Source organism: Lepeophtheirus salmonis, chromosome 9 (genome assembly GCF_016086655.4).
Source record: "Lepeophtheirus salmonis chromosome 9, UVic_Lsal_1.4, whole genome shotgun sequence".
Classification (NCBI taxonomy): domain Eukaryota; kingdom Metazoa; phylum Arthropoda; class Copepoda; order Siphonostomatoida; family Caligidae; genus Lepeophtheirus; species Lepeophtheirus salmonis.
This window is the reverse complement of record NC_052139.2, coordinates 16,113,572-16,257,750: the sequence shown is the minus strand read 5'-3', so window position 1 is coordinate 16,257,750 and position 144,179 is coordinate 16,113,572. Positions and strand designations below refer to the sequence as shown.

General features: G+C 31.4%; 2 protein-coding genes and 1 long non-coding RNA gene across 3 annotated transcripts in view; 1 reads left to right on the top strand and 2 right to left on the bottom strand.

The window, feature by feature from the left end:
* Positions 1-38,360: 38,360 nt before the first annotated feature.
* On the top strand, positions 38,361-102,745 carry LOC121124652 (serine/threonine-protein kinase 32A). The gene is made up of 5 exons (XM_040719833.2): positions 38,361-38,574; positions 98,190-98,545; positions 98,604-98,803; positions 101,321-101,524; positions 102,159-102,745. Exons 2-5 carry the CDS (start codon positions 98,220-98,222, stop codon positions 102,668-102,670), a joined length of 1,242 nt encoding a protein of 413 aa, XP_040575767.1. The 5' UTR covers positions 38,361-38,574; positions 98,190-98,219; the 3' UTR covers positions 102,671-102,745.
* A 34,236-nt stretch (positions 102,746-136,981) lies between these two features.
* On the bottom strand, positions 136,982-138,432 carry LOC139906353 (uncharacterized). The gene is made up of 3 exons (XR_011781831.1): positions 137,575-138,432; positions 137,283-137,505; positions 136,982-137,221 (listed from the first exon to the last, which is right to left on the bottom strand). It is a non-coding gene; the product is annotated as an uncharacterized lncRNA (long non-coding RNA).
* Positions 138,433-140,667: 2,235 nt separating this feature from the next.
* Ect3 (Ectoderm-expressed 3) overlaps positions 140,668-144,179 on the bottom strand; it is a 4,738-nt gene continuing 1,226 nt past the window's right edge. The window contains exon 2 of the mRNA XM_040719459.2: positions 140,668-142,128. Coding sequence (XP_040575393.1) covers positions 140,921-142,128 — 1,208 coding nt within the window. The 3' untranslated portion in view covers positions 140,668-140,920. The remainder of the gene's footprint in view (positions 142,129-144,179) is intronic.

Below are 144,179 nucleotides of genomic sequence, written 5' to 3'. Positions count from 1 at the left end.
CTTGTGAGTTCTATTTTATATTGTTATTTTGAACTTTACCATAGTATTTTGAATTTGTAATTACGTCACTGGAAATAAAGAGTTAATGTATTTTCAATGCACAGTGAGTAGTGACCTAAAACTTATAAGTATGGAGTGAGGATTTACTCCAGTAGACCAATATACTTCTTTTTATTATTGGAAATATTAACACTTTAAGCCCCAAAGCACGGATAAGATTACGAAGATGGATAATCTACGACAGAGTTAAAATATGTAAATGTATATAAATATATAATTTTTAAGTTTCTGATGAAATGACGTCATTAATTATCATTAGTTCTATTCCCTTGCCATTATAATATCCAACATAGTGGATATATGATATATGTGTGAGGAACGTCCCACTTAAAAAAACAATAATGAATACTCATTTATTTCAAAACGGAGACAGAAAAAGACTTTAAACATAAAATAAAAGTTGTTCGGAATTTTGATTTCCCTACGGAAGTTTATGTTTTATTCTGATCAGGTCAGATTCCTGGGCTCTAGAGGGCAAGTTTTATTTTTGCTAATATGTTGATTTCTTTGATAAAACAAGATTGAATCACCGTTTCTCAAAAAAAAAATTCTTCAGGTATTGGTTATGGAATCGCAAATTCACAAAAAAAAAAAAAAAAAAAAAAAAAAAAAATTATTGTCCTTTCAGAAAAAGGGAGAACGTATATTAAATACGAATTAAAAAAGGGAATTAGGAAAAGGATGAGCGAGTTAATCTTAGTATATATATTCAATCTTCTTTATGGTTGAAGAAGGAACATGGCAAGTTTGCAATGGCATTGCCAATAAATAAATCACAGGTTCAAACATTTGAAAATATTGCTTTATATTTACCAAAGTCAGTATTTTTACATGGTCAATTATATGTTAAATTTTCAAGAGTGTCAAAAGGGGGTGCAGGTTTGATTATACTTACATCAAATGGACAAAAACAACCAAAAATGTTGTATAATAGGAGGTTTTACAATAGAAATTTACATATTATATAATTATAAGATAAGTATTCGGGATATTAAATATAAAACACATTAATTTACTTTTCATTTTTGGGTTTACAAATGATTTATATGACGAAAAATGAGGATTCCTCATTGAATTTGAAATATGATACCAAAAAGACGAATTATATATCTACTAATTAGTAGTATATTTATTTTTACATACACATATCTCATTTAATCTGTTATATACATCGTTAAAATTTAACTTAAATAATAAATCATTTCTACATACATATATCATATCATTTTTCATTATTAATTTGTCTGATTTTCTGCATAAAAAATGTCAAATTAACATATCGTAGGATAGTTAATGGTTTTTTTTTCTTCATTTATCCATATTTTTTTAACATATTATTAGAAATATAATTTTTAAACGTGCTTTAATTTATCAATATTTTAGTAATCTACTGCCAGGGTTCAAGTGATAATAACTAGTTTTTTTATTTGTCATAGTATAAAAAAACATATTTGCTACTTTTTGGGAAGAAATATAAGATGACTTAATGTTAGTAGGTATATCATCTAGAAGTATTAATACTTTTTTATGTGTTTTCGTAAGTAAATAAAATAATTTAAATCAAATAATTGAAACTTTCTTATATTAACGCTCATGACATGTTATTTGAAATATTTATAAAACAGAGAAACGTCCTATTCCACAACGTTAGTTTGATTGTATTACACAATCTTTCCTCAAAAAGGAAACAGAAAAAAGGTCTATTATCATATCGTAATCACCTATAGGCTAATCTTGGCTGGCTTCATTTCTGATAGCCATTAGAAGAGCACAGATTCCTCAGGAGAAAAAACCTCGGACACGGCACTGATGACAGCTTGAAAATCATCCTCCTCTTTAAAATCTTAGTAAGTTTTAATTTCTTGAACCATTGCTGTACTTTGCTTCTACTGCAATGTAGTAGTAAAGCCTTATTTTTTTCTGCCGACGCTTCCCCAAACAATGAAGCATACATCAGAAATTCATCCAACCTGGACTCCCACCTATAACGACGATGGCTCCCACTCAGGACGACAGAACTGGGCTGACTCACCCCTAAACCACTAGCAGACGACGAGGGTTTCTCCTTTACAAGAATTTTGTCATTAGTAGAAAAATCATGTGTATTGAGATAACTCCCACAGGCAATGAGGTACTGCCAAACTATGGCAGCTAATTCGGGCTTCTTCTGTACCTCCATTTATTCCACTCCTTCGACGAGCTCCAACTCCACACGGCTCAACGAGCTTAAGGGCATACTAAGTCTTCACCATCCTCGACGTCACTTGTTATATATTAAGGTGGAACGTAAAATAGATTGTCACCAAATTATGAATAAATAGGGAGTCGTGAAGGAGTATTTGTAAAAAAAAGGTATATTCTCGAGATAAGAGCAATTCAGTACTAAAAGGTAAAAAGATTACCTACATATATAAAAGGATAAGACTAAGTACATTAATAAAACAAGAAAATCTAATAGCAGAATAATCATTCAACCAATCTAATCAGTGTAACAAATAAAATACATGACAGTTGGATAGTGAAATATATTATCATACATTAAAAAATGAATATCCACTCAAATGGGACATGAGTCTTTTTTACTGATTAATAGTTTGTTTACATACCAACGGATAGTGGTGCCATCTTGTATTTATTATTGTTTATTTGTAGTTTTCTTACATATTTGTTATTACGACAGCATAGTATATCTGCACCAGTTTGCAGATATACTATGTCCTTACTTTTGTAGTGACATTTTTGTATCATAATAAATTTTAAAAAAAGATTTTAAAAAAACAACAACTTTATATTGAAGCCTTTGTTTTTATTTTCTCTCTGTCATAGCTGTTTGTAGTTAATTTAATATATTTTTATGACAGCTACGCTGCTATTCTCCCAAAATATTTTTCAAATTATCCGGGTAACCATGTCTAGTTTCGATGATGTAATATAGTTGCCGTCATATGATTATTAAATCTGCAAGTTCATATTCCAGTGCAATTTTTATAATACTCCCTATGTGTTGGCCTCTCTTTGTTTGTTGGTCACCAGGATTATGCCAAAAGCTATAGTTTGATTTTGATCAAATATGGTACGGAGAATATGTATCTTTACAGTAAAAGGACATTAAATTTTGAAGGATCAAGGTAACACAAACGTAAAAAAATGCATGATTGATGATAACTTAAAAAAAAAAAAAAATTGGATATATAACTCAATTTGATTTAAAACGGAGGATTGGCGCTCTACTCTGTGTCCATTTTAGTTATTAATGCAAGAAAAAAGAAAAAAATGTGACTTCATACTATGTCATTTTATGTACTTTTGATCAATCGGGCATCTTGTAAGTCATTATATTTTTTGTAAGCGGCAAAAATTCCTAACGAAATAAACAGTGACTCGAAAAACCCTCTATATCGTTGCCAATTTGAGTTAAGGCCACGACAATATTACCAGAATAAGACTCATTTTTGAATTCATCTCATTATAAAAGCTCATATGTTTTTGTATGCCCCAGCTAGAAGATATAGAAAGAAAAAGAGGGAAGAAGAAAAGAGATAGAAACCAAGAGAGAGTAAAAGAAAAAGTAGGTGGATAAATTAAAAGAAAAAGGGAAATTTAATCCATCCTGAGAGTGTATTACTCCAAATTCTGTATTGGTGTTCATCAATAGATGCATGTGCAGGAAGAAACCCCCACTGAACTGCCCCCGGCCAATAGGATTTGCTCCAAGGACTCCCTTAAATGTATATCTTTTAGAATCACTCACTCACTACGCGACAGCCAACAAATCATTTTTTAAATTTAGCATATACTGTTTTTGTAGCATGTTTGCTGTTAGTCAGTGTATCAAAATAAGTATTAATGACAGAGTATGAAATTACACCAATTCTAAACCAAAGTGCTTCATGGATATAATTTAATATAAAAATCTTAATTCTATGTTATCAATTTTTTGAGAAGAGTTATACCTCACTTACATAAAATTACCTTATGTATTTTTTTCCCAGCTGTCAATTCCCTCGTTTCACAAGATGTGTCATGGCTATTTTATAATTTATTCTTTTTGATAAATAAACGAGTATAATTGCTAAATGTAATATATTTGTTGGAGTATAAGTATAGGAATCCAATACCTTGTTAATCACTTATCATATATATATAGATTGCGCTAGCTATCTATTCGGCCACTTTGGCGTCCTCTCTTGGGAAGATGCTGCCACTTCGATGGTTTTTTTTGTTAGATAAATTGCTCAAACTTGCACCAGTTGGAAAAAAGGGAATCAATTGACAAATTCCTTGGCCTAAATATTTGGAAATGGCACGGAACCCTCCGTGAAATCCTACAAAGAGTGACAGCATAATTTTAATCTGGGACTCAGTGAGACGTTTGTTCGCAAGATTAGGAGGGAATTTGAGGCCACTTATGGTGATTTTAAGCCAACAACAATGTCTCAAATGACTTTTCTAACAACTTCCTCTCGCCGGTTCTGGATCCAATTGTTTTTTTTTGTGTTGGAGTGATCAAACAGTAAGCTGATCGAACCCCCTGCAACACTAAGGACTAACTCAGCAATTGGAACAAGAATAAGTTCCAAGATTTACCAAAGGACCAATTGTGAAGGCTTACTCAACTCGCATAGAGACTGTAATTAAGGCGGGAGATAATTTTATCAAATAAAATAAATAAGAATCCATGAATCTTTCAGAATCTGGTATTATTTTTTTAATTTGATCACTGGTTGAATAGAATATTGAGTTTTAAAAAAGACATTTTTGCAGCACATATGTCTTGCGTACCCTATATTTATATAGGCCTCGAAGATCGTTAAAATACACCACGAGTCAACAGTGCCAGGCGATATTTTTAACTATCCCTGTGAAAAATTTACTATCTCAGAATACCACAAATACAAGCCCCTCCGTCTAACATGCAACACCTTGTTATATGTCCTTTTGCTATATTTCGACTTTTAACCAAAATAATTTATTGTAAACATCTGTCTAACAAAACTGTATAAAAAAAAATTAGTAAAATAATCCCAGGAATACAAGTTTTATAACCATAAAAAGGGGAGCAGCACAGATCTGCAATTCTGGGGATATCTGTACATGGAAAATCACAATAACATATCTCTAATGTCCTGTGGTATAATCGCTCTACTCTATACTGAGTGACCGCCAAAGGCACACCCAAACCTTCCAGAAGGTCCACATCAAGACAAAAGAGCCCAAAAGAATTGGTTGAGGTAGTTTAAGGCACCAGCTATTGTAGAAGAGCAAGGTGACCGTCAATAGCTTTGCTCGTTTGGTTCCAGAAATGAAATTTACTTAATGTTCCGCGTTTATAAATTCTATTTTTGTTTAAAGAAAAACAAAAACATTACTGAACTAAACTATAAAATATTGACGAATTTGATTAAAAAAATATATTGTACATACAAACCACCCATAATATTTATAGTAAGACGTTGACATCAAGTAACATTTATGATGTGAACCAAAAATTTGTATGTGTTTATGCAACATTTAAGTTACAGCATTACGTAACCAAACGCCCTAGACATAGGTCACCCTTAACTAGTGGCCACGGCTAGTGTGATCGTCGAGTCCAGTATACGTGTATTTGTATTTGCCATCTTATTCATTCGTTGAATAAATTTGGCTATCATATAGATATATATATTTTGTGTTAATTTTTAAAGAAAGGTGCATTAAAAGTAACTACGTGTGAGTTCATTATATATAGAATGATCTGATTTAAAATATACAAGCATTGAAATACTTATAACATTAATAAAAACAGCTGAAGGGAAAATACCCTGCATCTTTTTTTTCAAAAAGTGAGTTTTGATAGTTTGGCTATATCTAATAACCGAGTCATTCATAAAATCATGTTATGACGACAAAATGAATGAACAACTTAGTTTCTTGTTATCAAATCCACTCTAAAATGTAAATTGTTAACCAGATATTACAACACCATGAAATAAATATGCTGTATAATTTTTGTTCTGTTTTTTTTTTCATTCTCTGTTGAACGTCCTACTTTTCACAAAATATTCCTTGATTTATAGATAGTTTAGTTTGTGATTGCTGTTCCTAGTAATTACTCTGTCATACGTATGCCTATATGTTTTTAATAATTTCTATGTATGCGGTTTTCTTCATTAAATTATGGGGGTCATTAAGACATTTGATCGTTAAGATGTATGTATATTATAATTAATCATATATAGGGGCGCGATGCCCCGCTGCCACATGCCCTCTTTTCTCTTTCTTAATAAAACTACACCCATAAAATGTACCATTATAAGTATTAATGAAAATAATATGACAATTAAGACTAAAAAGTTGTTTTTATTTACTCAGCCGCTTATTCTTTTATTATTGAAGAAAGTACAAATAATTAAAAAAAGAAATCACTATCCTTAAAAACGTACAGTATCCATGAGGGATTTGATCAAGAGTGACAAGTGTAAGTCCTTGTTGGACTCAGAGAAGAATTGAGTATCAAATCCGAAGCAATTCCTGTCTATACACGGAGTGAGATCTCATAGGTACTTGAAACTACTTTCATGAAACGTCTTATAAGATATGTTGCTCTTCTTTCAACCATTTTTCAAATTGCCAGGGTTACCCATTTCTAAAACAATTTACACAGAAGATAGGGAATGCAAACTTGAGAGGGAGAAGTTAACACTAAGACGACCCAATAAATAATGAACAAAAAAGAAGAAAGTGCACGCCCAACAACCGTTTTTCCTTTTCTACTTTTAAAGATAGTTTCTTATTACAAATTATTCAACTCCTATTATATGTAAGTCAATCTTATGTAAGGAAAGACCCTTTTTAAAAATAGTAAATCATAATTCTAAAAATCCTATCAATATTTCCTGGGTTGGTTGGTGGGTTAGTAATCATAAGTGGTGAAAAAATATGAAATTAAATGATCACACTCTTTTTGTAACTTATACTTGACAAGAACCTTTGATTTTATAAAGTTTTTATCACTATTATTTTGTGAGTAAAAATGAATTGTAAAACTGAAATAGTTTGGAGAGTTATCAGTGTAATTTTTTTTTGGACTCGGAGTAGAACTGAGGATTAAAATCAGTGTTCTTTCAGTAGATATTACTGTTCATTTCCTTCATCTTATAGATGCTCGTAGAAATTGTTTAATTGGTCTTCATTCAGAAGTGAGGACCGCTGCCCAGTCCCACTTGTCGGTCCTTAAAGAAGGTAAAATCGATCCTTTGTGAGGTGTATGAGGGTGTTTTTCATTTTTTTTAAATTATTCCGCTTATTATAGAATAAATAGCATAACACAGTAACAAGATAATATGTTCGTATTATAATGCAAACAATATTTTTTTTTGTCAATAGATGTGAAATAATCTTAATAAATATTTCTTGTGTATTTACGAAAGATAAAAGGGCCCTCTCTCCTTCCCTCTCTTCTTTTGCTTCTTCTTCTTATTATTTAATATATATATATATAAAGTACTGTTTGATCTCATTGTATAAATAAGCTGAGGTTCGTATTGTATGTCAGAGTTGTATGTATTATGTCTCGATGTAATATACGTCATTTGTTCCTTATAAATCATACCTTGTCTTATTTTCTCCACGTTACTCCTGGGTCGTCCTGGATTCCCTGTTACTTAACTTGAGTCTTAACAAACCTCGCCAAGACACAACAATATTTTATATACATTATTTTGCTTAAAACACCATCGATATTTGTATGTAAAATTCCAAGGAACGGTCACTAGGAAGAACAGTCCTAAGGACCCACTGTCTTAAGAGCTGGCTATCGGCCGACACAACACTACTTGTAGCTAAATAAATCAAACTTCAAAACAACTAAGTTCCTCTCCTCACAAATATTTTTCAACTTATAAGGGGTTTCTTTTATTTTATAAAGAGATAAGTCATATTTTATACAACTACATTGATGATAGACACTTACCAAATATAGAAAATATTATTTATCTTTGATTAATTACAAAAAAATTTCGAAAATATTTAAAATTAAGAAATTAACGCTTAAGATTATTCTGATTGGGTTATTTCATTTAATATTATTTTTTACATGTTCATTTAAAAATGGCAAATCCTATTATTTTTAATAATCATAATAATAGTATAATATACTACAGACTGTTGTAGAAAAGAGACTAATTACTTGTGTCATTTTGTCTTGAGATATTGGGTAAAGACTGATTTTTACAGGGAAATTAGTTTCAAGAATAATTAATGGAATGTAATTATTTTACATTCAATTAATTAGTTAGGCAGAAAAATTTCCTTTTATACAAATGAATTCAACCCAAAAAGTAAAAATTTCTTTATTTAAAAATTAAAAAAAGATCTATTTAAGAAATATGCATCTCCAAAGGTCTTTGTTCCATTTGGTATTATTTAAGTGATCCCATTTAGAAATATTAAAATTATCTACTCATCATGAATTAATCCCTTTATTGTTTCGATTCTGGTATCCCATTCTCAAGAAAGAAGTGCATTCTACTCCCTTATGAGGTTTCGTAGTTTTCCTCCAATGAATTCTCCTACCTTTGCCCCTTGTGGAATTCGGAATCCGAATTCGAACATCTCTTGAGATGGATGATCAAGTTAGAAATATCTTCCTTCAATTGCATCAATCTTCCTTTTACGAGACATGACGTCATCAAGTTGGAAAAAGTATGATGATAATTTTTAATAATTGCTAGAACACCTTCCTAAAAATTGGGATCACTACAAAATGGAAAAAAAAAAAATCCTTGGAGATGCATATTTTGAAAAAGATCTTTTTTTGGATTATACATTGATTTTTTTTTTCAATTACATAAGATATGATATTCCTCATCACTATGTATTATGAATAAGTTGAAAAAGTATAAAGAAAAGTGTCATTTTCATCCTTTTTCAGCCTAAAAATGTAAATATATCGAATTCAGAACAAGATAAAGAATCAACAAAAACACGTTTTCAAATGTAAAAAATACTTTTACATAAGCATTATTAGTCCTATTTTTATTTTGGGGATTGTTTTATGGGTAAAAAATGACTCTGAACGATAATAGTCATGAATTATTAATATTTGAGATATTTCAGAATTAAGAAATCTGAGAGAAAAACTGTGATCCATTTTGTATTCTCCATATGCACCAATAAACCTCGTTTGATTATTAATAAATTTACTCTTTCATATTTGTTTTGTTATCCTACAAAGTGTGTGTGATTAAACTTGTAATATCCAAAGGACACAACGATTAAAATTATTATTCTTTTTAATCAGTTAATATAATTTTTACCAAAATTCAAGACTCAAAATCTAATCTAATTACACTAATGAGTGTTGGTTTCCCTTATTCATTAACTCACGAACTTTGTACTTTGATTTTTCCTCCTCAAAAGTTGAAGAATAATGATAAGAGCTTTGGAAAATAAAGAATACGTTCAGGTTTGAATTACAAAAAAGAGTATGATATTCCAATGTCTTACTTTAAACAAATTAAGGATGATGGGGTTGGGTTTCAGTAGAAGTTCACGGGTTTTGTATATTTTTTTAATTACGCATAATAAACATTAAAAATTAAAAGCAGTACTTATTACGTAGTCATCCAACAAGAATGGTATAGATAATTAAAAAGTTTAACACACAAACTTCAACACATTACTATTGTAGTACTTTCTGTTGCTCGAAAATATCATTCGTCAGACCCCTAGTCTATCTAGTTCTTTATGTATATTTAATTAGTATTCCATTTTCATCAAAACTCTTTCGTCATCGATATTGATTTATTTACCATCCCTGGAAGTATGGCCTAATTAATAGTTCTTGACGCGTACATAACTGACTGTATTTTGCTATTAAGGCTATTATTTTGTACATTAATTGGGACTAGACACGGTTCACCCTAGCCAATCACCCTTCTTAATTCTGCAGTTCCATTATTTCTGTATCATCTCCTTCATTCTGTTAATTAATTGATGCATGGACGGATATAGTCAAAGAAAAAGCAGTATTAATGTTCCACAGCTGATTTCCCCCCCCCCCTGAAAAATGAGGGTATAGCCATTTGATATTGGAACCACTTTTATTCCCATCAAGTAAAAGGGCTCCCCAATACTGTATTAGGATCTCAGTTACAACCTAAGAACCCCAGTCCTCTGCAGCCCTTTATAACAATGATGAAATGCAGTCCAACCTTTGAGCTTTTCAAATCCTTACCTAATTGTTTTTGAGATCATTGTCCAAAGTAGAAGAATTGCGTCGGTGGTTAGATGAATGCATTGCTATCCTTCAATTTGTTCTGTCTCACCTCAAATAGAGAATACGATTTTTAATGTGACGATTCCTACATCCCCAATGATATTATGCAATTATTGTCTACTCCCTCACACTATAATTAATCCCATCTCTTTTGAATTCTGCAATATTTGATCTAATTTGACTTTTATAGAAAATTCGACAAGAACACATCATATTACAATATTTTTTGTACCTTTTAGAATTGAACAAGAAATGACATAGAAATTTAGAATTGTATTTGCAAAATTGACCAAAAGGCATTTAATTCACGATTTAACATCTTTCAAGATGTAATTATATTCTAAATTTCTTTATTTTGTCACAAAATATTTTAAATAGAGTCTTCAACCCCCCCCCACACAAATTAAATACATAATAACTTGGCATAGAAATTGACCAGAACCTCCTACTTTGTTGAATGTTAGTTTGAAATATTTTCGACCCAATATTTATACATTTGCTCCGTATTCCTTCGAATCAATAATTTATCGCCAATACTTTTCAAGATGCTTCTACCACATTCAATCGGATCATGTGCACTTCTTCTTTTTAGGTTGATAATACCTTGTTTAGGATTTATTCGTGTATTTAGTTATTTTTTATCGAAGTTTAGTTAATTTAATAAACTACTTTACATTACACGGTATTACCTAGCCTACACAAAAACACCCATATATTTTTTGTCAGCTGTTGATTCCCTCATCTTGAGACTGCATGGCTATTGTATAATTTATTCTTTTTGAAAAATAAAGCAAGTAATAAGAACCCTTGTCGAATATATTATGTATATATATTGGCCATTTCATTATTTATATAAAGAAATGTTGCTTATATTATAGAAATACGAATATATACGCTACGCTTTTAATAAAGTATTACTTTGCAATATTTTAATAAAATATCGAATAAAATACCAAGTAGAATTTTAATACTACGAAAAATATACCTATATTATACGTAATTCATTTCAGAAATTCTAATGAAACAATATGAAAGTGATAGTCTTTGAGTATATAAGAGATAGGTAGCATTATTTTGGTTTCTTTTTGGATGATAGGTTGTGTGATACAATTGAAGATAACGACGTGACTAAAATCGTTCTTTTCTCTTTGATTTTTTGTATTTTTCTTTTTTTTTTTTCAAAGTGAGGATGGGGAAGTACAGCGCTATCAACAAGATTCTTATATTGTAGCTATCAATTTATTTATTACAAAAAACCTCATCAAAACTAATAGACCTATTAAAATATCAAACATGTTATTTTTATATTTTTGCTGTAAAAATGAAAAATTATTTTATGTTGGAACTCCAAAGTCATATTATTAAAATTATTTTAAAGTATAAGTTTATTTTTTCTCAATTTTGTACAAGTATTTTTAGCATGTTAATGGATATTTACTTGTGTAAAATGGATAGAATGATTAAATAAATGATGCTATATTTAAAATGACGCAATTTTAATAATTGTACAATTGTTCATCATATAACTAAATAAGTTTTATTTTTGGAGGGCTTCTTATTTACTCAGTTCACTAACTGCATTATAAAAATGAGGTTCCTTCCCTAAAAGAGGGGTTAAAATATTTATAGTCCATTGCTGATTTCTCAAGCAAATTTTTTACTCAAGATAATTTTTATCCGAGAACGAAAGAAGATGTTTCAATAAATTTTACTTTATTTTATTTTGTGGAACGATTGAAATATAATTATCATCTATACACAAAAAAGAAATATGTATGTAAAAAAAAAAAGAAAAAAAGAATCAACATATAACCCTACAAATTTGAAGAATGTTTTAGAGGTGAGAAAGAATAATGTACATGACGATCCATCAGATCAGTTATTATCAGCGTTTACAAGAGAGGAAGGAAAAAAGGATATAAACAAGGAAATTAGCTAGTATTGCTCCGATGACGATCTCCAATTCTACTCGGAGTCCAACAAAGACTCACAATTATAACTCTGCAACAAATCCTTATGGTTACACTCCGTCTTTTATGAGCATACACGAACCTTCTAACAGGGTTTCAATATAATTGAATCTATTTAGGAAAAGATATTCACTACACAGGAATTAAAAAATAATGACAACTGCTAAGGAAAATAAAATTCCATCCTTATTCTACCAATTAAAAATTAACAGGCAGCTAAAAAACAAACCGGATTTACATAATTGTCTATACATAATTTGATAATAAAAGTACGTCGATTATTTTTGTGGGCATTTATTTTTTCCTGCCACAGCTATACGTACAGATAGTACACACCCGTTTTATATATTCATTATTTTTCTTCTAATCCACAATCCATCCCTCCCTACACAAGAAATAAATTGTTGACCCAGCACAAAAAAGAGCTATCAGGAGAAAAGCAAGAATTTAGAAGGTGAAAATTGAGGTCAAATGTGTGTACTTTATTTTTCGGTTCATAACTTTTCAGGTTGAATGTTATACTTTAATGTAGTCCGTACTATGAACTCTATTAAAAGTTTCATCAAATTTTTATAAATGTATGTGCATTAGGGAATATATGCTTTAAAAAATATTAACGAAAAAATTAAAGTTACTGAAACTTTAATATAAAACTGAAGTGCCATTTTCTCTATAGGCTCATTTTATACATTCAAACATCAAGTACTAGATGTTGTAAAGTATTTTCCTTTCTACACTAGATTACAAAAAAAACACAACATTTTTCCACCACGGGGTCAAACAGGGCTAATATAAGGGGGTGGACATAGGTATCCAGACATATTCCTAATTATTTATTTATTTAAGCAATTTCACTTAAAAGTGCTGGCAATAGACGACAGTCTATGTTATTTTAATTAATCTGTTCAGTTTTACCATAAAGTTGCAAAAGGACAAACGTTAAATTATTGCAGAATTGTTTGAGGGCGGCAACGATTCTAAGGCAATAATAAAGTCAAAACATATGCCAATAACACACGCTATTATGTCTGAAAGCGACTGAAGGTGGGCAAGGGGTTTTACCATTCTTCCTGTGCTTCACACAAACCCAAAAACTGTACTTGCCACTTCTTTGCTGGGCTCAAGAGGTTCATCAAAGCAAATCCCGATGCATTTCGATGGCTTCTCATGCTTGGAGGAGGTATATTAGTGGAAGGATGGTGGCCAGGGAAATCACGGACGATCTTGGTTTGAAGTCCTACATCGGGGAAAGTTACAAAGAGACAAGAAACACCTCCAAATATATAAATCAAATCTAGACATCATAAAGCTTTTCAGTGATGAGTCAAACTTCACCTGGGACACTGCGTAAAACGGGACGAATGACCGGTGGCTGGGAGAAGAGAGAGGTAGTGTTCCTTCTTTTTTGAAAATCAAGTTTTTCTCAGAGATAATGGTGTTTGGCTTGATCACCAGTGGCAGGAATGTCATGTCAGCTCACATTTTTGATAACAGTCTCAATTTGACATCATCTGTGTATTTGGTCCTTCTTAAGAATGGGATGTTAACAAGGAAGATAGAAAAACATCATTATAGCTCCTTGAGAACCCTAAAGATTCTCTGTGAAGAGAATCTGACTAACTTCAACGAGCGAGATTTAAGAAAGCCCTGCTCAGGATGTCTGTCCCGTTTACAGTTGTTGATCAATGCCGAGGGGGATCATATTGAATGATACAATAGCTAACTAGCTATTTAAACTTATTTTAAAATATTATAATGTGAAAATTATAATACTACTCAGATTGACTTGTTTCTTCTGATTAGATATTGCATTTTTTTTTTGTAATACGGAAGAAAATATTACATAAATAAAAACAATCATCGACATATGATATAATTATTCATCCATCTTGCCCTATATAGTATAACATATAAAAACTGGTAGATCACCCTCAGTTGTCTGTCAATGAAATCCTCAAGTCCTGTTGTTTCTATTATAGAGCCCACAGTCCGGGTTACGTATCAAATACAGATAACTTTTGTAATGACTGTGGTAGCCTTTAGGTGAGCCTGTGTCGTCGATGGCATAACCACCACCCAATCTTCTTTTTTAGTTCTATTCCGAGTGCGTTCCTAATTTTCAGTTCCACGATTTCCCTTACAGGTATCACTCTACTGAATTCATAAAAAAGATGCAAGGATGACTCCTTGCGAACCTCGCAGAAAGAACAAAGCCTCTCCGTTTCATCTTTTTTGACTTGTTGGTGAACATTGTTGTCGTAGTGAGAATATATCTTAGCCAACTCTCTATTGAATCGGTGAATTGATTTGTGATGACCGATGTCCATCCTACTTTATCGATCCCCGCGTTCGTTTTATTCAGCTTTTGGAGTCGTTTGTAAACTAAAAGATTGAAGGGCGTTTGATACTTGCAGTTTCACGAGCTTTGCTTTCGAACATATTGTATATTAAGAGCCTCCAACGTAATGCAAAATGGAGTGTGTGGACCCATACTTACTTTTTTTTGTCTTTTTATATGTTGCATGGAAATGATGCAACTGTATCAAAATTTAAAGAAGACATGAATAGAAATGAGTTTATTTGCCATAAGGAGACAATTCCCCAATGCTTCATTTGCTCATCTCTACTTTTGAAGAGATCATTCAGCTTTACAGGCTGATCATCTCCAAACAGTGGAAGAACAGTCAAGAAAAATGAATTCCAAGACGACAATAGCCTTTTCTAGTAAGCTTCATTCTTAGGTATAGCTGAAAAATGCTCTCCTGGACACATAGCAATTCTTTCCTCAAAATAATAGACGGGGTTGTTCTTAAAATAATTTCTTATTCTTTTAGAACAGAAATCCGGACTGAATCTTTCATCACTGTATTTGGGTATTACATAAACCGACCCTCCAGTCCCTAACTGGAAAATGAAATCTTTCTTCTTATAAATAAGGGGTTTTTCCATTCCAGAGGAACTGTCTTTTAACTTTTAGTCAATGTCTCATCTAATTCCTTCAGTGAAAGGGAAACCCTGAAGAAGATGAACTATCCCTGGAAATATATTACATTATAAGTAGTAACTTTGTCTAAGAAATTGAACTCAAATTTACGGTAAAATTTTGTATATTTAGATATTTATAAAATAACTTAATAACAATTTTTTTGTGCCTTTTTTTTCTGTCGAGGAAACATGGATTCCTAGCAACTTTGTTGAGGTCAAATATAAGAAATTTGGATACGCATGCTGGAAATAATCTTCAGCGGTTGTAATTATATTGGATTTTTCGACATTAATAGCTAGGCCAGAGTCTTTTTTTGAAGTCATCCAGTGTCTCAAGGAGTTTGTGAATCGACTTTTTCAGAGCGTTAGGGTCACCTGATATAAATACTGTAACTTCATCAGCGTAAAGCATGCATTTTAAGTTTAAATCTTTGTGTTCATATCTATCTATCAACTTCTTGGATCTAATTTGTAATTTGGTACAAGCATGTCACCTTGTCTAACTCACCTTTTTAGGTTGCATCCAGGTACATTTATTTCTCATCGTACAAGATATCATTTCAATTAACTTTTGAGGGATTTTATATTTCTTCAAATTGTTCTAATATATGTAGACTCGTGCAAGGTGCTATCAAATGCATTTTCAAAATTTATTAAAAGCACTGCATAGTTTAATTATCTTTTGTTTGATTCAACAATCACATCTGGAATGCTTCTTGGGATATCTTTGGCAAGTCTGTTTTAAAAAAATTCTTTACAGTTTTGAGTTATGAATCTTGGTAGACCATTAAGCAGTCTTTGATTTAGAATACCAGTAAATATCTTGAACGAAGAATTTAAAAGCGATATTGGTCTGTAGTTTTTTAAATCAAATTTATCTTTTCCTTTTTTATGTAATATTGTTGAGATGAACAAAGGGATGTAGTCTTTTTGAAAGATTTCATTGAAGCATAATTCATATACCGGACTAAGGAGTGAAACAAGCTTTTTATAAATTCAATGGGGAGACCTGAAGGTCCAGGTGATTTAAATTTTTTATCGTATCTATAAGTATAGTTTTTTATTTCTCCTCCAATATGTGGGGCTGTATATTACTCTCGACTTAAGTTTCAGTTATGCGTATTTCATTATTTTCCTATTACCCAACCGTTTGGAACCCATAAGAATTTTTTTAGAAATACTAGTATTCACAAAATGGGCACATTTTATTATCAATACAGCCTTGGCAGGAATATAATTTAGAATTGTGTTGTGCAATATATTGTGGATCATTTGATAAGTTTCCGTTGTGTATTCTCAGGGCACTCAGTTTGAAGATATTTGATGTTGTTTGTCTAGATTTTTAAAGAACATTTTTCCTTTTAAGTTTGCCAAAACCAATTTAGACTTCAATCTAATCATAGAACCACTTTTTTCGTATTTCAGAAGATATTTCAGTTTCTCATTAACTGTGTTAAAATCTTCTTAATTTTCCATTAGTGATTGAAGTATCATCCTTCCTTATTTTTTCTCTCCTACTTTTTTTGAAACCAACATTTTTGAAGATCTCTTTTGAAGTAGCATCTATTTTTTTTCAAGCTATAACAAAGAGAGTATAATCTGTATTTAATTTTATAAATTATTTCGTCAATTACAATTTCTACTTTTTTGCAGGTCCTTAGACATTCAAGGTGTGATACATTTAATTTCCAAAAAAAACAACAAAAAAACAACAACGGCTTGATGGAGGAGATCTGAATCTGGCAAATATCAAGAAGTGATCTGATATTAGTCGTGGGAGTGTGGAGAATTCTGATAAAATTGTAGCAGGGTCCTTGTGAACTAGGATGTAATCTAGTCTTCTTTGCAACCTATTACTATGGAATGTCCTCTTAGGGCTGTTTGGTTGGTGGAGCAGACCGATATCATCAAGTGATAGTTCTAGTATGATTTTTTCTAATTTATCTATATTTTTAGTATTATTAGAACCTCCATAATCACAGCATCACCATTTGGATACCTAGTCCCCCACAAAAACAACAAACATGTCTCTCTATCATCTTGCAAATAAATTAATTCCAAGAAACAACCCGTTTTATTCCAATTGTGGCCGTAAACTGCATAAAGTCTTGTTCTCTTCTTAAAAATACTCAAATCAAGAACCATATAATTACAATTGCCATCGATTTTTGTAAGCACAGGTTGAAGGCTGTTTTTGACGATAACCAAGAACCCTCTAAAGGAATGGGATGACTTAACTACAGCTCGAGAGATAAACGTTACATTTGAATCCGGCACAATTTTAGTTATCTTCTTATCGTCTATCAACCGTGTGTCACATAGAATAACTATATCCATAAATTATAACCAATTAAGATAATTAAAGTCCTTATAACGTAACTTATATCCGTATAACGCTATCGAGCTAACGTTATAGTAAATCAAAGAAATCATCAGAAATCTGAGCAAATTTATTTGTTATTGTGAATGTTTAATGTACAACCAATATTTTAGTTATTTTCTGCAATTATATTCGCTTTTTTCTATTTTTTGGAATTAGGGATCTTTTTAGTATGCATTAGTGTAATTTTTCTCGAACTAAGTGTTGTGGATTGCTCCGTCATAGGGAATTTGGTAGATATGATGGGACTTTGAAGGTCGTTTACGTTAAGCGTAATCGATTCCGTCGATGCAGTTGTTTGGGCGATGTCAATGGTAGGATTGAGGTCACGATCTTTACTTGCTATTGGAGATGTGTTTTGGTAGATGAGTTATCGGCATTGGAGTTACTCTTATAAGAAGAGGCTTTAGCATATATCTCAGTCCTTCATTCAGAGAGTTTAACTTCACAAACAGATGATCTGATTGGTATCCTTCCAAGTTTTTTTGATATAAAATAAAACATGGTAAGTTGTATATTTATTGTAAAATTGAGAGAGTTGTTATTAGAAAAAAAAAATAGAAAAAGTATCCAATTTTTTTATTAATTCCCGAAAAGGTCAAATACACCCTTTTTAACGCATGTGCAGTTTAACTTGATAGCAAAGACATGTAATGTTACCATGCAAACTTTAAAGGATTGAAATATTCATCCAGTTACTTGGGAATAGTCTTAAAGCTCAAAAATATACCCATTCAAACTCACTCCACCTACTTATCTTCAAGATCTCAAGACTGGTATGTGGGGTAGTCTAAGCAGACTGTTCTATGGCACCAAGGTAGTATTTTCTTTTTTTGCCCGGCACACTGATTGGCTCTAAGATGCAGAAGGAAACAATAATAATAATAATAAAAGGAAAACTAATCTATGGTTATCCCCAAAAAGATATTAAAATCATTTTTTTAGGTTTCCCCAGTTTTATACTGACAAACAATTATTGTAGATAATCTCTTTATCAATAAAAAACGTGTATATAATGTGGGCAAGGTAAATTTCTGGACTTTTTGATAACGAACAAATTGGGGTAAACTTCTACAAGAATGAAAAAGAATACAAAATTGAGGCTATTCTAAAAATTTATTTCTGGATATGTATTTCTATTTTGTCAAAATGATTTCCTTTGGTTCCTTCCATCGCCTCTAACCAGGATGGAAATTTCCTGCAGCACTTTTTGATGATGGCCTCACACATGGTCGCCCACCACTGTTCGATGGAGGACTTCAAGTAATTCAAATTTCAGCGGGGAGTAGGACAAGTTCTTTTTTTGACTAGGTCCCATCAACAGAGTCGAAGAAGAAACAGTCTGAGAAGGTAGGGGGCCTGTTTAACCATAATGTATTAAATAAATAAACAGTTTCTGGCCTATCTGGACCCAATAGGCATATGTGTCATTAAGCTTGTAGAACTTTTGGGGATATCAGTGTCCACGTCCTCCATGATCCTGATTTAGGATGCCAGCAAACCTCTGAAAGATCTGACTTGAATATACTATGCTTAAGTAGAACATCAAATAAATTTTCTATCTAGTTATAAGTGCATTCCAATGCACAGTTAAGAAAAGTGAAATACTCACAATAATTAAGCAAATATACTATGATGGCAATCTAATTTGTCATAAATTGAAAATATTTGTTATTTTTGTTTTATATAGAGTGCTCTTCAACTTAAATAAAATATTCGAAAATAACATATAATATAAGAAAAATTGGTTTGTATTTTGAATGTAGAGGCTGGGTATTTTAAGTCTGAAAAATTAAATGTATTACAATTATTTATCCTAAATTAAACCAGTAATTCAAAAATATTTTGCTCTTACATATCATAATTCATAGAGAAGTCAATTACTCAAATCAACCAATTACAGCTTTAACCATAGCCTACAACCTGTCCCTAAGCCTGGCACAGGCATTGATGAAGAATTGCTTATGCTGGCCACAGCCTCGAGAATGGAAGCCTGCAGGGAGTCAACAGCGTTATGTGTACGTTAATTGGACTTCCTTTTTCTCCAATACGCCCTCCATATACTAGTCCAAGGGGTTCACATCCACCGAGCTAGGAGTAATTCCTTTGGCCAAAACATAAAGGTAATAAAATTTTGGTTTTTCAAAGTAAATAAATGTAGTTTCAATTACATCATTGGGACAATTCTAGCATTACACTAAATCTGTAAATATCAATTTAAGCACTTTTGCATCATTATCTTTGGAGCCAGTTCTGTCCTTGGGCTTCCTCTTGGAAAGGAGGCGCATAGTAATGGTCATGTGGGGTTTGTAATCATATATATCAGGATCCCCAAGATATTGAGGACTAAACTTGTTGCAGATATAAACAGTATATAAGAACATCAAACATTTATAAAATATGACACATGAAGTTTTGTTTATTTTATATTGGTCAAACACAGAGTAATCATCAGATGTACACAAATTTGTAAGAGAACAATGAAAATAAGACAATTCACATTATTAGTGTAGTGAAATAGTATTTTCTTTACAAATAGGGCAAAAGTGTTTTTTTTCTTCTTCCTTTTAACCATCAAGTTATAGAAGCCAAACTTTCTTCATCAAATGGAGCGCGCCCAAGCATTCATTGTTTTTTACACCCTTGGAAAATCCCTTGACAATTTAAAAAAAAGAAAAATATATTCGTTTTATATAATATATGTATATATTGTTTCTTATGACGCATAACAGCAAAGTCTTATTTCATATGGAAACCTTTGTTGGCAAAAATGTATTTATCGACGTTTATTTCTATTGTCAAACCATGTCCAGTTTTTCAAAATATATTTTGGACGAGTTTGAGTACCTGTCTTTGCTTATGTTGATTATTTTTCAAGTTCGAGTAATAATCAAACCACATTCTTCTAAAATACAAGTTTTTCTGTGGCAAATTATAAAGTTTAAATCCCCAAAGTGATATTACTCATAAAAACATAATAATAAATTAATTTTGATTGGTTAAAAAGGAAACGTTAGTATCCTTTGATAGTTGGTAATTAGAAAAACCAATATTAAATAATAGATTTTAAGAGAATAATATTCAACTTGCTCAACTTGCTTATACAAGTCGCAACTTGTACACAACATTTATATACATTTTTAAGACGTAATTTCTTTTGAAGTATGTAAAATCATTGTAGTTGTAAGGTAAGAAGGGTATTAATATATATGTAAATTTCCTTAAAAGCCATTTGTGTAAGAATATTTATAAATCGGAACACGTTCTGGCATTATAAGAAGTAATACGGAGAGAATAGGAATAAGAGTGAATATGTAGGACACAACCAGGTGAAATAGAGTTTAATCAAGGCAATACAAGTTATTTGAAGGTTAAACGTTGCCGGTTAAGTTCACTTTCATAATTCTATGTTACTCCCTTTTAGAAGAGTCCATTTTAAAGAAAACATGATTATAATTAAATTATCAGAAAGTTTGTAGTGGGTCCTTGATCATGTAAAGGAAAAGTTTTGTCAATAAGTCGTGGATGATCCAACTATTGCAGTAATGAAATATAAAAAAAATTAGGTTATCACTCAAAATGTCATACAAAATATAGTTCATAAGTTATTTTTTTATTCGTCAGACGGAAAAATTACATGCATTAACTTTTATTTAAAAAATATTGACTTACTTTCTTAGTGGCAAAATATCTATATAATTTCCAAAATTAAATTGAGAAGAGTCCAATTCCAAATGAAATACACCACTTATACATAAGAATAATCCAATACAAAATGAAACAATCAAATTTAAAATGGAACAATTTAATTCAAAATAAAATGGTCTTAAGCATTAAACGAAGTAGCGAAACGAGAACCCACGTAATCAATAAGTGAAACATGCCTCAGTGCACATAAGCTTTTTTTTGTCCACTAGAAGCCCTGAGGTAGCATGATGTGGCCCTCACTTGAAACTACACTAGATACAATAACCGTGACCGTGTTTTCATAGCCTGATGAACGTCTCTGTTATTCGTTGGAATCAAGTAATTGCTCTGGATTTATATTATGAGGGTGATGGCTATGGTCCTGCTGTCAAAACTTAGTTCGGTAGAGAGCATGAGTTGTTTAGTGATTTAGTTGGAACCTTAGGCTGTATATAAGTTAAATGTATTATTATGAATTAAAAGTATACTTCAAAGAAAGTACCAACATATATGTGTATAAAAAATTGTCTACATGAGATTTCTATTTTTTATTTATGTTAAAAAATTGTCAAATCGAAATTTGTGGAGAAAATAATTTTTTGCATTAATTTTCATAAATAGTAGTTAATAGCATTTATTGGCACGGTAAAGAGAAGCACAAATCAACTAAATTTTTTTATTACTTTCAAAGCAAAAAAAGTTATGGAGAATAATGTTGTCAAAAAAGTAACCCTCGATAAATGGTTAGTTTTTACAAATACTGCAAAGTTTTTGTAATACAATGTTCCAGAAATTGAAAAAAACGAAATGATTATGATTTATAATTTTATGTCCAAAATGCTGCACCGTTCTAAAACATTCTTTAAATTGTGAGTGGGACATTGTTGATATTCGGTCTATTTTTTTAATCACTATCAATAATTCCATCCCACCAAGATCGTCCTTAAATTTTCACATAAATGATTTAGATTTGTAACACTTAGTTCATTAAAAAAAAAAAAAAAAAAAAAAAAAAAAAAAACCTTGAGTGATGGAGTAATGCAGATTGCAAACTGGAAATCTAAATTATTATTTTACACACACCGAAAGAAAATTTAATTTCAGTCTCTCTCTATAACAATATACAGTTTCTTAACATTTTTATTTTGTTTACCTTCTTTGTCCTGTTTTTATTATTATTTAATAACCAACGTAACCAAGTACAACAACACCTATTTGTAACATATACAGGAAGGATTAATCTAATAATTTCCTTTTTTAATAATAATAATATTCTTTAATGAAGAACAAAACCAACCAAATTCGACAAACAAAAAGGCCTCTATTTCTTATACAGCTAGAAAAAAAGGTGGCAATATCTTACAAATATAAAAATACTATATTCATAATTTGGAGTAAGACCCTGACAGAGACATCTTGCATGGGGTGGGCTATGGGGCTGTAGCGCCTCCCTCCCGAAATTAAAAAAATGTTTGTTTACTAATAGAAAATTTGATATTTACAATTCTTTTCCATAAATTTAATTTAATTTTTGAAATTTTTTTCCAAAAAAATAAGTTTTCTATAAAAAGTTATGAATATTAAAAGTGATAATTTCTTTTTAACTTTTCAAATTTTTTCTAAAGAATGTAATTATTTGAAAAAAGTTGTGAATTTTGAATTTTTTTTTCTGATATTTGCTAAGGATTCTTGAATTTTTTGAGAATAGCTAGGGACTCTTAAAAATAATTTTTATAATCAAGGATGTTAAAATTTAAAAAAAAAACTTAAATGTTATTTTTCTAAATATTTTATTTTTTGTGAAAAGCTGTGGATTTATGAAAGTTATTTCTAAAGAACTTAATTTTTTTAGAATAGCTATTGGTTGATTAATTTTTTTGAATAATGCTTGTGAATTTTGGAAACATAAAAAATAAAAAATATACTATTTGAAATTTAATTTTTAAATTTTCTTGTGAAAAGCTGTAGATTTATTAGAAAAAAAAAAATCTAAAAACCAAGCCTCTCTAAAATTTAATCCTTCATACGATTTTAAAATGGGCCATGCTGAGAAAATTTTTCCACAACTCCTTTATGTTTGTCTATTACTCACTAGGATTACAGCAAAATTTAATGATCGATTTTGATTTAGCTTGCTATTCAGATTAAATATGGTTGCCGTAACCGCCCATAGAATTGTTAGAGGTTATGTTAATGGCCTAAGGTAGCATTAACTTTAAAAATATATAATCGACCCTAACTTTGAAACTTATTTAGGTACTGAGCTCAAATTGGTAAAGCAGAGTAGTTTCTAATGGAAAACACCGGGTCAGGTGAAAGTCAAAGCGAGATAATATCAACTCCTACCTATTATATGATTTTTGGGGGAGAAAATGAAATACTGCTATTAAGAGGATAATTTCTTCATTTCAAAAGGCATTTGTAATTATTTTCGTAGTCCTGCTAAAAAACGGAATTACAAAACCTCAGGTAAACTTTGTTGGCGAAGTATATTTTGGGACGTTGACAAATTACTTGTTCACTTAAAGCCTGGAATCCAATCAATCTTTGTTGGAGATGGGGGAATATGTAAACTACTTAGACACGGATACGTCATAAACGACGAAAAAAAAGAATTGATTAAAAATTATGTGTTTCTTTTGATCAAAAGTTAGTTGGGCGTCTCAAGGACCACCGTCTACTCCATCACAAAGTCCAAAACATTTGAGAGGAAGAAGGTTTCTACTAAAAAGGCTAGACTGGACACAGAGAAGTTTAAGAAAACAGTCCAAGAAAGCCACCTCAAGTCGATGACGACCTTTACATGATATCTCGTGGTTTCACTCCTAAAAATCAGGAGAACTAAAAAAAAAGGTTGAAAGAGCCTTGCAAGGGTGGTGAAGACACTTTTGATATCAGTCATAAAAGAAACCCACCTCTGATTTTAATGAACCCTTCGGTATGAGTGATCCTTTATACTATACTAAATAAAATCAGCTGATTCTTTGGAGCTTATAACTATATATATATTTTTATATTGAACAAAATTACAATCAATTATAAAAGCAGAAATATCTGATATTTATGAACCTTACGATATGATTGATCTTTTATACCATACTAAATAAAATTAGCTAATTCTTTCGAGGTTATGATCAGATATACTTTTTTGTACAGGTTTAAGAATAGATAATTTGATTTAAATTTTCTACAAAAACGTCATAGACTTCTATAAGAACTAATGAGTATAATTTTTTTTAGAATAATTCACTAAAAGACCCCAAGAAAGTTCTCATCTTAGATGTATTCTTCATTTATTGAAATTATTAGTCAATTCCTCCTTCAGACAACTCTGTTTCGTCTCCTACTCTAAGAAACTATTTGATTGATATGAGTCCTTTAGAGTCTCCGATGTATATGTTGGATAACCAAAGACAGAATATGAAACCCTAAGAACAGGAAGGACGAATGGATACGGATCCATGTTCCCAAATACTTCGTAGATAAGATCCATCCAAATAAAAGTACAACATACGGTATAATATATAAAATAATGAATGATATAAAAGTTTCGATGAAGTCATTAAATCAAGTGTGCTCACCTTGCTAGTAAAAATAAAATGAAAAGGCGTAAAAACCAGATCTGGCTAGTTTTCTTACACTCAAAGAATTCAAATCAAGAAAAAGTCATCTTGAGAGATAACATTCTGATCCTTTACTCCCAATGTTCAGACTGGAGACAATACCAAATAAAGAAATACAAAAGTTCGTGAGGACTCAGAGTAAAATTATTCTATTAATAGTTGATAGCAGACTCAGAAGTTACGACAGGCCAAGGGAGGACATCAATGAGAATAATCAGGGTACTGTTATGTCGAACCCTTTTCAAACTCAAATCAAAAATTATTTCACTACAGGATGGTGACTTCGAGCCTCTTCACTAATAAATTGAATTAAGAAAAGGATAGCCAGAGCTTTTCTCTTTGTAACGAAGGAGTCGTACAGGAGTTGACACCTCCTGTACGACTCCTCAATGATTCTCAGAGTACATACTATCCTAGAACAAATAATGATAAAAAATACGGAGTGGATGGTAACTCCATCGAGTCAGTATACAACTTATTTTAAAATATACTTTTTAATTAACCACGTTTCTTAAATATAGTTTACGATGTTAGATGTAAAGAAGGATGCCTTACTAAAGACATCGAAACTTTTATTGATTCTTTTAATAACAATACCACTATACATAGTACAATTACTATCATATAAAAAATAATCTACAATGACATTAATGAAAATGATGATTAAAGATAAAAAAAGATGCTCCACATGACAACTGACTATTCCAAAACTTCTTTAATCACAAGGGAAGTTAGGACGAGGAAAATATCACAGAAGGAAGGCCTTCTGAGAAGTAAAAACTCATGTAAATTTACTACCTCAGATGGAAGAAAATATGAAATTTATAGAATTTATCAATTGAAAGCACTCTGGTACAATTACGTAATAGTGATTTAGACCAAACAAAAGATAAGAAAAAAACAATTTTTTAATCATTTTGCCCGGAGATGTTAAAAAAAATTAATTACGCTACAAAAATCTTCATGGGCAATAAAAATTCAGTAAAAGAAGTTATGGTACTTATAGAAAATGAAATAGTACAATAAACAAATATGACATTTGAATAGTGGAACGAAACAAAAAGAGGATGAAAAGTTTGATTCATTCTACACTTCAATATGTTTTGAGCTTAAAAATTTTAGGTTATGAGAGATGAAGTAAATCCTTGGATGTCAAGTTAAATTATAATGAGGATCAAAACAAAGATACAAAGAAATTGTTATGATTTAAATCACTGGAGTTATCATTTGAAGAAATAATTTGGATCTGCCGCTATAAAAAGAAGGGAAAAGTACAAAAAAAGTATTGGCAAAAAAAAAAAAAATAGGATTAATATCTAATATAAAGCAACGTAATGGGGTTAAGGAAGATATGTATAATCAAATGGTATTACAGGATATAATTAGTGGAACAAAGATAAATGGTAAAATTAAAGCAGCTCCCGATACAGGAGAAGAAATTATTTTAGCAACAATAGAGTTTGTTAAAAAAAATAGTGAAAAAGTACGAAAAATAGAAAAGATTTCACGTGTTAATGGATTACAATGATAAATTATTGGAAATTAAATAATAAAGTTAGTGTTTAATTGAGTAAAAAGTAAAAATAATAAATAAATTATTGATGAGTTAGAGAAAGCTTGACTAGTTTGATTTACATTGGAAATATCAATATATCTATTTCAAACGAAATGGATAAAGGGAAATATTATAAAGTACTAGATGAACTATCGAAGTCACTGGCAATGAAAGATCAAACATATAAAGATTAAATAAATACAAATGAAGACAAACGATTCAAAAGCACTAATTTGTCTGATATTAAAAGATTTAAGTACTAAAAATGGTCTTGTGCTGTATCGTAATAGGCTGGTAATCCAAAAGAGAAACAAGCTCATGTTCTTCGGAGAATGCACAGTTTACATCCATGTATGGAGAAGACTGAAATTAAAATGAGGTAGACGATCTATTGGGCTGGAATGAATGCAGATATTGGAAAGATAATTAGAACATGTAGAAAATGTATACTTTACCAAAAGAAACGATGATGAGAGGCCTCATACCAAAGAGGCCATTGAATCCACTTTTGCAGATCTGTTTGAGCATGGAGGTAGATCAAAAAAGAAAAAGGACTGTTAGAATAGAATAGAGGAGCAAAGAGAGAAGGAGAAAATATACTTAATAATTTAAAAAAAAAAAAATACTCAAGTTGAAAATCGGATTGGAGGTAATAATAATAAATTATAAGAATAATCGATCGTCTGATGAGACAAATCATTTCTAAGAGAAACAATGGAAAATGTCAAGTTCGATTGTATACGGGAAATTTTTTATGGAGAAGTAGACGATTCTTGTGACTGAAGAAAGGAGTAGAAAAGGAATGTATAAAAGTAAATAGGGATGAATATTTGCTTGGAGTCCGGAAGTTAAAATTATCCGGATCGAGCGATTGGTCTGCTCTGTGTACTTGAGGCGAACTTATTAATTAAGATCGGCATATAACAGTCATAATGCTCGACTCTGTACCGGGTGACTCCGAAAGGTACACCAAAAATTTTCATTGTCTAAATCAAGTCCAAAGTTAACAATTAATTCGGTTTAACTAGTTAAAGGCACAATAGAAGGCAGAAGAATCAACTTAACCGTGAATGGCATGCTTGGGAATTTGACAGTAGCCAGAACACCATGAACTGCATGGTTAAGCAAGACTAAAACCTTTATTCCTACAAAAGAACACCTTGTCTGGATTTGAAGCCTTTGGATTGAGTTTAGTGTGTGACCCGGTGCAAAACCCTCCTCAAGAAGCTGAAGAAGAAACCACTTAATGTACTGTTCTTGTTTTTGGATGATGCCCCTTTCAACCCTTCCACAATTCCTGTAATTTTCAAAAAGTGTTGCATTTTAGAAGGAGGAGCCTGTATTTGTCTCATAATAACTATGCATTATTGACAAGATGTCAAATACTACATTCACAGACGAAGAAATTGCAACTTGGTCAATTTGCTTCAACAAATTGCAATTTCTACACAACATATATTTTCTTTACATTTATGAATTCTTCCTTTTTAAGTTTTTTAATATTTTTACCGAATGCGTATTACTTTTAATAACATGAATATTTTTAAGGTTCTCTTTCATTTGCTATGATATTGTAAAGGTCGACATTGATGGGCTTTAATTATCACGACTGGTTAAAAATATAATAATGCATATGCGTAGTGTATGAAATAACAAGGAAATAAGAAATTTCCTATAAATTATTATTAAGAAGTAAATATCTTTAGGAGCTAATGAATAAGTTATTCAAGAGCGTGTTTTCTAGTTCCTTATATCTCTCATTACCCCCAAATAGATCAAAGAGCGTTAAATTGGGATTCTCTGTTATTTTTCCATGGAAATTCTCAGGAGATATCTTTTTATAGACTTTCTTGCTTTGAAAGACGTTATTTTCAGCAAGTGCCATCTTCAGTTATGCAAATCCGGAGCATTCTTTAGATTGCCCGTTTATTTGGAGTTAGGAATCTGAAAAGTATTTTTTTTTCTTAAGCTCTGACAATTTTATATCCTACCTGTGGAGTGGACATCCTTTTCTACTCCATATAACTAAAACAATGTTAATATTTAGTACACCACCGGATTGAATGTTTGCGTGTGTTCATAAAGTTAAGGATTTCGTAAACTCAGAGTAGAATTGAGATTCGACTTTCGAGTAATTCTTGCACATGTCCTTGTTTATCTCATTTTATTTTAGAACAACTCCTTCTAGCTGATTCTAATTTCCGTCCATCAATGATCAATTATTAACATAAGCTATAAATTTTTCTTCAACATATTCAAAAAGATCACCTCTTTAAAAATTCTAGTTGGTCGAACGTCTTCTCGTATCGACTCTGGACCTCGATTAGGCAATCTTTTCTGACATTGCTTATATTTTTCAATAAAAAAATTTATTTCACAATTTATTCCAGACCAATAAACTGATTGTAGACATCGTTTCTTTTTTGCATTTATTCCCTAATGCATAGTGAGACGTATCTTATATTTCTTTTCTCGCTTTCATGCGTATAATAATTATGTCTTGATATATTCCTACACCATTATTTGTCCGTATTCTGTCTTTAAGGTTCCAAAAAAATTGCGTTAAAGTGTTTGATTTTGATGACAATGGAAAATCTTCAGTATAGGAAATATAAATTTCTTATATTCTTGAGCAAATTAATTTTTTATACTCTTGAGCCAATTAATTCCTTATATTCTTGAGCAAATTAATTCAATTTCTCAATCATTACGTCGCTCGTTTTCTCACATGTTCTATTGTCAACAATTGGTATAAATGGCTTAATGGCTATTTTATGGTCTTTTGTAAAGCTTGCATCAACTATAGGATACTCTTTTGAAGGATAGTTGACAGGAGTACGCAAAAATGCGTCAGGAATCGCATGAAAACTATAGAAAAATTTGCATGATAGAAAACACATTCTGATATAATCTAATGAATTTCTCACAAATTTGCTCGATTTCTTCTAACGGTCTAAAGGAATTTTACATTCCGGCTTACATTCTTCTAATTTTCTTATGCTTTGATAAAATCCCCAACTTTTTTGATTTGAACCCCGAAAGTACTATCCCATCTACTTTTGGTGAGAAGAAAGCTCTCTCCTAGACACGTATTCCTTTATATTGAAATTCAACTATTGCTTTCCCAATTATGTTCAATGTACCGTATCTAGTTTGCCCTAAATATGTTCCCCGATATATTCTTACATCTTTGAACAGTCCTAACTCCTTGATAACTATGGAATGGGCAACTGTGCAATCAGCTCTAGAATCTTGAAGTATTCTATGTTGTATCTTCTTATCTCTGGCCCTCAATATAGTATGAATGGTTGGGGCCGTCCTGTTTCTGGATGCCTTGAACTTGATGGCATTAATTTTCTTTTATAAATTTGCAGCATATAGCATAATGACATCTTCCTCTGCATTTCCTGCACTCCTGATTATAAGCTAGACATTTTCCGTGATCCTGCTTATATCCACTCTAGAAGCACTATATCACGCAACTTGCATCATTTTTCTTGTATATACGGGTTTGATTCCCATAACCTGGCCAACTTATTTTCCTGTTTTCAAGTACAGCGTCGTCGTTTTTTGATGTATCGAATGCGATACATTTTGCAACGAACTCTTGCGATGTAGGTATAGGATCTATGCACAGTATTCTCTACCGTATCTTCAAATCACTCAATCCATGCACAATTTTAAATACAAGACAATGATCCAGGTTCTCCTTCTCGACCTCTGCAGTTCGAAATAAAGATATTAAAGCATTGTAGTAACTATCAAAGGGTTCTACTCCTTTCTACTTTCCTTTCATAAAATCAAATTTATAGAATATAATTTGTCGCTTCTCCCGGAAATGTGTCCGGACTAGATCCAATATCTCTAAAATCTTTTACCCCGACCTCAGTTCAATGTTCATGAACACATGTTGCACTTTTGTGTTCTGCTGACTTTTGCAACGCCACTCATTGTATAGAACATGTTTCAATAAATGAGGCATTGCTCAAATTGCTCTAGAGTTGCCTTACTTGACAACTTGTGGTCCATCAGACCAGTCACTGTTGTCTTCGCTACCGTATTCCCGGCAGTCGAATTCCCAATGGGAGACTGAAGAGAAGAGAGAATCTTGACCCATTTCTCATAAATAATTATATATCAATAACATTATTCAAAACGGTTGAAGCACCCTCATTTGTCCTTCAATGAAATCCCCGAGTCCTTTCATCTTTATTATAGACCCTTAAGTCCGGGTTAAGTATAAAATACAAATAACTTTTGTGATGACTTTGTCAGCCCTTAGGTGACACACGTCGTTGATGGCATAGCCACCAGCAAATCTTCTTATTTTTAGTTCTATTCCGAGTACATTCCTGATTTTCATTTGCACGATTTCCCTTACAGGAATCACTCTACTGCATTCATAAAAAAGATGGAAGGATGGCTCCGTGTGATTCTTTCAGAAAGAGCAATGCCTCTCCGTTTCATCTTTTTTTGACTTGTTGGTGAACATTGTTGTCGTAGCGAGAATATATCTTAGCCAATTCTCTATTGAATTGGTGAATTGATTTGTGATGACCGATATCCATCCCACTCTATCGATCCCCGTGTTCGTTTTATTCAGTTTTTGGAGTCGTATGGAAACTAAAATAATTGGAGAGGTTACCCTTCACACTTTTTGCCTCCGCAAATAACAATAAAGCCGATATGTTGCTTTCCATGCAACAGGATTTGGATTTTGATACTTCAAATAGAGAATATTGTTATTAAATATAAAAAATTCACGACAAACTTTTTTTATGAGTATATTTTTATTTTAAAATATTATTCATACATTCCTTGACATATACGTAATACATAATATATGAACTTTGTTTAAAAAAGCCATAAAGTAAGTAAAAAAAGGTTTTAACGATATGACTCTATCCAAGATATATAATACTCAACATGAGAGTCATTGTCCTATACAAAAACAACTCATTTATATCATCATCAAATAATAAAAAAAATAATTACGGCTTTCACATTGGTTCAGATTACTAACATGACACTTTAAAAAAATTTTGTTATGCAGGAAGAAATGTAATGATTAGAGTTGTATATAATATGCCTTAGAGTGATTAGTATACTTTTTGAAGGTGCAACTTAACACATTTTTCCAAAATCTTTAAAATGTTGTAGAGGCCAAATTTTTCAATATATTTACTTGAAAATTGGCTTGATTTGAAAATATGATTGTTGAAAAAAATAAATATTTTTTGTATCCGTCTCCAGGATTAGATTTGGGCCGGAAGGGGGGAGCAAGCGGTGACAAAGTACTTACTTGGTACGTTGGTCATGATCTCCCTGATGAAGGGGATGAAAGGGAACTTGATTGCATGAGACGTAGCCCCAGACAAAATAATCCATCAGATTAAGATCCAAAATGCTGGAGACCATACCTCAAAGGAGTGCACACTCAGCCATTTCCGGAACTTGAATGAGAAATGACAAGGTGATGATTCTTGTTGCCAGACACAATGACGATCTACTGATATCGATCATGCTCTAAAGTTTTTGTATTAATTCACTTGTCCTGAATTTCCTTGTACGGCCCAAACTGGGACGCTAGTAATGTTTAAAAACTCCCCAATTGAAATATCCATGTTTTTGTGGGGAAAAATCATCGTTACGGTGCAACACCATTCCTCCACTGTAAATTCAATTTTCTTTATATGTGGAGTAGCTGTGACCATGATGCCCAAACATTCACTGAAGTTTGTTGATACAGCAACGTTTCAGTTGTCAAAAAAAGAGACACCATCAGACTGCTGTATAATAACATCATCGTCGGAGCAGGCAAACGCCGATCTGATATTAACGCCTGTATGAAGATAGTGATAGTACTGTTCATCAAGAGACAATAAATTTATAGTCTTAATTATAAACTATAACTTGATCACATATAACTTTTACAGTAATCGAAGTGACTTTTTTATAGCTTTTATTTGAAGAGTTACTCGTTTCAGTATCAGTAACGATGACGAGGCAACAACAGACAAAACGAATACTCTCTGACTTACTCGTCGCGCACTTCGATATAGAAAGAGAAAGTATGACGTGCGGGCAAACTTTTACACATTCAATACTAAAACCGTCGGCGATTCAGACAGCATAACTTTTCAGATTTTTCTGAAAGGAAGATTTCGGGCTAGAAAATGGAGGGATGGGGTTGTTAAATAGCCATATGGAGAAATAGTGCCCATGCCTAGGATGATTTGGATGAAATTATCGACGAATGGGTGGGTTTCGATCCAACGGTTTCCAACTCTTGAAGTGGAAACCAAATTTCATAGAGACAAACAAAGGTGCATAATATTAAAAACAAAAGATTATTTTTTCTTTGATTACTCGATGTTAAATGATTCTTATGTAAAAGTTCAAATTTTATTGGTATATTTTCGATATAGATAACATCTATTCTTTTATAACAAGGATTCAGTATTAAGTAATAATTGTATTAATTTTTTAAGATCCAGAATATCCATTGGATCTTTTTATGACTCTTAACAGTTCGAGTATCCGAAGGTGGTTCGGGTGTAATACATTTTTTGGAGAATAAAAGTATACATATACCGTAGCCAGTCCAAGATCCTTTGTTTCTTTAGTCATCAATAGTGAACGTTGTTAGTAAAATTTAAAAAGGAGACAATTGTTCATCGTAAAGTGAAAAAATACATGATTTAAGTTGTAGAAATTGTGATTAGTTACTTTTTGTAGTAGTAACCTGAAAAGGTTTTGTCATAATCTTTTTTTTTTTTTTTTTTTTTTTTTTTAAAACTTTATTGATATATCTTTATAGATAATTCTGACAAAAAAAAACCATTTTTACTTGATGAATTGCAATATCTACAAAAGTTTGACAAGAGTAATGAAATAATAGGAAAAACAAGACAAAACCACTGTAATATTTAAAGCTTTTTTTCATTTTTTTCAATAAAAGTATTTAAAAGTCCGATTAAATCACCAATGTCGGAAAAATTTGCGCCACGTTGAATTCTTCATCGATTACACCTTCTAAATTTGATAAACGGGTAACATTTTGCATCTCCGAGAATAAATTGTCTCAGGCATTTTGATGATGATGGCCTCCAACTTCAAAGCTCTAGGATGAATCGTATCTGTGGCTACTACCAAAACAGTTTTTGAGATCGTGACTTGTAGATTTTCTTTCATTTTTGGTTCACACATTTGTACAAAAGGACTTATCTTATCACAAGCGTAAATAATATGTAATAACGTTACTATTTCCCTGCTACAGAATATGCAGTTTATTCTCTCATTCTAATTAATCAACTTATTCGTATAAATTGAAGCGGTAGCGATTCTGTAACAGACCCATTTTTGTATAGATGCAGTAATAGGGTTTTTAAAAAAGTGTTTTTGCCACGATGTCAGACCTCAGGATCTCTAATTTGTCCAACAGTTAGGTTACCAGTTTTTTCGCAAAAGTTGTCTATTTTAATCCACTCTAGAGCTAGGTAATCATTATTCATTAATTTTTGAAAAGAGAACATCTCAGTACAAAGTTTAAACACGAGTGTGTTTACTCATAAATAACAGAGAATAAGACTGGTGATTTGTTGAGGGAGTTTTAGGAGTACGTACTTGTTGCACAAAATATTGCATATACAATACTTAAAGGCATTATTTATAACCAAACAAAGGAAATTATTTGTTTGCTTCAAGAATACATTAATTTAAATCTAATAAAGGGTTTAAAAACTTTATTTTTATCCAAATAATGATTATTCATCCATTCAAATTATTTAAACTCAATTAACTATAATTTCGAAATTTGAAATAAGGTCGTTTATACAAGGCAAGGACTCAAAAATTAGAAAATCTTAAGAGCCGTTTTCACTTCTCCATATTTTTATTTTGTGCCATGTTTATAGCAAACTTTTGAAGCAAAAGTTTGTAAATCAATAATTTTCTACACTTTTTATTCAATATGTCCCATTCCATTAGGAATGATGACTTCAATGATGGGGACAAATATAAACTCAGCTGACCTTGATGAAGTCTGATGACAAGTTATTCCACTCCGAAACTAAACAATTTTGATTTCAAACTCCATAAAACAAAAAAACTTATATAATAAATATGAGATCGATGGTTGTGTTAGTTGGAGATAATAATATTTATTCTCTGTTCACACACTTCAACTTCCTGATGGTCTTGAGGTCGACCTCCATCTCGTTTGCCATCTTCATGCATTTAGTCGGGTCCTTCTCAATTTCCTCCTTGACCATGGCCACGAACTCGACACTCTTTACCTGGTATGGCCACCGCTCCCAGTCTTTCTGGAGACCACGTCAGAGTTGTTCCTTCCCTTCCTTGGTGCTGTAAACAGTGGCCTGGGACACGTTGACAATGGCAGAACTCTTCTTGAGATCGATTTGAATACGGAAGGGATTGTAAACCCTCTGTCGTTTTGCTTGATGCTCTGACATTTTTGATCGAGCATAAACAAAAAAAACATCAAATTTTAGCTTTTTGTCAGCACTTTTGAATGGCGCCAAGGACAAAATTGTGAGACATTTAAAACTGAGGCTAGACTACCTTGACAAGGATTCTAATTTTTGAGACCACACCCTGTAAATAGGAGACGTATCTAAATTTTGCTAGAGATATTTTTTTAGTCCACAATCTTGGGTAAGACTAGATTTTGTTGAGAAAAGAAGGCAAGGCTCAACATAGGGATATTTATAATTGTAAAAAAAAATAATATGAGAGTGTGTGATATTTTTTTACTTGACAGATTAACTCATCTCTCTTTCATAACGTTACTCAGAAGCAATACTTCTCAAAATAGTCTTTCTTATCAAAAAAGATAAAAAAAAGGATGACCCACAAGAATTATCGTGTTAATATGGATGTGTTTAGGAATAAATATTAAGGCATTTTAGCATCAGAAATACCCAAGTTTACCTGTTTCATGATTGGTATAATCCTTTAAGTTTCAATAACCTTTCCACAAATTATGTCTAGGAAATTGTAAGTAAATTATTTATTACTAAAATAATTATATTAATTTTGTTTCATTGAATGAAATTTCATTTTAAATAAGTAGAATAAATATTGCAAAAATAAAATAATTTTATTATTGTAGCAATTACGGAACTTAATCTCATAATGTTTCTTAGATGTATCATTTCCTGATTACTTTTCTTTGATGGATATTTTTTTCCCTGTTTATGTTTCTTTTACTCAAAAAATTTAAAAAAAAAAAGATTTTTTATTTATTTCACCTATTTTTTATTCGCGGGAGAGAGGGTTAAATAATCATTTTCCCCACAAAAGCTGTAATCATGATTATCTAATTATTGAAGAGGGAACAACTAAGTACAAAGGGTGTGTGGTCATGGATAATGGAGAGTGATACTGGAGATTTCTTTGGGAATTATAAGTGTAATTCCTGAATGGACTGGAAGTAGAATGGAGTAGGATTTGTGTTTATTTCCTTCCTGTCATAGGTACTTGCATCTGATCTTACGAATCGTTATGGTAGCTGAGCAGGTTTCCTATCAGACATTCTGTAAACTGTTATGGTAAGTTCTTAATTTGGGGCATTTTTTTTTCTTTTAATATTGAAAAGGCTTACGATTTGCAACCCTAGTCATAAATATACATTCAAAATGAAGCAGTACCTGATAATCAAATTATTTATGGTTTCACTTTGGTTAGGATTACTAAGCATGACTCTCTTTAAAAAACAACAACAGGGAGGGGAGTCATGATGAGAATCACAAAAAAACTCATTAAAAATAATCCTATGATTTAAATAATCTCTACGTAAATTAATGTTGGTGTACCAGAAAAAAACAAAAAAACTCTAACAAAAGAAACTCCTTAGTAAAAGTGAGAGCAAGTTTGAGATTTCACCACATGCGTGTACAATTGAAAGTATTATACCTCAAAATTAGTATACATTTACGTACACAGGAATTGAGCTTATTGTTAGACAAGGTGTCCAATCCTCATGAAGAATATTAAAATATAAATTTCCTTCTTAATCAATGTTTGAATGAAATACTTTGGTTTGAAAATGTAAATTTTTGTAGCCCATGGGGATAACTTATCCCAATTTAGAAAGTAAAATCAAATCTCCCGTTCTGGTAATGTCCCTCATCTGACCCAATGTAGACTCTAAATTCTAAAAGATCATCCGAGTCATAGAACTCAGTTTTGCAGTTTATAGGAAGCTCAAATCCTTTAATGTCCTTGTTAATTCTTAACTGAGTAGCTGCTGAGGCTCTGTTCTTTTGATTACAACTATCCCCAGACGACCAGATAATTTTTTTTTTTATTCTCTTTGTTTAAAGTAAACAGATTCAAACTATAGTATGCACTGAAAATGAGTAAGACATATTCTAAATCATCCCCTAGGAAGAGAATCCCGTCGACTACTGATTATCACCTACTTATAGAAGCTCAGTTACTATTCTACATTAATCAGATTTGACAGATATCCGACTTACTACAATAGCACAAATTTAGCGAGAAAGGTGTAATTTATTCATACACACTTTAGCCTTTTTTCAAGATTTATTCTTACTTATTAATTTCTGAATACTTGCTCCATTAACTTTTCCTAATTTCAAATCTGGCAATTAACCACAACAACAACAAAAAAAGAACAATTCTTCAAAATTACATAAACTAATACAGAGGAGAACCACGATTTATATTTATCCGATTTTTAACAGCTCAGCATTTGTCAAAAAGCTTCTACTGAGTCTGTCTCATTAAAAAAAAATTAAAAAAACTAATCGTCAAACAATTAAGCCGTCGGAAGATAAACTGTTTTACCGGGAAGCACCACTACAAAAATAAAATAAAATGATATGGAGCTTTGCGTGGTACATCATCAATCTAACAAAGAACACAAAATCATGTTTCACGTGGAAATTGTTTTACTTTTAAATTTGGTTTAAATATTTTAAATGAGTTATAATTACAAAATCTTCGCATAGATTTTCCAAAAGCAGGACTTTTTTAACACTGTGACAATTTATTTACTATAATATATAATTACATGAAGTTTGAACAAAATAAGAGGAAGTTTCTCATGAAGAATTTTCCTAACTGGAAATTTCCTATTGGGCAATCATCATCCACGGGCAATTTTCTTACTATCAGTTAATATTTGAAGTAAAAATGGAAACATAGGGAAATCTCCTTTTTTTTTATGTTGAAGATTTAATTTATGTTGACACATCTCATCTGCAACGTATGACGAATTATTTTCAATTTCAATGAAGAACCTATTCTTATTTAACTTTCAGAGGTGTTGATCATTGCATTTAAAGTAATCAAAGTTGATCTTCATAGTAATATAATTACAAATTGATAGCTTTGATTTAAAGGGGGGACCTATCGGGGCAAATATAAGTGTCTGCAATAAAATAAAGATTCTAAAATCTAGCTGTAGCTCTTAACCATCAATACTCATCCTAAAGATTTGAATAAAATGACTATAATTAAGTCAAATATCTCTATGAAGTATTGGGCTGTATTACATTCTGTATTTAGAACTTTTTACGGGATTTTCTCTTTTTCTTGATGGTGGTTCTAGGTTATTTTTATGTTAATGCATCACAAATATATGGGTCGTAAAATTAAAGGAAGGAACCTATGAGTGTTAAATGTACTTTGCTCTGAAATTGGTTATCTACGAAAGAGGGCTATACAATAACATACAGGAAGGTAACATTTATATGAAGAACAAGTTAGAAAGAAAGCCTTCTTTCTCTCTGACTACGCTACTCATCGTTCTCCTATATATGATGTGTATTATTTTTGTTTTTTCCCCTCTAAATCGAACAGTTTTAAAAATTGTTTCGCCTTATACGAAACATTTTTTTTTTCAATTCATAAAATCCAAGTTATTCTTCTTGAGTGATAAAATATACAAAATTATATTGGCAATAAAATCTGTAGAGTCTTCAAATTCTTTCATTTCCAATACATAAAAACTAAATTAAATACAAAACTTTATTGGATCGTCGCATCAGTAGTCAAATGTAACGGTAAGGCATGTTGTATGTGGGCATTGGCTATAGTTGTATAAAATATGTAAAGAGTTTGCAAGCCATCTATGCCGCCACATTGGTTGCTCTCTTGGGCAAATCCGGACACTTGGTCGCTGATATATTTTTTTGTTCGATAGCCTGTTTAAACCTGCACCAGTTGGAAAAACGTGATTCAATTGCATACAATTAGAATCCACGTTGGGAGCGACAATATAACAAATGCTCAAACTCTGGGGCTGAGAAATAAGTTCTATTTTAAGGTTAAGAGGGAAATTGAAGCCTCCAAAAATGATGTAGATGAATTTCCGTCCCATATCATGGTTCTTGGGGTGGTAAGCTCATAAGACACCGTCATGCTTCCTCATGTGTTCACCAAGGCCTCAGGGGCACACACTGATGCCTACCTGAAAGTGAGAGACCAAAGGTTAATCCTGGGATCAAAATGGTTGTCAATGGGAGGCCGAACATGTGGAAACAGGGCTTGTCTCCCTTCCACACCTAAAAAAAAAGTCCTGAATGGCTCCAAGACAATTTTGACGAATACATCTCGCAGGATTTTGGGCCTCCAAGGTCACCGTATCTGAATATCAGCCACCAAACAAGCCCTCTTAGACACCCAAGACGAACTTATCAGTCGGATCACAATTAAACTCTTGGATTTACCAAGGGACCAAGTAAAGAAGGCCTTTTTGCGTTTTTGGCTTTGTAAACAGACTATAATTGAGGCTGAAGGTGATTTAATTGAATCCATCAAGATTACAGATTCTGGTTTTATTTTTTTAAATCTGATAACAGGCTGGAAAGAAAATTGCATTGGAATATATCCTTTTAACGGCAAAGACAGCTTGCGCACTCTGTATATTGGCCATTTTAAAATTATATGAAGAAATTTAGTTATCATGTATAAATATAAATTTATGGCTATACTTTTAATAAAATATTACAAGGCAATATTAAAATCCATTATCCAATAAAATACTATTTATAATTTTAAAATCTTGAAATATATAGTATAAGTAATTTCTTTAAATTTTTGGGAGAAAAAATATAATACTGATAGTTTGAGAGGACTTAACATATATGTAACAATTGCTGTGTTTGACTTATTTGGCTAATTATCTGATGATTTATTGTCTTTTTCTGTCTCTTTCTGGACGAAAGGCTGCATGATACAATAAAAATAACAAAGTGTTCTTTGTAAACTGTAAAGAAGACAGGCTTGACTCAACCCTCAGAATACACATAGATGTGAGAGGATCAGTAGCATTTAATCGATTTCGTCTCCATTGGACACCTCTTCAGAAATAATAATATAACAATATTTTTAAATTCTCAAGTTTTCATAAAAAATAGATGTTCTTCCTTTTTCTGTTTGTACAATAACCTATTTTTAGGAATTTCAATTTTTTGGGGGGCATTTTCAAATCGACAATTCTGTGTGACGTGATCAGACCCGATTCAGAAGATTATTGTCTTTGTTGGACTAGCAAAGAGTACAACTTGCCTATATCCTTGCTAGATACAGCTTGGCATTTTGGTTTATTTCCCTTCTTTTTACAACTGATTGCAGCTCTGCACCCAATCATTCTTTAACACCCCCAAAATTTTCTTCTTAAATAAGGGTTTTATTTATATTGATCATAATGCACATCAGAGTTCAAACAATATAACATGTTGGGAGGAATTGTGTTACTAAAACAAAATTTACCTTAAAATTAGATTATCTAACAACCAAGAAATAACAAAAATAAAAGTATTGACTAACTTATTAGTAATTTAAAATGTTAATCTCTTCATAAACTGCTCAAAACGCCGGAAGATCCTCTTCAACGTCGAATAACATCGGAGGGAATCATAAATACGATACCGAATCATCTGGGTCTACGCCTGGAGATGCCATCCAAGTTTGGGATTTTGAAATAAAAAGCTGAATATCTTGCAGAGGCAGATACAATTATTAACCTTAAATCTTGCCTGCAAATATTTTGACACTTAGTTAGCTTTGATGCGATGAGAGCCTTGTTACATAACAAAGCAAAATGCATGACTTGACAGTGTGACAATTTTCTGGACGACAGATCTAATAAAATTTAAGTTTTATTTTTTTCCCCATTTTGAGGTTATTATTTCTATGTTCAATGATAAGAACTCTTTAAGTATTCCACAAAAGGTCAATCAACGAAAGAATCCAGAATATTATTAAAGAGCTACCTGCAGTCCTTACAAGGACTATAAAAAAGAGGCAATTTGGGAATATGAGGAATTGTTAAGTAAATAAGATTTATAAAAATGATTCGTATTATTTTGTTGCCAGTATTTTTCAGTATGCTCATTCTTTATTTATTCTGATAATACCTTTTTTAGGATTTATTTGTATATTCATTTATTTTCAACCGATATTTAATTAATCTAATTAGCTCTTTTAAAAGTCTGGCCTTTGTTTTTCTTTTTTTTATGTGAGACTTTTCTTTTTTTCAATATATAATCAGATAGCCATTTTATGCACCTCAGTAAAACTGATTGATACATATTTGTAATTATCTTGCAAAGATTATTTATAAAGAAAGGATTTATTTTTTGTAGCAGTCTTATATTCATACAAGTATTATTAGCATTTCAAATGATATTTAAGAGTTCAAAATGAATGGAATATATATCATTCAAAAATAAGACACAGTTTAAATTACACAATTGTTATAGTCATTCAACAAGCATTAATTTTAGGGATTTAATATCTATCCAGTTCACTAACCATTTTATAAAATGGATTCTTACTATGTGAGGGTTAAATTGTAAGGATAACTCATGTTGATTACCTGTTTATTTTTGTGTTTCTTTACATATTAGCAGGCTATACTCTATACATATCAGCATGTGCACTCTATATATATCTTTGGGTAGTTTGGGAATATATCTATACGAGTAAGTATATTAAATCCAAATATCTGAGTGTGTGAGTGTATTTGTCCGAGAATCCCGCCAAAACAAAAGAATTGATTTGGGTAAATTTTTTCTTATAGCTTCTTAAGGCTCCACCGACGGTTTTGGTAACAATTTTTTAGTCTTCGAGGCCATGGTGGCCTTTAAACAGCATTGTTTTTAAAATCATTTTATTACTAATAACCAACTTTTTCATTTGAAACAAAAAAGATCTAAGAATTCTTTTTTTTTAAAAGGAGGTTATAAGGTTTAGAGAGAAAAAAAAGATCAGGGAAAAGGACAAAATATTTTTGACATTAATATGAAACAGGAGCAAATGATGAGTATACTTGAATTTTTGTTTATTCTCTAAACCTTATAATCTCCTCTTAAAAGAAGGAAAATATTTCAAAACTAATTTTAATTTCTTTATTTGTCAGTCAACACAGGGCAAATCTCCTTTAAAAAGAGGGTACAAGGATACATACCAAAACCGATATGCAGTGAGAGTAATTTAAAAAAATGTATTTTTTTAATTTTTTTGTTTTAAATTAAGGATAAGATTCTTTAATTAATTTTATTTTCTTAATTTCCTGGTCAACACCGGCCAAATCTACTCAAGTACAGACTGAAAATAAAAAAATTCAGAAAAATTTGAATTTCCACTATCAATTCTACATATTCTATTTTTAGCCATTTATGTGGCAAACTTTTAATGCAAAAACTGATAATAAAACAATTTTTTGCACTTTTTATACAATTTGTTCCCCTCCATTCGAAATGATGGATTTAATACGGGGTCAAACAGAAGCACTGCTGACGTAGATGAAGTCCAAGGACTTGTTGTTCCACTCCTACAACATCACGATCTTTGGGACATCGACATTCGGGTGAGAAGTCTTGTTCATCTTTCCCTGCAATAGGTACTAAAAAGCGAAATCCAGGGGTTCCCGTCAGGTGAGGCTGAAGATCAAAAGTCTCCTTGTCAAAAGGCAGTCATGTTCCCCCTTCAGAAATTCTACACCTTCTTGGGTCTGTGTGCTAGGGCCTGACCATGACCTGAGCTGGATGTTTGATCCTGAAGGCTCCCTCGACCTGAGAGATGAGCTCTTGATTCTGCCAAGAAGCGGTCATTTCTCATCTTCAGAACAACGTCGTCCACTGGGAGGATCTTCTTTTCGGAGATCGACTTGTGTGTGGAGGAGATTGCCCACACTCTGATTCTTTGCTTGTTGCTTGGATATTTTTGATAGCACAACAAGAGAACAAACATAAAATGGTAGCTTTTTCTGAGCACTTTTGAATGGCACCAAGTACAAAATTTTGAGACATTTAAAACTGAGGCTACACGACCTCGAAAAGTTTAGTATTTTTGAGTCCTCACCCAGTTTGTGTTTTAGTTCAGCCTAAAAACACACAAGCAAATTACTATATAATCCTGCTGCATTCTTTAAAAAAATTATGTCCCACAATCACAAACTAATATCAGAAATACATTTTTCTGTATAGACTCATATGTTTCCTTCTCCTTGACACAAACATACAAACACTCAAACTTAATATTGTAACCTTGACAATTTGATGAATGTTTTAGTAAATGGTAGCTTGGCTGGCATAACGTTTAATTACATCACCCGCATCACCTTACATGGCCCGCATTGAAGGAATTGGTAATCTGGAGAATGAATTTTTCTTTTCATAGTTATTTTCGTTATTATTTAACTCGTGTTCACCAACTTCATTTCCTACTATATTTGAAACCTAATTGGGCATTATTGTGTACTCATAAAAGAATTGGAGTAACCTTGAGGATTTTTGCAGAGGTATAATTGAATGTCCTTGTTGAACTCCAAGTAGAATTGAAGATGAACATTGGAGTAATTCTTGCCAATGTCTTTGTTTCTTTCTCCCCCTTCCTCCCTTGTCACAGCTGATTGTATCTGATCTAATGAAACGTCTTGACAATTAATCTACTCTTCTCCCAAAAATTATTCAAATTGTCAGGGTTATCCTGTCTATTTTCACTTTTATTTTTTGACATGCCTAAAATACACGTGATCTTCATCACTACATATAAATCACAACAAATTATACGCATTACTTTCCATCATTCATGAGTACACACACGCGCTAAGACTTTTGCTTATATTTTTTTTTTCTCGAGAATGAAATAATAAATATAAAAGCCTTAGAAAAGAAGAAAAACTGTGTTTAGGTAACCAACAACAACAAAACTCAGAGGCTAAAGTATGCTTAAGATTTACAACTCCAAACATGCAACTGTACTTGAATAGCATTTTAGTTGCAGAAGTATTGAGTCATACAGGGTTTTTTTTTTTAAAAATAAAGTAAGAATAGTTCAATTTGAATAAAAGCTTCAACTCAATTTTGAATTTGGATAATCAATCAGCAAATAAAATAAATTATTTGCATTTTCCTACAATTTTTTGTGATTTTTCTTAATAAACATTATTTTAAGAATCATAAAGCTGCAGTCTATATTCCTTAGTTTCACATAAATGTTCCTCGATAAGTGATTTTACAAAAATAAATCACTACTCATCACTCTAATGGACGTTCATTATACCTAATTCATTTTTGTAGTAAGGGTCTAACAATGCTGCCTTCTGTTTGTAAAACCTATTATCCACATGTTTTACAGTTTTTTGCCTTGCCTCCTCAGAATAAATGATATTTTCCAGACTTTTTTGCTTTGATAAATTAGTCATGATCTCTATTATTAAGCAAATAAGGTAACTTGATTTAATCCTCCCTAATTAGCTACTTAGTTAATCTAAGTAGATTTTACAATTACAAAAAACAGTGTTTGCTAACATGTGGCTAATAAGTTTTAAAAACAGAGGGTAGAATATTATTAGTAAAGAAGGGATCTGTCTAAAGAAAAAACAAACACTAGCAATTGTAAAAGGAAAAACGGTTGATGTGTGTGCTCGTGTTTTCTTTTTTGTTCATTATTTAATGGGTAGTCGTGAGGCTAACTTCTACCTCAGACGTAAGCATTATCAACTATCTTTGCTATGAATGGATTTAAAAATGTATAATAAATATAAATAGAGTAGATTAAGAAATTAGAATTAATGCTACATGGAACTGTCTCGTTTTTTCTACAATTAATACTGTTTGGTATGTTATAGTCGGAAATCAATTGGCATGTTCTCTCTTTTTTCTTCTCTAAGCCTTATAATCTCCTTAAAAAAAGTGTGCAAAGATACATACTGACATTCAGATATAATAATTCCTAGAACTTTACGGTCTTTTTTGTTGAGTAATCACTGGTGGGTCAAAAAAGTTGTTTTTTACAAAAATGCTATTTTAAGTCCACCATAGCCTTGAAGCCAAAAAATGTTTGCTTTGCCAAAATTGTCTCTGGAGACTTAAGATGCTAAATGAAAAATTTTGAGCAAAATATATTTCTTTACTTGGCTGTGAATCCTGGATATACACACATACATTTTCGTTTAATATATAGATTACAATATTTTCCCTGTCCTAATGCTATTTTAAATGTAAAAGGTTCTCTTAATCTACGTAATTCCTTTTTTCCCCCAAAAATCATAAAACAAGAAGATGATATTAACAAGAGTCTTAATTCAGTTATCTTATAATGTCTTTCTATAGCCTTATCCTCCCGCTTTTAAACAAATCCCATCTGTAATTATGAAAATAAACTCCAGTTGGCTCACTTGGTCTTTGAGGAGGTTCAAAGAGCTTTAATTTCATTAGGTAATCATGAACTGATCAGAAGATTAATTACTCCTTTGACCCTGAGAAACAGGGCATTCCCCTCAACAGGCACCCAAAATTTGTAGTCGAAGGGGCTGGCATCAGGCTGTAAGGGAGCCCAAAGTATAAAATAAGAACCATTAATTAATTTCAATCCCTCAACCTTAATTAATTATTGAATTATTCAGTGTTCAGATTTCAATGGACCAAACGGTTTATATCGTCACAGTAAGAGGTCATTTAATTTTGAGAATCCAAGATAATACTAAACGTAAAAATTTCACAATTGACCATAACTTTAGACCAGATCAAGAAAAATATCTCCATTTGATTTTAGGCAAAGGTTTTCTGCTCTACCGAGTGCCCATTCCTGCTGTTAATGTTAATATCAGAGCTGGCTGTAAGATTTATTTAAAGTTATTTGTTTATGATATTGAGGGCCTCGATCGTTTCTGAAACTTCACATTGATTAAGTTGTATAAAAAACCCTTTAAATATTCAACTTGAAATAGGATCCCTCTTAAATGTTTTGTTATTCCTCTAATTTAAACCTAGACAGAGGGTTTAAAACACCAAAAAATAAAGGTATCTTTAAAAAAATGTCATATTAATAAAAATATTTATATTTCGGAACTTTTATACATATGATTGCTGTATTCGAGAATCTGGTTTGAATATGTTTAATTGTTGAACCCTCACATGAATTATCTTTTCTATTGGAGGAACTAAAATACCCAAGAAGTTCAGCTGCCAGTATCCCTCCTACAAACTTTAAATAACTTTTGTACTAATATAGAACAGTAAAAGCAAGCGTACGTGTTGTAAGTATGCTAAATAGGTATTACTTAATTTCTATACATGTCATTTATAAACTTTAATGATTATTCTTTTGCAGAAACATATTTCTTTATTAATTATATTCGATAATGATCATTATAATAAATACTACGTAGAAATGTGTGGTTCGAATCTTTACTCTTATAAAAGTTAAAATAAATTAAACAATAAACGAACACGACAGTAACTCTAATGGAAAAACTGCTAATCACTTTTCCGTTATCAATTAATTATAATTAGACTTAATGTATTAATCATATTGAAAAATACTCATGGATTGACGAGCAAACATTATATCAGGCAAAAAATAAATACCACTTAAGACAATTAATGTTAACAAAATTAAATATTCCAATGTTAGTCTTTAATTTCATTTTTCTAATAACATGATAAGGATATAAATGGTGCAAAAACGCTGGAAGGTTGTCTCTATGTCTCAAAAGTTACTTAAATCTGTGAACCTAATGCGCTCTGCCAATAACAATGTTTCAGATATCTTACTTATCTCTTTAGACCTGTTCAAATTTTAACTTTTATTTTGAAACCTTTTAAAATTTGACTTTATCCTGTTTTCTAAGGTCTTTAAATACTAAATATGTCAGTCATTTGGATATTAGACCAGGGCTATGCCTACCACATGGGCCTTGAAAGTTATTTTTGATGGTTCTAAAAAAAGGCAAAAAAACGTGATTGTTTGGATTTTTTGCTTATAGCTTCGCAATGGTCTATCGTATAGCATTGATATGGTTATCAAATCAAAGCCAATAAAATGTGCTTAAATCTCATATAATAAAGAATAATCTAATTATCAAAAAATGCATTTTTGCGTGGAACAAATCTAATAATTCTATACTGATAAACAATATAATATAACATACTAAACATAAATTTATTCTTAATTGTTTTAATTAGATTTCTTGAAACTTATATATTTATTTCTGTGGTATTCCACAGCTTTAAGAAACAGTTTCTCTGCTTTTGGTCGGTGGTAATCCTAGTTGCAAGTTCACTTATGAGTTTTACGCCTATTTCAGCAAAATCATTGGTCAATTTTTCCGACTTCATAAACGCCCATGCTGCTCTGTAGTTTTAATGATTTTCCCTGGTATCATCCGGTGTAATCGGAATAATCACTTTTCAATGCTTTATTGGCATTGTCATGCTCTCATGTGAACTGAATAAGGCGAATGCTACTAATTCCTGAGTCATATATGTATCAATCGTTATTTTTCATTTTCTTCAGAAAAGAGATTGCAAGTTCATTATAATATGTTGATAGTGAAGCTAAGCTTGTTCTTAATCAATTGCAAATGGGGAATTGGAGCATCGGCAGTAGATTTTGCTGTTATTTAGTGCTTAGTATAAAATAAAGCCAGGAATTAATTAAAAACGACTGACCTATTTAGTTTTTATTGACCTTAGAAAACGGGATAAAGTCAAATATTTAAAGGTTTGAAAAGAAGTGACCATTTGAAAAGGTCTTATGTACATGGTAAAGCTGTTTCCACTGTCCTTTTTAAATAAAAAAACTTCACTAATCATTTAGTCATTTCATCATCATGAGCGAGCAAAAAGCAAAATGACATCTCATTTCAGATCTGGAAAACATACTTTAAGGAGAGAGAAGTTCTTGCTAAATTCGAAAAGGAATATAAAGAAGCATTATCAATGCTGGACAGAAAATTGACCAGGAGGCAATTATAAGGTGCTTAGGTAAACTATCTTGCCATGGTTGAAGACGAACTATCGGGAGGGTAACTACGTACGGACTCATTATGGTTCCCCTTCTCACACGTCCGCCAAGTTCCAAAAGTTCTGCACATCTAATATGGGTCGATTCTGGGCCATGAGATATGGCCCCTTCCTCACCAGATTTGAACCCACTGGACTTTTCTATATGGGTCACTTAAGAGAGGGAAACCAATAAGACCTCTCAGGCAAATATGGACTTACTGAAGTCCTCTATAGTAGCTACATGGGACAGCTTTTCAGATGAGTTTTTCATCAATTCCTGCATTGCCTTCAGGTGCCATGTAAAGGCTGTGATTGATAATGAAGGTGGTCATATGTAGTAAAAACTTTTTCCAATAGCCTTGTTCACATGTTTTATTATCAATATATTTTTTTTGCATATTATGGAAAAATTATTGATGTAGTTCCAATTCTGTCTATGGAGTCCATATTTTGCTGTTCTACCCTTTACATTATCTTAGAATGACCCAAATACAGATAAAATGCTATTTTATATTCAAAAGTTCATTTTGACGGCACTATGAAACAGTCTAGGTTGCATAAAAGGTGAGGTCCAAGTCCTGTACGGTCCTATTCGCCATCATCGTACTCTCAGGGCGATACTTGGATACTTTTGACATGTGCTTTGTTGGATTCGCCTCAATGACCTCTTCAGGCCAGTTGTGAGCATCAGGGTTCTTTCCTTGTCACTTCAGAGGTTTGGGGGCCTCCTGGTGACGTCATCCGACTCCTTCTTACGCTTTAAAAGATCGTATACGGTGGTCCTGGGATACTTGGTGGATTCAATCCCAGCCCTGACACCGTTTCCACACGAGCCATTTCAGTAATAGTCGTTTTTTGCATCACTTTGATGGTTGATATGGATATTTTGCAGCGAAATTGGAACTAAATGGTGGCTAAGGCTCTCAATCTCGCATATTTGCCCATTAACTCGAGTGCAATATCCTCATTATTCATCTTTGTGAAATCAAACTTTGTGCAAACATTTCAAATATAACATTTATGGACACCCATGCGTTATTCGGCATGTCAATGGCTTTAGCGTGTCTTATTTTTAGAGTGACGGCTAATGTTATGAAGGACCCAACTTGTTAATAAATACCTCATGTGTAAATTATATCTTCTGTCTCCCTCTCACCTTCTCTTCACGGTCTACAAGGTATCCATCAGCCATCACTACTGGCGTCTAGATAAAACTTTTTTATTTTCTAAGTACTTGTGACATTTTTGGTGAGAGTAAAAAAAGAAAAGATAATCATTTTTGTATTAGAAATTCAACCAAGAGCCCCGATAGAAAATCCGTTTACCTTTTTACATAATTTATGTAACAAGCCAGTTTAAAAATTCTAATTGCGCTACTGATTAACACCAATTCATTGGTATTACTACTTATGAAAATGAATGGCGTTAGTTATTATATTATTCGAAAAAAATTGGCTTATACATATTATTTATTGTAGCAGGAAAGACTAGATGGACATTTTGAATTGCACTTAACTTTCTTTTATATGCAAAGACGCCTATTATTCTGTATTGTAAAAACAATTTCCACATCTTTGCCCGCTTCCTGTAGATTAAAAAATAGCTGCTGTGCGAAGAAAGAATTTACGGTCAGGGACATCTCCAATTCTTGTGACCGGGCATATAGTTGTTTAAAGGTTCCTTTTGTTGTTCCATGCATGTCAACTCTACCTTCCGTTATGTTCATTGCAACAACTAAGAGGTTACACAATTCACCCTGAACATTGGAACTCCTATAGTTGCATTCAATGGTGCAAGAGGATTTTTTTGTCAGAATCTCTTAATTTTTGGTGCCTGCATCTCGAGGCTCTTTTTTAATATCATTTTTATTGATGGTCTTCTTTATATTAAAGCAAACATTGCACAATATGTTCACCCCACCAACTTTTACTACTTTAAAAGGAATGTACATATTGTCCACGTTTTAGTCTCAATTTTGGTGTTTTTAATATATGCAGCAAATGTCAGGAGAAATTAGTTTTTCAAGTATCCACAGAAGTAGAAGGGTTTTCGATACCAAAAAATAATAACTGATCTGTTTTCCTCCGTCATAGGTTGGATTTCATACATAAATTTTATAAGGAACTGTAGTTCTGATCTACTATTTCTTTTATCTCTCATGTTATATGAGTGCTGGTTACTATATTGTTGAGTTTTTCTTCAGTCTCTACATCTTGAAAAATGTCATCAGGTAGAAATGACGTCGAAAGGCTAACTTTTGCCTTGCAGCCGAATAGAGATTCGTATGGAAACCTTTTAATACAAGAATGAAAGGCTGTCCAACGAATCTTAATCCCTCACTCAAGCGAGTTTTTCTATTTAGCATCCAAGTGTACAAAATATTCTCAGTGTCTTAATTAGATCGTTCGACACTCCCCTTACTTTGTGAGTAGGGTGGCTTCCTATGGATTGTTTTCAAGGCCGGCCAATACTCCTTTAGACTAATTAGCACTTTGTCTACAAATTATCGGCCATTCTCGGGCTGAAGAATAGCTGGAGCAGCGTAAATATGTCGAGGAGCTTATATGGTACTTATTACGCCCTCTTTGATCACAATACCTTGAGAACCACAAACTTAGTGAGATGTTCTTGATACACCATGATAAATTTGTTTTCTTAATCAGGATGGCCTAGAAAATCCATATAATCAACTTGACAATGACAGTTGAACTCAGAAGATATCATTGGCTTAACTACAATACCTCTTTTGCCACCTTTTTGTCTTTTTCTGGGATGGCTCACATAGTTGAATAAATAGTTCAACATCCTATCGATATTGCTCTTTATTTTTGAGCAAGTTCTTTCAACATTTTGTCTATTCCATCATGACCGGTAGCAAACTGAGTCCTATCTAGAATGACAAGTAACTCAGGGTCTGAGATATAAAATGAATATTAATGAATTTTCTTTCAAAGGATATATTATTTGGTCTTATTCCCATTACGTTATAATGTTTAAGAAGCCAATATACTCTTGGTGTCCTCTTAATGATTGCCTTCACTTTTTTCATTTCATTGTATCTAGTTTCAGAAATAGAAAGAGTATTAATAGCAACGTTGGCTCTTACTTGAAACAGTCCATGGTATAAACGTTGTTGCATGCTGGCCTGGAGTTGCTCATACTCGTGTACTACACTGTCTTCCTATACGGGTACTAGAAACCACGGGGGAAAAAAGGCTTAGAAAATATTTTTGTCTATCAATTTTGAAAATAAATATATTACGTAAGTTCCAGATAAACAGGGGTGGGGGAGCCGTGTTAAACACAATCGTACCCCCAAATACTATTTTAATTACCTGGTTCCTTTGTCTTACTTTTCTGATAAAAATAAATGTTTCTTTTGTTTGATGTACTTGATATAAAAGTTTAGTGAAGGAAAATGATACTCATTATTTTAAAACACATCAAATATGACGTCATCAAAAGTTATCCTTACAAGGTATAACTTATAAGGATATAAAGCAAATTCAAGCCTGAATTACCTAGGTTGCCCATATAAAAACTTTTGGTCTCTTCAAATATATTTAAACCCTAAGGCTTGGGGCAATTATTATTATATTTGAAAGTAATCCCCCCCCCTATGTCCAATTCAAATGCTTTAGTTCATTCCAGCTCAATAACATTGTAATCAAAATATGTTGTTGATTATAAGAAATAAGTTAATGCGAACAAAACACAAGTACTTTTCCTTTGTATTGTTATTTAGAGTCTATAACTCATACGTATATCATTATTTGCCTACATGTGGTCCATGCTTTATATAAAATACCTAGGTAATCTATAAGATGTCGTTTATTATATAGTTTTCCAGAAAGGATACATCACCTAGACATTATATATAATGCCAGATTTTCTTATTCTGCCGCTAACAGAGTTATACAGAATACAAATGTTGACATTAGCTTATGATTTGTACCTATAAAGACAAAAGTTGACTTTATGTAGATTTTTTACTTTGTGTTTCATCTATGTAAAGTATTTTCTATTGTAAAAAAATATTATCAGAGAGAGCGTTGACCAAAAGTGTATTTTGCTTACATACGGATTTGACTGTATTTGAAAATATCTTATACGAGATGAAAATACTAATTCCTTATTTATCATTGTGTCATACTACTATTTTTTTTATGGTCCTCTTGTTAGAAAATTAGTAATTAGCTAAATGACACATCTGCTACATAGATCTGTGCCTAGTAATTTTGTCATACACCATTTTTTCTTAAAGCTGTTTTGCCTAAATAATATTTTACTTGAGTTTTTAGGTATAAATAAGTTTTATCCTTCGTAATTCTATACTTTTACTTCTAATTTATGTTCCGTTTGAATGTTTTAAATCAAAATATGTATTAATTTAAAATGCATGAAATTGTTTTTTTCATATGGAATAATAATAAAATTAAGTTTTTGCCTTATATTATGCTTGTTCGTCAATGCATTCGTCATTTCTAATATGAATAATATATCATGTTTAATGACAAATAAAAACGGAGAATTGATTAGCATTTCTTCTGTTTGAAGTGTTCCCCTATCATTTTTTTTCTTCTTATACTAATTTTATAACCAATTTCCTCTTTGGTTCAAATTCGTTAATTGATGATGTCTTTTTTTTAAACTGACCCCCCAAAAAAAAAAAAAAAATGTCTCTAAGTTTTGTTGTAAAGAAACATATTTGAGAAATTTATATTTACATAAATGGACAATGGCGAAAATCTCTCAAATAACCATCCCAAATTCTTCATCAAAATGAAGTAAAATAAATATAACTCAGTCCTTTTTTTATTATTATTATTTTTTTATGTTGTGAGCAGCTTCACTTATGAAGCAAGTGTACCTTTCTCTTTATTTTTTTTTAAAGAATGAGAGTTTTTTCAGCCTACATAAGTATTTTTGTTGCAAAGTATCATAGATCAAAGGCGTAGATACTATGTATGTTTTTATAAACTAATTAAGATACAAATCTTATGTAACTCAGTTATTTTTCTTGACTTTACATTAATACTTAAACCTAATTTATTTACATATATACATAAGTGAGTTATATATTTGTAATTAGAGTTTGATAAAATATGATGTTAACACGTATGAGATTGTTTTCTTTTGGGTAATCTGAAGTGTGTTTTATATTTTGCAGAACAGTTACTATTATTCTTTAATTCTTGAAGAGAAAAAAGGTAAAATTATCCTTCATGGCCATGATTGTTTAGTTCTTCATGGCCCTAAAATATACATGGATCCAGAAGGTGTAGCTCAAAGGGTCGGTGGCTGATGAATATGGCAGCGATATTTATTTTTGCCATAAATGGAATTAGTGCTCAGCCATCTTTGAGCAGCTTTGTTAGTCTGAAAAGGACCACATTATTGTCCAGAAATTATCCCAGACCCACAAGAGGAAGTGAGCCTCCAGATTTTATTTCCTGCATCAAGAAGCGAGCGGATCTTCACAAGATATTTTCTTGATAACTTAAAAAAACAAAAAAAAAACAGAATTTCTACTCAATATTGTGAAATGTTCACCATTTCTACCATTATCTATGTCTGTCTCTGAAAAACTAAGCCGAGTCTCTAAATTGAATAGAGGATCGACAACAGGGTAATTCTCGTCCATGTCCTTGTCACATACTGAGTGAGATTTTTGGATATTTACTTTCATTTTAAAGCTGTTAGCAGCTAATTCCATGAAACAAAATGACTGTAAAGGTTCTCTTCTCAAATTGTCAAGAGCACAATGTTGATTTTCCATTTCTTTTTTTTAAACATACCGAGTTGTCATACACTGTACAACTGTATTCCCGAAAATTCCCACCAGTCTCACTCTATATGAATCAAGGACAAAGGCAGAAATTACTCTGTTTTCGGTGCTCGATTCTACTATGAGTCCAATTATGGCTTACATCTTTAACGACTCATAGTTACTCTCCTTCCCTTGTTGTTACAGTTTATATTAAGATATTCTCTTTTTAAGAATACACTAAATAGTCTAACAGCTGAATACATGACGCTACTTTACTAAACAAAAATGTATAGGGTATTTTGTTATCAGCTTACATCTTTCTCCCTAATCAATTCTCTGAACGTTGATTGGTTGTGATTATAATCAATTTTTATTCAGCTGTTGACATTTCTCAAGAATTATTGAATAATAATTCCATATTTGATAAGACTTGGCTAACTACCATTTGATTTGAGATCTTCTTTCTGTTTATTGCCATGTCCTTACCTATATTGTGGGATATAATTAAAATAACGACCTGGATTATCTCCTTATTCTCCACCATTTTTATAAAAAAATGGATTTTTTTTTCCTTAGAGTTATTGTTTGGCCAAATCTTCCTCATTTTGTTCTTATGCTTTCGGAAGAAAATAATAAAAAAATATATATACAGCTTTGAAAATAAAAAATGTAGCAATATTTTTGTTGGTTTTTATATAATGCTCCATTGTTTGGTCAGATGGAGTTGCATTTATTTAGTAAAAGGTAACATTATAGTGTTGCAGTTACTTCATCTGGCACTATGAATAGTCTTTGAGTAGTCCATTAAAATTGAGTATACAGGTGTACAATCTATCTATGTCGCCACTTTGACTCGCTCTTTTTGGCAAAACCTGCATCCGTTAAAAAAATGGAATGGATTGACCAAATATTTGGAAAAGGGACGGAGCCTCCCTTGGAATCTACGCCGGGACCAACAACATAACTCTGGGACGCAGTGAAACGTTCTTTCGTAAGGTCAGGAGAGAATTTGAGGCCTCTAAAGGTCATGCAGACAAAGTTTCCATCCCACGTCTTGGTATTTGGTAGTTAGCTCTGAAAGCCTCATCATACTTCCTCATGTCCTCATCCAAGGCCTCAGGCTCAGTACTGTTGCCTACTTGGACGTGCAGGACCAAGGTGAAGCCCTGAATCAACATGGCTGGCAATAGAAGGTCTTAAATGTAGCAAAATGACTCGGTTTCCTGCCACACTTTGATAAAAAAGTTTCAAATGGCTTCAAAATAATTTTAACAAATTCATCTCACGAAACTTTTTACTTTTCAACTCGCCAGATCTGAATTCGATAAAGTTTTTGTGTAGGGGCGATCGTACGGCAAACCGATAGAGTCCCCTACAACACCAGATACGATCTTATCAGCCAGATCAATAAGGAATTTCAGGATTTGCAAATGGTCTCTTTAGTTGAGGCTTGATCCACAGGTACCTGGCGCATCCCGTATATATTTCCTTCTCTAGGAACGACCAAACGCCCACCTATGCTCATTAAGTTCATTGATTAATTTATCCCGAGTGCGTTATTCTATACTGTTCAGGTTGGCAACAACAACAACAAAATATCACACGCTATAAAATACTTAATAATTACATGCTTAGTCATATTTTTCTATTGAGACGACAAAAAAAGTGAGTATTTAATGTTTTTCTAGAATATATATATTCGCTGAAACGGATTTTCACAAAATAAATGATCAATCTTGTAAAGTTGCAAAACAATGTATAAACATTTTATTCGTTAAATACATATAAATCATTCTAAAAATACAAGGACCACAACGGCTTACCAAATAAAATATTTGGGAATGAATAGCTCAATAAATCTAAGTCATTCGGTAAAGGAATAGGAATTTGTCAATTTATTTTAATTTCGTGGCTATTAAGTTTTTTGTTTTTTATGTATATAAAACCGTTTTTATCTTGTTTTTACCTAACGTCTATACTAGCGGTAGTTATTAGGTGTCAACGAATAGCCAAGGATTCACAATCCTAAATAGATGTATTTTCTTTGGTCCTAAAATATATTAAACTCATGCATTCTCATACGGTATAAAAAAGGGGTCTTTAAATGTTCCTTTAATTGGTAAGATGGAAAAGTACAGATTAAGTGCTATAAAATTTTTTATCATTTGAACTAAGAATTGCCATTGAAATCCATACTCTTATATGATTCGGGTTGGAAATTCTAATCACTTACAACTTACCAATACATTTTCCGAATTACTTTCTATTTTTCATGAGCAAAACCACTCGTGGTTATACTTTATACTTCTATGTTATCTCCTCATTAATGAAAGAATAATCATAACAGATCACTCTTCAGGTGACGAACAGCAACAAAAACTCTCAGACTAAAAAATGTTCAAAATTTAATATTCTAAATATGTAGACTTCTCTTTTTTTTTCCTGAATATGAGGCGCTTTGCTTTAAGTACACACACTCGTTGCTACACTGTTATTTTTTAGATCAAATAAAAACGCACCAATCCAAAGGTCAGAAGTCCGCCATATTCAGTCAATTTATTTTAAGATACTAATATTGGCCCCAATACTTCCAATTTTATAACAATCTATTTTTCATTATTTAAATGTAAAATCAATTTTAGTGAATTTACTTTACAATTTACGGGTCACTTCATTAGCTAATATTAATAATTTGTTAAGAGAAAATAAATGTAATCCACCCTTAATTTTTAGAAAAATCCAAAGAGAATTGGAATTGCAAATGTATTGCCCGGGCTGGGCTACATATTTACACTAAAATATACAAATTTTAATTAAATAGTTGGTGATATCGAATAAACTTTATTCCTTTTTCACAAGATTATAAATTATGAACTTCTTTTTTCGACAAAAAAAATTAAACTCAAGTGTTTATTACTTTTTTTAAAATATCCATCACACTTCATACTTAACAAAAAAAAACGATACATTACACAAATCTACCCATAAATGAATATTCAATGAGGCATGAGAGTTCTTCCCTTATTTTAGTTTTGTTCGTAGCTCATTCTTGTGGCCAAATAATACAGCTTCTTTCTTGATATATTATTTAATTTAATATAAGAAATCACCTCTTCTTCTCTGCAGCGTAATAGTAGATATTCTGATATTTAAAAACATGTAATATAGTTTCTTCACGTTATCAACATCAGTCGCTCAATGTTCAATTTTCAAGTGCATAAACATTGACAACTACTGCTACTTTCCTACTTTTGTTATTGGTGAAAATCAAATAATTTATTCAATAAGACAAAGACTTATTGCATATCTTATCGATAATATATTGGTAAAGTCTCAATATTACATTCGTTGATGAAGGTTATGTAGTAACAGATAAATAATGGTAAATAATCTCTTACAGGAAATACAGGGTGTGCAAGCTATCCATGCTGCTTCTTTGGCGCACTGTTTTGGGCAAATGTAGTCATTTAGGCGGATATTTTTTTTCTCTCGATAGATTGCTTATTTGATCTTGTACCGGTCGGTAAAAATAGTATCAATTGACGAATTCGTTAAACGTAATATTTGGAAAAGGTGAGGAGCCCTCCTTGGAATCCGTGTCTGGAGCATCAACATACCAATTACTTGGACGTGTAAGATACCAAGATGAAGTTTTAAATCAACGTGGTGGCCCGTGTGAGGCCTTACATGTGGCAGTAGGAATCTGTTCCCTGCCAAGACTAAAACAAATTCTAAAATGGCGCCAATACAATTTTGACGACTTCATCTCGGCAACTTTTGGCCTCCAAACTTGCCGGATCTGAGTCTGATAGATTTTCCAAATCCAACGACAAACCAACCGAACCCAGTGCAACACCAAAAAGAAACCCATAAGTCAGACCGAAAGGGAATTTCAGAATTTGACAAGGGACCAAGCGGCAAAGCCCTGCATGTAAATTAAGATCCATCAAGCTTTCAAAATTTGGTTTTATTCATTTAATTTGGTAACTAGTAGGAGAAAGAATGGTGTTTATAAAATAAAGTGTCGAGGCACAGATAGCTGGTGCACCCAGTATGTCATGTTGCATGGCTTTATGTCTGCTTGTCTATGCTTTTTGTTTCCTTAATTAAAAAATTGTATTACAGCTTTCTGACAAAATTTTAAAATCGATTTAACATGGACAGCTTATATACGTTAGATAAAGAGGGTATAATAATATCTAAGTGCATTAATTCACCCTACAAAATGACATGTGTATCAAACTTATACGAATATATATAAAAAAATATACAAATATTTTTTTTATTGATATGAGCAAACTTTTTGTAACAAAATATATTATTTGATTTATATTCGTTTTAAGTTTAATATATGGGTTGTCTCAATATAAAGTTCATCCTGAACAAAAGTCAAAATAAAGGGAAAATACATTAGACCAAAATTTCATAGGCCTATTTGAATCAAATATAGGCTTATTATTCAAATTTCTGGGATGTGTTAAGATATTTAATAATTATTTCCATAAAAAAACTTTTTTTTTGGTTTCAAAGACTTAAATTGAGCCGATATGTACTCGAACAAGCAATTAAATATGATTTGTGATAGAACATAAAGACAATCTTGAACAAAAATAGAGCTCCCAATATATGAGAGACGTATTTGAATCAGTTATAGGCTTAATATTTAAATTATTGGGAAGATATCCAATAATAGTCAATATTGTTTTGAGCAGGGATGTCCAACACATAGCCGTTGGGCCACATTACGACTGCTTAATGTTTTAGAGTGGTCCTCCTTTCATTCTCACTTGAAGTAGTATCTTTTGAAAAATCGTCCTTCAGTGAATTTATACTTTTTTGTAAACAAAATATATTTTTTATTATTTTAAATTAAAAAAACGAAGTATTTCGATCAAATTTTACAGCGGAGGATTTTTTTAAATTGGGATAGAACAACCAAGGGTGCCCCTCAAAGATGGAAAAGAGCAAAAACGCAGCTGTTCGACAGTCCTTTATAATAGAGACACACTTCAGTAAAACAAATTCAAACACACATGTGTATGTCCTTGAGAAAACAATATAAAATTACAGATAAACACAATACACGTGTTCTCTCTTCAGAAAATATTTTCTCTTTTAAATGTTTTTTCAATGGATTTGGAATACAAATTCCGAAAAAATTAAGTTTTGAAAAAAATATAAAATACTTGATATTTTTTTTGTGAAAAGCTGTGGATTTTTGCAATTATTTCATTACTTTTACTATTAACTATTTGTTGCAAAATACGAATTGAGATATTTCTTTATTTTTTTCCTCTCATGGCAACTTTTTTCTAATTTAATAAAACGTCATTACGGAAAAGCTGCTTTCCTCCCAAACATTTTTCAAATTGTCAGGGATAACACGTTCATTTTCTTTTTTTTATTATTACATATCGGTTGGTCATATTTTATACAACTCTATGCACATATACATTTATATAGTTCAACTTTAGCAAATAAAAATGTACATACTGTACAAAAAATTCCAAGTCAATAAATTACACGAATTGGAGGATAATTTTCTTTATATGGCCATTATTATTTGTAGGTTATATAATACTTAGTATGCATGAAGCACATACCTTTAATGATCATCGAAGTGCATGCACAATATTTAAAGTACTTACCTAAAACTCTACTCGCGCTCTTAAATACAACTGTCTCCAAAGAAGAAATATTTAATTATATTACAGGTTATACAAAGTAATTTGAAACCCCAAGTCCCTCGGGACTACCTTTTGAATTTTATAACACCTTTATTTGTCCTCTTTACACCGTTCTCCAGGATTTATTTGCTAAAATCTTTGAAAATGGTTTCATCCCAAGCCTCAAGAACACAAGAGCTATCACTCATATTCTGAGAAAGGAAAAGTGTAAATAAACGGATGTCATCAAGGCTAAGCTCTAAAACAGATGACCCTCCAATTATCTTTTTTATTGCTCTGAGTGGTGTGCCCTCAAGCCTGCGTAGGGAAAAATTGGTGGCAAGCAAAATTAAGAATTTTGCTCCTAAAATAGTTCAGACAAGATGTTCGAAATTCGGAGTTCAATTTAATCAGGTTATTTTGGATGTCATTCAAAAAAATAATTTACCACAATGGATGTAAAATTACTGCCACATAGAGTAGCCACATCGTCCATTCTCACAAATAATTCGGATTCTAATTCTGTTTTATGCTCCTTCTATTAGGAGATTCTAGAAACCTCAGAGCACCTATTATTCTAGTGTTCCTTCGTCACCCTTCTAATTTCTTGAGTGAATAAAAAACTACGGAGATTTCCTCTCCAAAAGAGATTGGTGAACGGGAGTCAACTATCTCAACAAAATGGAGATAGAGACAATAAACAATTCTCCATACAACAATTTATTTGGTATGATCCCTCAAAGTCATCTTTCCAATTAGTATCAATACCCATATACAGAATGAAATTATGGTAATGGAAAAATTCTAAACAATCTAAATCTTTTATCTTTTTATTGGTGATTTTACCTACAACTTTTTTTGTACAATATTTTAATTTTATTTTATAAAGTTTGTATCTTATTTTACATGTTTATATTTCTGCTTTGTTTTAAGTTGAGTCATTTTATTAATGGTACCGTTTGTGTATTATAATTTGAGTGTTGTAAACTTTAAATATTGAAAAAAAAAACATTATTTAAAGTAAAAAATTATTAAGTATAATTAACCATTTAATGAGTTGTATATTTACAATTGTAATAAATATGTCCTGCCGGTATACAAAGTAAGATTAATAGAAAATCAACATAATATGTAGTCCTCACAATTTGAACAATGTCCGAAAGGAAAACATCTTATCTGTCATAAACTTGAACAGAGGCGTCTGCAAGGCTCCCAAGCCCAATTTAAGGAATGTTTGTTTTTGACTGTAAAATGTATGAAAATCAAATTAAATTACAAATATTTTTTATAAAATAATTTAACTTTTTTGTGACTAGCTAAGTATTTTTAAATTCTTCTCAAACCGATTCTGAATAATACATTGAAGTATAAACAGAGACATTTAAAAAAACTAATGTCTCAAGAGTATTGTCACTATTTTTTTTATCTTCAATGAAGACAAATGTGTTATTTTTGAAGGAATCACAGTGTGCTCAAACATATTGCCTCAAATCGATATACATTTGACAAAGTTAAAAGAAAAGGAGAAAATCCCAATATATATATACGCTTTAAAAAAGGCTGTTGTGAGGCCTTTGCTTACAATACAATATTTTATAGGCTTATTTGAGTTAAGATTGAGGGTACTATGGGGGGGGGGGATCAAAAGTTGGCTGGTGTGGATCTTGTGAGATTGGCATCTGAGATCCTCGTAAATAAATTCCGTAACTATCTTGATATAATGACGTAGTTCAATGAACAGCGCACATGGGATAAATTTTTCTTCTGAACTCAATATGTATAAGTTTGTATATCAGTCTTTCCATGAGAAAAATAAATACTTTGTATACTTTTGAGAACTGAAAGACAATTCCTATACCAGATGGAGTAATTGTAATACTCTAATTTTAGTTATAGTTCAGGAGTGCAATCCCATCTGACCAATTAAAGGAACATTAAAAGAAGAAAATAAAACTGTCCTTTCACTGACTTCCAAGTTCCTTTCCAATTGGAACGAAGGAACTCGTCAGGGACTGGTCAAACCATGTTTCACACTTTTTTGATAAGCTCTGCATCCTTGACTTTCCAAGACCTCCATCACATCAAAATAGTCCTCACGGGGCTCATCGAATCCTACAGTTTCTTCCTATTTCCTAGATGTAATGCATTGTCAGCCCAGAGGTGTTAAATCTGCCACGGTTGATGATTTTTCCCAGATTATTAATTATACACATAACTTCAGCGCATTTCTGTTTTTATTCTGTGACCTAAATCTCCGGCAGCTCCGCGTATAATTATTTTATTATGAAGAAATTAGGCTGAATGAATGTGTTTTGTCTATATATAATTTGATATTTAAAAAAAAATATTGATATAACGACGACGTTTCGTTCCAGGTCGACAGAAAGACGGCGCAGATTTCATTTTCGAGTACTGTATAGTTCTGCATATGGTCCGATTAAAAAAAATCCATCAATTTATCATTCTTTATTCTGAGGATTAATTTAGTCTACAACATACCCAAAGGGTGAATAAGAATAATTGGTTTCTAAAAAATTACAATAATTTGTCGAAATACGAAAATAAATTTTGAGAAAAATCATTACAGCTGGATTTTGCGTTGACGGGCCACATTTTAGATCTACTAATCTATTTAAAGTGATAATTAAAAAAATATAAATAGAAGTAACATTGAAATTGTATTGAGTTATTTTTGTAAAAGGGCCCTTTCTTAGAACATTTAAATACTGAACGAAATTCTAAATTTAATCATCCGTCATTCCTTAGTTGAAGCGTTTAAGAAAATGTCAATATGATATATTCACGAGACCGCTTTATAAATTAAAAGGGGAAGGGAGGAGGCTAAAAGGTTCTATTTAAGACGTTATGTCACGTTAAAAAAAGAAAATTGAGTTTTTATCATGAAACATATCAAAATGGGAATTGAAAAGTGAATGGGCAATTTCGTAAATAAACTTCCACATATATTTCAATGATATAAATTGAATTAAAATGTTTTTGATGGGTATGTAAGGCTTTATGTAATTTTAAATTAAGTATTTTATGTTTTTGACAATTTAAATAAAATGTTAGGAGTTTTATTATTCAAAAGAGTCAGGACTCTTAAGCTCTAAGATAAGTCAACCTGTGTAATATTAATGTATTCAGGATGGTCCAGATAAACTGACAAAATATTTAAAGGCAACATTGTCTCCACACGACTTATTAATGTCTTGCACGACAATATCAAGAAGACTTCGACATATGGCCAACTCCATTCCGTGTGAGTGCTAGTGAAAGACAGAAAGTTAATGGGTCCCTGTTGACTCAGATTAAAATTTACGATCTGAAACAGAGTTATTTTATTGATGTCCTTCTTTTCAAAGTTGCTTGAGACTGTTATAATAAATGTCATGGTAGCTTAGCTGTTCTCCTCTAATACATTCTTAACCCTCCATTAGTGAATATCCTTTTTTGACTTAGTTATTAAACTTGGGTTAAACGTTAAGCCAAACATTAAGTGAATTTATTTCTTGGTACACAGTTCGCATAGACTCAAAGTATTACTAATTAATTTTAAAAACATTAGATTGGGGCATAAAAATATATAATTTGTGATAATCATATGTTGAAATATTATAATATCATACAGCGTGCCAGTGTTGTTGAACAACGAACTTTGGACACCTGCAACAGAAGCAAATGACCAAATAAGATGTTACTTGTTGCTCCTTGGCTAGGCAAAAGTGTTTTGCGTCAGTTTAACAAAATGGCCTGGATGAAAGAAGTTTTATTCCTTTCTATTTTTTTTTTGTGGATAATTGAGAGTCTTAAAATTACCCACTTAAGCCAATCTCAATCACTAGGTTGATGCTGGAGGGTGTGATTGGTCAACTGAATAATTTAAAAAATATATAATTATTCAAAGAATAAACTTCATTAGGCAAAGTGTCCTTATTACGATCTGCAAACTGCAAGAGTCTGGAGGTGATTATTAATTAACAGCAATGAGTGCTGATCGTAAGATTATGTCAGACTGCTAGAGATATCAAAATTTCACTCAAAAATCAAATCATAGATAATGAGCCTTCCAAATCAACGAGGGACATTCCCAAAGAGCTCTGGATTGAGGAATTTGCAGTTGAGAGGCCATTCTTCTGGCAAAATGACTCTGCTGCATGACCCACTGCAAAGAAAACGTTGACCTGGTTGTCATATTTTTTTTTTTACTTAATTGGTCCAAATTGTTTAGTCCTCATGCTCAGTGGTTCTCAAGACCATCGACTTATTTGTATGGTGTGGAGTTGGGCAGCAACATACCAACATATTCTCCAAAAACACAAAATATGAGCTGATCGAGAAAATCGAATTATAAAAAAAGGTGTTGGTGATTTAAAAAAAAGTGGCACTCCGTAACGTATCACTGGCCGGGGTAGAGTCGGATAGTTCCATTTATTTTCAACATAGCCTTGATTAAAAATACATTTTAAGTGAAACATTATTTACAGCTTGACTTCATTTTACTTCAATATCACGTTTTTCCATATTTTATTTCTTCTAATTGGGTTATGTAGGGAAGAGGGAGGGGGGCGGGCATAGAGGGAAGTAAATTAAAAGTATTCTCAAAGTAAAATATACTCCTATGTAATCCTATACTACCAATATGGGCAAATGAAATATAATACAAAAAGAGACCCCATTTCATTTCATATTATCCCTTAAAAGCTACCTTTAAATATCCTTTTCTTTTTATGCAATTGAAATGATGTGGGGTATTTTATCAGGAGCGTAGGAATATTTAAACATATATATTTTTAGTTTTTATAGATGGGGGGCGAATTTTTTGGAAAATAAATTCAAAAGTCCATAGTTTCATAGTCAAACAATTATATTTTATGGAAAAAAATTTCATAAATCCACAATTGATACCAATATAACAAAAAATTAAAATATTTCATTTTTCGGAGAAAATTTTTACAAATCTATAGTCATTTATAAAAATATTAATTATTTTGGAAAAAAATTTGAAAAAAAAAATTGTTAAAAAAATTCCAACAATCGGCAGCTATTCTGAAAATAATAAATTTCTTTCAAAATAAATTCAAAAATCCCTAATTATTCTCATACATTTAATTTTTTTGGAAGTGTTAAAATTAAATTAATTTATTTACGGAGAAAATTTACAAAAATCTAAAGTTATTCACAAAAATATTAAATATTTCGGGAAAAAATATGAAAAATTAAATTTTCTAGAAAAAAAGAAAAAATATTTACTTATATTTAGAGGAGGGGGGCTACAGACTCTCTAGCCCGTCCCTTACGGACATTACTGATTTTATAGTTGTAAAAAATATGAATTGGTGTTATGTAAAAATTAAAGAAAGTAAAACTGAACTGGGAATTTGTAGAATGTTTGAAATGAGAAAAGCTTAGCTCTGATATGGTTTTATTAGATCATCTCAAGCAGTGGTGTGAGGAAGCAAATTAACGCAAATCCTATTCGAGTTAGGTCGATATCGATTCTCAATTCGTCTACCAGTCCAGCAAGGAATTAGATAAATAACTCTTCAATGAATTACACTCACCATTTATTACTTACTTTATACTTAGATGTTATATCATCAAGAATTTTGGAATAATGATAACATCTTTCAAAAATCAAATACTGTTGATGTTCCCAACAAAGTTCAAGCACAAAGAAACTAAACAAATACACAAATCCATAGATTAACATTCACGGGCGACATATAATGTAATGGTTATCCTGAAAGGTCATCACCTCATAGATGCTGATTTTGATTTATTTTTGTTTGTCGCGCCTAAAATGCTAACGATTTTTATTTTTAGATACAGTTGTATAAAATATGACTTGTCGGTTGTAAAAAATTATGAAACCAACAAATAAAAGTCATACTTTATGTAAATGGACTTCAAAGAAGATTCCATGTTGGATGGAGTGATTCTGATGTTATCTTGTTTTCTTATACTTAATCAGTGCAACCCCATCCGACCAATTAAATGTGGAGAAAAAAAATGATAACCCTGACAATTGGATCAGCATGGGTGTCAATAATTTAATAATAATGATGACATATTTTGTCCATTATTTTATTGGTCGCCGTGGGTGTCTTAGCATCTCTCTACAAAAGAAGAATTTTCAGCTTAATTGTTGAAAAAAATGTTTGATAACTTAATTCTGTAGCCATGAACTAAAATATACCTATGATATGTTCCTTGCCCTCATATTATTTTAAGTGTAGAAGATTCTCCTCTAATGGCAGTTATTCATTTGATCCATACAAATCATAGGCAGTCGATATTAATAAGGGTATTCATTTAGGTCTACCATATACTTCGCTCTCGCCTTCTCCTAGTGCACTTAAGTATGTTTAATAGTTTAAACCTGCCAGCAGTCCCAATGATTTGAACCTATTGAGTGAGGGATCCATACAGATTGCGGACTAATTGTTTGTATTAATATTGTACACCCACTGGGAGACAGTTTTTATTTACATACGTCTACAAAATGCATTACAAAATAATGCAATGTATACATAAGATATGGTAAATATTAACAAGAGACATGATCGAACGTCTCCATTCATGCAGTTTGATTTGAAAAAAAGTTTTGATAATGCTAACAAATAGAAATGAAGGTTTTTTTAATAAAAAAATTACTATGTTTTGGGCAAAATAATTATTACTACATGAAACTTTCCCAGACTAAATACCCATGAAAATCATCTCTATTTTTCATATTTCAATGCTCCAGTGTTGAAAATATCATCAAATTATTAATAATTTGCATATAATCATACATATTTTCGAATTTCTAATGTGATTTCCTTAGCTTATTTGCAGTTCTCAGAGTGGGAATTATGACATGAAAGAATTAAGCGTATATATAAAATTTATGAGCGAATGTTAAAGTTGTAACTGCTTAATATAGAGACTGGGGTTTTTAAATTGAGAAAATAGAACGATAATGTACATTACAATTTATTTCCCAAAATTCAGGCACTCACTAATCTTTTGCTTTTACGATGCCTCAAAAATTGAAGCCCACAAAAAGTTGACGGTGTTATGTGTACGTTTATCAACACTATCTCCATGTTCCTACACCATCTCATGGGATGGTAGTCCATGGGAAAAGCTAGTAGGCCACATTTCCTTTCCCCAAAAAGGATTTACGAAGTCTGGAGTGTTTTTTTTTTTTTGGTTTCAGGTTTGCCAAGATATTGAGGTCTAGATTTGTTCCAGATTTAAAATCTCTACCTTATATTTCATTGTTGGAGAAGACTATGGCTAGCAGCCTTTATTTGGGCACAAAAATTCTTTTTTGTAGCTCCCAAAAAGCATATAGTAACAGTTATAAATACTGATGGGAATATTGTTTAAATCAAGATAAGCGTAATACCCGACCTGAGAGGGTTCATAAAAAAATGCTAACTTTGAGTGACGACATATCAACTGAGAGTTATTTATATTCAACTGATGCATAAAACATGAGCAGGGTAATTCTGACAATTTGTAGAATGTTTGATAGGAGATCAGCTCACATGATGTTTTATTTTATCAACTTCAAGTAGCCGTGAGACAAAGGAAATAAATACAAATCCCCCTCCTATGTTGCAAGGATGGTACAAGGAAAACTACCCTGCCACGGAAGAAAAATTGCATGTATTTAGTTCAAACTTCATGATAAATAAGAAAACATCACAAATTCTATCAATATTATTTATCACAAATATCGAAACATATTTGTTTGGTCCATCCCTAAGTGAGTACCTTCAAGTTCGAGTAATATTATCGCAATACAATTTCCTTCCAATTTTTTCAATTCAATCCAATCATTTCCGAAAAGGATCGAGAGGATTGGTAAGGAGGGGGAATAAATAGCTGAGGGCCTCTTAAAGTATAGAAATTCAGCCCATGACACTTGGTTTATACCACTACCAAGACTTACACGCCCAACTTGAGTGATTAAACTATCTCTAAGCTCAGGGGCCTCAACCCAATGGACTTTTTCGTGTGGGGTGCAGTTGAGTGACACACCAATATATCTTCTTGCAACACCAAATTCCAGCTAATGTCCAGGATCTGGGAGGAATTCCGGAATTTACTAATTTACAGTCATCAAGTTCTGCTCACGTTTCCGAAGTTGAGTCGAAACTGTTATTTACGACAAATGCGATTAAATTGAATAATAATAATGTTTTTATTCACCTTTCATTTGGCATTGGGTGTCATTACAATTAGATGATTAGGTTAAGGGAAAATCGATGGCTATTAAATAGAGATAAACTCTTTATCTACGAAGTAAGAAGCTATAAATTTGCATTTTTTTTATATTTGATTTTTTTTTTCAAGATTGTGTTTAAGTTGAAGCACTGTATAAGATTTTGAGATTTATTATATATATTTTTTTTTTTCAGTGAATTTCAATTTTGTTTTTGAATTGGTTTATTTTGATATTGTACAATAAAATGAAAGGTTTCATACTCGTCAATGTATAATAATTCCCAATTTAATGCATTAAAAAATAATATATTTAAATTAAAATAATTTTCAAAATCTTATAGTATTTTATTAATTAAACCCTTTTTTTAAATAACTTTTTTTCTATTGAGAATAACTTCAAAGGATGTAGAAAAGAAAAAAAAATTATTTGTTTTTTTGTAACCTCATGTAATTACAAATATAATATATAACAGTTTGAGCCATATTGATATATCTTTAGTGGTGGCACAGGGCTATTAAGCTGTGAATAACTATTTTAAGATGTATAAACAATCTTTCAAAAGTTTTGAAATAGTTTTCCCCTAAAAATATTATTCTTTTAACTAAAATGATAAATGCCGCATAAAAAACTATCTTGAACAAAAATTAAGAAAAAGAGGAAATCCCAATTTTGTATTTGCATACAGGTCAATACTTCATAGACGTATTTTAGTAAATTAATGGCTTATAATCCAAATTAATAGGACAATTTAATTATAGTTTTGACCCTTCATTTGACGGAAAAGTCTTTTATTAGTCGCAATATGGTCAATGAAATCAAATCTGCTCATATCTCATTCTATTATTGGGACAATCAATTTTGCCTAAGAATAACTCATAATTTTAGCTTGTATAATAAGTGTTTTGTTACTTCCATACAAATTGAATCAATTGATAATAACATATTTTATAAAATCTCAGTAGCAAATATTCGTTTCAAGAATATGTTTCCACATCTATCGCTAAAATGTCAAAGAAATATAGTTTAGTGACTTTATTTCATTTAAGAGACTTATATTATCCCTGACATGAACCCTTTAAACAAAAAAAATCTATCAAGTTATAATTATTAAATTATGACAATCAATTTTGAATAATTTAATTACAATTTCTGATACATCCAAATGATTTATAAGAATAACTTGTTGATGGAAATTAACGATTATATGTCTAAGAATACAAATGTAGTCCACCATCAAGTTTGAAAAAGAAATAAAAAAACATTCTAGCTCGCTATTATGTTGACGAACCACAGTCCTTTGTTCTTAAATAAATGGATAGAAAGTATGACTCTTTTTCGTATTCAAGAACGTGATCAGTGCCATTTTATGATTACTCTATTAGAAGACCTTCCTGACCGAGTCTTTAGATGAATCAAGAAAATTATAGTTTTCAAATATGATTTTTTTTTTTTCAAAAAACACTCTAATGAATTTTGAGGCTATGAATGGTCTTAATCATTTAATATAGTATAGTCAATAGAAATCCATTATTTTTCTATAAGATGCCTTTAGTAGTTTGTATCTCGCATTCTATAAGTGTGATCGGTTAAAGGTAAATGACATTGGAATGATAAGACTTTGTACAAAAAAACTTTATCAGACATTATTTGTTTCAGAATTGTTTGAGTGCACATGAAAGATGGCCCCCACCAAGAAGAAAAATACGCCTTATTTTAATGTTTTTCTTCGATAAAGATAATTTTGAATTGTTTATTATTCTGTTAATGTAACAGGAAATCACACTTAATATTGGTTTCGTTGATTCTGTTCTGTTAATTTTGATGTCAAAAATGCACTGGAAGACCAATTTTTGATAATGTGGATAAAATACTGATTAAGTGGATTCCCATTTAAGCACTGTTTTAGATGAGTAAATATATTAACATTATTTGAAAAAAATTTCAAAAAAAAGAAAGAAAGAATGGATTTCTTATTAATACACCAACTTATATAAAATGTGTCAGATATTTCCGAGTTTAAGACTGCTATCAGTACGATTGAAGACATGGAAGTACGAATTTTTATGTATTGCTAAGATAATCATCCAACGGGGCCTAAAAAGTTTTATTTGTATTAGTACTTAAATAAATTTATATAATTATTTAATTGTACTTATATACTCTTTCCTTCAATTTTAAGCTTTGTCTTTTAAAACTTTTGAATTTCATATTTGATCTTAGCATGAGACCACATCTCGTTTAAAAGTAAATTAAATGAATAATAATTTACTTGTGAGGAAATATCTTCTTTATCGCATTTACTCTTGTACCCATTATGAGATTATAAAGAAGATATATTTGCACAACCATAGAAAAAGTAACGTCAGTTTGAGTATATTTATTTGGTTGGGGTCTTGGAATTGATTTTTTTATTTATTTGGACCTTTTATTAAACCTTTTGAGGGCTAAGGAGTAGGAGTCAGAGCTTTTTTTGGCGGAGTCGGCATTATTATAATTTAACTTATTTTTAATGTTTTTTCTAAATGTTTATCAGTTTACTTCACAAATTTCAAAGGGTTGCCATTCCTGCTCTATAATCTAAAAACTTATTTTTTGTAGTGTGTAGCCACTAACTATGCTCCTTCACTACTTAGTTTTGTGAAAAGTCAATGTCATCAGCCACAAGTGTGACGTTGTAGTGAGAGGTTGTTCGTATTGTTGTTCTCCGGTTACGAGTACATAAATAATGCTCAGAAAATTATGAATTAACTAGCAAAAATTATATGTCATATAATTTTTGATATATTTTATTTGATGTTCATCATGTTGAATATTTTATATCCTGCATAAATTCTTTCTTTATACCTGTCACAATTATTTACTACATATAATTACATCAATCCTACCTAAGCCGACCTTAATTGACAGTGGAGAGCTGTCAAAGAGCCTTAGAACCGTTTATCAAAAAATAAATAGCCATGATGTATCAAGTGAGAAGGGAATCAACAGCTGTCAATGAGGTACAATGGCCATTTTTGTGTATGCCAGATATTGTCGTGATTCCTTTTTCCCAATTTATAATAAGTAAAGACTTTTCCAATAATTGTAGTTGAAGTTGCAAAACAACATAAGAAACATTTTCAAATACAAGATGCTCAAAGAATCCTGAGTAATGCCCCCTCCAATATCTGAAATGGATAATGGAAGCCGTATTTGCTATTCAGTTCATTAAATGCTACATGGATCATTAATTTGGAGTCATTCAAAACAAATCAAATAATGAGTACTTCATCAATAAATAAAAAGTTGCCAAGCATCTTTTATTTTCCACGTCTATTATTTTCAATTTTTCTCTCTACTCCTATTGTTATTATAACAATGTTTTCACTGAAAATTTATAAGCAATAAAGATGACGTCATTGGTGCCCCTAAATATAGAAATGTAATGAGGGAGAATGAATGAAAAACCTACATATAGCGTAATGAAAAAACAAAAACAAATTTAATGGACCTTATTTTTTTTTTTTTTTTGAATTACATAAACTCTAACAAATACACACGATGTCGACACCGGAAAAAGAAAGAATTATTAATAAATCTACTTCGTTTACCCAACAATTTCCTTGTTTCCTAACCATGTTCTAATAACATTTTTTATATAGATTAACTCAAAACTTTTCATAATAAAGTTATCAAAAATTATAAAAGGTATCAATTTTTTTATACACTAAGAAATCTGATACACACATTTGCCACCATATATTATGTCAAAAAGTTTACCTGACTTTTTTCTTTAATAGAAAGGAAATAGAAATAGTTACTTAATAAATCTGCTATGTTTTCTTTACAATTTTCTGGTTGAATCACTTGGTTCAAATAACATTGACGTCTCCCAATTTATACTTTTATACTTAATATAAAGATATGGCCTATTATTGCATCAAATATTTGAGTCACTTATAGACTTTGTATTTAAGTTTGTGGGATGATGGTAAGATGCCCAGGAATGTTATTTAGGTACAGTTTAAAAACTTTAGATGATTAAAAAGATTTATATGTGCCCAGATAAGGCATCATTCAAATATATTCAATCAATTTCTCATTCTTTTTTGTGACAATCAACTTTGGTTACTTAAAGTGGAATTTGCAATACACCCAAAGGATTAACAACAATAATTTGTTGATAGAATTTGAGGAATATTTGTCAAATAGACTATGTTATTATTTTTTTTTTTTCACAATTTTAAAATTAGTAACATTTATTATTAATAGTTAGTTGTAATAACGCTATCTTTAAAATAGTACTTTGTTTTTTTTTATCAAATGGGTCATTTGTAAATTCTGGTCTTTTATAAAAATACAAACGATTTGCCTTTCTACAAAATGCTTTTAATTTTGTGTTTAAAGAAAAAAAAAACCGGTCATTCGTCAATTTCCCCCTCCTCCAATAAATCATAGTAAGGCTTAGACTATAAACTGTAATAAAACTATAAAAGAAACGTTATGAGGACTCATAAGCCAATTTTGTCATGATTACTTTACTTTAAATCAACTTGCTCATCATTATCAATATCAGTTGCCTCATCGCCGTCATCGGGAACATATGACATAAAGTCCTAAGGTTCATCGATATCCTCTACTTCAAGTAAATATAGGACCTCCTTCAGAATTAATTTTCTCAAAAAATTTATGGATAAAAGTTTATTTATGGTAAAATTATTCCTTTTTGAGAAAGGAAAGACACTTCAATCAATTTATCATAGACTATGTGATAATTATACTAATATGCTTTCCATTTATGCAAATATTTGATAATATTATATTTTTGCTACGAGACATGCCCGACGTGCTCTGAGGAACGTGAAAAAATGTTAAAGCATTTTTTATGTTTTATTATATGGAAAAGGTTATGAAAAATAAATTTAAACCCAAAGTCTATCCATAAATTTCGAAGCAATAATAAAATAGTAAATAATAATTAAGATAACATAACAACTTACGAACGGATGTTGCACAGTTCATCATATTTCTAATTTCATAACTTCTTTGACTTCGTACGCGTGCTGTAAAGCATTTACTGAATTGTTTACTCAAAATGCTATCTCAAATCAAAGGATTATCATTTATTAACTGGATAAGATAATTCAAAACATTTTAGATGCAAAGGATGCACCATCATAGCCGTACAAACATAACAGATATTTACGTTCTTGTAATGCAGAATAATTGTAAATTATGTATTTTTTTATTGATCCAATGAATTGATAGTGGAAAGGCTTGGGACATTTGTAAAAATTGGACATGTAGAATACCCAACTATGTACAATGTACGTCAATACAGTTCTTGAGGTTGTGAAGATTTATCAAATTGTTCCGAGAGATTAATGAGGCATTTTTCCTGCCGTCATTATTATTAAAAGAAAGAAGGAGGGATATAACAACCAATGAGCTCGACTAATATCTGGAGTGGACCAATGCTGAACCACATACCCCTATGTGGGGAAAGTGTATTTTTTTATACTTAAAAATCAAATGGCAAAACCTAATTGACCTTATACATACAGTCTTTTCTCTTTTTAATGTATCATCATTAGAGTATCTATGTGAAAAAACAAGCAACAATTTATGTCTCTTCCAATAAGACAACATTTTATAACTGAAATAAAAAAGTTTGGATTAAAAACCCTTTGCGTAGAGTAATATTGTTCAAAGTCAATTAGGTATTGCTATTTGATTTTTAAGCATGAAAAATCACTTTCCACTATTTGAGATTAAGTGATGTACATTGGCCCACTCTAGATATTTTATATAATTCTTTCTAACAACATTACCATTGCAGTTTCCTGGATCTGCTATTATAAAACCTCCTCATTACAGCAATGTTCCGTACCATATAAGTTTTTAAAACTTATGGGAAGGTCTCCAACAGCGGATATTTAAAATTCGACTGTTGCAACCTTTTAAGAGCAGAGGAATCTCGAATATTCCGAAATATTTGGACAATTAGGACTTTGGAGGATCTTGAAAGTAAATGAGAGGTTTCATTATATAGAGGACGTCGTACATCTGAGGGATGAAGCCGAAGGAAGTCACATCTCATCAATTAAAGGCTTATGACTTTTTCTTATATCTACCATGAAATATTAAAGTATAATTTCAGGATGAATGTAATACGTATCAATAGGTTTTATTTCATTAAAGTCATAAATTCATAATTCAAAAAAATTGCAAATAATTTACATAAATAGAAATATACAGTAAAAACTCTTACGTCTGTTTATCGATTGATTCAAAATCCCTCTCCTCCATCTCCAGTGATATATTTTTTGCTTTACAATGTTATTTACTATCACAAAAAAGTTTGCCATAGTTGAATTACAACTATCTAATATCGCTGTCCTCAATTTTTATACAGAAAGATAAAGTATGATGTGCAAAAAAAACTTAAACAATGTACCCCTGTGCAACTCAATTGAAGAAAAAAAAGGACATTTGATATATACAGGAAGAAATATTTGTATAATCGAAAAAATGTAATTTCGAACAGACTTGAAGAGTGAAGGAAATAAAAAGATAGCCATGACAATATTTTCATATCCCCCACAATATTTTCCTGTTTTATAATGACAAGAGTACACGACTTTATTGACAGCATGGATTGTAATCTCTGAATGATATGACTTGTTTCATATTGTGTCAGGCTGCTCACGGCCTTAGTCGAATTTATCGCATTTTTGGTAGATGTGAAGGCTAGGAAGGACACTCAGACAAACGGTTCCGAAATTCAAAGAGGACCATAAGGAGCAAGAGAATAACTTTGTTGAGGATGACAAGGGGTGGAGTGTTGGCGAAATTATTTTGGCATTTAACTTGTCCTATGGGACTATAAAAATGACTCTTATGGATGAAGTTGACCTTCCCAAAATGTGATCCAAGATGGGTGCCAAAGTAATTGACTGAAGCTACAAAATTAAAAGAATTGGATATGCAAAGACATTCAAGAAGACCTATTTTGAGAAATCGAAGGTATTTCTTGATTTTATTATCACTGTGTACGAAACCAATGCTCATTTCTATACACCAGAGACAACTGCCATCAATGGATCCCGAGGGGCTCAATGTCCCCCACCAACTTCAAACTGATGTGAGTTGGAAGAAGCAGATGTGCATCTCTTGGTTTTGTAGCAATGAATTTATCTACGAGCATCATGTTTAACTTGGAATATAGGAGAATTTTATTTAATGTCTAGTTTCGTGAAAAATTTCATGTTCAAAAAGTATTTTCAAAGCCAATTTGGAAAGGTTCTTGGACATGGACAGTTTTAGCAGTAAAACTGCAAGAAACATTAAGGAGCTCATACCGCTCAGGTCCATCATATTAATTGATTCACCTTTTTTCTCCCTTGACCTAGCGCTGGTGGACTTCTTCTTGTTCCCAAGGCCTAAGAGACCCTCGCTGGTATCCCAGTATATATATATATATATACCCCTGGTATATCTTTACGAAAGAGTGGAAGGGGTTGTGCAAAACTATAACCATGGATGCTTACGAGGCACCTTTTAACAAGGGGATGGAGCACTGGCACAAGATTGTCCAGAGAAACATAAATTATATTGAAAAATAATATGCAATTAAGTTTTTTATAAACCCAGTTCTTTGGCTTCTGTAGGAACATTTTTATATATGTTGTCCATACAATCGTACAATAATTAAAAATTAGCTCGAAAACGACTGAAACTACCTAGGGTACCTTTTAAGGATCTGAAAATCTTTTTTTCTGGTGTTTCCAAGAGTGTTATACAAAAGATAAATACATATTTTCTGGGAAATCTTATATTCAATTATTCTATAATCTAAGCCTCCTCTAATTAGTACATTTAATGAAGAGTTTTTCTCTTTTTTCCCTATATACAACTTTATTCTGCTCCAATTTTTTTTAATCATATTCACAATATAAAATTTTCTTTGTACATTATTAACTTTCCAAGATCAAGAGTGCTATGAAAATTGTTCTCAGCATGTGCCTTTTTATTAAAAAAAGTACAGGGTGGACCCAAAATAGTTTAAAAATTAAACTTATATAACTTAAAAATAGTAAAGATATAAATAATTGGAATTTTTTTATATTTTCAAATATTTATTGAAAACGTGATGATAAGTAACTGAGATGTGGCCTGTTTCAGGGTGAGTAGGGTATGCTATGAAGATCAATGTCTCACAGAGATTATCCAAAAACCAAATCCGGCTTGAGTTATTAATGATTATCCTATTAGGTATTTTCGTTCCTTCACATATCTTTTAAATTCTTTTAAAAGAATAGATCTAACAAAAAAACAAAAATATATAAAACTTTTATTTAGTTTCTATTTGAAGTTTTTGTACTTTTTTGCAAAACATTTGTTTAATATTTAATACTCTACAATTCTTTTTGAGAGATAATATTTTAAAGAAGGCAGGGGTTAGTTGTATGTACCTGATACTCTTGATAGAATCCCTTTCATTGAGTTTATGGAAACCCCTCTAGAAATAAAGGTATTTGATTTTACATATTGAAATCTTGATTTTTTCATTGTTAGAAGAAAGTGGAAATTTACAGTTTTGAAACCTATTATTATCTAGAACCGTGTTTCTCAAACTTTTTTACCTTTGAAAAGTGAAATTAATCACAAGGAAGCCCTGAGTAAAATAAGATTAAAAATTACACTGCATAGCCTAAATGCAAATCTCTTGATTATTTAGAAGAGATAGTGGATAGAAGAGAGGATAATGAACATAATGATTTCAATAAAAATAATTTTACTACTGAGTGATGCATTAAAATCTGAACACTTTGAATTTTAAACTTCAAAAATAATTAATTTATTAGTTAACAACAGAATTTCACCAAAATAAATAGTAGAAATTGATGTGTGTCTTCATCATTAATGTAGCCACTCTTAACGACAATGATGGTGGTGGCGGATAGCTTGGCACCCACAGCCGAGTGCCCTGTGATGGCAGACAGTGGTTTTGAGGGGCTCAGTGGTTGAATGACAGACACTGCTGTCCTTCCCCTCGACATGCACCTAAAAGGATAGTCCTTTTAGGTGCATGTCAAGGGGGTTGGCATCAGTGCTGTAGGCTGGGCCAAAAGTGTCATAAAGAGTTCAAAAGAACTCAAAATACTCATTCCAAGGAGTTTTACACTGAAGGAGATTGGTCTTTTTCATTACTGGTGTCAAAAGTGGCTCCCCAACCTCAAATGGTTCTTTTCACGCTCTTTTTTAATAGATCACGATATCTCTTGCATGGACCCTCAGGGGCTTGAGTGGATAAGCCAGATCCGGTTTTTTTTACTCCTCCTTCTCCAGCTTGGGCTGTTTGACAGAGCTATCCTTCCTCTCCAACATTTAAGAATTACTGACGGCGTAGAAGGTAGTCCCGGAGACACCCAACTGCTTAGAGTGCGCGAAAGAAAAAACATTTATCATTTTCAGGTGTCATTTTCTTGACTTGTATGAAAGCTAGAGAGCTCAGATTTATTTTGTTGATTAAGTAATTTGGCATATCCTTTAGTATAACAGAATATAAATAAATTTCAATCATTCTAACTTCATTAATTATTAAATTAGTAAGTGTTCATATTTAAATGTCCTTTATTTCCACTACATACATTGAAAAATTTAATTCGAGCTCAACAAAGGAGCAATCATAACGCCAATGAGTAGGGATGGACAGAATTTAGAAAATAATAACATCCTACAGATTAAAAAAGGAGAAAATGTTGTTGATTTTGCTATTTTTTCTTCTTTTTTCATCATTTAATAGATCATCCTGGTGTTCTAACCTCGGTCAATAAGAAGAATTATCACCTATTTTTAGTTTAAGTTATTATATATATACATTAAAGATATAAAGCTAATATTGTACATTAGTTTGTAAGGGCATGATGCAAAATCTTTTTTGGAGACGTCATTTTAAATTTTAGTCTTGAAAAAAAATAAATGTGTAGCACAATATGAGATCAACCCTGTATATCCAAAGATGAGCGCGAAACTTTATTAGTTGACACCTGAACAGGGTTTTTTATTGCCCAAATATATTATTATTATTTTTTTATTCTTGAAGAGATAATATCTAAGTGTAAATTAGTCACTAGTGCATGAAAGACAATGAGTATCACTAATGATAGTGGATAGGGAATTCGTAACATTGGCTTCGTTATATTGGTATTTATTTGTATCATTTATATTCCTTCTATTTAATACATGTGTGCGCGTCTAAAACTGAACACTCTGAAATTTTAAAAAAACAGTTAAATAATTCTGTAATTTTTAAAGTAGTCGACAAATTAATTTATTTAACATGAAAGATGAGAGTCTTAGACACATGTCTATTCAATATGGCCGCCCATGTTCTCCACTAGGAACTCCAGCCTGGACAGGAACTTGCTGCATCACTTGGCGATGAAGCTGATCGAGGTTGGCTCAGGCATTATTGAAGGCAGACTTCAGCTGGTCCTTGGGCTTCTATTGGACTCCTGATAGCATAACAAAAAACAATGCCTAATATCCAATCAGAAAAAAATTATGTATAACTATATGTAAAATAATTTGGGCAAAAGTAAAACAACAAGCGGACATAAGTGATATATTTAAAGACAAATAATATTTTGCATTTTGGACAAGTTTTTTTACAAGAAATTTGAAAAAAAAACTTGAGTAAAAAAAATAATATGCATTCATATTAATAAGTATATATTAGTAGAGGTTTGTCAATTACATAACAATGAGAAATAATTATTGAAATCATTACATATATTAGGTTAAGTAATCAGTTTTGAGTGTTTTTCGCTTGATGTCTTAAGTGAGCTATACCTCACAATTAATACATTGAATTAAAAAAAGCCCACAAAGTATGCTTAAAAATTAAGCGTACACTTCAAAAAAAAAAATTAATTACAGTCATGTGTTTGTTGAAGCTAGTTGTGTGATTCATAGTGATGTGCCACAAGATGAATTTTACTAGTAGTTTCCAAACAAACATACTCAAGGAATTACAAGCTTTACTCGTTACTCGCTTGAATACTTGTTCTTTGCCTGAAATACTCACCCTAACAATTTCTGCTCCCTAAAAAACTTGTCAGTTCAAAAATCAATTTTTGTATGAATTATTGAAACTTGTCAGTTTAAAATTGGTTTAGTTTATCTAGAGGACTCTGTATTTATAATTGAATATATATTATAAATTGACATATAAAAGGATCTTATAATAAAGATAATACTAGTAAACCAGAAACCTATGAACATTTAGTATAAGGCACTGATGAACTCACAAAATTGTTTTCGAAATTTATTGTCCACATATTAATCTAAAAAACTCTTTAGCTTATTTGAATCGTTGTCATAAGTTTAATTCAACAGTTTATTTAGTCAATAAATCAATATTTTACTATATTATGGTTATAACTTTCAACAAATATGTTTTTAGTGGTACAGATGTTTATCAAAAAGAGAGCATATTAATGATAATATCTCAAAAAATAAAAAAAATTAAACGGCAAGCAATGCCGAGTACTCCCGGTAATCTTTAAAAAAATCAAACAAAGATTATTTTTAAAAGGAACTAGGATTATAAGTACACATTGCAAAAAAAAACACAATACATTTGGGAAATACCTGTGGGAAAACATAAATTCTAAATTTTGCAAAGAAATGAATGTCAGACTAGGAAGATTTACATGTTTTAATGGACTCTAAAAAGAAAAAAAATGAATACAAAGTTTCGACGAGTTCTGAGTATTACTTTGCTTTTTATGACCACGAGCCCAGTTTTTTTTTAGTCTTTTTTTATTTACTTAATAAAACTTGAGTACCAATTTATAAGGGTTCTTCGTGACACATCACTAGTGATTCAGCGTTCCAAAATGGAAGTAAAAAAAAATCAATACATTGTTCTGTATCACTAGGACCAAGGTGAAAAGGCGACCATACAAAAAAAGTGTTATTTATGGACCCAATGCAGTATTGAATGCAACAACAAAGCAGAGTTCCAACAACTCCATTCTGGTAATATGGACGTCGAAGATAGTACAAGCTCTTGTAGGTAAATCATCGAAAATGTCAATACAATAATGGAAATCATGGAGTTGGACCGTCATGTCATCATTAACTTGATTGTTCAGGAACTGGGAATTACCCAGAAACCCGTTGGAACCATTTGCATAAGGCTGGTCTTAATAAGAACCTCCATTTATGGATATCAGACGAATTGACGCAAAATAACCTTTTGGATTGAAATTATGTTTGCGGTGCTTCGCTGAAATGTAACGAAAGCAATCAATTCTTGTAGCATATGGTAGTGACTTATGATGAAAAATCGGATACATTCGAGAACAACAGCCCAAAATATCGTGATTAAAGCACAATAAAGCGTTTCAAACGTTTATGAAATGCGGATTAACGGCAAAAGAAGTTATTATACATATATGCTTGGTGGGATTAGAAAGGAATCATCCACTATGAGCTGCTCCCATCGGGCAAAACACTCAATTTGACTTATAAATGACCAAATTAAATAAGATAATCCTAATTATGTTAATTTTATTGTCTAAATAAATCAAAAAACTTTTTACTTCACCTATTATATAAATACATTTTCACTAAAACATAAAGGTGGAAAGATTTAATCAATGAGATAGAATCAAGCCAAAAATTATACATCAGGAAAAAAAACAAAAAACTTGTCAAAATACTGAATAGTAAAGTCTGTTATAAAAGAACTATCCTTTTTAAATCATGAAGACCTTCAGTTTTACTACTGGATAAAGCACCGGAGATATTATAGTCAGAGGAAGCATGTTTAGCATAGCAAATATGATGACTCTTTATAATAGCTGTGTTAATAATCTTCTCCTTTTTTCAAGAATAAAGGCTAAGAAATCATCTTCTTTCAACTTATAAAAAACAAAATGCTCCTTAAAAATTTTTTCTGTTCATAAAAAAATTAAGTTTATCAATTAAAAAAGGAAAAACAGTTGATGCGTGTGCTCTTTCTTCATTTTTAATAAGTCGAGTTGTGATAACATTTCCCTCTAAAAGATAAATTTTCGTTTATTATTTGATGTAAATTTTTATAATATGCATAATAAAATTAATTTAAATATAGTCATGATTTATTCCTATTTTAATTGTAGAAGGTTCTCCTATTTAAAGGAGTGATTCATTTTACCCCTTCAAAATCATACAACAAGCAGCACATATTAATAAGGGTCTTCATCCATGATTACCATATATTTCACTCCTGACTTCTCCTTGCGCTCTTATAAAAAAAAAACTATCTCTACAGACTTGCATTCAAAAATAAAAGGACTGATTGTGTAGTCCTTGGTCCAACAAAATATACATTTGCATTTTTCTCTGTAAAAAGAATCAATCTTACTTCCAATATACAGTATTCTATACTCTAAGATTTTCCTGATAAAGGTAGAAATACATTTTTCAAAACATTCAGGATCTTCCTGATAGGGTAATTTATTGAACTCTCCTCCAGTTATTTAAGAAATGGGCTCCATACTAGAATTTTTTTTTTTTTTTTTAAAGATCTGACGTACTCAGTAAAAATACTCAAAGATTTATTAGTGATGCAGGTCTTGGAACTGGTGCATAACTCTCAAAAGCTAACTTATATAGTTTGAGACCCATTTTGTTTATAAGTTAATTCGAATAAGCATAGATGAAAATCATATAAGCCAGTGAATAAAAAAAAAGAGTAAGAAAAATACAGTTAACGTCTTCATCTTGTCAATTTAAAGAATGTTTGGGAAGAGATCAAGTTAGCTTTTGTGAGGTTTCACTAGAACTAACTAGCGATGAAATGAAGAAAATAAAGACAAACTCCAGTCCAGAAGTCGATTCTCAATTCTACTCTAAGTCGAACAAGGACTTACAATTATAAGTCTGCAATACATCAGTAGTGCTACTCTGCAGCTACATCGGACTAATTATTACTTATATGTCATCTTTCCAAGAATATAAGAATAACAGCTTACTAAAATTTTAAAAAAACAAACATATTATTTCCATCGAATGTTAATCAGCATCAGTCCCAATAAAAATATATTGTTTTTAATCTGACTTTAGTAACAAAATAATGTATTAAATATATAAACGGTGTTGAATTAGGCTTTTGACCACAACTCAAATAAGTTCAACATATTTTTAAGTTAATTTGCAGAATATAAATTAATTTTAAAATGACAAGTTTTCAATAAAATTGAGGTTTTTTCAGAAACTTGAAAATATACAACCCGTACCAGAGCACTATTTTAAAAATATAAAATATAATATTGTTTTACTGAATTGAATATAAGGGGAGCGTATTCTGTATTTTATAGAATATAGAATTTTATAATATCCTTGGACTCCCAAGAATCAACAATAAAATCCCAAGAAAATAATAATTGATCACAGAATATCACTATAACTTGACAATCACCTATAATCAGTTATATTTCATATTTTATTTAACCTTCTATAATATCTGCTGATAATGGTACCCGCACATTTAATGTAGAATTGAGTTAAAAAAAATATACATAAAATATTTTTGTATGTATGAAATTTACATAGTTTTAGAGGTCCAAATAAAATAAAAAATCCAAACCCTATATCCAAAGAAATTAGAAGCATTTTTATAATTTAACCAATTTTTTGTTTCAAAAATCATTAAAATACCAATATACATAATATTTATTTGTTTTAATTTTGTTTAAAAAATCGATAAAAACCTATATATACGTATAATGTATGTATTCTATATGTATAATATATTTTAAATCGTTAAAAGATGATGTGAGTTATATCTAACATCACAACGTACAAAAAAAACACACACACTAAATTTTTCGATTGTGTCTTCTACTTAAAAAATTATTACAGCAATGCTTCTAATTGGCAATTAAAATCTCATTTGCTTGTTTTGAATAAGGATCGAGTCCAAAACCTTCATTCTTACAAAACATTCTAACATGTTTGAAATTACAATGCTATTTTTGAGTCACTCCTAGTCTCAATTTTAGAAATATTTCTTGAAATATACCGTAATAGAAGAGAAATCTTTACAAAAACAATCTTTTTTGATCTTATTTAAGGTATAAATAGCCTATAAAAATAATCTAAAGTAACAACTAAATCTTCTTTCAGTTTATCCAAACAGTTCAAGAGTTTCTTATAGTGGTTCCTTTCCAACAACCCCTCAATAATCAATTCTAATTAAAATTGTTAATTGTGTGTATAGAAATTGAATAATTGATTTTAGAGAAAATAATTTATGTGTCTAAGATACTGATGAGATTTTGTAAGTTATGCCAAGTAGAGCTTACAGAGGTTCTTAACATGAGAATCTTATTGATTTGCATAGCTCTTCTATATGAACAATAAGAATAACATTTAATCTGTGATTGACGACGATTAATAAGTTATTGTGTTGAGCAGTCTTTTATGTACTCTGCAGCTTATGAAATTCCAATTAATTGCGTAGTAATGCCCATATAAACTTGCCAAAACAATTAATATATTTCTTAAGATAATACTAAAAGAGAAAATAAATGAATATCGGTATTTTTTATTATTATACATAATACATAAGGTCTTACTAATTTATATACAGAAATTTTAAATTCATTGTTTTTGGCTAACTTTTTTGGATATACGGTTACGATTTCAATTTTTTTATATCTGGAACCTTCACACTATGTAGACTTAATAAATACAAACAAATTTTATAGAGATTTTATTCTAACCTAATCCTGCTTTAAACGCACCGAGGGTAAAGTATCAATTTCTTTATTCGTTTTCAACCCAGCCTTGTATCCTTGATATTTATTGTTGTAACATTTTACAACTGTGGGCCAGGGTGCATTATAGCATACCAGAAGGAATGCATCCTGTCACGTTTCTTCATAATTCAAAAGTTATATCGTCCGAATATAATATAAATTGCAACGAAATTGCACATGATGCTATTGTATTTCAATAGAATTCCTCACAATCATATTGCTTCACGATGATATAATGCCAAACAGAAAGAAATAGACCGATCTAGCTGAAAGTTTGTGTGTGTTCTTCCAAGAGATGATCCTAACTAAACATAACCTCGAGACGAGCCAGTATTGTCATTGCTCGTACTTTACACAGACTTTTCAGACGACTTTCGTAAGTAATTATTTTTGGGCTAAAAATTATATAACAAGCAGCAGATTTAAAAAAAGCTCTTAATTTTTTTTTATTGTTGTTGGACACTAGGGCATTCAGTTTTATTCAACTATTTTCTAATACAGATTACATTGATGTAATAATGTAGCAAGTAAAATATGCAAACAAAAGAACAAAAAAAAACCTGTGCACTTATTCTAATCCCTATTGGTAATCATGTACTACAATGCAAATTTACCTTTCAATCATCAAAAGCTCTCTATAGCTGCATGACAATAAAATAATAATTAACAAATCACCCCTTTCAAAGTCCTTAAGTACAATCTTAAATAGGCAAAATGCTATCAAGGTTATCGTCTCTTATAGTACGCAATTTGTATATTATATAGTGTGCCTCTGTAATTATTGAGTCGATTTTTCCGTCGTTTGCTGTTGATAAAAAATCACTTTTCGAAAGTAGGACGCCACTGTAGATTTCTGTTAATCTGCTGCATTTCCACAGTATGTGTTTGGTTGTTTGTCCTGTTTAACTGCAGAAAAACAATCTGCTCGCCCGTCTTTTTATTATTTCCCGGCCGTTTCAAGAGTACCCGAAAGTACTCCATAACAGCCACATATCTAATTAAAAAACATGTTTTTGACTTGTGGATTCTTAATTTCTATATTATAAAAGACAAAATGTGCATTTTTTTAAAGATAAATATTTGGTTTTCTTGACGGTAAAGTTGATAAAACGTCAAAAAACCTTTACTTGAACATTGAAGAAGATGGTTAATAAACAATGATCAAACTAACAAAATGTAAAGAGTGCAACCTTTATCTAACAACTATTACGATGAACTTTCTCCTAATCTAATTAATAGAGACCAATACCAAATGAAAATTGAATCATAAAAAAAAATATTATTCATTACAATCACCTTTGGCGACAATTATGGCCTTTGACTCAAACTCAAAAATGAGACCACGTCTTGATAATAGACTACTTTTGGCGGACTCCTGAATTCATCCCGGATCCTGCATATCAGCTCGGATTTTTTTTTGTTACGGGAGGATCTGAGAGTGTGTTGTTGAACTGTGCCTCGCACAAACAAGTACTTAGGGGTTGAGTTTTGGTAAGCTGAAAGGCGAAACACTTGGTCCAATTAAGTAAAAAAAAAAAAAAATAATAACCAAGTAAAACGTTTTCTTTGCAGTTTTGCATAGAATAGAGTCGTTATCATCTATAGACTCTTCCAATTTCTTGCTGACCCTCGGAACAAAGGACTTGTATAGGCTAAAGAAGTTTGCAATTTATTATTGTCGCGTCTGTTGCAGATTACAACAAGGCCACTTCGGCTTTCCACAATTGTGGAATAGATACTTTTTTTTTGTACACACATACATCTATATTAGAAATTTATTTTCCCTCCAAGAAGGTCATCCTAAACAATTTTAAAAATCACTATAAAATTCAGCATCAAACTACATCAAATAAAGAACATATTCAAAAAATTTATAAAACATAACATTAAAATAAAGATCAAACACAGTAACATTAAATATCAAAGTATAGACCATACTCAAAAAATTAAACATCAAAAACATCCTTGAACTAATTATCGATTGTGTTTGTATTCTTTGGTGTGAAATTGGCTTATATATGTAGAATAAAATTATCTGGTATTAGAGTTAATGTACTTCTATGTTTATACAAAATGATGAAAATTTTCGTCATAAATTTCTTCTTGATGCATGCCTATGTAAATAAAATAAAAGTGTCATGGAACGACGTAGCTCCATGACATTGAAAAATATTCTTGATTCCTAGGTAGGACAGAGTAAAATTTATAGTCTAATATTTATTTAAACTTAATTAGTATATCTCCATCTGACGAATTAAAGGAATATTTAAAAAAAATATATTGTCTTTAATGTGGGCATGTGCCCATACGTATGGCAAACTATGAGAGATATTTTATTTATTTATCTAGATGGTTGATATAAATCTGAACACTAACAAATTCAATAACTAAGGAAGGTTGAGTCCTTCAAATTAATTCATATTTTGATACATTAAAGTATTAACAATAAATTACCAACAAAGAAAACCCTGAGCTTTTTATCGTACATAAGTACAAGCCGAGAAAATAACACTTGTACGTGATTGCCGAATTTCTAAGCTTCCAGGACCAATACGTACTCTGTCACCAAGTCGAAAATGTTTAAGAGGAAGAAGGGCTTGATTAAAAAGGCAAAACTGGACAGGGAGGATTTAAAAAAAACAGGCCAAGCCTTTCAAGTCCATGAGGGTCCAAGGATGAAAAAGTGTAATTTTCTCAACTTGTAAGCAAGCTAGTGAGCTCAGGTTCCCCCAATTAATTATTTATGCTTAAAAATATCTAAATTTGAATTAATATCAATCGCTCAACCTTCATTTTTTATTGAATTAGTAAGTATTCAGATTTCAATGGACCATCCATTGTAATTTAGAAGGGTTCTATCAGTCTTAAATATGCAATTTGTAATGAGTCTTATTCTTGTGATCAGTGCTTAAAAAACACCCTGAATTCTACAAAATACTCTACAGGGCATCGTTTGTTGCCTTTAAATCATTTTATAGCTTGCAATCTGAAGAGTGCGTTGTATTTCAAGGATGTGATGATAAAATATTTTTCCAATTTTGAGGAGAGACCATGTAAATATATATTAAGTAGGGTTCTATTGTTGTTAATATGGGGATCTAATCCGTTCTGTCCAGGTTATTGGTTATCTCAGTTTACCATTTAAATTAATTGAGTATCACTGAAAATATATTTCAAATTTTTCGTAATTTTGAATTAACTAAAGTGTTTATAAATCATATACAAATGTATGAAGATTGATTGATGATTACGACATAGAATCAAATCGATAGTAAAGTCATTTAGCAAATACAATACTAAACAGCTATATTCGAACGTGTATTCAAGATGTAGGAGGGGAAGTCCAGATCTTAGGACTGGTATAGCCCTAGTATTTAGATCCTAATGACGATTACATGTGCAACTCAATGACGGAGAGTAACTGAGGATTTGTGGAGGAGTTGTAAGAGTAAGTCCTTGTTGATTCAAAGCAGAATGAAGAATATACATTGGATTCATTACTGCTCATCTTCTCATAGGCGTATGTAGTAAACGTAATAAAATATTGTGACAGCAATTCATCTTTCCTCCCCAAAATTCTTCAAATTATCATTTTTTTTAACCATATACTTACAAAAAATGTTTTTGACAACTCTAGTCATTTCTAACAAGATAACTTCTGATGTCATATAGATGGAAAAATTGAAATATGTATGTGCAAAACGTAGAAAAAATAATAATTTCAAAATAAAAAAGGAAAAAAGTAAGTTTGTTTAGGCATGTAACAAAAGGCCGAACTACGGGAGGAAAAAAACATGCAGGAGGCGTGCGCTCAAGTCTAAAAGTGTTTTGGAAATTCCCATAGAAATACTGGATTTTCATTACTGAAATTGGAGAAATCAATTTGGTGTAATTCATATTTAATGTAGATAAGTTCTAAATCTTTCCTCCTGTCAGAACAAAAATTTTAATTTGTTGCTTCGTTTAATCGCACCATTTGCGGGAAAATAAGTCACCTCAAGGTAGCCTTTAAAATTACAAATAAGATGTAATATATCAAAGAAAAATAACAATGAACGTTATAACATTAAACTATTTAGTATATTGTGAAATTAAAAATTAATTTATTTATGGAAAGTACATAAATTTTAACCTCACATTAACACCATCAGTCTTTATTACTGCGCAATATGAAAGTACTTTGTCATAATTTTCAACCTCTCTTTTTTAATAAGTATCATTTACCGTCTAGAGAACGTGGAAAGAGATTCATATACTCAAATTTCATATTATTCAATTCTATTCCTGAAAATTTTATTAAATTCTCTGGATGTTTAAGAAAGTTGTGCTGTTTGATTAAAATATCATATTTTATAAGATCACCAATTTTGGCTTAGGTTATAACATGAACAGTATGAAATACAGGCATCAAATTTCGATGATGAATTGTAATAAATCCCTTAATATGGAAGGGAGTTATATTATTTTTGTATGAAAAGAGCTTTTTTAACATTACCTATTCAATAAAACAGGTTGAAAAGGGGGAAAAAAATGAATTTGAATTTTTTTATAACTTACCTATATTGTTCTGTTTCCATTTTTGTGCATTTTTTAATAGATCATTGTGGTGTAACCATCAAGTTCTGATTGATAAATTCCCTCCCACTATTGGTGTTTTTTTAAATGCATAAAAAATTATAATATTTATGTAAAAATCTAATGTTTTAAGTTATTCTGACCAACCAGTTGACATGGAGAATATGCCATTTTAAAGAGGGTTGTTTTGAATTGTAGTAGTGGGTTTTGACTGGTCACGAGGTACCACGATTTTCCTACACAAAAACCGTGTTTCTGTGGTGTAATTAATGAAACTAGAGGGATTATTTTATTGTTGTCTATCAGCAGAAATGAAAACTATCAATGGATCTTTAGATGTGCCATATTGGCAGATGAATAACATAGATATAGTATAATAATAGACAATTTTCCTGTAGATGGCAATATTCAGAGTGTAATTTTGATACATATGTATCAGACATATATATATATATTATATGAAAATATTATTGTATAGCAAAAGGGCTTAGCTATTTGTACTAACTGCCAGAATATTCTTATTTTCCAAAGCCTTCATTGTTCTTTTATTTTTGAAGAGAGAACATATAAATATTACTGCAAGAGAGACGAAGAGTAACTCGAAGGATTTGTTGGAGAGATATAAATGCATTTCCTTGTTGGACTCGTTGTAGAACGGAAGATCAACATCGGAGTAATTCCTGCCTTTAACACTTTTAGATACGGAGTGGGGTCGGTGTTTCACTGTTAATGGACAGAAGGCGGTTAATTCTTGTCTACTGTAGCTGCATAAAAAGTTGTGACAACTAAGCTGTTCATCCCGAAACACTCTTCAAATTGTCAATTTTAGAGGGTTAAAAAAAATATATATATATACTCACAGACCATATTTTTTACAACTCTAGTCATTCCTAAGAAGATAACTCATAATGAAGTATACATAAATGTCAAAAAATCAAATATATATATACAAGGAATGGGCAAAAAGTATGGAAAAGTAATAGTTTTAAGATAAGAAAAGGAAAAACGTTGGGTGCTTTCATTTTTTTCCCCCTTTTTGTTCATTCTTTTTTAGATCGTCCTGTCGTTAACATAACTCTCTGATTGATTACTTCTTACCTACTATTTTTTTTTTTAAGTTCCTTTCTTTATAGATATGTAAAGTTTTTTCCCCTCTTTATGAGGTTATTGGCGATTCCATGAAAGGTCTTTGAAATGTTTGTTTGTTTGGGATTAATCCGGTTCCAATGATTTTTATATTTTTGAATTTGAAGCAAGGTACTGAATCGCACTATTAAAAAGTCATGGGCTACATTAATATAGGTTATAATTTATAAAGTATTATGTCCAATCATTTTTTAGCAATATTAATTTTCAACATATAATAGGGAATAACTGTGTTTTTAAGACAACATTATTTATCACCTTCAGAATTAATACATGGCTAATTTGGTGCTAATTTTACAGCCTAATTACCACGCATTCTTAAAGAAATCAATTTATGTTCCTACACAGAGTATTAATACCTCTCAAGGGACAAATCATATTCATATTTATCATTACAGCCAAATATATTTAACTGTCAAAAACAGCAAATATTTAAGTTCTTTTTTTTACCTGATATTAATATGACTGAGAGAGTTTGAAAGCCCTTTCAAAGGGAATTTACATCATTAGTGTACATGAAGATGTTATTATATAAGTATAACATGCAAAAAAGGAAGACAAGGAATGTTTTCTCGGAAAAAAATAAATCATTAAAACTTTTCCTATTTTATTTCATATCATATTTTAGACTTATTTTTCACTATTCCACCTCTTTAAACATGGAAAAAACATTCTCTTGATAATTGGAGAAGTTTGGCTAATTCAATAAATAAGACAAGTTAAATATATATACTTTTTTGACAAATAAAAAGTAAGGAATATAATATTTTGAACTCACATAGCACCTGTAAAAAAATATATTCTTCAGCATGTAAAACTAAAAATATAGAAAAATGGAAGGTAAAATCTTTTTACATATTTCAAAACACAAATCAATAAAAAAAAATTCTTGAATTCCAATTTATAGTATCCTATGTATTTGTCGCACGGATCATGAATCTGTAATTATTTTATTCAAGTCTGTTTTTTGATAATTTTTCATTTGAATTTTAGACATATCTTATCATTTTGATAAATTTGAGATAATTTGTATAATTTACGCTTTAAATAAAATTTTTTTAAGTAAAAATTATTTAAAAACTGAGGCCCTATTCCTTTTCAAAGAAAATTTCTAATAATTAAGTGATTTTATAACGTTAAAGTTGAATTTTTCAAAATTGTGTAATCGCACATAAAGTAAAAAAATATAATTGAAATCCACAAATTTTTTTGCAATGAACTACTATGTCTTTAAAAAGTCTTGGAATGTTATGAAAATGGAAATTTAAGGGATTTCGTAGGCATTTTTTTGTAAGCATCTGGCTTGAACTTTTAGGCACCATAGTTTTAGAGGTGAAGTTAAGTATTTAAGTAAGATTAAATTTATCTAAATGAAGGATGAAAGTCTAAAGAAATGTAGTTTCCGTTCTCGTCTGCACCAACAACACAAATATCGTGGATCCTGGTTTACCGGGATTTCTCAAAAGTTTTATATCTATCCTTTTTTGGAGGTTAATAACAGAATTAACAGTGAAGGTTTTTTCATCATTGAAGAAAATGACCCTTCTTCCATGATGTTTAAGATAATTCAGGATACGTTTACAGCTCTAAAGACGATGTTTTTTGGACCTGACTAAGTTGTGTGAAATTGATAGCTACTGCATGTAATTCTATCATGGAAACATAAAACATTAAAAAGTTAATCCAACCTCTTAAAACAAGCCTCCAAAGGCAAAAATATATCCATTAGACCCCAATTTGAAAAAGTTCACTTTTTGAAATCTATAAATAATTATTACCAACCTTAAATTTAAGCATGTATTTACAAGTTATAATTATTTGACTCATAATTTAAAAGATATTTATTTAAAATTCATAAAATTTAATCAAAATTGAAAAATCAGATACTAAAAATCTTATTTTCAAAATATATTTTTTGTACTTGTCTCTTCTGTTAAGATAAATAAACCTTTTTAACTATTACCTCTGTAGCATACGATGTATAACGTGTAGTCCATTTAAAAGTGAATACTTACTTATAATCGAAGGTTTAGTTATTAAAATTAATTAATATTTCGATATAAGAATATTAAAGTATAAACAATTAATTACATTAAAAAAACACATTTGAGCTCTCTGGCTTACGTAATAGTCGAGAACATTACACTTCAACATGATCAACAAATTTCCATTTGCAAACTTCAAGAAGTTGAGCGTCTCTAGGCCCATGGCCAACGCCGCCAGCATGTCCAAACTAAAGGAAGAAGACCTCTGTCAAAAAGGCCAAACTGTACCTGAAGGAGTTAAATGAATCAGCCCGAGTCAATCCTTGAGGGCATGTGCAAGAGAGCTTGGGATTTCCCTCTTGACTATCAAGAGAGCTCTCAAAAAGTAGAATGAAAGAGTCTGGTAAGTCTTTGACAAGCCCAACGACTCCACCTATTGTGTGCATTTCGAGGGGAAGGCCTGCAGGGTCCTTCACCCAAACACCAAGCCTCCATAACCACTTTCAGCAAGCACTGGGACACCATGCCAGAGGTCTACATCTGTAGCGGGTTCCATGCCTAACACTACAGCTTGGAAGCCATTATTGCCACTTAGGGCGGCTACATTAATGATGAAAAGAGCTGAGACACTAATCAATTTAAGGTGTTAATTTTGTTGAAATTCTATTGTTAATTTATAGATTATATCTCGTTGAATTTTACTTTCGAAGTGTTTAGATTTTAATGAACCACTTGGTAACTGATTGTGATTTTTTTTATATGACGATATGAGCTTGAGCTACACACGCTCGTTGCTACGTTGTTGTTTCTTCGATACAGTAATAATATAAACTTGATTATGACTAAGATAATGTAGACTTTTTTATCCTTTGATATACTGAATAGATGATAAAGAAGCTTCTTTGAAACAAATTTAAATAATAATATTATTTGTGAGAGATATAGATCAAGACATACTAAGACTGAAACCTGCAAATAATGAAAACTTTTATTGATTATAAAGTGCTTATATAATTATTATGGAATTAATTGATATTTAACTTATGTCACTTTTATTTATTTTAATACAAGTAATTAAATACTGATTCTGTGTATTTTTTTCATAAAGTGGGTCACCACATCTATCATGTGCATACATTCAATTTATTTCTAAGAACTTTGTATATTATAATTAGTGAATAAAATTGTTTGTGTATTTTAGGCATTTTACAATTTAAGAAACTTAAAAAGTTAAGCCTAACAATTTGAAGAATGTTATAGAGGATAGAAGCTTAGCTGTCATAACTTTTAATTAAATCAGCTAGAATCAACTGTGCTACGAAAGAAGGAAATAAACAAGGACATCGGAAAAAATTAATCCGATATAGATTCTTAATTTGTCTCTGAGTCTAACAAAGGCTCACAATTATAACTTTGCAACAGATCGTCAAGATTACAGTTCGTCTTTTAGGAGCACTCACGAATGTTCAATAGGGTTTAAAATATAGTAGGAAAGGAAGTTAATTGCTCAGGAGTTGAATAATAATGTCAAAACCAATTAATAAAAAAATCCATTACTCGGAATACTAATTCCAAAAAATGATTCGGCTACAAAATACACACGATTTACCTCACTAAATTTTTATATATAAATCTCAACAACTCCTCCTTTCACAATAAAAAGGTTCGGCGATTTAAAATGTTTTTCGCCAATAGGAGAGAAAATAGCTATTGAGTAATTTTTGTCAAAGTTTGATTTATCATAGTATTTCACTCAAACAAACAGAACCTATTTTTATATCACAAAACCTATTTATTTTTTAAAGGGAGAGCTGTTCAAGTTTTGCGATTATAATATGCGTAAGTTCCTGTATAAAAATATACCTCTTCAAATTTGAATTTTTTGATCAAACAAATATTTTTGCCATTCACCAAGTTTTAAAAGTATTAAATTAAGAAAAACCTTTGATTTGCCCGCCAAAAAGGCAGTAATTTTTACTTTTGGCGTTTTTTCAAAAACACCTTCAAAATTTGATATGTTATGTCTTTTTTTCATTGTATCTACTCTGATATATTTTAGCATTGAAAGTGGTACCAAATGAAAATTTACAAAATTTTGTTGAGTATAAAAGTAAATTCATGTGAAAGTTTAAACTATTTTTGAATACACAAATATATATTTTTTCGTCTTTGTTCATTTACTAATATTAATGTCAGCGAGTGTATCTTTCAACATTCATTTGAGTAAATATGTATTTCGATGAGCTACTTTTCAGCCTTGTTCGTTTCAACAAAAAATTATTTATATGACAAAAATTACAAGATAAATTACAAATTCCTGCTTTTGTCATTGCATGCTATGGAGTAGGACTTTTTCATTTTATTCTCCCTCTTTGTGACAGTGATACAAGTAGAATAATGATTTAAAGAAGTTGATGCCGTCGTAGTTGACCAGAAATACAAAGTGTATTAGTAACAACATCTATGTTAACACATAGAGGGTGCTTCAAATATATTTATGATCGATAAGTAGTATATTTTATATTTAATTTTAGTTTTCTTTATGGAAATCTTCAGTTTTATAGAAGTTTGTATAGAGGTTTTGCACTCAACCAAGTGCCCATTGTAGTTTCTATTGTTTTGATCAACTAATTTTCGGGTACCAAAAGTTTCCCTTGGTTTAGTTCATCGTAAGCACTTAAACTATTTCATTTCTATACGTTAGATACACTTCAAAACGACTGTTCTAAAAACGTAAATAGAAACTGACAAACGTTGCTTCATTAAAATTTATATATTAACGTATATTTTGCTTATTTCTTCTTTAAAAATAGGATTGCGAGAAATCTTTTATTTTTTCTCCTTTTCTTTATAATTTTCCTTTCTTTCAAAAAAGAATGTAGAAGTGTATGATAGGATAATCACTTGGCGGATATTTTTTTAAGCCTCCGGGATGAGATTGATCCTTTACTATACACAAAAAACTAAATCTACTTTTAGAATAACAGACATTTTTTCTTCCATTTGTGTTGACACTATGAATCTGATATAAGGCTATATGTTTTAACAGGGTTGGCAACTTGGATTCTTGAAAATTAAATCAAAATTATTTTGAAAAAATTTATATACAGTTTTTTTTTTTTTTTTTTTCATTTTCAATTATTTCCTGCATTCTTTTCAAGGTACGTTTAGATATTTTTAGATTGACTCTTCACTTTTTGCTTTAATTAGCTACAAGTTGGCAACATCCTCGATTTACAGCAATAATTAGAATAAAACCAACTCTGAATGTTTGAGAAATCCATTCACTAATTCAAAAGATAGGTGGGTACAATATCGTCTTGCTAGATCAACAGTCATCCCCAACAAGTCAAAAAACTCTTGACCTGTACAAAATGAGGGCCAAATGGGATATTAAAAAGGTTCTTTGCTGCTCAGGGAAGTAGCAATGGAAGAATTTTACCTGCTTCAGGAATGCGTATTTTTTTTAATCTTTGTTCGAAGTAAAAAGAAGAAATCCGTAAATGTATTGATCATTACAGCATTTTTATGCTTAAATCAATAGTTATACAGGGAGCGGGGATCAAATTGTCGCCAAAATATTTTTCTACAAAAAACAACACAAAATATACATTTTTTAACTTTTTTTATTGAAAATCAAAACTATGACGAGCATATAGGTATAGAGTAGCCATTCATTCGATATAATCACCGTTGGCATCAATAACAGCCTCAATACGGCCTCTAAACTGGCCGCAGGCTCTTCTGACCATCTCACTGTCCATGTTGCCGAATATCTCCTTGATGGAGTCCATCAGGCTGGCCTTGGTACTATGGGGAGGTCTGTTGGTATGTCTCTCGACATAGCTCCAGACAAAATAGTCCAAAGGATTAAGGTAGGGAGAGTTAGGAGGCCACAAATCCTTGGTTACGACGTCATAACAGTTCTCGGTTAACCACTGCATGGAGATTTTGGACACATGGCAGGGTTCTGAGTCCTGTTGCCATACCCAGGGCCTTGCCATAGCCTTCATGGACCTGGTAGGGGCATACTCAACCATCTTCTTCACCTTGTCGACAAAGTCGGTGTCCCTGACCTTCCTGTCGGTAACCTTCTACTTGGGTGCCCCCTTTATGGTGGCATCAACATCCCAGTTGTCCTTTAGCTTCTTACGGATACGCTGAACAGTCTGTAAATTCACTCCTAAGGTTGAAGCAACAGTTGAATTGGAGATTTTACCTCCATTATTAGCCAATGCCATGACTACGGCGGACCTCGAAAGCTCCTCGCTCCACTTATAGCTCTTTATCTCCTCATATGATGACGGCATGATAATAACTGAACTACGTATCGTCAGCTGACGAGAATAACTTTCATATTTGGTAATCGGTTTTTTATTTGATAATGTCGTCTTCAAGTTATCAAGGTTTAAAGTAGGCGACAATCTGATCCCCGCTCCCTGTATAACATTTTAAGTTTATAAAGTACAGTTTTAAGATCATATAAAAGGTTAAAGTTCAACATTTTTTTTATTTTTTTTTAGTATGAGTTCTAGTAGGGTTTGTTTAATTTATGAAAATAAGCAGATTAAATTTAAGGAAATCTTATTAGTACTCTAAAAAAAATCCGCTCAAAACATGTTGTTAAATTTCAAAAGTTTCATTTTCTGAAGAGATACATAAAAATATAATCTATATTTTTTTTTCTGATGAAAAACAAATGGTAACCCTACAAAATACATTGGATACTCCAACGATCAACCCCACTGTTCTGACCTCCAAATCGAACCCAATAATTATAAGAGGCCACTCCTCAATTTAATTATAAGTGGCTAAAGTAATAGAAGTTCGCAATCTGAAGATTGTCTCGTCTTGTTGCGGATCGCATTAAGAACACTCTGTCTTTTCCACGATTGTCTAATAAATACTTCGTTGATCAATACTTTTTGCTTGTAAAGATGCTAAGCACTTTTGAAGAACTGCCAAAACAACAAATAACGTCCTACCTGCACATGTTCAGCTGTACAACGGCCGCACGCTGTTTTTATTGTTTGAGGGCGCCAGTGTCACATAAGATTACGTAAACTGTTGTATGCCACCTGAAATACTTATATATTCTTCAAAAAGGAAGAAAGAAAAACAAAAATATTAATGATTATTACAAAACAGCTCACGCCATCTCATGTCGATAATAACTTCCACAGCAAAAACTTAGTCACTCCATATATTCGCTATGGAATATGATATCTATGATCAAAATTAAAATTTAAAATAATTTAAAATTTGTTAATGTTGGCCACTGTCTCGAGAATGAAGCTTGCAAGGAATCAATAGATTTATAGGTACGTTTATTGGACTCTCTCTGCAAGACGCCCACACATAGCTTTCTAAGAGAATCCTATCCAGCCAACTAGGAGGCGTTGCTCTTAAGATAAAAGTCAAATGTTATTTTTTCTGTAATAAATCCGGTGTCAATAACCCAATATGTACAAACCTTGCCAATTTAAGGTAACAACCTGACACCAAATCTTTTAATGTCAATTTAAGCTCTCTAGCATACTTTAAGATGAGTTTTTTTGCGTTTTTATGTGTGCATCCGGCACAGATGCACACAATAATGGTTGGACAGCATTTTTACTCTATAGACATAATAAAGGGTTTTTTTATTCTTTCTTAAACGGATTTGTCAGTTGAATCTGATGATTATAATTTCATCAACATATATATCAGCGTTGTCAATATATTGAGTCTAAAGTTGTTCTGGATTTAAAATGATCACACCTGTATATTATAAAAAGTTGAACAGTGATTATGTATTGGCCTTTGATTTGTTTGTTGGTTTATTTATGGTTGTTAGTCACCAGAATTACGGGAACAGTTAGAAATCAATTTTGATCAAACTTGGTACAAAGATTACATATTGTTACAGTATGATGCAATTGAATTTTAAGAGATCAAGGAAAAGGTCAAGGTCAAATTTTTGAACAAATTGAAGGCTTCTGCCGAGTGCTCTTTCTAGTTCATTTTTATATTTACTATTTTTCACAGTATTACTTGTGATTTCAAACAGAGTCATGCCTTAACTTTGAAGCTTTTGTTTATTATTTTATTATCGAATGTCATTTTTTTTACATGATTGCCTTCTGAGTTACTTAAAAAAAAAAATGAATGCCACAAACCAAGGCATAGAGAAAAAAGTACTTTTTTGTTTGTTTCTTTCAATGAAAGATAAAATGCTTTATGGAAATGAAATATCAAATTATATATACCATAAATAAATGAAATCTTTTTTTGGGAAATCCAATATCCAGGGAAATATATCTCATTTCTATCAAACTGTAATGTCAAAATAATCAAAATCCAATTTAAATTCCACTTTGATCTAATCCTCCTTAATTAAAATACTTGTTTTTTTTTGTATTCCCTTAGAATATTTAGTAATATGGAAAATGTTCATTGATCTGTCAATCCCAGAGGTATCATAGAGATAAACTGTCTCTTTAGATTATATAGCCTTTATAAAAAAAAATCTAACTATAGATGTGCGTACATATACAATTTGTCAACATATAAACAATCTTGAATAAAAGAAATAGGAAAAGGAAAAACCATGAGTTCTCTCTTTTTCACTTCATACAGTCTATAGATATATTTATAAGTTCATTGCACAAATTTGCAGGGGTCAGTTAATGTACCCTACAGTTTTAAATATAGTTTCAAACCTTTATTTGATTTCAGAAACTTATATTGCCCCCCAAATATAGCCCTCAAAATCCCTCCATTTATCATTCTTTTAATGTGACGCTCAATTTTGACTCCCATAGGTAGTAATTTGCAGGATATGTTAAGATAACCAAGAACTTTAGGTTATAAAAAGTTTATAACTTTCATTTGATTAACGAGACTTATATTGGGCCCAATATGAGCCCTTACAGCCATAAAATCAATCAATTTTTCATTTTCTTAATGTGACGACCAATTTGGGATCTCTTAAGTACTAATTGCAGTAAGCCCAATAGGTAATTTGAATAATTTGAAAATAGAAATGAACAATAATAGTCGGAAAGATACAAATTTTGAGAAAAATCATTGTAGGCTTTTGTGTTGACGCACCACAAAAATGAATGATTCAAGGTTAGAACCAAATAAAAATGGACTATAAGGCTTTAGATTCTATTTTGTAATACATATAAATGATTAATCTCTCAATTATATATTATTTTCCATTTATGCTTTTAGTGCTTAATCCCGGATAACGACAAAAACATCATGGGAAATAAGAGCTCCAAAAAGACCAAATCCTCAACCCCTCAAGAAATTGTCAAATTTGATGACTTTGAGATACTTCGTGCCATTGGTCGCGGATCCTTTGGGAAGGTGTGTCTCGTGGAGAGGAGGGACAATGATCAACTTTTTGCAATGAAATATGTGAATAAAGAGGCATGTATCCGGAACGAAGCCGTCAAAAACGTTGTTGCAGAGGTGGAGCTTCTCCAAAACTTGGATCATCCCTTTATAGTGAGCCTTTGGTTTACATTTCAAGACTCGGAGGATCTTTTTATCATTTTGGAACCGCTTTTAGGTGGGGATTTAAGGTCAGCCCTCTCTTATTCTTTTGTTTTTCCAGACATTATTATTTTTTTCTTTTTTCAGATATCACTTGTGTAATGGGTATTCCAAGTTCCATGAGGACTCTGTTGCACCCCTCTTGATTGAGATTGCTTCTGCTTTAGATTACCTCAGAACGAAAAATATTGTACATCGGGACGTGAAGCCGGAAAATATTCTTTTAGACGAAATGGGCCATGCCCATTTGACAGATTTCAATATTGCTATTCAACTTTCTGGACCAGGTATGCTTTGGTACTTAGTACTCCTTCTTTTTTAGCTGAAAATACACATAGGACTCTAACAGGTCAATTATTTATCCATTTAAATATGAATGGACAAATTTTGGTGTTCAATATATTTAAAAAAATATAGAAAATTTATCTTCCTACTAAAATTGGCAATTTTTTAAACCTCTAAAATTTACAAGGCCAATTCATACTAAATAATTAAGAACTTAAATGGTTCCTAATTGTACAAAAAACATTTAAGAAAAGTTTCCACAGTTTTGAAAGATATTTTGGATAGCTCAACGGCCTTAAAGTTTTGAAAATGTACATCTCTAAAGAAAAAAACTCAATGTTTTCTTGAATACTGCCCATATACTTCAAACTAATGTTTTTTTGTAACATCAAAAAAATGAGCTTACGAACAATATAATGAAGTAAATATTATAATTATTTAAAAAAATAGTATTTATATGTTCAAAATAGCATAAATTAAAGCTGATGGAAATTTACCTCATGACCCTTTTAAAATTTATTTAGCATATTGCAACCAAACTGTTGAGTTGATAAATATGACATAAAAGACATAAAAATGTAGATCACCCCAGTCAAAAATATTACCTATAAAAAATATCATTTAAATACATTTTTGTTCTGTTTTCTTGATGAAATATCAATCAAATTATTGAAGAAGATCTTTTTTTATTAATATTTACATACAAAATTTATTCAGTTCAAATTATTTATTTTTGAAGCAGTATATTTATATTAATATTTACATACAAAATTTATTCAGTTCAAATTATTTATTTTTGAAGCAGTATATTTATATTATATTAGGATATCATCAATTTATATAATTTCTTATAGTAAGTTTTAGACAAATGCTTATGACTTTTGCTAAGTATTTTCTTATTGATTGTGGGGAAGATCCTTCAATGGTTTTTACAACTTGTAGATCCCATTGAAGTTGTGACTTTTTTTAATTTTTGTATATGTACTGCGAAGCAACTTGTTGTGTTGCCTCCATGTAGTCTTCCCTACTATTCGAAAGTGCTGGATAAACTTATAAAAAACTATCCGGCAGTTCCAAAATTTCCAGATTTTTTTTTTTTTTTTTGACTCCTTGGTGATAAACTATTCATAATTTTTAAACATAAAATCATTGATTAAGTTTTTTAGCCTCCTTTGAAATACTTTGAGAGAACTAAACATTTTTGTTTTTTTATTTAAACTTACTCAATCATTGAAGAAAGCGAGTACAACGAGTTCCTCCGAAAATTCTAAAAATGTTTGGGAAAATTACAAGTGATGGATTTGAAAATATTTATATTAATTGAAAAATATTCGATTAACAACTTCATTAGACTGAGATATGTTCAAAGGAGGATTTGAGGGCTTAGATCCATTGACATAATGACTTACAATGAAAAAAAAAAAAATCACGCAATTCTCATTTTTCCCATGGAGTCAGTTTGAGTTAATAACTAACTATGTCAATCTTGAGACAATATATCACTTTTGAAAGCCAACTGACATGACGAATTGCACAAGGCGACCTGAACGCTCCACGCTCAGGAACATCACCAAGAAAAGAGTTTAATAGCTTTAATAGTTCTTTTTTTTGTCTCTTGAATATTTTTTTAAGGATTATCTTTTGCAAATTCAAATTTGTACTATCTCAGTCTTTTCAAAAAAAAAAAGTTGGTCACATCTTTGTCTGCATTTTCTGGTTTATAGTTAGATTGTTGATTGATGACCAATTTTCTTTAAATCTTTTGAACAAAGGAATATATGGTGACGATATGGGAACCGTACACTCTTGGAAAACAGTTACAATAACTAATTCCATTGCTTGGTGTCTTCAAGCAATTGGTAAAAGTTTTTTTGCCTAGTAATTTTTCAAGTAGAACATAAGTTCCATTATTCTTGCCAGTATTTGAACTTGTAGTGTCAAAAACATTAGTTTTTTTTACTAAATATTTATACACTCTTTGTTCAATTTAAAGCACACGCATAATTTATTTGATATATCATCAAGAAAAAAGAACGACAATGTAGCAAAATGATATATATTTTTGCAGGAATCATCTACGGAAGGTATGACTTACATTTTTACCTCTGGTTTTATATTTTAAAATATAATTAAAATGATCACCCCTCTGCAAATTTCAGCCTCCTATGTCCAACAGTGTAGGCAAACATAAAAGAAAGACTCACAAACTCTATTACATATATACATTCTACAATTTATTGGTAAATTTTATTTAGAAAGCAAAAAAAGTACAATAATATTTTTAATTTATTATGTTTCTTAAAAAAACTCCATACTCTCACAACTCTATGCGGATAATATTTTTTTAGTTTGTTCAAGCCCCATTACGTAATTAATATATTGAACATCAAGGAATTGTATTATCTTTATCACAAATACCCTGTCAACATTTCTCAAAAACTATTAATCTAACTCTTCTATTGCAACTTGTACAAAACACACGATATATATATATCCACATTAATATAATTTACAAACAGATGGAACAACGAACGGACTTTCTGGGACCAAACCCTATATGGCACCTGAAGTATTTAACGCAGGCGTTAATCCTTCCAAAGGTTATTCCTTCGCAGTGGATTGGTGGAGCTTGGGCGTGACCATATTCGAGATCATTGCTGGGCATCGACCTGTTGAAATACATTCCCGTACATCTCTCTCTGCAATCATCAGCTTAATTAATGGTAAGTTCAGGAATGTCCGCTCCTCCGCCAAATATCCAAACTACCAAAAAAATTAATTTTTGGAAAAAGAGTTCCAAAAACATTAAGTTTCTGTTAATAACTATGGATTTTTGAAGATTTCCTCCACAAAATAAAAAATTAAATGTCTTATAATTTAATTTAAATTTTTTTTAGGTATCAGCTATAGGTTTTTTTTGCCAAAAAATTTAATATTTGAAATTTTTTTTTTTTTAAATTAGTCTTTTTGTGAATAATTATCGATTTTTGAAAGAAATTTCTGCATAATTTATAACTTTTAATTTGTTTTTGAAAATTTAGTGTTGAAATATGATTTCAGAATTTTTGTTATTAGCTTTGGATTTATTTATTTTGTTTAAAAAATTTAATTTTCTACATTTTTTTTCCAAAAACTGTAATATTTTATATATACTTTGGACGCAACTGTTTGTTTTTTTTTTGTTTTTTTTTTCAAAAAAATTTAAGAGTAACATACAAAAACCAAGCCTCCCCCAAAAAATATATGTATAATCCTGCAGGCACCCCTGATTTTGACTTCCAAATGCAGACATTTGTAGACTTTTTTAGTATCAATGTAAATTTATTGTTGTTTTGTATTTTTTTTCTTCTTTTTTAGAAGACCGGATCAAATACCCCTCTTCCTGGTCACACAGCTTTATCAAATGTATTTCCAATCTTCTTTCCTTGTCACCAACGAAACGGACTTCCAACTACACGACTCTCCTTCGTTCTTCCTATCTTCACTCCATCCAGATAGACTCCTCAAAAACTACTCCAAATTCCTTCGTTCCTGATAAAACTGGACTTAACTGTGACCCCACCTATGAACTTGAAGAAATGATTATTGAGTCTAAGCCTCTACATAAGAAAAAGAAGCGCCTCCAAAGAGAAAAGTCCAAACTTCTCCTCTCCGCCTCCTCTACAAATCGCATGACTTCCTCTTTCCACTCGCATGACTCTATGACATGGAATGACTTTCGGGAATTTCCGACTTATAACAGGGAATGGGAGAGATATCAGCTTCATCTGGCAGAGAAGGAAAGACTTTGGGAGGAGGAGTTAAAAAAATTGATGGATACATCTTCGGCTGTAGCAGTTGCAACTGTTAATACTCATACTAAAACATGAATTTATCCGTTGCTATTTATTTATGTATCTTTTATTTTTTAGCAATAAAAAGAATGAATCTTGTAAATTAAAAAATGTCCATTACCTTTGATAACTAACGGAGTTTAATTATCCTAATGTAGGCATTAGGTTAGGTACTACTATCTTGACGTTGAGATCAAAAACTTAACAGGCCCCCATCGTATTGACTAAGTAAAGAGTTTTGTCTTTTATCATAATTTGATCGAGATGTGTGATCTAAAGGTAACCTTGTAGGAAAATCCAATTTGCGTAACTTATTTTCATACTGTATCTCAACTTTAGCGCACTACCTATAACCGAAATTTGAAAAAAGTAGACAAACAAACCACCCTAATTACATATATACAGAGAGAAGGGTAACAATACGGAGTAGTATTTCCCACTATCAAATTAGTTTTCTAAGGTCTTAACCAATTATTTTAACGAGTTTTTTTTGGAAAAAAATGTAACAAGATGTTATCTCAGGAATAGTAGCAACGTAGATGATAATGATATTATTAGCGTTATAAAATTAATCCTATATTATTTGAATGGCTGAATTTAGAATAATAACTTAATATGTACATTTAAAAAAAATAATTGTGATTTACTTGAGGCTTTGGTTCTCGGCTTTCTGGTAGCTAACAATTTTTATTTTTCATGGGGCCACCTGTTAATTATTATTTGGAGAATAGATAATCATTATAATATTCATTGAATTGATAATTTTATCAAAATAAGTATCAATGACAGAGTATGAAATGACATGAATTCTAAACGTAGGTATTTGATAGATATAATTTAATTTACTAATCCAAATCCTATATAATACATTTTTTGAGTTTATAGTACGTAGAGTCTGATTTAAATCCTTGGACAAGAGCACAATGCCTTTAGAACAGGTTAGAAAACAAAAAATTATAGGACAAACACTGCCAATAAACGAGGGAAGTCTAAAAACGTGTAGATGAAAGCACTCGTAAATAAAAGCTAGTCACATATATCTAGCATTTGTTGACAAATACTCACTAAAGTATCTGCCCTTTTGAACGCATATAATAGTCGTTTTAGGGAGTTGGTATGATTGTTTTTGTGAGAATGGATAACATCGAGTATAGAGCTATCATTAAATACCTTTTATTCAAAAGTGTAGCCCATAAAAAGATTCAAACAATAGAAGACAAGTATAGGCTTGTTGTGTAAAAATTTGACGCATCTAAATCAATTCAACTCAGAATAATTGAGCCAAGAACAAAATTTCTATTGTCAACAATTATTTATTTATTTATTTTTATTCATATCATAGATATTATATATATACAAACCATAAAATAATGTATATATAATTACGTTATATTACCATAAATCAGCATTTTACCTTAAAATGATACTTCCAAGCCTTACACCAAAAAAAAAAAAAAATCATAATCAGTCCATTAGTCTTCCTCAATGAATGCGTTCATACATCCGAACTATTGTTTTTAAACTAATCATATATATAGTTGAATCTTACAATTTATATTTCACAATGTGAATAGATGCTCCCCGGAAATACCACGCATCTATGGTATTTTCAAAGGAAAAGCAAAATATCTTGCTGCAGGGGCAAAACTATTCTTCTTAAGTTTTCACTATAAATTGGTTCTCCACATTCGAATTTATTGGCAATAAGAGCATGGGTGCTCCAAAGAGTGAAATATATTGCCCAATTTTCAGAGATTTTTCTTCTTTGCTTTGTAGGAAAGCAGAACAAAAAAAATTTCTTAAAATTACTAACATCCTCCCCCCCCCTCCCCCCCACTTCACACATAATAAGAGAAACAAATTTCAGTATAAAAGGAAACCGAAGGACATTTGACAAAAGTATGCAAAATATTGTCAAAAAACTCTCGACAATCTTTACAGGGATCGTAGAAAACAAAAAGTCTGTGGAAATATTTGATAAATTTCTAACCCAAATTTCTTTTTAAATTTTTTGAAAAATGAAAACATACACTTTCCTAGATGTGATTGGAAAGGAATGAGCATAACACAAACATGACATTCCTCTCATAATTTAATAGCAGCTACAAAAACCTTCATCTCATAAAAACTGATTCCGTCCATCAATTTTTATACACTCTTTGTTAAATTTTGGTCCAAAACGTCAAAACCAATTTGAAGATAAAAAAATAGTCCTATTATTTATTCGTGACCACAAACTTCTTCATATCATATCATTATATTTTTTTCACAATTAAATAGATTGATGTACAAGCTTCCTTATATGCTTCAAAAAAAAATCGTTAACCCAAAAGGCGTGATTATTTGCTCTAAACTGCCACGCAAATCTGCAGTTAATTACCTTTTCTATTGCAAACTGCTTCATCTCATAAAAACTAATTCTGACTAAAAACTGTTTAAAAAAATATATATATATATTAATTAGAAGGGTCATTTTTGGCCCAAACCGTCGAAGCCAATTCGAAAGTCATTTTAAGTTACTATATGAAACTGTATATTGCAAGTTTGTATTGAATTTTTGTAATGCCAATCTAGTTTAAATCCTCTAGAACATTATTCGGGTAAATTTTGCTAATGTCTTTAAGAAAAAGTCATGAAACTAATTTTTTAGGAGATGTACATATTTATGGCGTTTTATGTGTCACGAAACTGCTTATCGACCATTTTTTCTATCAACTTAATATGAGGAGAAGAAAAAAGATTTGAGTGTTCCCTCTTTTGTAACATACCGCAATAGAGAGACCAAGTTGGGATGCACGTAAACTTGATCTAAATTTCAGCCATTACCAAAGAGGAGTTTAGTAGAAAAGATACAAACTAGGAAAGAGAAGAGAATGGCTGTATTAACAAGTTAATCTTCTCAATTGGGATTTCATTTCTTTTTTCCTTGAGGGATATTGTTTTGGCCAATCATTTTATCCATTCCATCTTATTGAATATATATAAGGAAAAATATTTATTAAGAGCGTTTTCACTTATAAAACTTTAGATTTTAATTTTTAAAGGAATGATGAATCGTTATATTTTCCCAGAATGTAAACAAGTCATGTTATGAAGAAAAAAAAACAACAACAATATATTAATTTTATATAAGCTCGTTTCGAATTTCAAAGAAAGATAAATAGTTAAAAGCCATGAAAAAACTTAACAAATCCTTTAAATACTGAGAAATCTCACATGAAACTGTGTCATAGAGATGAGTGGCTTCTCGGCACCATTATAAATGTTGTATATACATAGTGTGCAAGCTATCTATGACGCAACTTCGACACGCTCTCTTGAGCAAATGCTGGCACTTAAGCAAAAGTTTTTTTATAGATAGGCTGTTCAAACTTGCATCAGTTTGAAAAAATAGAATCTATTGACAAATTCGTCTTTTCAAAAATTTGTAAAAAGCTCTCCGTCGAATCTGTGCAGGGAACTATAACATAAAAAATATACATAACAACATAACATTACAGGTGGTTACCTTCTACCCCAAAGGATGTGCCCATCGTCATGTAGACAAAAATCACACCTCACGTCATCGTGCATGGGGGGGGGTGTAGCTCTGCGAGTCACGTAATACCCTCTTCATGTCTTCCCCAAGGTTTTAGGCTCACTGGACATACTAGAAACCAATCTTAAATGTGGCAACAGGACTCGGCTCCCTACCACACCTCGAAAAATAAAGTCTTAAATGGCTCCAAGACAATTTTGACGAATTTTTCCCGCCAGGCCTTTGGGCTCCCTTGGATCTGCATCCAATGATTTTTTTTTTGTGTAGGATGCAATCCAACGACCAACCAAACAATCCTCCTGCTAGACCAAAGACTAACTTATATGTCACATCAAGAAGAAATTCCAGGATTTGCTAAGGGGCGAAGTGGTGACGGCCTGCCCACGCTTTCGGGGTCATATAAAGCCTGTAGTTGATGCTGTAGACAATTTATTTGAATAAAATAAATTAGAATCAATCAAGCTTACCAAATTTGTTTTTATTTTAATTAGTTGGATAATTGGTTCAAGAGAAAATTGTGTTTGGAAAATAAAATATTTTTTAGTGCCATAGATAGCTTGTGCACCCTGTAGTTGTTATTATTTGTGAGCAATATTTATAAAGGCATTTGTAAGAAAATGTATCATTGATATAAATTTAGAAAAAAATTAATCTTTATTTGCTTCACCGACTATTCAGCAAATAGAAGTGAAAGATTTAATAAATAACATATAAAAGAAAAATGATTATTTGGTCTCAATTTACGTAAAAAAGCAAAACTTATAGCATAGGAAATTATTTTTGTACTCTTGATAAATTGTAGTACAGAGGAGAAGAATCATTTTCGGCAATGTAATAAGTGGAAAACCCTTTGATAAAAAACAGATTTTACTATTAATCAAAGAAAAATATCAAACAGAATGTTACATTGTAAATATTTCTTTGAAAAATACATGGGAAACAACATTAAAAGAAAATAATGAATTAAATAATTTGAGAATTATATATCAATTTTCGTTATTTATGATTGTTCATCAGTGGAGATGGGATTTGTGTAAGAGTGCAAGGAGAAGAAAGCAATACATATCGTGTTACAAAAATATGACCCTTGTTAACACTAACGAAGAAAAAAAATGAAGAACTGCTCTAAAGAGGAAAACCGTCTACTTTAAAAAAAGTATTAGTACAGGGAAAAAACTATAATTTTACTATAATTCATACATATTTATTTAATCATGCTTTTTTAAACAGTTTATACCAAAGATAGGCTTGAATTCTTCTTTCAAAAGAATTGATGTTCACACACCCACGACTTATTAAATAATGCAAAGAAAAAAAAAGAGCACACTCATTAGTTGAGATTAGATTTGTTGAAGAGCACAAGGAGAAGGTGAGAGCAAGGCACATCGTGAGTGATGTAAATTCTGTGATTTTTTTAGTGGACCCGTTTTTTTGGAATGGGTAATCTATAGACTCTTTTTTTTCATTCGCAGTTGTCTTTATTATTATTTAATTTTCAAGTGGTGAACAGCTTTTCTTGCTGAGATTTAATTATATTCAAACCCTCATTAAACATTCAGGTGTCCTTATAAAAGATGGAGCTTACCCCTGATAATTTGTGGCGGAGTTATAATTGTAACTATTTGTTGGACTCAGAGTAAAATTGGGGATCGGCATCTGAGTAATTCTTGCTGATGTTCTAATTTATTTCCTTCTTCCCATCCTTTTTTGTCACAGATGATTGTAGATGATCTTCTCCAGACATTCTCCAAATAGTCAGAGTTACCATGTTGATTTTCGGGGTTTTTTTTACATGACGATTATACACATTATTTTCATTACTAATAATCTTGATTACCTAACTCTCTCTCTCTCTTTCAAAAGGGGAAAAGGAGCACAAATTAGTTGGTTATTACTTATAAGTCCTTTACATCTTTCTACTCCTCTCTTATTTTTTTTATAAATGGGATACTCCATGTTTAACAATTTATAATTTGAGTAAAACAGTGATTTTTACGAGTGATAAGAATTAATTTTATAGTATCTTTCTACTTTTATTTCAAATTGGAAAAGAAAAAAAAATCATCTCATCTAAAAGTAGTTGGTACACTATTTAACATTTCATTCACATTAATTGTTCTTTATTTTTATATTCGCCGTTCCTTTATTTGTACAAAACAATTACGTCAATAAATATACAATAATAAATATTATAGTTTTATGTTATTTCTTCCTAAAATAACTTTCGTAAAGGTCAAAAGAAATATAACTACAAAAAAAGTAATGTATACTAGTGGGGAAATTCAGTGTTATTGATTTAAAATGATATAAAAAAAACGAAGTGCATCAATAATATTAAAAAAAAAACCATCCTTAATAAAACACATCTTGAAAAGTTACTATATCAAAATAATTGGAACCAAAATAAATACAAGCAATCAAGAGTCCAGGTAAGAAATTCTAAAACATTTGAGATTTGACTTTATTAGCTTCTTTTGTGGGAGTGATACAGATGGGATATAATTTCACTTCTTTTGCCACCGAGATACAGGACTTGTCATCAGCATTGGGGATTTTCGAGAAAAGGGTAGTATATCCAATAGAAGATGCCATAAATATTGCTCCATGTTGGTATGGGTATATTAGCTCATAAGATATAAGCTTTCCATAAGTGCCAATTAATGACTTAGAGTTTAATAAAACAAAATCACTGCCTTTGACTTCTGAGGAGACTGTTTCTTCCTTTGAAATAATCCGAAGAGTATAGAAGCTATAATTTAATTCTTAGGTTGTTAATGTTGATGGCGATAAATCTTTGCAGAATTTTGACAGCCCTGCAATCTACGAAGACATGCAGTATATTGTTCAAAATTTTCCCGCAACCTTTATATAGTTTTTAAAATTTGATACAATTGTTAGAGATCTAAAATTGAAAAGTAAATTTCCTTTTTCTAATTCGTTTAGTTCACTAAATCTTTCACATTGCATTAATTGAATCGTTCATCTATCCCCATTTAAGTTGCTTTTCGTTTCGTTTTAAACATTTCAGAAAAATAAAACCCAATCATAGTAAATCGATAAATATCCTACATCTTTTCATACAGTGGTCCTCAGACTACAAACTCACGTGCCACATACACACACATACACATACATGACATGCAATTTTAATGGACTCCTAGCCCATCTGCACTCTTACAACATACAATGACCCTTTGGAGATGATTAATTGTTGTAATTATTTTGCATTGAATGGGTGAGTGCAACTAATTTATATCATCTCATAAAATATACTTATATACTTGCATAGAGTAAAGATCAAGATGAAATTATTATTATTCATTTCCTTTATAGGCACATCTATAGTGCGTGTAGACGTAGATATATACCTATATTATTGTATAGGATATCGGAAGAAGAGTTACTCAAAACGAGACTTATTTTAATCTATATACAGGGTATGTAAGCTATCTGTTATGCAAATAGGATTTTTGACTCCAACGCAATTTTCTCTAAAACCAATTATCAGATTCAAGAAATAAAACCAGATCCTAAATATTTGATGAATTTTAATTTATTTTATTTTATGAAATAACCTCCAGCCTCAATTACATTTTCTATAAGAGGCCGAAAGCTTGAGTAACCTGGGCAAATCCTAGAAACCCTTCTGTTCCAACTTATAATTTCGTTTTTGGTGCTGCAGGGGATTGGGTTGCTATGTCCTTCGAGCAACACCACAAACAAAATCCATCAGATCATGTCAGTTTAGATCCCAAAAGTATTTTGAGACGAAGTTATGAAAATTTTCTTGGAGCCATTTTAGACTTTTTTGGAGTTGTGGGAGGGAGTCAAGTCCTACTGCTACATTGAAGACCATCATTTGCAACCATGTACATACAGGGATTCACATTGGTCTCTAGTACGTCAAGTGAACCTGAGGCCTAGGGGAACACATGAGAAGGTATGACTTGGCCTGCAGAGCTAACCCCCCTAAGCACCATGACGCAGACTGTGAACTTCGTCTACATGACGATGGACATATCCTGGGGGCAGAACCTGTTATGTTATGTTCTTATGTATATGTTTAATGCTTTCGCTCCCTGCACAAATTCGAAGGAGATCTCCGTCCCTGTTCCTAACTTTTAGAGCAACGAATTCGTCAATCGATTCTATTTTTTAAACTAGTCCAGGTTTGAACAAGCCATATAACAAAAAAAAATAGCTGCTTAAGTGCCAGCGTTTTTCTAAGAGAGCGTGTTAAAGTGACGTCATAGAGAGCTTGCTCACCCTGTATATACATTATACAAGACACACGAACAATAGATGTGGTAACCTGCCGTAATTTGGAATGAATATATTCTCATCGTCCTTCCTTTTGGATATTCAAACGCGTATTTTCTGTACAGAAGTGGTACCAGATCTGTACAATAAATAAATCTGATATAGGGGAGAGTGAGAATACTTATTACAAAGTAGACAAGTTACACAGATTATAGCTTTAAAATGTAAAATTATCTAACCATCATATTTTTAAACAATTGATGTCTTCTTTTGTTTATCAAATCAACATAAAACCTGGATTGCCTAATGCTTAAAGTTATAAAGAATACCAACATTGAAATTGTTGACTCAAAAATAAACATTGTATGTAAGTGCATGTTGAGATAAATTTATATTATAAAGCAAGGGATTTTAATTTTATTTGATATAATGTTTCATTCTAGCATGTTGTTCATTTAATTATTATGACTGTAATATATCATTAGTTTCAATATTCAGTTCACATCATTTATTCTGATTCCAACGCTACAGAGGAGACTTGTTACACCCCATTTTTATTATAATCTTATTATTTAATTGTGCTTTTTTAGTGTGATTTTATGTTATATTGTAATTATCAATCACATTAAATAGTAGAAATTTTCTTCTTATATTTATTATTAACTATTTTCTTTTTCCGTAAATGTTTTATTTTTTTTATCTTATAACGGGAATTATAGATTCACGAAACCTCTGTGTAATAAGGTACACGTCATCTCTGGCATCTGTGAGATTAAATTTAAGTCAAGAGGGCATAAGTGTTTCTCTACCTATTCTTTCAATTAAATAGTAACTTTGGCTGACTTTTGACTGTCTGGGTCTATTCTTTTCTTCGTTGGAAAGTTATCAAGGGATTCAAGAACTAAGAAGTTTCAGCTGTGTTTTTGTCTTCTAGTAATTGTAATAAAATAAATATATATATTTAACGGAACTTTTTGAATATCGTTCATCCTCTCTCTACATAGATATAATATGTAACTACATATATTATTTCATGTATAAATATGGAGGATGATCCTAACATCGACCCAACAATGGGTATGGAATTTGAAACCATCGCCTACAACAGGTGGTGAAGAGGGTGAGATCCCAATATGTTCTGGAGAAGAAATCAAAAAGGGTATGATGGGTTCATGATATAAAAAAGTAGGACTCAAAGGAAGCTCCTAGTATTATCAAACGAGGGAGAGAGGGCCTAACTAATGAAATCCCTCCTTCAAAGAGGACTTATATTCCTCAAATGCCTGCTGAGGACAATAAAGAATGTAGAAAGCCCTGCAATTGATAGACTTCATTAACAGAATAGCCTCAACAGGAAACGTTCGTTCCTAAGATTCAAGGAAAGCACAAATTATCCAACAAGAGGAAGAAGAAGTAGAGGGGGACGCCACAAAACCAAATCAAGGAGATGATAATAAATTAAAAACAACTTGTGACATGAGCATAAAAGATTATATTACCACTAACAGAAAAGATAATACTGAAACAAACTGAGATTGATAGTGGTGGAAAAAAATCGATGGATGTTGATGGTGCCACTGATTCCAATTGTGGATGGACTGAAGCTCTCAATAAAGATGACGGGCCAAGAGAACACGCAACAGCCCAGCCAAGTCCGAAAAATTCGATCAGGACCCAAATACGGAAGTTAATAACCCAACTAGGAAGAGTCCGAAAAAGCTACAAAACCCACCCGAAAAATAGTGATGATTAGCGGCTCATATATTAACACTCAATACTCTAAAGGAGCAAACACGGAGCTCCAATTGCGAACATCATAATTATCCCTAATAACTGACCCATATCTCAATAATGGCATTATGAAAAGTATCGTTCTTAGAGGATTTACAATCCACGACTCACCTCAGTAAAATCAAAGGGATAATATACTATCTGCTCACCATTTGCAATAATCGTCAGTCCCAGAATTTCCAGACAGAGACCTCTGCACGATATGCATGAATATATATGGACTAGTAATGTATATCTCTATTTCTTACCTTGACCAATCATTACTTATTCATAATGAAGCATTGTTACGTCATATTAAGCATTGTGAAAAAGAACAAAATCGACTTCTATTAGCTATTGACTCAAATGCCCACAATCAAGTGTGGGATAGTAGAGAAACTGACCTAAGAGGAGAGTCTCTCGAATGCATCTTTGATGAAAACAATCTGTCAGTAAGTCAGTCAGTTAGAAAACAATCGGACTTTTATAAACTAGGTGAACGACCCTACTTTCATCGCCCAACGAGCCAGTTCAACCATCGACATCACAAGTGTGAATCAACATACATTCAATAAGTACGAGATAACAGGGTGGTATGTAGATCTTAGACCATTAATGTCCGACCATATGTATATAGTTTTTGGATTTGGCAAATATATGCCAATCACAGAGCAATCAAGAAATTTTAGAAAAGGTAAGTGCCAAATTTTCAGATCCCACACAGAATCAGCACCCTTACCGGTTATAGGTTCAACCCCAAATGTTATTGATGAGTGCGCCAAATCGCTTAAAAGGCTATCAGCATGGCAATAGATGTTGGGTGCCCAAAAAGAAAAACTATCAGAGCAAAATCAATTCCCTGTTGAACCAAACATCTTTCCAGCATAATGTATAAGCTGAGCCTACTCGAACCAAGGCATCATCGTAGTTCCCACAATGATGAATACCTTATGGCAAGGGATACTTATCGTCAGCACTTATAAGAGATAATGAAGGAGGAGTTTCTGCAGCAAAGCAAAAGGTCCAAAAGACATTGTCTATCTTATAAGATTTCATAAAACGACGTACAACTCTATTGGTCTACTTAAAACTGATCAAGTCTACGCGCAATCACCTGCCAAATCACTAAAAATATCACAGAAACTCATTTCCCACAATGTAGACTCAGTATGTCTTCTGGAACATCCATGCAAGTAAATGATTTTAAAATACACTTCTTGTATAGTTATCCTCATCACTCGTTATAACAACAAAATCCTGGAGATAAATTAAATTAAGTTTTCTACCAAAACCAGGTAAAGGAGATTACAGCCTGGCCTATCCTTCAGACCAATAACTCATTCATAGTTTATGCTTAAAGGACTTTATCGGATTTCACAAAGAGAAGTTGAATAGTCATAACGCAATCATCTTTATGGACGAGTATAAAGACGAAGACGGAAACTGGATGGTCCTTCACCAAAGGGGATCTATTAATTTGTCATTCAATGGCTTCATTGAATAAAGAGACATCTGCGTTTCAAGCAGAGATTTTAACAATAACACAAGGTGTAGAAGCTCTTCTCAAGTACGAAAATACAATCAACAGTGTAATAATCAGATCTGACTCCCAATCAGTAATTTGCAATCTTTAATCCACTTACCACTAGTAAAGAAGTTTTAAAATGTAAAGAAACCATCATTAAAGGAATGAGTGAGAAAAATATACATCTAGAATGGTGTAAAGGCTACTCTGATATTAGCGGAAAGGAATTGGCAGGCCATCATTCGAAGAGATGTAGAGAGAGCCAAAACCGGTTTACTATTTGGACGCCTCCAAGCTACATAAAGAAAGTATTGCATGGATTCTTCTATCAATATTGGTGTGACCGATGTAAAAAAGATCAAAGTATAAAACATATTCATACTATGCTTAATATGCCGAATTCGAAGCGTATCAAACTCGGAAGAGAAAAATTGATACTCTTTGTACAGGCCTACCCTAGGCATTGCCCTTTCTTAGCCCAGCTAAGCAAGTGGAAAGACATAGGCCTAATGTGCAATGTATGTATGGAAGAACTGCAAAGTGTAGACCATCTCATCAATAGATGTCCCGCCCTATCGTACGAGAGACATCATGCAAGTTATGTGAAAAAAGAACATTTTCGTATTTGAAAAATTTTGAAATATAAAAAAATAAAAATAATACAACTGAACCAAATTTTAATGTAAACTAGGTAATAGCATCTGCTGTAGTAGCACAAATACCCCGTTGTGTACCTATGTTATGTTGCCCGGGTGTGTAATTATCTTTAAAACTGTGGAATTTATAACATTTAAAAAAAATAATTTTTCTAACATATATAATATATATTATACATGATACGTTAATAATTTATTTAATGATGTTTTAGCCCATTGAAATAATCCTTCACTTCTTACTTTTTTTTACTTATTAAATACACATGATTAAAGATTACGAATAAGAATGGCAAAGTATAGAACGTCACGCAACTAAATACGCGTATACAAATACGCAACTCTTCAATATATAATCCTGAGGAGTTCCCTGCATCTACTATAATATAAAAATATTGTTGAACAAGGATGTACCCGTAGGATATATTTTATTTCTAACTATTTAAAAACTCTCGAATTTAGTCAAACTTGTCGATAGATAACAAACATAATAACAGAAATTCTCTTCCTAATTGCCTTTTTTAATTCGTATTATATATACCCTCTCCCTTTTTCAATTAGTACAAACAATTGTTTTTTTGTGGATTTTTAATTATTTTTGTGTATTTTGGACCTACAACCCATACATTAAAAAAAAATTGAGACACGGGGAATCGATCTTGTTTTATGCAAAAAAAAAACCCAACTTATTAGCGAAAAAACAAACTTGCCTACCAGAGCCAAGGAATCTGGTCTGATCAGAATGAAACATCGCTCTACATATGTAACTTAGAATTTTCAATATCTTTTACTTTATGTCTAAGGCCTGTCTATGTCTCCGTTTTTGAAATAAATTCCCTAGTTATGCTCAGGGAAGCGGTGGAGGTGGGTAATGACATAAATAGGTCGTTTGATCTTTAGGTGTGATAGCAAATTTTGTCAATGACTCCCTGTAATCAATGCAATCAGTCCATTGTCTATTTGATGGGACATATATTTTCCCCAAATTTTAAAGTTTCATAAAGTGAAATTAAAATTATGTTCCAAAACTTTTTGTCGCCCGCACTGTATGTACCTTCATAAAAAAGCATAGTATTGGCTGGTTTTTTTCCGCGTTTTTTTCAGAAACAGAGACAGATACAGGTCTAACCATTATTGTTCTGAATTTTGAGTTAAGCCAGAGAGACGCAACTCCTGGCACGAATAGAGGTTATGTTTAGTTATTATCATCACTTGGAAGAAGCCACACCAAGTTCCAGGGAGATGGGTCTATTAATCTCTGTAGTATTTAACTACCTTCCATATTTAGAGAACACCCTACGCAGCAGTAAAAGGTTAAGGTTAGAAGAAATAAAGTTGAGTCAAAGACTATATTAAAAGAAATCATCATACACAGTCACTCTCAAAAACAATATACACATAAAATACATTAAGACAAAGTAGAACCGGGTCATAGATCGCGTCTAGATCTGCTATGCATAATAATACATATGATAAGTAATGGTTTCAGGCAAATGAGGGAGAGAAGAAGCGAAAACAACGAAATTCATCAATCATAGAGAGGAAAGACGGGGAAATAAAAAAATAAATAATATTTGATGCCTATCAGATTAATACAGATGAACATAAACGGGGGGCTATCTTCCCAAAAAAAGAAAGGGAGATTGCTTAAATATTTTAATTTATTAAAATATCCCGATGTAGTGTGTCTAGCAGGTACTAGAATAAGAACTAATTGAGAATAAAATTTTGTTTGTGAGAAGTATAGAATATGGTACTCATGTGCAGTTACAACTCAATATGGATATCATTTGAAGATTATGACGATATTGACCTTGAAAATTGATGCATATTATATAAAAAGAGCGGAGGATGGTAATTTTGTTACAATAGCATAAAACAGAACGAGAAACTCAATATACATTATCCGCGTTTACATACTGTCGGGTAATACAAAGTTCCTAGCAAAAAATTTGGGAGATATGAACTTAATACTTGATAAAGAAAATATATCTGTAGCTAAATATTTTAATGCGGATGAAAAATAATGTAGGAATTTAACATCCCTATTGGGCTACAAAAGTACTAGGTAAATATCTAAGTGAATGGAAAAATGCAAATAAAATAATGAATATAGTAGATATAACGAATAACTACAAAGCAAATTCAGAAAACACAAAAACTTAACAAAAAGTAGAATTGATCACATTTATAAATCAAATCCATTGATGGGTTAAAGATAATAATGGATAGAATATCTTCGAAGGGACTGTCGGACTACTTTTTTTTTTTTCAACCTAGTTCGAGGAAGAAAACTACATAAGAAAGCCTATAGATGGAAGTTAAATAAGAAACTCTTTGAAGAAGAAGATGTCCTAAGAAATTTGAAGGAAGGTGTAGAATTGATTGAACAGCACTTGGAAGCTGGATGGAATATTAAGATGGCTATAAATAGGTTTTACAAAAGTTACATAATTCTAAAATCTGTAGGATGCTGAAAAGCTTATGAGAGTAGGAAAAAATAAACTCAAATTAGATCATTATTTCAAGAAGGAAATGAAGCAGGTCTGTTGCAGAAATTGGATGATATTACGGAAAATAAAATGTGGGGAGAAAGAGTTTGTGCAAGAATTTTAAGTCACAAAATCAGTTCAAATATTTTAAATCTTGTAAACACCTCGAGAAAAATAATGGCAGAAAAAAGATGAACAAGATACTACAGAATAGACAAAAGATCCCAATCCTAGAAGATTGCAGAACCTGTGCAAAATTACTATGAAAACTATACCAATCGAAGAAATCGCTCATAAAAGAAGTACCAGAAAATATTATCACACCTAAGAAAGATAAAAAAAAAAAAAAATTACTGAATACGAAGTCCGTACATATATTAAGAAAAATCTAAAAATAATGAAGCACCAGGAACTTCAGGACTTACTTTTAAATTCTACAAGGGATACTAGGAATAGCCAAATTTCTGGCTGATTGATATAACGAATATTTTTGCAAAATATATCTGAACAAAGTGCATAAATGAGAATCATAACTCTTTTTCATAAGAAACAAAGAAAGATGTACAAAAAAAAAACGAAGACTGGAGGCTGATAACTTTATTGAAAATATAATGTAAAATTTACAGTGGATGACTGACGGAATAAATGAAACCAACAATGGAAAGAGTACTTCCAGATACTCAGTTTGGCTTTAGAAAGGTCAGACAGACGGAAAATGTATTAATGTATTTCCAGCGATTGTTGAATACTCCAAGTAGAGAACCCAAGGTTTTACTTTTCTCTTCTTGCAATTCAAAAAAACTTTCGATTATATAGAAAACTCTTTTCTAAATAGTGAGATGAAAAATATAGGACTTCCACAACTACATTCCAACGCAATTAAAAATATCCAACCCAACATCAATCATTGATATCGAAGGAGAACCAGTGGTATAATTGCAAAGAGGAATATGCAAGGGGAGCTCATAAGTCAGAGTCTCTTTTCTTTGGCAGTGAGAACCCTACAAAGAAAAATGGACATAGCATTAGAGGGTCTTGGGATACGGGAAATTAACTACCCTGTTTTGTGCAGACGATTATATAATTATCCTAAGTAGCGAAAAATTTGAGGAAGAAAGAGTTAGTCTGGATACGCTCCTGAAAGAATATGAAAAGGAGTCGGGTTAGTAATCAATGATGAAAAAACACAGATAGTGACAAATTCAAGGGGAAAAATAAACAATATTAGCGCTACTTATCCTGCTCTCCAAAAACCTTGCTCCTTGGCAATATCGTTTCAATAGAGTACTGTAGATGCTAGACCATACGTTGAATAGATGAGAGAATATCTCACTCAATAATATAACTCCAGAAGCACAAACATGGGGTTTTAGGAAAAATAAAATGTTGGAATATGACAATAATATCAGGAATTAATCAGATTCTTCGATGCACCCCTTTGGACAAATTTTGGGCCAAGTTTAAAAAAAGAGAGCATAGAGTTTTTTGGCACTCCTAAATTTTGCACAGGGAAATTTTGGATTTTTTCTCAGTACAAGAGTGCACATCTTGTAGACTATCCGTGGAAAGCTCTCTATGTGGAGAAACCATCACGAAAACGCCGAATTATCTTTATAGGAGTTGTTAAAGCCATCCAAAAACATCGTCAAGGTGTATTGGAGGTATGTTGGGGCGAATGGCCCTTTGGTTGAAACCTTATAGATAAAAATAGGTCTTCCTAATTAGATCAGAAAGGAGCTGGGTCTTAACATAATAAATGATGTGAATATCATAGATTAAATCAACCTTCCAATCCCGATTATTCCACACGATCTTTGTACCAACCAAAAAAATTAACTTCCTCTAAGAATAACGCTGAGAATCAATAATAAAACAATTAAGGTTAGAGTGAGAAGAAGAAACCCTCAATACATCCTCTGCAACACTCTAAAATACACAATAAAGGATAATATCATCGAGAGACAATAGTTTTTTCCCCCTACATATTTCACTCCTATGCAGTCCTGCCTAAGTTATTAGGTCGGCTTTGGAGTGTATTGTATTATATTAGAACCAGTAGCCCTGTATGGACTACAACCAAAAGAAAACGCTAGTACATGTCTTTCGCGACTTCTAGGAACTTGAATTGATATGAGCAGTAATGTCTAATAGACTCACTATCTTTTTGGGATGAGGGCCCACTTAACCTAAAAAAAATGGTTTTAACGACGTCCCTCTTCCTTTCAGAATTAGATCCAAATCTATTGCAAAATATGATTGCAAGGTTCAATTTTGAAAATATTAAACTGCATACTAATATAAATTACGCTGCTCTTAACCAATTTAGTTTTTTTTAAATCTGTTTTGTGATTTTTTGATTACAGGACTATTTAACTAATTTGTTAAATCATGTTTTTGATTATGGTTTTTAGGTCAGGTTTTTATTTCTTTTCTCGCCTCCCTTTTTGTTTTGTTAATGTTTTATTAATAATATATAGTAATGATTTTTTTCTTTTGTGTTTACATTACTCTGGCTGTGTAATGATAATGAATTACTGTCAATAAAAAGAAAAATAGATAACATGATCCTGTAATCAAGGAGACCGTCTAGGGCGAAGCTGATTTACTTGACGAGTCATTTCGTATCCGCCTGCTTTCACAATCCATACTATTTTTCCCTATTGTCGATGTAACCGACCAGGCATTTATTTAGGACGTCCTTTACCAAAACATCAAGCTATACATCCATAAATGGCACAAATTTATTGGGAGCTCCTTTATCCATTTCAGGTAACAAGCCATTTAGGCAGGTAAGAATAGATTCAGATATGAATAACTCTACCAGAGATTTACAATCCGTAAGTGAAGCTGATCTATAGACGTACAACAGCTCTTCTAACGACAACGTGGGGTGTTTTGTTTTAAAGATTTTGACCATTCTGACTACTCTTTCAGCTGGGGCATTAGAGTGTGGGTGATCAGGAGGAGACAATGGGAGAGTTACCCCTATTTAGACAGCTTCAATCTGAATGGCGAGTTTTGAAATTGCGGATCGTTGTCTGAGTGGATGACTTTAGGAAAACCAAAACGCATGGACCATATAAATAGGCTGATGTCCCCCAAAAATAGGTAATTTGTTAAGGATACTCAATTCCGTTTCTGAATGTATGCTATTTCAGATACAGCAGGTCAATTTCCAGGTTTATAATAATGTAAATGGGACTCATAGAGAATGAAATATGTAGAGATGAATAAAGGGACTGCAGTTGGCAGGCTGTAGTAGATTCAAATATTGAGTCAGCAGCAATGAACGTCAGCTACGGCAAAAGGTAGGAACAAAAATACAGGAATACTTTGATTTACAGTGGAGTGAACGCGAGAGCCACTTCAAACATAATTTTCCATCCCCCTCATTTCATATGGGGATAGAGGGAATTTGTGTAAAGAAAAAACTTATTATAGTAATTAAAATAGAGAAATGAAGTATATATATACATACATCTACGTATATACAGTGGGGGACCAAATCTTGCATTAGTATTAAATTATAATTTTATCCACATTAATCAAAATTACGGTGTTTCATTAATTAACCAAACGACAACTTCACAAAATATTAACATGGTTCTAAGAATGTTGAAAGCCAAATTTTCCCTCCTTGACCTATAATGCAACTTCTTGCGAGGGATTTATATTTTAGGGTTGTCAAGATCAAATTTGTGTCAACGTAATTAAAGTTCAATCTACAGAGTAGAGCAAATCATCATTTTATGACAAAAAAAAGGTAACAAATGTTGTGTATCAATATAAAAACAGTCTTGAACAAAAATCAAGAAAATGGGAATATCACATTTAATTTTATCTTTGGCGCAAATGGATTTGAAAGAGTAAAATTCAAAATTATATGTATGCATTTTAATATAATTATAATCAAGGTAAATAGAAATACAAGGTTATTCCATAATGTTATCGGGCTCGCTATAATTTTCTATTTTTTAACGACATCTCCCATTTTCGTCCTTCGGAGAGTAAAGAGTAGATAAATAGAAAGCGATTAAAATTAATAGCATTTTGGGAAAATAAAAGAACCGAAAATCAATTGGTAACTCTGACAGTTTGCAGATTTTTTTAAAGAGAGCAGCTTCGCTGGCAATACGTTTCATTAGATTAGATACATGTTGCTGTGATAAGAAAGAGAAAGAAATATGCTAAGGTATATACAAGAATTACTCCCAGTTCGATCCTCACCTCTATTCTGAGTCCAACAAGGACATTCAATTATAAATCAGCAGCAAATTTTCAGAGTACGTCTTTTATTAGCACATGCATTTATTCAATTTAGTATTGTATTAATCAATGATATGATTTTGGTTGAATGTAATAGAAAATGAAGCTCACTCTTCAAGAAATTAATAAGATTAATAATAGCTTAGGAAAACCAAACAAAATACTCTTCAAATTGCGAAATAAAAAACCGGGCTAGCTAAAACATGTTTACGATTAGCATCACTATCGATACCTTTCTATTTAGGACTATTGATAAAATCCGAAAATAGAGTTTCCCTCGTTATGGATATTATAGACAAGACAGAGCAGCAGAGAGAGTAAGGGAAGGTCACAGAAGTTTTACCCAAATACACTGGATATTGGGGTGCTGATCGATGACTTTTCAATGCTAGGGGCAAAATTTGAGTTCTGATTTTTTTGAGTAAAATGAGTCTACCAATTCTCAACTTACTTTTGTTATATTATTGTTTTAATTTCTGAGTGAATACAACATTTGTGACGTTACTCAGCTCAGTCACTCAGAACAAAGAAGCTAAGCATCTCACAATCCCCTTCCACCACCTTCCTTTGTCCCCACCCCAGTTTACATGTGACTCTCGATTAGATATTTGAATATTTTATGTCTGTAAGCCTTTATCAGGCTAAGACATCTTGAACTATAATGCTTCATTATATTTTTTTAAATGCATCTTCATCAGAAAATTTCAGAGAATTCCAAATTCATTAATTATTTGCTGTCTTAATAAAGGTTAAAAAAAAGAAAAGGATATAAACTGTAAATAGATGTGTGGCTGAGCTTTCTTTATCATTAATCAAGCCTCCCTTAGCGGCAATGATGCCTTCCGGACGGCAGTGGAAGGCCTAACACCCATTGCAGAAGTAGTCATCTGGCATGGCGTCCAAGTACTGGCTGACAGTACCTTTGAATGTCTCGGTTTTTGGATGACGGACACTGCAGGTCTTCCCTCGACATGCACTCAATAGGTGTCGTCAAGAGGCTTGGCATCAGTGTTTTAGGGGCTCAATATGTCAAAAAAAAAGAGGTCAAAAGAACTCAAAAAGCTCAATCAAAAGAGTCTTTGAACGGAAGAGATGAGTTTCTTTCATTGCCGGTATCAAAAGTAACCTCTTCCCAAGGTTAATAGAAATACAAGGTTATACCATAGCAATTGTATGACTGATTTTTGACTTCTACCACGTTTTTATTTATTGACATCATAAATCGTATCAAGTTGAAAATTTTAGCAAGACGGATTACCTGAGGGTCTAACCTTGTATTTCTATTAACCTTGCTCTTCCTACCCACTTTTTTGATAGGTCTCTAGACAGTCTGGTGTGAAATCCCAATAGCTCTTGCATCAGTTCTCATGGACTTGATAGGATTGGACTGGGGAGTTTTCTTCAACCCTTTCAGCTCCGATTTGGTCTTTTTGACAGAGCTCAATTTCTTTTCCAATATTTCAGACTTGTTGATAGCCTAAAAGATGGTCCTGGAGACGCCTAACTGCATATAGCCCACGAAGGCAAATTCGTCGATCAAGTTTAAGTGTTATTTCCTCGACTTTTACGTAAGTGTTCAGGTTTGTTTTGTTTCATAAATGATTGTTTATTCTTTAATATATCGGAATATGAAATAATTTCACTCACTGAACCTTCATAAATGATGTCTCAGTATAAATCGCTCCTATGATTTAATGAAGTACATATAATATAGGGACTAAAAAGTCTGGGGCTATTTTTTTTATATTCACCTTTTTTTCGGTTAATACCAAACTTCAAAAACCAGTTGTCCAAATTAAATAACTATTTGTTCTTTAGTGTGTGAGTTATTGTGCCAAGTGTGACTCTACTTCTATTATTTCAACAACAATGGATCAAAAACAATTTGGTATTTGTATTTTACACAACTTTTTGATGTGAAAAAATATCATACAAGCTTATTCATGCAAACGGAAACTTTTCCTTCCTTTTCCATTGTAACCTTTGATCACTATTCCTATTCACTCTTCCTTTTCACTGCCTAATTTCCAAACATAAGAATCTTTGTCGTTAATCAATGATAAACTTCTTTTCAATTTTTGTTTCAATATTCTTGAATGAAATTTTAGTATCTAACAAGTTACTTTTGTAATATTTGGGCCATGAAGATTCATTGCTTTCCATTTATATTTTTAAGACGTTTTATATCAGTCTTCAATTGTTGTTATTGCCTAATGCAATAATTTATGCTAAATAATTGCTGTTCTACCTGTTTAATGAATAAGTCTTGCACGACTGGATTGTCTGCTTTCCAATAAGTCGGGCACGTCATCATATTTGTACGAGCTGGGTGGTGCATCAACTGGCACAGTCAAATCTGTGCATAATTAGTTAAAAGAAAATATAAACTTATGACTCCCCAAGAACTCAGAACTCAATTTGTTGGACTACATCATCTGATGGCTAATAGAAATCCAAAGCCTTCTGAATACCTCCCACTAACATTGCCAACCTCAAGTTCTTCGTGAATCAGGAGTGGAAGAAGATGAGCCACAAATATATTTCACAAATGTGCACTACATAACGAGAGCATTTAACTCTGATATTTTAATTTTAAAAGGAGAGGTTGAGTGTTAGCTTTAAGTTAATTTCGCAACTTTTCATTCAAAGTAAGTATTAACTATAAAGAAGACGGAATTTTCTCAACTTTTATGCATTTACGATGGAAGAGATCTAGTGAAATACTATCTATAGATTATTTGCCTCAATACTTTCAATTTGTCAGGGTTCCCATGGTTATTTTTGATTTCTTTTTTTAAACATTTCTAAAATACACATAATATTAATAAGTAATAATTTATCTTGAGTGTGTTGTCCATTGAGCTACGTGACTCCTTCCGATATCAATTTGTTTAAATTTTATTGAAGAAATAATCAAAAACAGATTCATACGATAATATATAAAAAGTTAATTCTTAACAAATTCTTATATGAAATTATTTATTTCCTTTTTATAGAATACAAGTAAAGGGTCACTTGGAATTACTCGGGCAAAAGAAGGACCAAAGAATCACGTTGACAATGTTAATTTCTTCTTATAGTTTAGAACCCTGATACGAAATAAATTACACATATGAGATCACTCATTTTGTAATAATGAATTCAAGCCAAAAAAGGAATTCATCTTTGAGAGCTGAATAATAAAAAAAACTCAGTTTTTCCCTCAGTCATCTGAATTCAGAAATATATGGGATTAAAGTAATTCAGGACTTTTATCGTTCGGAGTCCTTTTTACCCTTAAAACAATCACCCACTTAAAAGTAGGATTAATAAATTAATGTAAAAGTGTTTTTATTGATTCTGTATTTTGTTGTTAACTCAATATATTTCCACTTTTAGGCTGAAAAATAATAAAAAACGACGCTCTTCTTTAGACCCTTAAAACTTATTCATAATAAATAGTTATGAGGAAATTCATAGAAAAATATTCCATTTATAATTTAAAAAAGATCTATTAAAAAAATGCATCTCCGTTTTTGTTCAATTTTGTATATTTTAAGAGATCCCATTTTGAAATATTAAAACTATCTGTCCATCGAGAATGGATTGCTTTATTGTTTTGATCCTGGTATCTTATTCCTAAAGAATAACTCCACACTAATTCAATTTTTTTAATTATTATACACTGTTCTTTTTCATGTACAAAACAATAACGTAAATAAATAAACATTATAGTTATTGCTTATATATGAACTTACAAAAAATTTTATCAGAGTCCAAATGAAAAAAAACAACACCACAAAATAGCCTATTACATGGAAACAGAGTATTCTTGTGAGGGAAGTTAAGTATCATTGGTTTAACATTAGAACAACGAGGGTATCATTTTTGATACCCATTTGGGATTCAACCAAATATTGTGAGAAACTTCTTGATTGTATTTGTTTATAAGTTCATGAATTCTCCTAATTCATTTTATTAATCACAAAAAAACTAAATTTTAAATTAAAATTAGTATTCTTTTCGTTGGTACAGTGAACACTACCTATCATATTTGATACCCAATCATTTCAAATAATATGTTTGTTCTACAATTGTGTAGGAACAGGCTCAACCCTGTTTAAGCAGGCTGAAGCAAGTTCAAACATGAAAAACTTCTCTAGATAGGAATGGTGTACATTTCTAGTATAAATATAAACGTAGATTTTTCTGAACTATCCATTCTGCTTCCACCTTTTATTCTGCAAGGATGACAAAGAAAAATTATCAATTGAAGAAATAAGACATTATCTTGAGTGCACATCGTACTCCGATTCAGAAGGTGAGGATTTCGAATTGGAAAAAGATGAAGAATATGTCCAACCCCCTCAATCAAGTTCTTCTGATTCTGATGGATTTCCTTACTTGGGAAAAGATACTCAAAGACCAGCAAATAAATCTTTATCAGAATATGTCGTAATGAAGCTAATGGAACCTTATTTGGGTAAAGGGAGGATTGTTACAACAGATAATTTCTTTACGTCATTGTCTCTCGCAAATGAACTTCAGAAAAATAGGACGACTATTTTAGGAACTATGAATCGTGCTCGCAAACCAAACAAGCACTATTTTCAAGCTTAATCTTTGTAAATAGTAGCAAAACATTGACTTCTTATCAAGGGAAAAAAACAAAAATGTTTTAATTTTGAGCTCTGTTCACAAAAGTGTTAAAATTTTAGATGTACGAAAAAGGTTACTAGAATCAATCCAGTATTATAATCAAACTACGCATGGAGATGATATTCTAAATCAAATGGTAAGACTTTATTCCACCAAAATGTCCCCTCGCCGATGGCCTTTACAAGTTTTTTATAATATTTTGGATTTTGCTTGTATAAATGATGTTATCTTGTACGGAGAAGTAATCTATTATTTCAATCAAAATGAAACTGTCCAACTAAAAATACAAGCGTGGGTACAGTCAATTGTACAAGAAAATCACGGCGCTTAGCAAGCAAAACCTCTTGTAAATGTAAAGATTTGTATGCAAGCCTTGTATTGGTACTGAAAAAACAATTGTAACTTGTAAAAAAGGCTAATTTCTTTATATGTGTTATTATAAAAGTTATGTTTATTTTTTAAATGAATAATAAATCTTCGGAGAAAGTAAAAATTAACACATTACTTTTAATTTTATCAACCACTAACAGTTACAAAAATTAAAAAATAAATGGGTATCCTTTTTGATATCCACCGTTGTTTAAGGGAGTTGTTACTATCCGTCGTTCTAGTGTTAAAATTAAAAAAATGAAGGGCATCAATAATAATAATAATGCATATTTTTAAAGCTGATAGATGACGAGTCATAGCAACGCTTCAGAGCATAATAATGTAAAAATTCCTGCAATCATTTCTTGGCAAAGTAATACCCGCTTATGAGAGCTATCAATCAGATATTTATCCTGGAATACCTAACGTTTTAAAGGAGTACTGCTTTCAGATTTTTTTATTCAACTATACCACCTAGTGTTTATTGAAGGGATAGAAATGTAATTATAAAAAAACTGCTTCTTATGGCCCACCTATTGGACTATACTCAACATGGTGGGATTCTCAAGATGAAATTATGAAGACGCTGTTGAAAAAATACTTTTAGGATTATCAAGTCAAATATCTGAAAGAGAAAATGCAATTCTATGTTCTGATGTTCAAAATAAACTTTTTGGACCCGTGGAATTTTCCAGAAGAGATTTAGCTACTTTTGAAGAAATTAATCCAAACTTCTTTAAAAAATAATAAAGGACAAGTTTTTGCGTATTAGAGATGCAGATCGATAATTAGTCCACATAATATATTCCTTTGGATTTATGTCTGTAATTTGATTAAATGTGGCCTGCTGCACTGCTCTATTTTTTACAATTATGAACTCAATAGGTAATTCAGTACATTTTTATCATGTAGAACAAGGCCTATTGAGTATTTCCATTGCCTTAAAAAAGAGTGATCTGACTTTAGACCAAATATTAGTTTTTGGTTATTTAGAACGCTAACGGGTGTAATTGGTATTATTTTATAGACTGTAGTAACAATTATATTCATGTTTACTCATCCAATGGTCTGCAAACGAGCTTACAATTATCCTTGGATCACCTTTTCACTTTACATCTTCTTATAGATTTTTAGTCTCCTTCATGGTTTAGTAAGACTTAGAGCCCCACCAATATATATATGGCATTAGATATCTTAGAAACTTAGCTTTTATGAAAATATTATATAACTAATTTCAAATCCGTCTTAATTTTTACATACAAATAATTTTATTGTTAAGATATTCACATTTGATATGCAATTAAATTTTGGATATCCAATTTATTTATATATGTATTTTATGATTTTTGAATGGTAGATAAAACTAATATTTGAGTGTTTCTGAAAAAAAAAAATAATAATAATAATTTCAAAACTTTTTAGGCGGAATAGCTTTTAAACCATGAGAAGACTTTTGAAATTGAATATTGATTTGTCAACCCATCAAGGTCAACGTTCAATATCAATAGAAAGGGAAATGGGTCTTTCTTTTCTATATTGATGATTGTTTGGAAGAACGGAGTAGACAGCTCATTTCGTCCATATGCATTGATTACAGAAAATAACACTCCATTGATGGTCATACATATTTTATTCCAGTCACTCTTGTCGGAGTAACCCTTTACAAAAATAACATCATTAACTTTTTACATGACTAGTATCAGAACACCTCTACTGTCGTTATCTCCAGTATAAAACCATTAAACTTTTTCGGAAGGCAGAAAGGAAAATTTGGACTGCAAGAAGATGAAACTTTTGATTTTATATCCTGAAAACATAATGTGTGGATCTATAGACAGAAGATGGCTCATTAAGGCAAACCTCGATTTCCCATTTTTTCCACCCCTGGTATTTAAAGAAAGTATATTCTTTTTAAAATACTTAGATAATGGTTTAAAATTAAATTCGTAATTCTGGTCTGTTTTGTATTCAGATTTTAGAAAGGCTCCCTGATCTTTATTCATAATGACGGATTTACAAATAAAGCTTTGTTTGACATGTGTTTGAGCGCATTATCTTATTTAAAAGAAAAATGATAACAAAAAACGGTAAAAACACACAGATTGAATTTTTTTTAATTGAAATCTTCATTTTAAAAACATAAAATGAAAAAAAAACCAGCAGGAGCGTTCGACCATCAATCAAAAATCGCCATACTGAGAGCTCTTTGACTGTTTCTTCCTTCTTAGAGGAGAAATATCGTTATCCAGTTTGCTTCTTTTCCCCGTAGAGGAAGCACACGTATGACGGTCCGAAACTGTATGGAAGCCCAAATGAGGCTTCGATTGCTTTTTTGGCTTTCCACCTTCTCCATCATTTGTCTTATCTCTTTCTAAAAGAGAACATTCGTTTCCCTTATTCTTGGTCTGTACTTATTCTACATTGTCATTTCCCGGTTCATTGTTTAATCCGGAAGACATAACTTCATCTTTTTCTTCCATAGTTAAGGTCTTACTAACCTCTTCCATTTGTTTTTCGGATAGAACAACAAATCTATTCTTGAAAAATTATCTTCATTTTTGTCTTATATACTATGTAGCATTTGTACACTAGATGGAAGACGTTTTGCATGGCCTTTTTGAGTGCCCTTTCATATTCAAATGTTTTTATTCGTTTTTTCATGCAATTATGTTTCATTTCTCCAAAATTAAAGCATCGTTGACATTGAGCTTTCACTCCAGAAAACTTAACCTTAATTTAACTTCCTTAAACTGGTAAAGTTTGAGTTATAGATGAAGGATCAGCTACAATTTTTACAATGTAGTCACTGTCTCGCGATATTTCCTTATAACTCTTATATTTTGAATCCGCTTTATAACACATTGTTTTGGTTATTTTTTGGGAATTTTATGAAATTGCCATTGAAATTGGAAAACATATGAGAATGTTGAGTATTTGCTAGTACACAGCAATAAAAAATGGGATCCTACAAAATGGATCAAAAATTCTTGGAAATGCATATTTTTTATATGGATCTTTTTAAAGTTATACATTCAATAACTTTCTATAAAAGCTATGATATTTTTTATCACTAGTGATATCCAAATAATACATAAAAATGCCGGAAGAGGCCAAAAATGGTAATAAAAATGCAGGAAAGGGCCATAAATGCTAATTAAAATGCAAATAAATCGAGTAAAATATGATGTTTTCTAGTAAACAAATATATATATAATCAGAATTTCTCAATCAAATAGTTCCTTGTTCCGTTGAAGTATCATTTGGTGTGGCTATGCATCGTCTTCTTACAGTACTTCTCTAAAAAGTCTTTAAACTGCATGTTATTAATCTTGGCTAGTGGGATATAAGCAGAGACCAAGTTCTACAATAGGTCAGTATTGAAGACGCCATCGCTTATATCATTAGAGAAGATGACGTTGAGCACCTTCTTTGTAGCTTTGTCTCCCTTGTTATTTAAGTCTACATTCTACTTGTGCCTGGTACACTGTCCATGCTGTTAAAGAGCACACATCCAGGTGGCTATAGCGCTAAACTTGAAGAGCTTGGATAGCAAATACATTGTTTCATGTACAAAAGTCTAAGTTTTGGTGCCACCGAGCTCCTCAATGGGCACTGAGGGATCGACTGTCTTAGCATGGTGAATTTAAAAAGATTGTCTTTCAATTTGAATGAAATATACTGAAAATAAATTCTAACGGATGCCGTTTAACTTTATTGAGAAAATACTATATAATAATAAAAAACTGTTTCGCACAATTTTGTACAAAAATGTTATTAGTGTTTATTAAAACCATAACCGATTCCAGTTTATTATGAAGTAAAATGTTCCAGAAATTATAAATATTCATATAGTTGTTTTTTGAGACCCCTGTCACCTTTTGATGAATAACTGTGCCCCTTATCTACTCTCTTTGAGCTCTAAAAACATTTTTTTGTGTTTCAAAGTAGAAAACGTTTTATAACCAAATACTTTCATGTAAATAAAACCCTAATTACTCATGGTTCAAGTAAATCCCTATTATGTAAAAACAATTGGAAACCCCAAGGCGTTATTCCTTTCGAAACAAACCCCCAAAAAAATATTTTCAAAGCTATACACAGTATATCTATGTACAATAGTTATCCTATTATTAACTTTGAAAGCCTTTTTCCAAGAGGCGCGTGAGCAAATATAATCTACAAAACATACATTATTTTGTAAATATTTACAAATCAATGTTGTTTTTATCTAAAAGCAAACTCAATAAAACATAGACATTGTTTACTTAGTTGTAATTTGTTCATTATAATATAAGACTATATTGCGAATATGTTAATACATTGTGCAGCTGCTGTTTAACAACGAACTTTGAGTATTTGGCACAATTGTGCACTCGTAGGTAGGATTTTGTTTCTTGTTTTGGCGGCTATCCATATTTTTTGCCGTCAGTTTAAGAATGACATGTGTCCTTTAAGTATGGCCTTGTTACAATCTGCGACACACGAGACAATGATGAGATTGCAAAATAACAGGCTTACAATAGGATTTTTTTATGAAAAGAGCCCAGAAGAGAGACTTTGATTTAACTGTAACGCAGTTTAGATTCACTTGTTTATTTTTTGTTCAGAATATAAAGGCACAAGAGATACCAAGTGGTCCATTAAACACTTGAATTTTATCCTTCAAAAAGATATTTATTTATTTGAGAACAATAGAATTTCAACAAATTAATTCAATAGATTTAAGTGTGTCAGAGCTCTCTTTGTCATTAATGTAGACGCCATTAGTGTCAATATTGTCTTCCAGGTGGGAAAATACCTTGCACCCCCTCCAGATGTAGCTCTCTGTAATGGCGTCCCATTTCTGCGTGAATGTGGCTTTGATGGCCTATGTTTTTGCATGACGGACAATGCAGGTCTTCCCTTCGACATGCACCGAAAAAATGTAGTCTAGGAGGTTGGTATAAGGGCTGTAGGGGGCCAAAATAATTGAAAGGAACTAAAAGAGTCTTGTAAAAGAAGACATGGGATTCTTTCATTGCTGGTGTCAAAAGTGGTTTGTTCACACTCACAAGGCTATTTTCAACTTTTTTTATAGATCTTTGGACAATTTGGATCGAAACTCAAAGATCTCTTGTACAGGCCCTCATTGATTTGAGGGACCTTAGCTATTTTTCTCAAGGGGTTCAGTTTTGCCTTTTTCAACCCAACCCTTCTTCTTCTTTAACGTTCCCGACTTGCCGATGACGTTGACAGTGGTCATGGAGACACCCAACTACTTAAGTGTGCAAATAGATGTTCGTCGATCACGTTCAAGTGTCATTTTCTCTACTTTTACGTAAGCAACAAGAGCTCAGGTTTGTCTTGTTTGGAAGTTATTGTTTATACTTTAACGTATCGAAATATAAAAATAAATTTACTCCGTATTACCTAAGAATCTTTTTCAAACACATATACATGAACTATATTTCCTTCTCAAGCAACGCCAGAGGCACGAATTTATGAACATTGATTTCAAGAGAATAACTTGTCTTGAGTACGTTGTCCATTGAGCTACGACAGGAAGAAATTAATGTTTTGATGACAAAAAAATTTCTTAATTTTGTAAAAACATAGAAGTACTCAAACTCCAGTACCAGATAATATTATTCAACATATATAAGCAAATTCACATCAAAGAATACAAACACAATCGATGATTAATTGAAGGATGTTTTGATGTTTAATTTTTTTGACTTTGTTGGACCCAGTGTTTAGCCATTCAGCTTACCAAAACTCACCCCTATGTACTTCTTTGTGTGAGGCGCAGTTCAACAACCTACTCACGGATCCTACCGTAACACAAAATCCGAACTAATGTCCAGGATTCGGGAAGAATTCAGGAATCCACCTAAAGGAGACTATCATCAAGATGTGGTCCCATTTGAGAGATGGAGTCGAAGAACGTTTGTTGACGCCAAACTATGTATTATTAAAAAGATTAGTAGAAAATCAATTTTTTTTAAATCCTTGTTAAATAAAGGTCGCACTCTTTATATTGTTGTGCAAAATAAACCATAGATAGTCTCTAAACATAGTCTATTACTACTCTTGGTTAATCAAATGAAAATGTCGCTGAAATGAACGATGCTGAAAAGAAATGCGTCCAAATAAATACTTACCCAAATAAATGTTCCTTATATGACACTTACTGATATTAATGTTGCTGAATTGAATATACCCTAATTTCAAGTTGTTTTAAATGATGGATTTTATTTGAAAGACCTCATCAGGACCGATATATATATCTTAAATCAAATGAAAGCTTTAAACTATAGCTAAAGTTCTTGAGTATCTTAACTCATACTATATATTAATATGATAGGCTAGGGCCGATTGTAGCGTGTGCAGCAATGAGCAAATTGAAAAATAAATTAAATTTGATTTTAAAAATATTTCTACTTTTTAATATAACACAACCCTTTTCTGATTTTTTTTTTTTTTTTTTAAAGCAGTTGTGGAGCCTCTTGAAAGTTCGAACATACTGCAACTACAGTGGTCTAAAACCGGTTCTGAGTATGTTTCTGAGCTGATTTGTGTATGTATAAAAACATCATTTAATTTTCGAATGAATGTGTGTTACCACTCTAGCATTAGTTTTACAACATTTATTTCTAAGCAAATTGCGTTTTATAACATTCAAACCTCCACAAATCACCTAATCAAAATGAAATGGTTTTGTGATTTAAAATGTGTCTTGTTTAGAGAAGAGAAAATGCCACTTTAGTCATTTTTGTGCTTTCAAAATTTGATTTCTCATAGTATTTCACTCCAACAAACAAAACATATATAAAATTACAAAACCTGTTCATTTGAAGGAGGGACATGTTGAGCTATGACTGTTTTAAAATACAAAGTTCTTCGAAATAAACTGTTGTATGCGTGTTTACACATGACATATGTGGTAACCTACTTATACAATTAGTATGGTATGATATCAAATTATAATTGTATGTCAATCTATATGGAAAGTTAGTTTATTTAACTGTTTATAACTATTATGAAAATGTCATTCTGTATCTAAATGTTAGAAAATACGGACATCATACATATTGTTATCTTTATTGAATTATACAACCTTTCCTACGACAATATTAAGAAAAGAAATCCGAAAATCAGTCAGCCAATTCGTCCCAATTATTGAATAACTCTTCAATGACTGTTAGAAAATGTTCCTAGCTTAACAATAGCTAAGTCTAATTTAACCAATCAACGGTCAGGACATTGTTTAGAGAAAAAGAAGTAGAGACATCGACAAAATTAAAAATTTCAAACAATACACATTTTAAATCACAAAACCTATTTATTTTAAAAAGAGAATTACAGAGATTTGAAGATTATAATATGCAAAGTTCTTAGAAATAAGTTGTCTACATACACATGTATTACATGCTCACACAAGAGAGTGGTAGTAATTGGTTTTTCCTCTAGTGAAGTGTTGTTGACGAACGTAACGGCTCTAAAAAAACATACATATTTTTATATTAACAAAATAATGGTACACAAATATTGATTTTACAAAAAAGTATGATCGAAGCAAAGAATAGAAGCATGAATATTTTATTAATATAGGAAATTTTGTCTGTATCAAATATGTAAGAACACTCTTGGTTATTTATAATTAGAGATGTGACATCAGAATTGTGAATCGGGTGGTGTTTTTTTTCTTCTGGAATTGGGATCGGTATCGGAAAGTAATGTTAAATTTGCAATTCCGATTCTTATTTCATTTATTATCTCTAACCAGAAATTATTTTTCTAAGTTATGAAAAAATAATATCCCCCTTCTCCTAAATTGTTATCATTATTTTATTTTTTTTTCCTCTTTACTAGAAAATTTAAAATTTAATTTAATTTTCCATATTTCGTTTCAAAAAATTTAATTATCCAATTTTTTTTCACAAAAAAATTAATTTTCTCTAAATAGCTTTGTATTTATTTTTATGATTGGGATTTTTGAAGTTTTTTTCCAAAAAAAATAGAATTTGAGACTTTTTTACCCAAAAAATGAATGTTATTCTTTATTTTTTTGTAAACGGCTGTGATTTTTTTTTTAAATATTTTTTTTTAGAATGGCCATAGGCTTTTGAAACTTTAAAAAAAAAATCATTTGTTTCTAATTGATGCTGATTTCTGGATAAATTTTAAATATCAAATTTAATATTTGAAATTAAATTTTTGAAAAAAAAAAAATCCTAAAAAATTTTATAATTATATCGATTCGTGTATGCTCTTTCCTCAAAAATGAAGAAAATATATTGGGGAGACGTTTTAGTACTTTTAAATCTCTAAAGAGCTCATTAACATACACATGCAAACCAGAGCTGCTCTTATGATTAATGCAAAACGCCTGCGAGAGCTAATTCATTTATAAATACCAGCGCTCATATGTTTTTCTAATTTTAAATTATGATAAAATAAACAAGAATTATGAGATAATATGACATTGACAAGGAAACTAAACAGAACCTTTGCTTCCTGTTTAAATACACATCCTTACTATATTTTATAAATACGAAACTATTGTTAGTTTTTTGATAAAAAGTATGTATGTGGAATCGCCATAAATCATGGACAGCCCGCTTGGATGTTATTCTCTTGAACTTGATGTGTGTACGTTCGCGCCCGGGTGATTCCTAGAAAAAGAAATACCCTATATGTATACGGATTTCACCAACAGATTCCTAGGTTAGATAGAGTAATTGTAATACTATAACTCTTACTTATACTTAAAAACTCCATATAACCAATTAAAGAAACATAAACAAATCCTTTACAATTATTTCTTGCAAATATTCCCCTTCATATTTTGGCTGCAACTGGCTTTTAAGTGGTCCATTCTTTTGCGCCAATTTTCGATGACACGTTAGAGCATTGTGATCGTAATCTCACAAATAACTCTCTCAATATTTGCTTCCAATGCTGCTGGTTTATCCACATAGACTTTTGCTTTTACGTAGCCCTAAAGAAAAAAGTCCAAAGGTGTGATTCACCGGGGCAAAATGTGACATTAATTCCTCACCAAAATGATGTCCCAATAAGTCCCTTGTTACGCGCGCTGTGTGGCAAGTGGCACTGTCTTGTTGGAACCAAATATCGTGGCGATCATGTGCTTCAATTTGAGGTACCAAAAAGTATGTTACCATGGTGCGATAACGTTCGCCGTTGACGGTAACGTGTTGGCTACACTCTCGGCTAAGGCCACAATATTTTCTACGCTACCAGCTGTATGTGGCCTAACAGACGACGGGACATCCCAGCAAGTTGCTGCCCCTTCAAATTTTTCGATTATTCTGCGAATTGTGGATTCTGAAGGTCGATTATGTGGACCATAAGTTGGGCGTAATTTGCGAAAAACTACTTTCACAGAACGCTGTAGTACAATTGAACAATTTGTGCACGTTGTTGTGGCGTATATCTTTCCATGAAGAATTGTAAAACAATACTGAGTAAAAATGGCGTATGAATTTGACAGAACTCGCGCGCGCCTGTCAAAAAATCCCTACTTGAAAAAAACTGCTCGTTTTGAATCACCCTTGTGCATTGTAAACAGTAGACCCTGTATACACGTTCGATATTACATACACACGATTGCAATATTTCACTAATACGACTGCATTGTTATTTCTTAGATCTACTAGTTCTGTTTAAAAATTAAGGTGAATTTGTTATGAAAATAAAACATTTTTCCATCAATGATGTATTAATGTGTATCCCCATGGGAATCAGAATAGTACTTAGAAAAAATATTTTATTTATTAATGAATATTTATGTTGTTCCCTTTAAAGTAATCCCCCCAGATACAATACAGTTGTGCCAACGCTTTTTCCAAGTCTCGAAGAACTTTTCATAAATATTGAAATTATCGGTATAGCCTTGATTTTCTCACAAAAAATATAATTTTTATTATTACACCAAAAAATTTCACATTTTTCCCCCTCCTCAATCGCTGTAAATCTCTGTCCTTTTGTACGTCTCTTCCGTTTTGAGAACAAGAAAAAGTCACAAATTTTCATATGTTGAATCCTAAATTACTTGAAGCAGCTGACTTTTTGTATTATAAACTCAAAAAAGGTATTACATAGGATTTAAATTTATTTAAACCAAAGATATAATTCGTCTCATTTCATAATCAATCACTCAATGTATATAGTAATTTATAACTATTCTCTAAAACTAATTAGCACTTGGCAACAACAAAAATATGGAAGGCTAACTCCCGTATATATTGTCATTTATTTCCTTTTGGTATTGATAGTCAAGTTGGAGAGTGGAGAAAAAGCTTGTTGTGAGTAAGAAAAACGTAAATTCATCACTTAGGAGAGATACATTTTTAACCTAGCCTACAAATTATTTCAACAGTGAATAAGTTTGTTATTTAAATATGTCTTGAAGATACGTTATGCAAAAAACATCACTTACTTAATTATCTATGACTGTTCTTGGATATTAGAACATAATTAGAAGATCATTCATTTAGGTTATAAATCTTTCATCAAAATATATTGATATATCTTAAAATTAGTATCAAAAGATATTATGATTTGATACTAATATATACTATATATACTCCTTAAACTATGATATAATTCCACTTTAAAAATAAATTAATAAAAAACATTCTGATCGTAGAATATCACGCCTTTCTGCAATAAAAATATTTTTAAATCACTCTAAAGGAGAATATTATAAACTATTATGCACAATATTAATTATACGTTATATGCAGAAAATCAGACAAATAAGAAATGACAAATGATACCATATATAAGTTATTAATATGAAATAGTTATAAACAAGACATGTAAATTAAACATATATAAAATTGAATGGTGTACATTTTTATACAAAAATTATTTACTAACTAGCTGAATAAATTATAGTTATTAGACAAAACTATTCAGAATGAGATCCACATTATTTTTAAGAGTCTATAATCATCTACTTTTGTTTTTTAATGACAAAAGAGATATGCATATGATAATGAAATCAGGGTTGAGACCTAAAGTGTCCAAGTTATATCATTATCCATGTGGACCATACACTACAGACACCACCTTATTAATGGAATTGATATCAATGTGATAGAGATAAGTTAACTCTGCATCATATACCTACATCTAGGACCCTAAAGGACTCTTGTCAATGAAATAGTTATTTTTTAAGTAGGAGAAGAAGCAGAGTTGACTTCAGTAGAAAATGACTCAAAAATTCCAAGGTAGAAGTAGTGGATGGAGGATGATAACTCATTCTGTTCCTCAGTGAGTCTTTCAGTCAATTATTCTGTATTTTTATGGAACTCCATATTGTTATGGAAGATTACGATGATTCTGTAGAAGATCTGAAAGAACTTATGTATTCTTGACTATAGAGCCTATTGTTGACAAGGTGAGAAGTCATTAATACATACCTTGACGTGAAGGGACACCTGCACAATGAATGATCCTTTCATTAAAGGAGATGAGATCCACCGAGTGAGGCACAAAGAGGCAAGACCCCTTCAACAGATATTGAAGTTGAAAGTCTTTATGACAGACCTCGATGTGAAGGGGCATCTGCACAAGGAACAATATTTTCATTAAAGTAGATTATATCCACCGAGTGAGGCACAAAGAGGAGAGACCCCTTGAACAGATCATGAAGTTGAAGGGACGATCAGAATGTGTGTGGCTAGGATATCCAAACAGAAAAATATGAACCCCTAGGAAGGAATGGAAGATGCAGATCCTATTAATTGCATTCGGCAAAATTCTAGTTAATGATTCATTTCTATCCATTTATCAATGCCTATAATTTGTATTTTATAATAATATCATTAAATAAACTGTTCATTCAAGATTTCATTTGATGGTAGTACCATTATGTTGATGAGTCTAATAAAAGATAATGCTCCTTAATTATCATTAAATGTTTATTAATTTAATATTTTTTAAGAAAAATTATTTTTACTCAAATTGTATGTTGGAGGACATTTGGTAAAAAAAAAAAAATCTTTATTTCCATTTCAAATTACTTTTGTGCTATAATCATAATGTTTCCAGCTAGAAATATTATAATCCAAATAAAAATGAAAATATTATACACTAGTGGTAGTACATGGTATTGATATAGAGGGTCCACAAACAGCCTCATTTGGATTTGAGAATAAAGAAAATAATTCCTCAGCAAATCCTGAATGTTACTCTCTGTTTTAGAGAGAAAAATCAGACGTAGTTACTCAATACTTAGACGTTCTCTCCTGTAGAATGTAAAAACAAAATCAACAGCATATAATGTGCTTTAGCATGTTGTTTAACCTCATATAAAGTGACATGGTCTAATATAATGCCTAAAATTTGTAGATGATGTAGTATAGGATATAAGAATGAAGGGAAGGATCCAGGGGTTATTCTTCATTTATTCCCAAAGAAGGAGAAGATCTTTGTCGTGAATGGAGTCAAGCCATCTCACGATCTAATTGAAAGCTAAATCAATATGATAGAGTTGTTCCTATTAATTTCAATCCATCAAGCTATGAAGTTACTTCTCAGGACACCAATACGAGGAGGAAAAATTATTTCTACCCTCGACTCCAAGAAAGACTGAAACCTGATGCGATACCATCCAATTATCCAAGTTTGAATTTAGAATATATATTGCCAACAAACAACGTCTACAATATCTACATGGGGCACAAAAAACACTTTTATTGCTTCATCTATTTAATTGAGGGGACAAACACATAAAAAAGAATATAAGTTATGCTTATCCGATTGAAAAAGCTAACGTCATGATAGCAGATTCCTTGTTCCATGAAAGTACCGTTTATGTTATTGAATTTTATGCAAATATTGGTGATACCAGACTTCCAAACAACAACAAACTTTTTGAAGCTTATTAAGTGCAAGTGGAATATGGACATCGTTAAATCTTCAACTACAGACTAAAAAAGAAAGATCCCAATCGTGAAGCCAAAACACTATTTAATTTTGAACAAAAGAATGTTTTTTTGCAAAAAAAAATATTAATTACTTGGAGAATTTTTGAACAAACTCATAAAATAATTTTTTTTTTAGTGCAGAGACATTTTTAACATTAATCCAAACTACTTCTGCTAAGATGGACTTGGCTCGATATTTAATTTTCAATACAAGTTTTAGTTATGTTTTAACTGGACAAATTAAGTTAGAACCATTGGCCCGACAGTTTGGGCTTCTATCAGTATAGTTATAGGTGCAACTATTTTATTAGTGTGAGACAGTTTCTTGGAACCGAAAATTTGTACAATTATCTTCACTTATCAAGTTTAGCAGAAAATTGAGGATGATCTTTTGACTACTGGAAATCTTCTTCTGGAATACTTAAGTGCCAAAGTTATTCCATTTTATAATATTTTACATTTAAGGATATTGTTCAAAATCTATTTTGCCCATAGTTAAATGTTCCTTTTGTAAACTTTACATAATAAGTGAAGAAAACAACCTCACGAAGTAATTTCTCCATCCTATCTCTGTTTGACAAAATAGATAACCCTACCCTTAAATCACATAAGAGTTTTGTCATAAATATATCGATAGGATCTTTAATAGAACCATCAGATGAACTATTTATACTGATTTAGGAAGAATGGAAATTTTCTGTATCTATTTTTCAATTTATTGAATAAAAAATTACATTTTTGAATCATTAAAACCCACGCAATCTCTTTTTAAAAGCTTCATTCAGTACTTAAAAAATGAATCAAGTTTTTTGCTTGCCCGAGAATGTGAGAAGGGTCATTTCTTCGAAAAACATATGAGCCAAGGTATAGTTACGTTATTTTATATCAAGAGAAAGAAAAATTCTCAAGAAATTAATTCATGAAAACACGACTGCAAAAATTGCAAAAAAAAAAAGAAGTATTTCGTATAAGGTAAAGAAGATTAGATCTGAAAAGAAATGAGTTTTATGATATTAATTTGGTTTTGAAATATATATTAACTGATTTCACCACTTATTATTTCTTAATAAGTGGTGAATTTAAATGCATAGCTTGAGGTCTATATATAAAGTATTTTTCATGCCTGTAACTAATTTTTATTTAATTAATTTTACTATAATGTAGATTAAATGTGTGATGTTTAGACTTATTTATACTAATACCTAGTTTTAGGAGTGGTTCCCCCTAAAGCACAAGCTCTATTTTTTTGTTTCAGTCCATGTACCTATATATAGTAGTCATTGAGTTAGTTGACGAAACCAATGGAAAACAAAGTTCTTTATACATCAATCAATCACTCTAAATTTTGTATAGCATCATCCTATACTTCTATAAAGACTGAAGAGTTCTATAAAGAAACATAAAATCAAATGTAAAATATTGTAAAGATCGAACCTAAAAATATTTCAAGCGCCCTTTATGTTGTTTACATACCTATTTGCAATTGGAATGTTGTTCGAAGGTCGATTGCGGCGTTTTTTCTGGCAGTACAAAAGTAGCAAAAGAAATATAATATATCTTTTATTTAATACACGAAACCTCATCAAAACTGAGTAGTATTTATTTCATTTCCAAAATTCATATTATTAATTAAATTAAATATTTTATAAAGATGTATTTTTGGCGATACCTGAAAAGTATTTTTAGCGTTTAGTTGATATTTACGTGTAAAAAATGAATGGAATAGTTTAAAAATTATGTAAAATTTAAATAATTATTCAACTGGTTATCATCTAATTAAATATGTTATACTTTTGGGCTTTCTTTTTACCCAGTTCAAACGGAAGGTTAAATGGCATCACTGAGGCGTCGGCCCATCAATTCTATGCTGATCTACGAGTGTTATAAATTGCTCGGATCTATTTTCAGGCGCTCCATCCTGCTCAAAAAGAGTTATTCGGTTAACTCCATTACAAATAAGAATACTCCCAGGGAGGTACAGGGTCTCTTGCGGACCCACAACGGGCCAATATCTCCCCAAATTAAAGCCATTCAGGAAAACAATCCCTTTACTCCAACCGGAGATATCAACAAACGTATCAAATAAAACATTTTTGGGGCACATAAATTTAAACTCCCCGAACCAAAAGGAGTTTTGTCCTTGAGAATGTCGAATACTCCTTCGTCGCATTCGATTTTCCAACCAGTTCTCACTTATTTGATATTTCTGTAAATGATTTTCTAATTGGGGTATGTCAAGGAAGTCAAAGCCAGTGTTGTTCCAATTGTGTAGAGGTTCCTTGCCTAGAAAAACTTGCGACAGAATCCCTTTGTGTTCCGATATTCCATTTCCGAAACAAATTCGACCCTGATTTTCTACCAAAATACTAATTTTCTCTCCTCCCTTAAGTCCTAAGATGGATATGCTTTTTGGGCTGTCAAACATACGAGTAAGAACACCCAGAGGCTTTTCATTTAAGAAAACATTCCCTCGATCGTTGATGCTTGCAATTTGAAGCGTAACTGGACTGGAGTATACTCTTCCTCTTGGAATAAATGTTTCATAGAGTACAAAACCAGATTCTTGATTCAAATCTTCAAAAGATAGGGGATTTTTTGAAATTTTCTTTTTGCTATACAAATACTCTTTTGAGAATAAGAGATTCGATGTACTCTTTAAGAAAACTTGACCGTGATTAATTTTGGTAGAATTTTGGACGTGTATTTTTGGGATTGTAAAGTACTTGGAGGCAACGGCTTTGATGGCCTCATATTTGGCTGTCATGTCTCCTGCTTCGGATATGGGAGCATCATAGTCATAGGAAGTCGGATTTGGAGCAAATGGTGGCCCATTTGCACCAGCCTCAAATCCAAAAGATGTTCCGCCATGAACCATGTATAAATTAACACTAACATTGTTTCCAAGGAGCCAGTCTAGGGCTTCAGAGACAACTTTTGTATCACCTTTGGCGTGAGGACGTCCCCAATGATCTAACCAACCAGTGTAGAATTCAGAATTGACCAAGGGGCCTCGAGGTCTAAAGAGCTGACTTTGATTCAAAGATCCTGAATTAAAAAAAATATTATTAGCGTTAGAGATATTGTACAGTGTGTTAAAAAATTGATAGCGGTTGAAAAAATGTCATTTTAGTAACACTAACAAACTTGTTTTTGGCAAAAATGAAACCTAAATTTGGATTATGCACTCTATAGTCAGTTTTGTATGTTTTATGACGTACTCACTTCTGATGGCCCCTATAAAATATTTAAAAAATACCAAATTAAAACAGTAGAAATTTAAACTCATACATGATCAAGAAATATTTTTTTATGACTAGAGCCAAGGTTGTCGAGATGATAGAGGATCGAAAAATACATAAAAATTGTTAGAGACAAAGTTTTGAAAATCAAAGAGGGAAATTTACACAGTTGTTGATTAGGAAATCTATGACTAAAAAAAGGCAGGCAACACAGAAACATGAACCAAAGCTGACACCAAAACATTATGAAATACCTATTTATGAGTCCAATGCACAACTACACCATGCACTACTGTAACAAGGGTTGTAACACCCAAAATAAATACATACATTAGTCTTTTGAAAATACATTGCTATTATAGAAACTATTTCGTAATTTTGATACTTTGAAAACTTTTCTGGAAGTAAAACCTATCATAAGGTAATTTGTAACAGATAAATTAATTTAAATGAGGTAAAAACTGGCTAAATAACATTAATAGAAAACATTTAAGAAAACTTATTCAATAATTAATTTAAGTTGAGTGATTGAAATTAATTCGTATTTATATATATTAAAGCATAAGCAATTTGTTACGAAACAAAACAAATTTGAGCTCTCTACCTTACATTCAAGTTGAGAAAAAGACACTTGGAAGTGATCTATGAACTTCCATTAGTGCACTACGCCGTCAGCAAGTCTGAAACGTTGGTTAGGAAGAAGAGCTATGACAAAAACAAAAATTGGACCCAGTGGAGTTAAAGAAAACAGCCCAAGCCAATCCCTTCAAGTCAATGAGGCATATACAAGAGATCACTGGGTTTCACATCAGACTTCCAGAGAGCTATAAAAAAGAGTGGAGAGGCCACTTTTGTCACCAACAATAGAAAAACCCCATCTCCTACGTTATAAGGCTATTTTGAACACTTTTTTGACACTTTTGGCCCCCTAAAGCCATGATACCAATGGGCGTATGTCGAGGGGAAGGCCTGTATTGTCCTTTATCGAAACTCCAATGATTTTAAAGCCACTGTCAGCAACCACTAGGACAACATAACATGGGAAAGAATCCGAAGTGGGTGACAGGCGTTCTGTTCCCGCCTGGAAGCCATCACTGCAGCTAAGGGTGGCTAAATTAATGATTAATAGAGCTCAGATTTATTTATAGTATTAATTTGTTAAAATTCCATTTAATTAATTATATCTTCTCGAAGTTTAAAATTCAAAAGGTTCAGATTTTAATGGATCACTTGTATAATATATTACTTATCACTGATATTCTCACAATCTTTATGATGGAAAGTTTAATTTTAATAAGTTTCTCTGATCAATCTTTCTTATCAAAGTTTTTTTATATATTAACTTTACTGAACATGATCCTTCTTTCAACAATGTTTGCATTGTTCAAAAGCAAATTTGTATATTGTAAAATCTGTTATATCATAATGTAGTAAGTTATACATCTTCATTTACTGAGTAGTGGCAACAGCAAATATAGATTGATTATTTTCTGAATCAAGAATTCATCTTTGGAGAATATGGTTTTTACCTCATTTATATTTTTGAAAGAGGATTTAGACAATTTTCTCATCTCTAACTATGACAATTATGGTAAAGCACAAAGAAAAATATTTTCTCTTGTTTATATCCTTTTCTTGTTTAACCCATGGTCCGCACATATTGGCTTTGGATGCTTTATTTAAGAAACCTCATATACCAAAAATTTCAGAAACTCAAATAAAGGACCGGCTAAAATTTGTTCGTAGGTATAAGCAATGTGCTGCAGATTTCTGGATTTTTTTGAATTATTTTACAAACCAAATCTTGCACATCATTTCAAAAAAAACTCAAGAAGGATGTTCAATTAATATGAATTA

Bases quoted from the DNA above. Each gene is read 5' to 3' on its own strand.
- LOC121124652 (XM_040719833.2), top strand. From the start codon at position 98,220: ATGGGAAATAAGAGCTCCAAAAAGACCAAATCCTCAACCCCTCAAGAA. The intron at 98,804-101,320 runs GTATGCTTTGGT...ATTTACAAACAG, and splicing joins TATTCAACTTTCTGGACCAG to ATGGAACAACGAACGGACTT. The intron at 101,525-102,158 runs GTAAGTTCAGGA...CTTCTTTTTTAG, and splicing joins AATCATCAGCTTAATTAATG to AAGACCGGATCAAATACCCC.